Source organism: Stegostoma tigrinum, chromosome 2 (assembly GCF_030684315.1).
Source record: "Stegostoma tigrinum isolate sSteTig4 chromosome 2, sSteTig4.hap1, whole genome shotgun sequence".
Lineage (NCBI taxonomy): Eukaryota > Metazoa > Chordata > Chondrichthyes > Orectolobiformes > Stegostomatidae > Stegostoma > Stegostoma tigrinum.
This window is the reverse complement of record NC_081355.1, coordinates 52428826-52573004: the sequence shown is the minus strand read 5'-3', so window position 1 is coordinate 52573004 and position 144179 is coordinate 52428826. Positions and strand designations below refer to the sequence as shown.

The window sequence follows — 144179 nt, the reverse complement described above, 5'->3', positions numbered from 1 at the left end:
ATCAGTGGCAAGCATTTACAACCAACTCCTAATTTCCCATGAAGTGGCGGCAATTATACTTGTAAACTGTCCAATTGAACTATTGCAGTTCATCTGGTGTAGGTTCAATCACAATAGTACATTTGAGACATCTGCAAAGCATTCATTAACCTTCTGAATTCTTGGAAACACAACCCAAGTTTGTACAAGCTCTCCTCACAAGTTAACCTTGGTGTCCAGGTGTTGTTCACAGGATGACAGCGCCGAAAGAGGACATTCAGCCCATTAAGTCCACAATTACCGTCCGAAGGCCATCTCAGAAACTCCCCTGCACCCCACTCTACCCCACAACCCCACGCTTACCATGGTTAATCCAACTAGCCTATACATCTTTATACTGCCGGAGGAAACCAGAGCACTCAACAGAAACTCATGCAGACAAGGGGAGAACTCACAAACTCCACAAAGACAGTTACCCCAGGCTAGAAAACAACCAGGACTTGGAGCTGTGAGGCAGCAGTGTTAACCACTGAGCCATCATGCTGCTGCTTAGTTAGGGCAAATCCACATCACACTCCCTCCAAGGCCAAAACATCCTTCCATATGTGGGTGCCAGAGGCGTCCAAAATACTCATGGGTTTGTATAGCTGAGGCATGATTGCCACTCCCTTTTATTCTGCTTGTCTAAATATAAAGGTAGGCATTCTATTAGCCCATGTAATTATTTGCTGTAACTGTTTATGATTTTTTAATGATCTGCTAACTTGTATGCCAGATCTCTTCCAACTTTTATTGTTTCTATCCTTTTACCATTCAGAAAGAAAGTATAGCTGAAGATTCACACATCAGAAATGTTAGCTCTATTTCTCACACTGCAGATGTTGCTAGACTTGCTAAATTATTCCAATATTGTCTTTATTTATTATTGAAAAAACAAAGGATTGTTTCCGAGGAGATGTGAATGGCAGAATTACAACCACCTGCCATATGAAAATATGAAAAAGGAAAGAAACAAGATTGAAACTAAACTGGAAAAGGAAAGAATATAGGAAAGAGGTCAAAATTTACCATTGTTGAATTCAAGGTAACAAGGAGTAGAGCTGGATGAACACAGCAATCCAAGCAGCATCTTAGGAGCACAAAAGCTGAAGTTTTGGGCCTAGATACTTCATCAAAAATGGGGAAGGAGAAGAGGGTTCTGAAATAAATAGGGAGAGAGGGGGAGGCGGATTGAAAATGGATCGAAGAGAAGATAGGTGGGGAGGAGACAGACAAGTTAAAGAGGCGGGGATGGAGCCAGTAAAGGTGAGTGTAGGTGGGGAGGTAGGGAGGAGATAGGTCAGTCCAAGGAGGACGGACAGGTCAAGGGGGCGGGATGAGGTTAGTAGGTAGGAAATGGGGGTGCGACTTGAAGTGGGAGGAGGGGATAGGTGAGAAGAAGAGCGGGTTAGAGAGGCAGGGACGAGCTGGGCTGATTTTGGGATGTGGGAGGGGGAGGGGAGATTTTGAAGCATGTGAAATCCACATTGATACCATTGAGTTGCAGGGTTCCCAAGCGAAATATGAGGTGCTGTTCCTGCAACCTTCAGGTGGCATAGTTGTGGCACTGCAGGAGGCCCAGGATGGACATGTCATCTGAGGAATGGGAGGGGGAGTTGAAATGGTTCGCGACAGGGAGGTGCAGTTGTTTATTGCGAAGCGAGCGTAAGTGTTCTGCAAAGCGGTTCCCAAGTCTCTGCTTAGTTTCCCCGATGTAGAGGAGGCCACAATGGGTCCAGCGGATGCAGTGTTCCACATTAGTAGATGTGCAGGTGAACATCTGCTTGATGTGGAAGGTCTTCTTGGGGCCTGGGATGGGGGTGAGTGAGGTGGTGTGGGGGCAGGTGTAGCATTTCCTGTGGTTGCAGGGAAAAGTGCCAGGTATGGTGGGTCTGGAGGGGAGTGTGGAGCTCAGGATCATACCTGCACATTGATGATGTTCTGCAAAGTGGTCAACCAGTCTGTAGTTGGTTGCTTTACCGTAGGGCCAGCCGCATGTCAAGAAGCAAACAGGGTGGAATAACTTGAGCAGAGCATAATTAACTTGCTGTTTCATCTGGAAGGAGTGTTTTGACGTCTTGGCCTGTGAGAAGAGAGGAGATAAATGAGCAGTCATTGCATCTTCTGTGATAGGTTGGAAAGGTGCTTTGAGAAGGATAAACATTGTTGGGTGTGACTGAGGAATGAAGGGAATCTGCAGAGAGAATATCCTTTCAAAATTTTGAAAAGAAAGAAGAAGGTGCCATTGAGTTTATTTAAGACATAGATAGATACGTTCCTAATTAGTCAGGGGAACAAGGGTCATGGGGACCAGGTAGGAGAATGGGGTTGAGAAACATATTGGCCATGATCAAATGGCAGAGCAGGCATGATAGGCCAAATGGCCTAATTCTGCTCCTATATCTTATGGTGTTATGGTTTGTTTGATGGTGGCATTTTAAAGAGGCAGCAAAAATGATGGAGGCTACAAAGGTTGGCATAGTAGAAAGTGAGGACTATGGAATTCTATTAAGGTTCAGGCATTGAGGGGAATGAGTGAGATCAGAAGTGCAGGAAGTGGACTGGGTGCTTGGCTGCCAACAATGATGAGGGAGAAGTCTTGCATAAAGAAAAATAAATGCGTACCTGAAACATCAATATAGAAGTTTAGATTGTTTGGAACAGATGTGCCAGAGACCATGTAAGTGGGAGATTGGAATTAAATCCTTACAAAAAGCAAATGTAAGACATTTAGTTTGTGGTAGGTGTGGCTATGAGTGGTTTATTGTGAATATTGGTTGATGGCTTATACACAGAAATGGAAACAGAGAAATGAAATAGGTGAAGTTGGAGTCAAAGGTAGAATATCTCTAGGTCAGCGAAGGTTAGAAATTGGAAGCAAACACAAGAACATTTCCAGTTCTGGATTAGGAAATAAAACCAGTATAGTTGTCAATGTAATGGAAAAGGAGTGAGGAGGGGGCCTGTGTAGGACTAGTACAGAGGATCTACTTAACTTACATAAAGGATATTCAGGATCCAGATGGATAATACCATTTACTTTGGTGGTGTTGGGGAGAAGTTGTTCAGAATGAGAACAAGAATGAGAACAAGGTTGAAGACAGCATTGGGTAAAGACTGATTGTTCCTCCATCAAGAAAGAAGTGAGAAACTGCGAGTCTAACCTTGTAGGGGTTGGAGTTGGTGAGGGATTGGATATCCATGGTGAAGAGATGGCTAGGACCAGGTTATAGGGGAAGAAGTTGAATCAAGGTAGAAACGTAGATTTGTATTAGAAAGAAATCTGTTCAGTGGAGCAGGAACAGCCTGAACAGCCTGAAATGGGTAGTGCTGTTTATAGATCTTAGTAAGAAGATATATGCAGGTTGTTTTCATTTGGGAAACTATGAAGCTTGACATCCAGAAGGGAAGATCATTCTTTTTTTCCCCAATGTAATTACAAAAGTACTTTTGGGGTTGACTTTGATATCCCCTGCAAATTCCTTTTCAAATTCCCTTTTGCAATTTGAACAAATTAACTAAACATAATTTTCAGAACAGTTTTATTATGGCACATCTTTCATTGCCTGTCAGTAGTTTTTACTCTTTCTACTGTGAGTGGCATATCAACTTAGTGCTTGATTTAATTCATCTATTGCTCCCCATCGTCAACAAACTTTCTGAATTTGAAGAAGCAGAAAGAAAACAAGAAGTAGTCTTTTCCCTGTAGGTTAACCTGCCATCAAGGTGAGATAATGACTTTGTGGTGTCATCACTAGACTATTAATGCAGAGACCGAGGTAATGTTCTACAGAAATGGCTTCAAATCCTACACATGTAAGTGGTAGAATTTGAATTCAGTAAAAATCTGCGATTGAATTAAGAGTCTAGTGATGACCATGGAACCATTGTATTGCCCATCTGGTTCCCCAATATCCTTTAGTGGAGGAAACTGCTATCCTTACCTACATGCGATGTCAGTCCCACAGCACTGAGGTTGACTCTGAGTAATAAATGCTGGCCTCACCAGAGATGCCCATTTTGTGTCAGTTAATAAAAAGCAAAAAAAAAGCTCCGGATGGGAGGTGGTGGATGTAATGGGTAGATCGGATTAACAGCAGAGGAAAAGGAGTCAGATTCTGTTGAGTGGAGTTATGGGTGACGTGACTCCTCAATCCGTTTTAGAAAGGTGGGAGGCTTGGAGAACATTACCCTCATCTACAGAAACTGGAGGTATTCGCATGAATTAATCAGCTGGTTGCTGTACCCTGTCGAGTCAATTGAACTCAGCTAAAGCACCTTGATAAAAGGTTTTACAGTATGTTGTAGCTTCAGAAGACACCTGGACTGAGCGATCTCAGTGGAGAAAGCTATTTCTTTCAACATCAATAACCTTGGAGATAAATTGCCAACAACTGCCTTTCAAGGATTCCTTGATATGTTTGGTGTAATTAGACCTTATTTATTGCAGCCCAATTGCCATGTAAAAGCCAGTCCCCAGTACAAATGGCATGATAAAGAATGGATTTTCCATGCCCTCTCCTGCTCTTAATTAGATTCTAGAATATGTATCAGACATGAGGCAGTGCCAGAAAGTCCACTGAGTCACCTGCAGCAGGTTTGTTTAAAGACTGAGCTATAATTAAATGAGGGCCATTTCAATCCCAAAATGTGTTCTATTCTATTACCTTGATGTACTAATGTGAGGTATGATTTATCTGGTTAACACTCAAAATAATACTTTTCACTGTATCTTGGAACATGTAACAATAATAAATCAAATCAGATCAGATCAAATTAAATCTGAGGAGTCTCACCCGCACAAAGAGCAGCTAGCATCTCCTGCCTACCTACAAATGAATTAATATCATCACGGAGGAGCACTTATTTAGTGTTGACATCACTAACAGACACCTTTTGGAAATTGGTCTATTTAAACAATGGATTGTAAATTATGTGGAAGATAGCTTGATCCCAGAGGAGACACTTACATTCTTGCTCTCCTAAGTGAGAATTTATGTTTGCTTTTAGATGAAAGCACCATGGTAACTTCCGGAATAAGTTCTGTTATGTGGTACTACTGATCACAAAGAAACTGATCAGGATGAGATTTGAAAGATTTCATTTCTGCTGACATCAATAAAGGAGAATGATAATGGATGAACTTGTCAATGCAATATACATCTTGAAATGTGCAGAGTCCTGTAAAGTGCATTCTCCTGTCTTGCTGTGGCAGAGGGCTGCGATAAACTGACTTGCTGAAGCAAACAATACACCAAAGGCTTATACAGCTGTGCAAGGTTGGCCAGTGTGATTTATGGTCACCTGGAATGACTCTGTGGAATTATAGTTCAGTGTTTCTGACCTCGCTGACCAGCAGGTCAGGAGCTGAGCAGGTCTAGTGACAGCATGTCACAGGGATGATTAATGACACAGTCTTCAGTAATCCACTGTGAAAAGCATTCAATTCCTATTTTTAAAAGCACCTGCTGGATCATTAAAGTCAGCTCTGCATTTTCATCCAGGTACCTGATTTATGTGGCTGTCCTTTATCCAAAAACAAGGTGGCAATGTTAGCTAAAAGGAATAAGTGTCAATACATCACATAATTTGTTTTAAATTTATTTAAGTACATTTCAGCCAGCTACCTCTGACATCATTTGAAAGTGGCATAAAATACTCCATTTCTTATCTGCATTTGTGCAGGCATTATCCAAATTTGAGACAGGGAGAGAACTAAAATGTTAAAAATCTTACCTAACCATTGCAAACACTCTCCATCTCAGTTTGTGGTAACATTTTTTACATGTCCACACATTACAATGTTACAGGAGGACAAGAATTATTCCTCACTATATGTGTGCAGATAATGAGTGTATTACTGCAGATTTGCTCTGAATAACCTGAATAAGAATTCACAGAATGCTGGATGGATAAAGGGTCTGCTATGAAGTATTAGTAATCACCGTTTTATGCAACCTATTTGAATCCAACACAGTAATACAAAAAGAACCTGTAATGATGAAGCAGACTGGTAGCTTAACTAAACATAGTTAAATCAGTAATCTGATGGGCATAATCATTTCTCAGTTGGATTGCCGGGTCAAACAGCTTGAGGAGGTGGAGCCTCTGACCTCAGAGAGAAAGGAGCTCAGCCTGTTGGAAACTTACCTTCTGCCAGTTGTGTAAGGGACTGTACAGATATCAAGCCTGCTTCACAGGGAAGCATCTGTCCTGTCTGCTCATTTGTCTAGCTATGGGAACTTTTCACTTCCTTGGATATTGCTTGTATTATAGCATAACGAACCTGGTAAAATTACATTTCCACAATCTCAAATATTCAATACTGACAAAAGGATTACGAAAAGTCCTTTGAATTGATTTCCTTAAATTTTGCAAAAAAAAATTGAAACAAGGGGACTTTTGGTCCTTCAAGCAGAAAAGTAATTCCTCAGTACAAAACACACACAAGCATGCAGAGATACAAACACTTAATGTTCATAAATGAAGCAGCTAAACTGTCTTGTGAAAGATATTGATTCCAGCATATGTGCTGTGAACAGAAGCACTAGTGTTAAGAATATCACCTAAAGACCACACCACGCCTCTGCACCTTTAAATAGCCTTTGGTTCGCCAAAGAAAATAAAAATTTCACTTCTGTGTTCTTCCCAAATGTCAGGTGACTCATCAAGTTCACAGTGAAGCCCGAAAGTCAAATTGTTGCAAGTTGTGTAGGAATTTTCTGGCGTGGCTTGACCTCAAATATTTTTCTTCTCCGTGTTAGGAAGTACACAGCCTCTGCTCCTCCAGTCCCGCTCAGAAAATTATTGCTTGGAGAAATCACATGCACAGCCTCTTCTAGTTCTCACTCAGTTACACTGCAGCAAGTTCCTCACCAAATGGCATTCCATCCTGATTTGTAATTGTATCACTGCTCAAGGGATCAAAACCCTGGAACTCCCTTTCCAACAGCATGATGGGTCTCTCTACACTCCAAGGGATTCAAGAAGGCTGTTTATCACCATATTTTCTAGGGCAATTAGGGATGGGGGGATAAATGCTCACCTAACTAGTGATGCACTTGCCCCATGAACAAATAAAGAAGACCAATCCATTATATGCCACTTAGATCACAAAACATCTCACCACTCTGTCCTTTCTTTGAGCTGTGAGGCAATGGCAAGTGTCTTAATTTTACAATGTTAGTATACTGAGTGTATCGTCAATCTACAAATATTTGCAGTCAAAAATAATTTAAAAATCAAAGATAGGAAAGTGCCTGTGGTTTTGTGTGTATTGGATAGAACTGAACATTTTACATAAACTTAATCAATCTGTATGGATATGCTATGACTCACCTTTGGGACTTGAATCTAGGCCGGCTGCCTCAAAGGTAGGGACTCTACACTGCATCAAATTTGCGAAAAGTTTGTGATTGTTTTTCCACAATCTCAGTACTAAAGCTGTAAGGCTTTCTAACAACTTTTTTGTGATTGCGATCCGACTTTGAGCGTCAGTGCCTTGCAGTTACTTTTTAAAAAATGACCTAAAGTGGCTGCTTGAAAACAAGGGGAAAATATGTTACATATTTGAACACTAACTCCTCACACCAATTGAAAGTCGACATTGCATAAACACACAATCTTTGCATGTAATAAGGCAACAATCATGTTTTAAAATTGTGTCTGTAAACTGCAGCTTCTTCTTTGTCAATGCCCCTTCAAAAGTTCATCTGCACACATGAGCAAAGACATTATAACACACTTGTTTATGTTCTTACGCTCCTGAACACTAGCTGTGCCCCTCAAGTTGCGTTGGTGAGGAGCCCATGGCTCTTACCCACTCCCTTTCCATCTCCCAGGCCTGCAAGTCTGAGTTTCACAGCGAACTAGTCAATAGCCAAGGCCAGGCTGAACTGCTCGGCAGCTTACTTGCAATTCATAAAGAAGCTGCCAGCAAAAGATTCTTCTTCCCATCTCTTGGTTACATTTACTACTCCCTCCAGATGGGATGACCTGTCTAAGCAGCAGAGAATGTAAGATGATTTTTGATAAAATTAAATGCCAGAAAATATTATTCTTCAGAAGGAAACAAATATATAGAAATAAACAATTGCATATTTGAGCAGGAGCTGAGGAGTGAGATGTACACAATGTTAGCTCACAGCAGTTTCCATTGCAGCTGGTGAAGATCAAACATTTGTTTGAACTTGTTAAAAAAATCACTGCTGTAATATTTACAGGAAGATGTGGGAGGTTCTGCATTAGTCAGGTAGACATTGAGTTTTTATTTATCAAACAACTGCAATTTCATCACTGACAGTTGATAGCAAAGACTAAGAGAAGTATTAAGCATTGGGCTAATCCTAGAATTTTGCCTATTGACCCAATGATAGAAAATGATAAATTGTCCATTTTGACAGGAAGAATAAAAAAAAAATTAATTAGTGATTGACTGTTGAAAAGGTTGAGAGAGATTTAGGTGTTCTCGTGCATGAGTTCCAAAATATTAGTCTGCATACATTGCAAATAACCAAAAAACGTCATGAGGTGATATCATACAGCCATACAGCATGGAATGGATCCTTTCGTCCAACTTGTCTATGGTGACCAGGTTTCACGAACTAAACTATTCCCTTTTGCTTGAGATAGTAGGAACTGCTGATGCTGGAGTCTGAGATAACAAGGTATGAAGCTGGATGAACATAGCAGACCAGGCAACATCAGAGGAGCAGGATTTCTGAAGAAGGGTCCAGGCCCAAAACGTCAGCTTTCCTGCTCTTCTGATGCTGCCTGGCCTGCTGTGTTCATCCAGCTACACACCTTGTTATCCCTTTGAGCTTGGCCCATATCCCTCTAAACCTTTCCTATTCACACATTTGTCCAAAGTCTTTAAAATGTTGTAACTTACCTCCCTCTACTACTTCCTTTGACAGTTCATTCCATATATGCACCACCCTCTATTGGAAGAATTTGTCCCTCAGGTCCCTTTTAAATCTTTTCCCATTCACAATAAACCTATGCCCTCTAGTTTTGAACTCCCCTTGCCCAAGGAAAAAACCTTTGCTATTCACCTGATCTATGGCCCTCCTAATGTTATAAATCTCTGTAACATCAGCCCTCAACCTCCAAAGCTCCAGGGAAATGAAAAATCCCTGCTTATCCAACCTTTCCTTATAATTCAAACCCTCCATCCTGGTAGCACTCATAAATCTTTTCTGCATCCTTTCCAATTTAATAATATCCTTCTTATCGCAGGGTGATCCGAACTGCTTGCAGTTCTCAAAAAGTCATCTCACTAATGTCTTGCACAGCAACAGCATAAGGTTGCAACTGCTATGCTCGTATCCTTCATTATTAGAGGCATTGAACATAGAAGTAAGGATGTTGTGCTTCAGTTGTGCAGGGTATTGGTGAGATCACATCTCAAATATTGCGAGCAGTTTTGGTCTCCTTATTTAAGAAAGGATGTAAATACATTGATGATGGTTCAAAGAAGGTTTACTACATTCATATCTAGAATATATGGGTTGTCTTATGAGGAAAGATTGGACAGGCTGGTTTGTTTTCACTGGAGTTTATAAGAGCAAGGAGTAATTTGATTGAAGTTAACAAGGTCCTGAACGGGCTTTACAAGGCAGATGTGGGAGGGATATTTCCCCATGTGTGTGAAATCAGAACTAGGGCATATAATTTTAAAATTAGGGGTAACCTTTTTAGGATTGAGGGAACTTCTTTTTCTCTCAAAGGTTTTTCTGACTTTTGAACTCTGCTTCAGAAGGTAGTGCAGATGGATCAGTGAATGTTTTTAACATGGAGGTACATAGATTCTTGTTAGGCCGGAGAATCAAAGGCTTTTACGGTCGTAGGGAATATGGAACTCGAACACAAACAGATCGGCTGTGATATTATTGAATGATGGAGCAGGTTTGAAGGGTTGGATGACGTACTTCCACCTTTAATTTGTGTGTTCGTACATTCATGTGATTTGTGGTTCCATCCTGGTTTAGTTCTTACTATTTCAAACTGAGAAGAACTGTAATGTGAACTTTTAACTTATTCTTTATTTTTCTACTTTTTAACCTATGATTTTATATCTAGATACCTTGTACTTGAGATGGTGCTGTGCTGCTAATATTGTAAACTTTTTGCTGTACTCCTATATCGGTCTACTTGGTAACACGTGACAGTAAAACCTAATCCTCATTCTACATACAGACAGCTACTTGAAACATCGTTGGCATGGATGTGACAGGGAGTGCTGCTGCCCTTGTGTGCAAAGTGCTCCCTCTACAGTTGTGCTAGGGAAACTCAAAAATGTTGCTAGCCAGGCACATCTAAAGGGAAGGCCTGAAAAATGAGTCAGCATGCACTACTCCAAGACAGCTCCTTCTGACTGATTGCAGAGAGAATTCCTTTCAGTGCCCTGACTAGAAGACATTTTGATTATTCAGTGCAATGGTTTTTGCAATTGCTACCTTCTCTTTGTTAGCTGAACCCACAGAGTGGGCATTGGACAATGAAATAAGGCTTTCTGCCTAAATTTGAAAAAAGCATTGAGGAGGGACTTCATGTTGCAAATAGGTGTTCTAATTGAAGCTTGTGGCTTAAGCTTCTCAGATCAGTTAACTGGAGTGCTTTTTTTGATGGTTTAAAAAATATGTTGGAAAAATTTTTATTGGCAATTGTATTTGCAAATCTGCAAAAAAATTAGAATGTATGACTTGAGCAGTAAAAAGTATTATTATAAGTTAAAGTTAACTTATTATAAAGTTACATGTTTAAAATCTGAATAGGAAGATCAAATATTAAATGATTAAATATTCATAATTCAAATACTTTATCATCAGTCACCACAATACAGTTTGGATCAATGGGAACATAACTTTCTATCTCAAATGATCAAGATCCCAGATCCAGAAAGGAGTGTCATGCTGGAAGTTGTCATCCTTTCACTAGTGGATCACAGATCTCTACTCAAGGACTTCAGTGGTTAAAGCTCTTCGCCGAGCCATTTCAAACCCTCCTGTCTGCAGCATGTATCCATAAAACAGCCCCTATGCAAATGCTAGAGTGCCCTGCAGTGCATCAATGTATCCATGGAAACAAAGATACAGATACCAGAGTGAGATTTGATAAATGCGCAAAAGTTGTAGAGAGCACATCATGGTGCTGCTGCCAAACCACAATCAGACAACTGCATTGTTGCCTCTGTAGAGGCTTAAAATTAGGTTTGATGCCATTAATTTGTGTGTTATAGGGGCTGCTCTGCTTCTCACCGTTACAAGTATTTCTGGCTGTTCTTTTTTTGGGGGGCCTGAACACTTAAATTACAACAGCAATAAAATTCAATAAGAAAAAATGTTAGCAAAATTTGGAGGGCTTAAGTGCCACATGGGAACATTCTATATAGAAGATCATATCTGAGCTCACAGAAGAAAGGGGCAGCGTGGTGGCTCAGTGATCAGCATTGCAGCCTCACAGCACCAGGGACCTGGGTTCGATTCCAGTCTCAGGTAACTGTCTGTGTGGAGTTTGCACATTCTCCCCACGTCTGCATGGGATTCTTCCAGGTGCTCTGGTTTCCTCCCACAGTCAAGAGATGTGCAGGCTAGGTAGATCGGCCGTGCTAAATTGCGCGTAGTGTTCAGGGGTGCATGGGTTGTCGGGGGATAGGTCTGGTGGGATGCTCCAAGGGGCGGTGTGGACTTGTTGGGCCGAAGGGCCTGCTTCCACACTGAAGGGAATCCAATCAAGAATAGAAGAATAGAATCTCAAAAAGACATCCACAAAAATGCAGAGGGTTTTAATACAAGTAAGAGATGAAATTTCTTATGTGGGGAACTAAGTGGCATGTGAAGGGCAAAATAACAAAGCTGTTAGACGAGAAGGACCGGGAGAAGGCATGTGTAGAATATGAACCTTAACACAGAGATTTGACGAGGATTCTTTGCTCTGTTCTTGTAGACTCAATCCAATTTGATGTCTCAGTAAATGTAACCCTGTGAGTTTTTTATGTAAAGAATGAGAGATTGCAGAGGTCTGAGATGTAGAGGGATCTGGTGCATGAATCACAAAAGGCTAGGGTGCAGGTTCTACAGTTACTTTAAAAAGCTAATAAAATATAATTGTGTATTGTGAGGGAAATTGAATACAATAGCAAGCAGTTTATGGTTCAATTATAAAGGAAGTTGGTGAGACTACATCAAGAATCCTGTGTATAATGGTGGTCTCCTTAGTTAATGAAAGATGCAATTGAAATGGAGGAGTTCAGAGAAGGTTTACTAGACTAATACTAATGGTAGGTTATCTTAAGAGGAAAGGTTGGACAAGTTAGTTTTGTATCTGTTATTAAGTTAGAATTTAGAAGAGTAAGATGTGACTTGCTAGAAGCATATAAGATCCTGAGGTCTTGACAGGTTGGATGTAGAAAGGAGGCTTCTTCTGGAAGGAGAAACTAGAACTCAGGTCTTTCATTGCAGGGTTTTACATCTGCAACCATGAGTTTGGATTCAAGACAGACTTGGCGAAAAGGCAATGTCAAGAGCTATTTTCAGACTGAGGCTTCTTTTGAACTCTGCTTGTTGCATTTTTATACTAACAACTACTATACAAGGTGACTGGAGATATACCAGGCTATAATCTTACTACTGTATTATTGAAAGATGATTCACTGCATGTGCTTCTCTCTTCACTCCAACTTAACTCTGCATATGCTGTCCTATTTATGTCCAGTGGGGAGTGGCTCCATTATACCATCGCACCATCCCAGGACAATATTTCCTCTCAGCTGCAGAATTATTAGCCTCTGCATCTGGAAGCTGCTGCCATGCATGGACATCAGAGGTTCGCACTGCAAACAAAAACATTGATGGGAATATTGCCCCAGGGTCTAAAACCCTTCACTACAGAGGGTTTGCTATTTAAAAGTAAAAGCTCATTCTTTTAAGATAGAGACGAGGAGATTTTTTTTTTCTTACTGAGGGTTGAAAGTCTTCAGAATTCTCAAATTAAAAATCTGGCAGAAGCAATCTTTTAATATTTTCAAGGCAGATTCTTTGTTAACAATGGTTGCTGGAGGTCGGCAGAAATTTGGAGTGATCTGAAGAATCATAATGTTACTGAAATGGTGAAGCAGTTTCAAGTGGCCAAGTGGCCTATTCCTACTCCTACTTCTTATGTTCAGAGGTAAGACAGCCCAGCAATAAACCGGAAAATAACAGACCTTGGCTGCTGTTGGGCCATCGAAATCCCACTAAACACGTAACTGATCTGCAAAACCCAGCAATTGTGGGAAATCGCTTCCCATCATTTTGGAGTTCTCTTTAAACTGGGACACATGGGCAGAAGATCAATAACAAACTTTTCAGTTACATAATACACTTATGGTAAGTTTCAGTTGTATAATACACTTATTAGCAGCAAATTCACTGATACATTTTTAAAGTTACATATTGCAATGAAGAACACATTGTAAAGCAAAATCTAAAGAACTGCGAATGCTGTAAATCAGGAACAAAAACAGAAGTTGCTGGAAAAGCTCAATAGGTCAGGCAGCATCAGTGAAGAAAAAATCAGAGTTAATGTTCCGGGTCCAGTGACCATTCCTCACTGGACCCGAAACATTACCTGATTTTTTTTCTTCACAGTTGCTGCCTGACCTGCTGAGCTTTTTCAGCAACCCCTGTTTTTGTTCTGACATTGTGAACTCTGATAATCAAGCCTAGTCTACAATGTGTTGTCCCATTGGTCTATAGTTTCTACAAAAATTTCCCTTCCATGATGAGTTTTATCTTTACCTTAAATATCACAACAACTGTTTTTACCATCTAGAAAAAAAACTGATGGTAACTGAAAAACAAACATTATAGATAATGGACAAAAAATGTGTGATTGTGTGTAAGAATCCGATGCGATTGAAATTGACTTCATAACAAGAGGAATTGAGTATCGGAGCAAAGAGGTCCTTCTGCAGCTGTACAGGGCCCTGGTGAGAATGCGCCTAGAGTATTGTGTGCAGTTTTGGTCTCCAAATTTGAGGAAGGACATTCTGGTTATTGACGGAGTGCAGCATAGGTTCACGAGGTCAATTCCCGGAATGGTGGGACTATCATATGTTGAAAGATTGGAGCGACTGGACTTGTGTACACTTGAGTTTAGGAGGATGAGAGGGGATCTGATTGAGACATAAGATAATTAAAGAATTGGACACTCTGGAGGCAGTAAGCATGTTTCCGTTGATGGGGGAGTCCAGAACCAGAGGACACAGTTTAAAAATAAGGGGTAGGCTATTTAGAACAGAGTTGAGGAGAAACTTCTTCATCCAGAGCGTGGTGGATATATGGAATGCTCTGCCCCAGAAGGCAGTGAAGGCCAAGTCTCTGGATACTTTCAAGAAAGAGATAGATAGAGCTCTTAAAGAGAGTGGAATCAAGGGTTATGGGGATAAGGCAGGAACAGGATACTGATTGTGGATGATCAGCCATGATCATAACGAATGGTGGTGCTGGCTCGAAGGGCCAACTGGCCTACTCCAGCACCTATTGTCTATTGATATCTTTAAATACAGGTTAGTGTTTCATTAAAATTATAAAATAAATAAAAACTTTTAAAACTGCAGTTTTTAAAAAATTAAATAATTTTTAGGCATGTTATGACACACTTTTGAGATTAGTGGCTCTTGAACTCAGACCTTCTGATCTAGAAATAGGAACATTACCATTGTGCTATAAAACCTTACTTAGAGCACCCAACCTGAATCCAGGACCTTCGACCGCTTGGCCACTCTATTCAAGAAGAGTGGACAGCAAGAAGGACACCAGTTTCATCCCTATATCCGGATGCTCCAGATTAGTCCTTAAAGACATATCCCTTTTTGAATTAGATTAGATTCCCTACAGTGTGGAAACAGGCCCTTCGGCTCAACAAGTCCACACCACCCCTTGGGGCATCTGACCCAGACCCGTGCCCCCCAATAACCCACACACCCCTGTACACTACGGGCAATTTAGCATGGCCGATCCACCTAACCTGCACATCTTTGGACTGTGGGAGGAAACCGGAGCACCTGGAGGAAACCCATGCAGACACAGGGAGAATGTGCAAACTCCGCACAGACAGTTACACGAGGCTGGAATCGAAACCAGGTCCCTGGCGCTGTGGTTTCCCTTCAGCAATAGATTTTAATCTCTTTTCTTTTAAAACCAATTAGCAGGTCTTTTTTCTTTTGTAAGCAGATCAGTTAACCAAAATTCTTTCCAATGAAACCTACATTTTCTTTCTGCTCTTTAATACTAAATCACAATTTAAAATATATCTCAATTCACTTACAGAGACTTACTCTGTCGTCATCATTGTTCCAGCCGTTCACTTCCAATGATAGAACAGTCACATCTTCTATTGCATCACTTCAGCAGTTTTCTGGTCAAGGTCAGAATGTTCAACAATTTGTTTCAACAATACCCTCAGCTGACTTATCTAATTAAATGTGCACAAGACAACAAGTAATGTTCTTTTCACACAATCCACTGGGGACAGCCAAAATCCTCACCTGCTCCAAAAAGATCACCATCATCCCAGTATCTAAGAGATCGCATGCAATGTGCCTTAATGTCTATTGCCCAGTGGGTCTGACCTCCATAACCATGAAGTGCTTCAAGAGGCTGATCATGGTCCATACCGACTCTAGTCTCCCAGCCTGCCTCGATCCCGTGCTATTTGCCTACTGATGTAACAGGTCCACAAAGGATGCCATTTCCCTAATCCTGCACTCATTCCTGCAACATCTGGACAACAAGGACACCTACATCACCCTCCAGTTCAGCGACTACAGTCCTGGCTTCAACACAACCAAACATACCAGACTGATCTCGAAACTCTGAGACTTTGGTCTCGGCTCCACTCTCTGCAATTGGATCCTCAGCTTTCTGACCCACAGACTAACATCAGTGAAGGTAGACAACCCGACCTCCTCTGCGATAATCTTCAACAGTGGAAACCCCCAAAGATGCATCCTCAGCCCATCACTGTACTCCCTGTACACGCACGACTGTTGCAAAATTCTGAACAGATGTCATCTGCAAGTTTGCTGTGGTAGGATGGATATCTAACAATGATGAGTCAGAATACAAGAAGAAGATAGATGTCTTGGTGACACGGTGCAATGAGAACAACCTCTCTCTCGACTTCAACAAAACTAAAATAACTGATCTTTGGCTTGAGAAAGAAAGGAGAAAAATATGATCCCATCTACATCAATGGAGATGAGTTTAAGAGTTGTATAGTGTCAAGTTCATGAGAGTGACAATAACTGACAACATGTCCTGGACTTCCCATGTACATTCAATGGTCAAAAAGACACAACAACACCTCTTATTCCTCAGGTGGTTCAGGAAAGTTGGCATGTCCGTAAGGCCCCTCGCCAAATTCTACAGATCCACCATTGGAAGCAAACTGTCCAGGTGCATAATGGCCTGGAATGACAACTGCTTTCCCCAGGACTGTAAGAAACTGCAGAAGCTTGTATGCACAGCCCAGGCCATCACAGAAGCTAACCTTCCATTCATGGGCTGCATTTACATGGCTCGCTGCCATGAAAAGGTTGACAACATCATCAAAGACCCATTACACCCTGTAGTGCTCTCCTACACCCTCTTCAGTCAGGCAGAAGATACAGAAGCTTGAACACACACACACCAGCAGGTTCAGGGACCCCTTGTCCCCTGCCATTATTAGACTGATGAATTGGCGGACTAATTTTGAATAATGCTGTTTTTGCTAATGTTGATCTTGCCTAGTGCACGCCCTGTGTGATATAATCTGTACGCCTCTAAGTTTTTTTTCATCCTATGATATGTATGTCCTTGCTTTCTATGATCTGCTGGTGCTGCTCATAAACAAAGCTTTTCACTGTACTTAGGTACACGTGACAATAAATCAAATCAAATCACTGTACATTATTAGAAACAGACCTTAAAATCAGAATCCTGTAAAGTGATTTAAAAAATCCTCAAACACACTTTCTCATATCTGAACATGCAACCCTACATTTCTTTTCATAGGCAATCTATTTTAATTTGTCCTGTATTCCTGAAATTTATGCACTGCCTATGCCTCAAAAAGAAAAATGTTGAAATGAGAGGTCTACAACTAAAAGACAGTGATATATGTTTGGAGCTTAAAAGCCTGATTAGTTTATGCCTCAACTCTTGTTTCATTCACTGCATTGAAGTTCATATTGTGCAAAAGATTGTGTGCTCCATTTTCTTGTGAGATTTTCTTATTGCTTACTGATCTGTGAAGTGGCATCACTGAATGCAAGGTGCAAGATTTTTAAAATTACATTCCCAGTTGAGGTTGTTAATAGATAGCGTTTTTCTTTATCCCTCACCAAGGATGACGACTTATTCATCACGTTTTGGCAGCACTCAAAGCTCCTTTTCCTTGTTTGAGAGAATGTTTACCAGATTACATGACAGTAAATGCTAAGGAAATTGAAAATTACCTGATGATGGCACTCATTTCACATACTTCTCTGCAGTTTGAATGTTTTCTAAACATTAGAGATAAAATTTCTGGTTTGGGATCAAGACAGTGTTAATAAGTTCTATTTCTTAAAATTATTGCAAGTGATATTCATAATTTCTTATTTAATAAATGATCAAATAAAATGAGTTAAAGCCTCAGATAAAGTAGAAGACAAAGAAATGTGATGAAAGACTGATAGCAGGGAGAATGGTGTGCATTGAAAAATGTGATTTTGTTAATATTACTACTACTAATATTGCTATCAGATATTTATATCTTTTGGCACATGATTCTTGATACTTTTATTATTATGAGAATCCATTAACCAGAAAAAGAAAATTAACCTCAAATTTCAGGAAATAACTGAACAAGATTTCATCTTCTTATAACTTTACAAGTTTGATAATCAACGTAAACAGAAATTAACAGGTAAGTTGACAGCTGCTATGATGTATAAATTACACCTCCAAGAGAAATAAGAGATTTCAAAGGTATTCAGTGCACACCATTCTCCCTGCCATCAGTCTTAGCTCCACAGTTCTTATCAGTGTGGATATTCTTTGTGCAGAATCCCAGCTTCCTTCCTTCAAAGACTAGATAATTCTCCATGGGCAGCAATCTCTGTGCAAGCAGGGTTTTGTCTGTGCAGTTTTTCACATGGTAACTCTGCTCTCTGGAGGAGTCATATGTGGTATTGCAATTCACTAGAACTGTGTTTATTTTCTCATGAAACGACTGACTATGACCATTAATGATCGTTCTATGATCTGAAAAGGAATGAAACAGCAGCAGCAATTCTAGACATATTCCTCGGATGGCTCAGAAATCTAGTTCTTTGACTTAGCATCTTGACTGACTACTCTAATCCTAACATTTCCCTTTCTTCTTTCTCTCCCCATAAAGTGGCCCCCACATTTTAATATCCTTTCTGTTGATTCTGTTTCCAAGTCATGGGGGTTGCCCAGATTGTAAGTCAAATGAAGCAATATTTATCATCCAAAAATTGTAATTGATTCCCTTTACAAATGATAGAAATGCTTAAAAAGTCCTTCCCAATAATTTAAAAAAAAACAGAGTCCCCAAATGATTTAAATTAATTAAAATTCTCCCTTGTTGTTACTGCTTTTGAATTGTTGGCCATTATATTTTTCAATTGATGTATGCATTTTGAAACATTTTTAAGCGGATACAAAACGACACTTCTATATTCTCAACTAGTTAAATTTGACATGTAAACGCTTGAAATTACAATGGATTTTGGCATTTACTTCTAACGTAATATGTACATATACAACACAGTTCAGACCACCTTGCATTTCCATCTCTCTAATACGTGTTTACTCATTCATTCTATTAGGTGGCATAACGACAGTAAGCTACTGACAAGTAGGAATTCAGCTTTAGGACGGTTCTCTTAAAAATATTCTTCAGTTAAAAATGTCAGTTTTTTATGTGCATTAATTTTGTCATGATAAGCCCATTATAATTGATCACCAGATGCCTTGTGGCACATAAGAACTCACTAATTGGAAAAACTGTTGAGTTGAAATCATACTGTGCGACCTTAGCACAAAATGTCATTGTATTCCTATGAATCATTTAGTCCATTACAGTAACATTAGCATTAGTTCATTTATTTCAAATAATTAATTTCTTAAAATGGTGGACAAAGAAATACCATTCAGCAAAATATGCAAATACAAGCGGAAATAATCAAGCTGGGTTAATAGTGACCAGATTTGTTCATACCTTGTCAGAATGCATATTCCTGCTCAGTATCCAAATGTGGATGACCTTCAGTATACTTAATAATTGAACTAAGGCAGGACCTTTGAATAATTGCTTCCTACAAATGGAAGACTGTAATTTTTCTTTCAAATTTCTAAAAGATGTTCACTGTAACATCTATTGTGTTTAAATTTCTATTTCCTCTATTTTACATCAATCAACCAATTAGGGTTGCACAGGTTACATTCAATTAATTTTCTGTTTTTTAACATGGAACTTCCTAGAAAATTGATCCATTATAAAGAATCCTTCAGCTTGAGTGTAGTAGTTGTTCAAATAATATTAACACTGAAATTACACCACAATTGTAACTTCATTTTTTAGCTTTGGTTACAAAACCTGTTAGAAATGACATTCAATGTTTGGTTAACGTAAATGAACTAGACACATTATATGAAATTTACCAGGGCTCATTAGACAGCACCTTGCAAACCCCTGACCACTATCAGCTAGAAAGACAAGGGCAGCAGATAAATGAGGACACCACCACCCCTCAGAGTTACTCACTATCCTGATGTGCAAATGTACAACAATTCTTTCAATGCCTCTGGATCAAATGCTGGAACTCTAATGGTATTGTTGGTGTACCTACAGTAAGTGAACTTTAGCAATTCAAACAGATTGCTCCTCAACACCTTCAAGAGCAATTAGGTATGGGTAATAAATGCTGGCCAAGCCAGAGACACCCACTTCCCATGAATTGATGAAAGAAGACAATCCTTCCCAGAATTAATGAAGTCATTCAGCTTATAAGCAGCATAACCCAGGTAACGTAGAGACAAAACTATTCAGTTTATTATAATTTAATAGAAAACAGTGGTCGACTTCGGCAATTTACACTAATGTTTGTCATTTTTAAAAGAGCTGATTGAATAGTTTAACAAAAACCTAAATTCTTAAAAGGAATGAGGCAAAATAAATGACATGATGAACTGCATATACGATTGCTTATGGATAACTTGGTTGTAGATGGTACTAACTTCATTTCCCAGTCAATTAGAGGAATTCAGTATTAAAACTAGAATAATTAATTGTCAATATTTCATCTTTTAACCTTATTAACACAGTGAATTTAGATAGCAGCTGAAGCATAAATTTAGATGTAGTTTAGCATTAACCTTTGACAAGGTAATTTTCTTGGAGTTATTTAGAATGGAAACATAGTCCTTTTAAATTGGCAGTTGTGAGCCACTGTGTTTTTCGAAAACATATTTTATTAATCCTGTTTCAGTTTACATTTACTTCAAAGAAAATATCGTAGTGTGTAAAAGATATTTCCAACTCTTCAACTTCCCAAGCTCCCTATTTGATCATCACATTCACACTAAATATGAACTTGAATCCTTCTGTTGCTGAAAGAATTCAGATTAATGTATTAATGAAAGCTGCAGATGTTGCATGAGATGGGTCTAGTTACTGTAATTACATTTTAGTTGTATTAGTGCCCTTAAACCTCTCAACAACATGAATAAATGTGATTAGAGTTTAAGAATGAGCACTTAAAGTAATTTGAAATTTGGATCATCTAGTATCTACTGCTCAAAAAAAGATTATCCAAATCAGTAAGGTCTTCGAGATAGTGGGGGAAAAGTTGTTATGCAGTGATCTTAGGTATATGGTTTGTAGGGTGGAACCTGCTTATGCCAGTTCTGATGCAATAAGTGATACACAGTTTGAATCTCTTGTTTTCTTTATTCATTTATGGGATGAGGGCATTGCTGGCTAGGCAGCATTTATTGCCCATCCCCCCTAATTGCCCAGAGGGCAGTTTAGAATCAACCACATTGCTGTGGGTCTGGAGTCACATGTAGCCAGACCAGGTAAGGATGGCAGTTTCCTTCCCTAAAGGACATGAATGAACCAGATGGGTTTTTCCTGACAATGGGCAATGGATTTATGGTCATCATTAGACTCTTAATTCCAGATACTCATTAAATTCAAATTCTCCCATCTGCCATGGCAGGATTTGAACCTTGGTCGCCAAGACGTTATCCAGGTCTCTGGATTAACAGTCCAGTGATAATACCACTAGGCCATTGCCTCCTCATCATTATAGATTCTTTTTATTCATTCACACGATGTGGGCATCACTGGCTAGGCCGCATTTATTGCCCAACCCTAGTTACCCAAAGGGCGGTTAAGAGTCAACCATATTGCTGTGGGTCTGGAGTCACATATAGGTGAGAGCGGGTAAGGATGGAAGTTTCCTTCCCTAAAGGACATTAGTGAACCAGAATGGTATTTTCCTGACAATTGACAATGGATTCATGGTCATCATTAGACTCTCAATTCCAGATTTTTATTGAATTCAAGTTCCACCATCTGCTGTGGTGAGATTCAACCCTGGGTCCCTAGAACATTACCTGGATGTCTGGTTTAACAGTCCAGCGATAATGCCACTAGGCCATTGCCTCCTCTTTATAATCATATTTCTATGATTGTAATATAGGCCAAGCATGTGCCACACTGTTTGCTGCTTCTGTACTCAAAAGAGAGCAGAGCAATGTTTGTGTATCTTATGTTATACAGCCAACTTTCTGTTCTTAAAGGTAGCCTGTCCCTCTTAAAGGGAAAGCGTACTGAATTACAGAAATCTGTAGGTCTGAATGCTATTGTTGCAATTCTAATCAAGGAAAGATGAACATCAAGGCAGAAAAAAGACTCCAGGTTCACTGTAGAAGTATTGGAGGCCTTAGTGGTGGAAGTGGATGGGAGGAAGAACACAAGGATTCTACAGGAGGCTATCAGGCCTTCAAGGATAACCTTCCGAAAGGGTTGGGAACAAATTGCCAATGAAGTTATTTTTCAGCATGTGGAACCATGTACCAGGCAAGAATGCTTCCTAGAGGTATAGTTCTCCACCCATAATGCAATCAACAGACGTATAGAATTGGATCCCATATACAAACCCATACAGCTCAAAACCGGAAATGACACTACTCATCATAAAGAACCAGACAGTGTAAATTCCAAGCGGTTTAGAACAACATTGTTTCATCAGAGGCCTCACTGATGGTATCACCTAGTGTGGTGATGAAACATTTGAAAAAAAACAAGCCAGCTCAGCAAGCAAATCAACAACCTCACGTCATTTATTCCGTTTTGATAGACATATATTGCTATACAATAACTAACATCTGCATTCTCTTTCTCACACTATTGCAGAAAATTGATAACAATGTAGAAACAACCCAGAAGAAGAAAGTAATCCATATTTAAAGAGTCAGGTCATGAACATCTTGTAGAAAGTGTTTACAGGCAATTACGCTGCAGCATTCATTAGCGTTTTAAGGGGTAGCGTAAGTGTGGTGACCCTTTGGGAGATTTCTAAAGTTAATGCTTAATGCACCATCTTCCCTCCTGCTTTACTGGCAGCTCTGCTAACTCTTCACTGGCACTTTTACTCTCATCTGGGTTATTGTTCTACACATTGGAAACTCCTGTAGGGCAAAATTATAGTACAGTGGATGACAATTAAGAGTAGAAATCTGCAGTGAGATGAAAGGCTGCTTTGATCAGGGACTTGATGTGTTGCTTTAAGATTCAAAAAGTGTGCTTGATAATAGTTCAGAAAGTAAAGTATGCATGTTTGTCTTTGGACCCTCTCATTCCAACAATGTGTGAAGCATGAGTGGTCTGGGCCCTGAATGCCTATATTAACATTGACTTCCCTGAAAGACATCCTTCTGTTTTGCTCCTTTCACATAATAAGTGGTCCATTTCATTAATTAACATGAAGTGTGCTGAGTGCTTGAGAAAATTTACTTTGGTGGTTGGTGACGATATGTACACTGAATCCTTACAAAATCCTTATAAGTTTTATCAATCATTGAAATACCCTTGACCCACACAAAACTATTTACTTTATCTTCAGAATGTGTGCAACAGTAGAGACATGTCTGAAATGCATGCACTCAATCACAGAAGAATTGTTTCTTTAGCAACTTGTAATGTGATTCCTCCTGTTCTGTCATTCATCCTTGAATAAACTGAAGCCTCTGCTCTATCCCTGCAAAGTAGGATTGTCTGGTATTGTGAACCCACTATCTATCAGAACAAAAGGATTCAAAAGGGCTTGTCAGCTTACATAACTGGCAGCCTATCTCCATTCCCGCTTGTCATCCTCTGCCAAGTCCAGTGCTGTGAAGCACTGAGTGCAATTGTAGTTTGCAAAATAAGCTCACCTCAGAATAGAAGTTGCAATTTTCACAGCATATTCTCCAGTAATAGTAGGAACTGCAGATGCTGGAGAATGTGAGATAACACGGTGTGGAGCTGGATGAACACAGCAGGCCAAGCAGCATCAGAGGAGCAGGAAAGCTGATGTTTCCGGTCGAGACCCTTCTTCAGAAGGTGGAAAGGAAGGAGGTGAAGGTGACAGGAAGGTACTCTGTGAAGTGGAGTGGCAGCTGGGAATTTTGAGCAGCAGTCCCATCGGAATGCTAAATATGGCACAGAAAGATATGTTTGGTGGTGAGATCACTTTATAGGTAATGACTATGATAGAGGATGGTCTATTGTACGCAGAGCTTGGCAGATGGAAGGCAAGGTCAAGCAAAATGTAATCATGGTTCTGGGATGCAGGAGAAGGGGCGAGAGCAGAAGTGTGGGAAATGGCCGACACATGGTTAGGAACCTTGCCAATCACGGACCACAGGCTGTTTAATACATACTTAGAAAGTTTGAAGCCCATGACCAGCCTAATACCCATGCGTTCACACCACATCATGATCAAAGTTCAACAACGTATGCTAGGAGGCACATTTATTTACGAATTACTTGTGGTAATTAAAATAGCATAGCTAAAATGATTATGTATCAATTAATAGGTCATAACTGAATGAAATCAAAAATAAATTAATTTACCTGGTCACTTGTTTGCATTTGCAAAGTTCTGCTCCTTTATAATTTTGCCTTGCCTAAGCTCCCCAAATCCTTGAATTGCTTTCCTTATACCCTTCTGCCTCTCTACTATTGATTTCTCTCCATTCAACACGTCATTTCAATGAATGGCTTGGTTTCATAATGTTCCTGTAAAATGCCTTTTAATTTTTATTGTTAACGACACTATGTAAATACAAGCTGTTGTCGTTAACTTACAGGGAACTTAGTATCCATGAATTCTAATCACAGGCTTTGTGCAACAGTCAATAAACAACTTTTATACTGATTGGTTAAAGAAAGCCAGCCAAAGATTGTCCTATTAATTTTGAACTTCCCAGTTTAAATCGTAAAGCATATTGACCCAATTTTCTTGAAGTTGTATCGTGACACAGGAAACTTGCTAAATTTTTAATTTATTCGATTTACAATTGTGGCCCATCACTAACACTTCTGCAGAGGTAAAGACTGTGCAATTTGGTGTCAGTTGTTGCTCTATTCACTTAAGGTTAGCAAGGATTTACAATAAAGTGCTGAATGCTAGAAACTACCAAGGACAAGTGAATATCGAGTTTTGAGAAGATTTGTAGCTCAGGTTGAGTTTCTGGATGTGAGTTTGCTCGCTGAGCTGGAAGGTTAGTTTTCAGACATTTCGTCACTTTTTTTATTTGAAAAAAATACTTTATTCATAGAATGTACAAAAAATAAAACATTTATACACCTATCCAGACATGCAAGCCACTCCGGGTTACCCATGGGGTACGTACACCACCTAAAAGGAAAAAACAAAACAAAAGAAAAAAAAAAGCAAAGAAAATACCCCGGCAGTCGTCTCCCCGCACAGTCCCTGTTGGCCCCCTGACCAGTTGGGGAAGGCGCCAGCTGGGCTCAGTTACCAGATAGGGCCCTTGTTTCTATTCTTCACGAGGGGTTTCATATGGTGGTCTTTCCCCACCGTGCCTTAGCAGCGGCTGCCCCAAGCTTTAGCGCGTCCCTCAGCACATAGTCCTGGACCTTGGAGTGCGCCAGTCTGCAACATTCCTTCGGGGTCAGTTCTTTCAGCTGGCAGACCAGCAAGTTGCGGGCAGACCAAAGAGCATCTTTCACCGCATTGATGGTCCTCCAGGCGCAGTTGATGTTGGTCTCAGTGTGCGTGCCGGGAAACAGCCCATAGAGCACGGAGTCCCGTGTCACGGAGCTGCTTGGGACGAACCTTGACAAATACCACTGCATCCCCCTCCAGACCTCCTGCGCATTATCACCTCCTTCTGGAGTGTGCCTGACAGTCTCGTCCCCCCGGCAGCCGCCTCGAGGGCAGCATGCGGTGGCGCAGAGATTCTGGGCATGCATAAACGATCTCACTGGCAGAGCGCCTCTTACCGCCAGCCAACCAATGTCCTTGTGCTTGTTTGAAAGTTCTGGCAATGAAGCATTCTGCCAAACGACTTTGGCAGTCTGCGTGGGGAACCACACGACGGGATCCACCCTCTCCTTTTCCCGCAGGGTCTCGAGAATACTACGTGCTGACAACTGCCTGACAGCCTTGTGGTCAAAGGTGCTTGCTTTCAAAAATTTCTCCACGAAGGACAGGTGGTTCGGGATGGTCCAACTACTTGGAGCGTTCCGCGGCAACGAGGCCAGGCCCATCCTTTGCAACACTGGGGACAGGTAGAACCACAATAAGTAGTGACACTTGGTGTTTGCGTACTGAGGATCTAGGCACAGCTTGATGCAGCCACACAAAGGTAGCCATAAGGTTGAGGGTGGCGTTCGGTATGTCCTTTCCCCCATTTTCCAGGTCTTTGTACATGGTGACCCGGCGGACCGGGTCCATCCTCGACCCCCAAATGAAGTGGAAGATGGCCCGGGTGTGGTCCAGGGAATAGGCCAGGCCTGCGCCACATACAACAGTAGCGAAAGCCCCTTGCACCTGACAACCAGGTTCTTACCCACGATGGAGAGGGACCGGAGCGTCCACCTGCCCAGCTTCTGCTTCAATTTGGTGATACGCTCCTCCCAAGTCTTAGGGCAGGCCCCAGCTCCACCGAACCAAACACCCAGCACCTTCAGGCAGTCTGTCCTGACAGTGAAGGGGATGAAGGAGCGGTCGTCCCAGTTCCCGAAGAACATGGCCTCGCTCTTACCCCTATTGACTTTGGCACCCGAGGCCAGTTCAAACTGGCCGCAGATGTCCAACAGCCTACTCACCGACCAACCGACTGACGATCGGAGCAGAAGACGGTGACATTGTTCATGTACAGGGAGGCCTTGACCTGAAGGCCTCCGCTGCCTGGGATAGTCATGCCGTTCAGGCTCACGTCCTTCCTGATGGATGTGGCGAAGGGCTCCATACAGCACACGAACAAGGCAGGAGAGAGCGGGCAGCCCTGCCTGACTCCAGATCTGACAGGAAAACTGTCCGATTCCCACCTGTTGATCGAGACTGCACTAACGAAGTTGGTGTAGAGCAGCCGGATCCAATTGCGGATGCCCTCCCCGAACCCCAATTTGGAGAGGACGTCCCTCATGTAAGCATGAGAGACCCTGTCGAAGACCTTCTCCTGGTCCAGGCTGACGAGGCAGGTGTCCACCCTCCTGTCATGCACGTAGGCGATCGTATCCCTGATGAAGGTCAGGACATCAGCTGCTGGCACATGCAGGTTGTACATGTGTACAGTGGCCATTCAGCTCCTCTGCACCAGCATCACAAACAGCGGGACGGCGGTCAGTACAGAGAGGGGGCCCTCACTTCCTTTTTCCTTGAAAACCTCCAGGAAGCGCTTGCAAAGCTTGGCGCTCCTGAAGGTCACATCGTAGAAACCTCCTCCAGGGAACTCCTGCAGGCAGTAAATGTTCGCAGCAGCGAACCCACAACAGTCGAATAGGACCCTCTTCACAAAGAAGGTGCAGTCAACAGGTGCACCTTCATCCACCTTCTTCACGGAAATGCTGGTGTTCTGGACCCCCTGACCTGGTGCACGGGCACGAGCAGTCGCCACAGCCATCGTTGCAGGTTGGCTGCTCCCCTGAACCAGCGTTAGGCCAAAGCCAGCATTAAGATCCACTGGTTGCAAGGGTGCACAGCCTACCCGACGTCTTCCTTCCACCTCCAACACAGCACTCTCCTCCTCTCGGTCCACAAGAGAGTGAGTCTTTATTTTGCTCTGGATGTAAGCTGGTTCACTGAGCTGGAAAGTTCGTTCCCAGACAATCGGTCACCTTTTTTTTATTTGAAAAAATATACTTTATTCATAAGATGTACAAAAAATAAAACATTTATACACCTACCCAGTCATGCAAGCCGCTCCGGGTTACCCAGGGGTATGTACACCAACTAAAAGGAAAAAAAACAAACAAACAAGAAAAAAAAACAAAGCAAATAAAATACCCCGGCAGTCGTCACCACGCACACTCCCAGTTGGCCCCCTGACCAGTTGGGGAAGGCGCCAGCTGGGCCCAGGTACCAGATAGGGCCCTTTTTCCTATTCTGGACGAGGGGTTTCATACCGTGGTCCTTCCCCACCACGCCTTGGCGGCGGCTGCCCCAAGCTTTAGCATGTCCCTCAGCACATAGTCCTGGACCTTGGAGTGCGCCAGTCTGCAACATTCCTTCGGGGTCAGTTCTTTCAGCTGGCAGACCAGCAAGTTGCAGGCAGACCAAAGAGCATCTTTCACCGCATTGATGGTCCTCCAGGCGCAGTTGATGTTGGTCTCAGTGTGCGTGCCAGGAAACAGCCCGTAGAGCACGGAGTCCCGTGTCACGGAGCTGCTTGGGACGAACCTCGACAAATACCACTGCATCCTCCTCCAGACCTCCTGCGCATAGGCACACTCCAGAAGGAGGTGATCGACAGTCTCGTCCCCCCCGCAGCCACCTCGAGGGCAGCGTGCGGTGGCGCAGAGATTCCGGGCATGCATAAAGGATCTCACTGGCAAAGCCACTCTCACCGCCAGCCAAGCAATGTCCTTGTGCTTGTTTGAAAGTTCTGGCGATGAGGCATTCTGCCAATACTTTGGCAGACTGCGTGGGGAACCACACGACGGGATCCACCCTCTCCTTTTCCCGAAGGGTCTCGAGGATACTACGTGCTGACCACTGCCTGACGGCCTTGTGGTCAAAGGGGTTTCCTTTCAAAAATTTCTCCACGAAGGACAGGTGGTATGGAACGGTCCAACTACTCGGAGCATTCCGCGGCAACGAGGCCAGGCTCATCCTTTGCAACACCGGGGACAGGTAGAACCTCAGCAAGTAGTGACACTTGGTGTTTGCGTACTGAGGATCTACGCACAGCTTGATGCAGCCGTACACAAAGGTAGCCATCAGGGCGAGGGTGGCGTTCGGTACGCCCTTTCCCCCATTTTCCAGGTCTTTGTACATGGTGTCCCTGTGGACCCGGTCCATCCTCGACCCCTAAATGAAGTGGAAGATGGCCCGGGTGACTGCAGCGGTGCAGGTCCAGGGAATAGGCCAGGCCTGCGCCACATACAACAGTAGCGAAAGCCGATCGCCCCTGACAACCAGGTTCTTACCCGCGATGGAGAGGGACCGGAGCGTCCACCTGCCCAGCTTCTGCTTCAATTTGGTGATACGCTCCTCCCAAGTCTTAGTGCACGCCCCAGCTCCACCAAACCAAACACCCAGCACCTTCAGGTAGTCTGTCCTGACGATGAAGGGGATGAAGGAGCGGTCGTCCCAGTTCTCAAAGAACATGACCTCGCTCTTACCCCTATTGACTTTGGCACCCGAGGACAGTTCAAACTGGCCACAGATGTCCAATAGCCTACTCACTGACCGACGATCGGTGCAGAAGACATCGTCCATGTACAGGGAGGTCTTGACCTGAAGGCCTCCGCTGCCTGGGATAGTCACGCCCTTCAGGCTCGCGTCCTTCCTGATGGATGTGGCGAAGGGCTCCACACAGCACACGAACAAGGCAGGAGAGAGCGGGCAGCCCTGCCTGACTCCAGATCTAACAGGACAACTGTCCGATTCCCACCCGTTGATCGAGACCGCGCTAACGATGTTGGTGTAGAGCAGTCGGATCCAATTCTGGATGCCATCCCCGAACCCCAATTTGGAGAGGACGTCCCTCATGTAAGCATGACAGACCCTGTCGAAGGCCTTCTCCTGGTCCAGGCTGACGAGGCAGGTGTCCACCCGCCTGTCCTGTACGTAGGCGATCGTATCCCTGATGAGCGCGAGGCTCTCAGCGATCTTTCTGCCCGGCACAGCACAGGTTTGGTCAGGGTGAATCACTGACTCCAGGGCAGACCTGACCCGGTTGTCTATGACCTTGTCCAGGATTTTGTAGTCCACGTTCAATAGTGAAATGGGACTCCAATTCTTAATTTCTTCCCTCTCCCCCTTCCTCTTGTAAATGAGGGTGATGATGCCCTTCCTCATGGACTTGCACATTTCCCCTGCCCGAAGCGTACTATCGTACACCTCCAGCAGGTCCTGGCCGACCGGGTCCCACAGAGCGGAATACAGCTCGACCGGTAAGCCGTCGCTTCCGGGAGTCCTATTCCTCTCCAAGGACTTGAGGGCTCTGGTCAGCTCGTCCAGGGATATCGGCCGGTCCAGCCACTCCCTCGTGCCATCGTCTAAGACCTCCGTGATAGACGACAGGAATGACTTGGAGGCAGTGCTGTCCGTGGGCTTCGTGTCGTACAGTCTGGCATAGAAGGATCTGCTGATCCTCAAAATGTCGGGCCGAGACGACGTCACCGAGCTGTCGACCTCCTTCAGCCGGCTAAACACAGAGCTCTCTTTGTGCACCTTCTGAAAGAAGAAATGCGAGCACGTCTCGTCCTGCTCCACAGAGCGGACCCTGGACCGGAAGATTATCCTGGAGGCCTCCGCGGCGAAGAGAGAGGCTTGCTGTCCCCTCACCTTGCGGAGGTCCTCTGTGACATCGACCCCCATCAACTGCAGAAGGAGCAGGTTCTGCACCCTTTTCTGGAGTCGGAGGTCTCCCCGCCTCTCTCTCGCCTTCCGAACACGCTTGAGGACAAAGAACCTCTTGATGTTCTCCTTCACCGTCTCCCACCAGTCGCCCGGAGACTCAAAGAGGGGTTTCACGGTTCTCCAACTGGCGTACACCCTCTTAAGCTCCTCGACGTTCTCTGGGGTCAACAAAGTCGTGTTGAGCTTCCACGTCCCCATGCCGGCCGGCTGGTCATCCTGTAAGTGACAGTCGGCCAGTAGGAGGCAGTGGTCAGAGAAGAACACCGGCTCGACGCCAGTGGACCTGACCGAAAACGCTTGTGACACAAACAGGAAGTCTATCCTTGAGCGAATAGACCTGTCTGGCCGCGACCAGGTGTACCTCCGCTGCGCTCCGTCTGCAGGGGTGCTGAAGACGTCAAGCAGCTTGGCGCCCTCACCGTGCCCATCAGGAATCTGGACGTGACGTCCAGTTGATTCCCGCCACCCGCTGGATCTTCCATCTGCATCGATGATGCAGTTGAAGTCTCCGCCTAGGATGACCGGCCTGGACGTAGCCAGCAGGGGTGGAAGCTGCTGCAGGACGGCCAACTGCTCATTCCATACCGCTGGGGCGTACACGTTGATCAGCCTCAGGGGAGCGTTCCTGTAGGTGACGTCAGCCACTAGGAGGCGCCCCCCCCACCACCTCCTGAACTTGAGAGATGGTGAAGTTGCACCCCCGCAGCAGAATAGCCAGGCCCGAGGAGCGACAGTCGTTACCCCCCGACCGGATCGAAGGTCCACAGGTCCAGGTGCCGGACCATTTCCCGTACCTGCTGAGGTGCGGTATCGCGCACTCCTGCAGAAACAGGAGGTCCGCCTTGATGGTGGTCAGGTAGGCCAACGTGGATACACATCTTGCGGTGGACTTGACACTGCGCACATTAATGCTCGCAACCCGTACCCCGATTGTGGGCAGTGACCGCAGTACCCTCCCCGAGTCCAAGGTCCAGCCCCTCCATCTGTCCCTTCATGCCCATTGCCCGGGCTAACTGCTGGACGCTCTCCTGGCTCAGGAAACCGTCTGTGCTGCCTTCCGGGTGGCATCCCCCTGTCAGGGGTGCGGAGGCAGGAGAGTCCGGCTCTGGGTCAGGCTGGGGACGCGCTGTTTCCTCCTTCCCGCCTGGAAGTTCCGGGGGGCCCTCCAGTGCCCCAGCGGCACTTGACTGGGTGTCGGAGGGAGCCTCAGGACGCCTCCCGTGGCTTGGAAGCGGGGTGCTCCTTTCCTTCTCCCTCGAGATCTTTAACTTCTGCTTCGGGCGGGCCCTCTCCGAATCCCTCTCGACAGAGGAGCTCTTATAGCCCCTCTGTAGCTGCCTCTTCCTGCCTGATGGTTGCGGTTCCTGGGCCCGTCGACGCACCTTCCTCCTCGCTTTCCAGACCGTCGTCCACTCCCCTGGGTCGCCTGTCGCCGCCTCCATCGACTCCACGTTGTTGGGGGGGAGCGAAGCCTGCAGGGGTGCTTTGCTGGCCTCGGGCCCATCCTGCGGGGCTGGGCGCTCCTGCACGACCTGGCCCTCCTGCACATTAGGGGGATCCTTACAGGGCCCTGGTGCCTGCCTCTCCTCCGGGGGGAGCTGGTCCTGCATTGCCCCTGCCGGCGACCTGGGCGTAGGTGGTACCCCGCCGCGGGCATGCCCTATAGAGGTGGCCCGCTTCCCCGCAAAGGTTGCAGCTTTTCTCTTGTGGGCAATCCTTTGCAAGGTGTCCGTCCTCCCTGCAGTTCCTGCAGATGGTGGCTTTGCAGTCGGCCACCACGTGACCTGACCTACCACAGGCATGGCAGACTTTAGGTTGCCCTGCATAGGTCAGGTAGCCCTTGCTCCCGCCGATCGTGAAGCTGGACGGTGGGTGTACAATGTTCCCGTCTGCGCCCATCCTCAGCGTCACCTTGACCTGCCTCTTACTGGTCCAGATGCCAAAGGGGTCCATGATGTCAGTTAGATCCCCTTCCACCTTCACGTACCTTCCAAGGAAGGTCAGGGCATCAACTGCTGGCACATGCGGGTTGTGCATGTGTACAGTCACCATACGGCTCCTCTGCACTGGCATCACAAACAGTGGGACAGCGGTCAATACAGAGAGGGGGCCCTCACCTCCTTTCTCCTTGAAAACCTCCAGGAAGCGCTTGCAAAGCTTGGCACTCCTGAAGGTCACATCGTAAAAACCTCCTCCAGGGAAAACCTGCAGGCAGTAAATGTCCGCAGCAGCGAACCCGCAACAGCCCAACAGGACCCTCTTCACGAAGAAGGTGCGGTCCACAGGTGCACCTTCATCCACCTTCTTCACGGAAACACGGATGGTGTTCCGGACCCCCTGACCTGGGGCACGAGCACTTGCCGCAGCCATCGTTGCAGGTTGGCTGCTCCCCTGAACCAGTGTTAGGCCGAAGCCAGCATTAAGATCCACTGGTTGCAAGGGTGCACAGCCAACTCGACATCTTCCTTTCACCTCCAACACAGCACTCTCCTCCTCGCGGTCCACAAGAGAGTGGGTCTTTATTTTGTTCCAGATGTAAGCTGGTTCACTGAGCTTAAAGGTTTGTTCCCAGATGTTTTGTCACCATTCTAGGTAACATCAACAGTGAGCCTCCGATGAAGCACTGGGGTTATGTCCCGCCTTTCTATTTATCTGTTTAGGTTTCCTTGGGTTGGTGATGTCATTTCCTGCATTGGTGATGTCATTTCCTGTTCTTTTGTGACATCACCAACACAGGCAATGACATCACCAACCCAAGGAAACCTAAACAGATAAATAGAAAGTGGGACATAACACCAGCGCTTTGCCGGAGGCTCACTGTTGATGTTACCTAGAATGGTGATGAAACATCGGGGAACAAACCTTCAAGCCCAGTGAACCAGCTTACATCTGGAACAAAATAAAGACCCACTCTCTTGTGGACCGACAGGAGGAGAGCGCTGTGTTGGAGGTGAAAGGAAGACGTCGGGTTGGCTGTGCACCCTCGCAACCAATGGATTTTAATGCTGCCTTCGGCCTAACGCTGGTTCAGGGGAGCAGCCAACCTGCAGCGAGTGCTTGTGCCCTGGGTCAGGGGGTCCGGAACACCATCCGTGCTTCCGTGAACAAGGTGGATGAAGGTGCATCTGTGGACTGCACCCTCTTCATGAAGAGGGTCCTGTTGGACTGCTGTGGGTTCGCTGCTGCGGACATTTACTGCCTGCAGGATTTCCCCGGAGGAGGTTTTTACGATGTAACCTTCAGGAGTGCCAAGCTTTGCAAGCGCTTCCTGGAGGTTTTCAAGGAGAAAGGAGGTGAGGGCCCCCTCTCTGTACTGACCGCTGTCCTGCTGTTCGTGATGCCAGCGCAGAGGAGCTGTATGGTGACTGCACATACGTACAACCAGCATGTGCCAGCAGCTGATGTCCTGACCTTCCTCGGAAGGTACGTGAAGGTGGAAGGGGACCTAACTGACATCATGGACCCCTTTGGCATCTGGACCAGTAAGAGGCAGGTCAGAGTGATGCTGAGGACAGGAACATCATACACCCACCGTCCAGCTTCGCGATCTGCGGGAGCAAGGGCTACATGACCTACGCAGGGCAACCCAAAGTCTGCCATGCCTGTGGTAGGTCAGGTCATGAGGCGGGCCAACTGCAAAGTCACCATCTGCAGGAAGGACGGACACCTTGCAAAGGATTGCCCAAAAGAAAATAGCTGCAACCTTTGCGGGGAAGCGGGCCACCTCTACAGGGCATGCCCGCGGCGGGGGACCACCTACACCCAGGTCGTCAGCAGGGGCAATGCGGGGCCAGCCCCCCCGGAGAAGAGGAAGGCACCAGGGCCCTGCAAGGACCCCCCCCTAATGTGCAGGAGGGCCAGATCGTGCAGGAGGGCCCAGCCCCGCAGGACGGACACGAGGCCAGCAAAGCGTCCCTGCAGGCTCCGCTCCCCCTCGGACAACCTTGAGTCGTTGGAGGAGGTGACAGGTGACCCAGGGGAGTGGACGATGGTCTGGAAGGTGAGGAGGAATGCGCGCCGGCGGGCCCCAGCACCGCAACCATCGGGCGGGAAGAGGCAGCTACAGGAGGGCTATAAGAGCTCTTCTGACGAGGGGGATTCGGAGGAGGCCCGCCCAAAGCAGAAGTTAAAGATCTCAAGGGAGAAGGAAAGCAGCACCCCGCTTCCAGGTGATGGGAGGCATCCTGAGGTTCCCTCCGACACCCAGCCATGTGCCACTGGGGCAATGGAGGACCCCCCAGATCCTTCCTGCAGGAAGCAGGAAACGGCGCGTCCCCAGCCTGGCCCAGAGCCAGACTCTCCTGCCTCCGTACCCCAAATGGGGGGATGCCACCCGGAAGGCAGCACGGACGGTTTCCTGAGCCCGGAGAGCGTCCAGCAGTTAGCCCGAGCAATGGGCATGAAGGGACAGATGGAGGGGCTGGCCCTTGGACTTGGGGAGGGTACTGCGGTCACTGCCCACAATGGGGGTGCAAGTTGCGAGCGTTAATGTGCACAGCGTCAAGTCCACCGCAAGATGTGTGTCTATGTTGGCCTACCTGACCACCGTCAAGGCAGACCTCCTGTTTCTGCAGGAGTGTGGGATACCGCACCTCAGCGGGTACAGGAAATGATCGGGCGCCTGGACCTGTGGGCCTTCGATCTGGTTGGGGGGTAATGACTGTCGCTCCTCGGGCCTGGCTATTCTGCTGCGGGGGCGCAACTTCACCATCTCTCAAGTTCAGGAGGTGGTGGGGAGGCGCCTCCTAGTGGCTGACGTCACCTACAGGAACGCTCCCCTGAGGCTGATCAACGTGTACGCCCCAGCGGTACAAAGTGAGCAGTTGGCCATCCTGCAGCGGCTTCCACCCCTGCTGGCTACGTCCAGGCCGGTCATCCTAGGCGGAAACTTCAACTGCGTCATTGATGCAGATGGAAGATCTGGCGTGGGGACAGTGAGTGGGGGGAGTCAACTCGACGTCACGTCCAGATTCCTGATGGGCACGGTGAAGGATGCCAAGCTGCTCAACGCCTTCAGCACCCCTGCAGACGGAGCGCAGCGGAGATACACCTGGTCGTGGCCAGGCGGGTCTATCCGCTCAAGGATAGACTTCCTGTTTGTGTCACGGGCATTCTCGGTCAGGTCCGCCGGCGTCGAGCCGGTGTTCTTCTCTGACCACTGCCTCCTGCAGGCTGACTGACACTTACAGGATGACCAACAGGCCGGCAAGGGGACGTGGAAGCTCAACACAACTCTGTTGACCCCAGAGAACGTCAAGGAGCTTAAGAGCAAATACGCCGGTTGGAGAACCGTGAAACCCCTCTTTGAGTCTCTGGGTGACTGGTGGGAGACGGTGAAGGAGAACATCAAGAGGTTCTTTGTCCTCAAGGGTGTCCGGAAGGCGAGAGAGAAGCGGGGAAAGCTGTCCGACTCCAGAAAAGGATGCAGAACCTGCTCCATCTGCAGTCAATGGGGATCGATGTCACGGAGGACCTCCGCGAGGTGAGGGGACAGCAAGTCTCGCTCTTCGCCGCGGAGGCCTCCAGGATAATCTTCCGGTCCAGGGTCCGCTCCATGGAGCAGGACGAGACGTGCTCGTGTTTCTTCTTTCAGAAGGTGCACAAAGAGAGCTCTGTGCTTAGCCGGCTGAAGGAGGACAACGGCTCGGTGACGTCATCTCGGTCCGACATTTTGAGAATCAGCAGATCCTTCTATGCTGGACTGTACGACGCGAAGCCCACGGACAGCACGGCCTCCAAGTCATTCCTGTCGTCTATCATGGAGGTCTTAGACGACGGCACGAGGGAGTTGCTGGACCGGCCGATATCCCTGAATGAGCTGACTAGACCCCTCAAGTCCTTGGAGAGGAATAGGACTCCCGGGAGCGACGGCTTACCGGTCGAGCTGTATTCCGCTCTGTGGAACCTGGTCGGCCAGGACCTGCTGGAGGTGTATGATAGTGCGCTTCAGGCAGTTAAATTGTGCAAGTCCATGAGGAAGGGCATCATCACCCTCATTTACAAGAGGAAGGGGGAGAGGGAAGAAATTAATAGTTGGTGTCCCAGTTCACTATTGAACGTGGACTACAAAATCCTGGCCAAGGCCATAGACAACCGGGTCAGGTCTGTCCTGGAGTCGGTGATTCACCCTGACCAAACCTGTGCTGTGCCGGGCAGGAAGATCGCTGAGAGCCTCATGCTCATCAGGGATATGATCGCCTCCGTGCACGACAGGAGGCTGGACACCTGCCTCGTCCACCTGGACCAGGAGAAGGCCTTCGACAGGGTCACTCATGCTTACATGAGGGACGTCCTCTCCAAATTGGGGTTCAAGGAGGGCATCTGCAATTGGATCCGGCTGCTCTACACCAACATCGTTAGCGCAGTCTCGATCAACGGGTGGGAATCGGATAGTTTTCCCGTCAGATCTGGAGTCAGGCAGGGCTGCCCACTCTCTCTCCTGCCTTGCTTGTGTGCTCTATGGATCCCTTCACCGCATCCATCAGGAAGGACGTGGGCCTGAAGGGCGTGACTATCCCAGGCAGCGGAGGCCTTCAGGTCAAGACCTCCCTGTACATGGACGACGACGCCGTCTTCTGCACCAATCGTCGGTCGGTGAGTAGGCTGTTGGACATCTGCGGTCAGTTTGAACTGGCCTCGGGTGCCAAAGTTAATAGGGGTTAGAGCAAGGCCATGTTATTTGGGAACTGGGACGACCGCTCCTTCATCCCCTTCATCGTCAGGACAGACTACCTGAAGGTGCTGGGTGTTTGGTTCGGTGGAGCTGGGGCATGCACGAAGACTTTGGAGGAGCGTATCACCAAACTGAAGCAGAAGCTGGGCAGGTGGATGCTCCGGTCCCCCTCCATTGTGGGTAAGAACCTGGTTGTCAGGTGCGAGTGGCTTTCGGTACTGTTGTATGTAGCGCAGGCCTGGTCTATTCCCTGGACCTGTGCCGCTGCGGTCACCCGGGCCATCTTCCACTTCATTTAGGGGTCAAGGATGGACCGGGTCCACAGGGACACCATGTACAAAGACTTGGAAAATGGGGGAAAGGACGTACCGAACGCCACCCTCGTCCTGATGGCTACCTTTGTGTGCGGCTGCATCAAGCTGTGCGTAGATCCTCAGTATGCAAACACCAAGTGTCACTACTTACTGACTTTCTAACTGACCCGGTGTTGCAAAGGATGGGCCTGGCCTCGTTGCCACGGAATGCTCCACGTAGTTGGACCGTCCCGTACCACCTGTCCTTTCGTGGATTTTTGAAAGGAAACACTTTTGACCACAAGGCCGTCAGGCAGTGGACAGCACGTAGTATCCTTGAGACCCTTCGGGAAAAGGAGATGGTGGATCCCGTCGTGTGGTTCCCCATGCAGACTGCCAAAGTCGTTTGGCAGAATGCCTCATCGCCAGAACTTTCAAACAAGCACAAGGACATTGCTTGGCTGGCGGTGAGAGGGGATCTGCCAGTGAGATCTTTTATGCATGCCCAGAATCTCTGCGCCACCGCACGCTGCCCTCGAGGCGGCTGCTGGGGAGACGAGACTGTCGATCACCTCCTTCTGGAGTGTGCCTATGCGCAGGAGGTCTGGAGGGGGATGCAGTGGTATTTGTCAAGGTTCGTCCCGAGCATCTCCGTGACACGGGACTCCGTGCTCTACGGGCTGTTTCCCGGGATGCACACTGAGACCAACATCAACTGCACCTGGAGGACCATCAATGCGGTGAAAGACACTCTTTGGTCTGCCCGCAACTTGCTGGTCTGCCAGCTGAAAGAACTGAACCGACCGAGTGTTGCAAACTGGCGCACTCCAAGGTCCAGGACTACGTGCTGAAGGACACGCTAAATCTTGGGGCAGCTGCTGCCAAGGTGCGGTGAGGAAATACCACCATATGAAACCCCTCATCCAGAATAGTAAAACAGGCCCTATCTGGTAACTGGGCCCAGCTGTCGCCTTCCCCAACTGGTCAGGGGGCCAACGGGGACTGTGTGGGGAGACGACTGCCGGGGTATTTTCTTTGCTTCGTTTTTTTCCTTTTAGTTGGTGTACGTACCGCCGGGTAACCCGGAGCGGCTTGCATGACTGGGTAGGTGTATAAATGTTTTATTTTTTGTACATTCTATGAGTAAAGTATATTTTTTCAAATAAAAAGGTGATGAAACGTCTAAAAACTAATCTTCCAGCTCAGCGAGCAAACTTACATCCACAAGTGAATATGCAGGAAGATAATGGAATATAATTGATTTCAATACAACAAGCTTTAATTCATGCTGAGAGTCCATGGTTCAGATTAAATAGTTCTTGCTGATATATTGCTTGGACATGGGAAATTTAATGATTCACTCTGTGATACATAAAACAGATAAGTAAGTAATTACATACTTCCAATCTTGTATAAATGTGAAAGGTACATGAGTTAGATTCGAGTAATTTAAGTACTTATTTATTACTAACAGAATGCTGTCACAAAGCATGAAGTTGGAATTTAAAATCACTTAGGTGCACCTGTACCAGTATGCTACTCCCATGAAATCATATGAAAGTAGTTTCATCAAACTAAAGCAGTTTAAGTAATTAAAAATGATTAAATCCAAATGAAATCAGGAAATTAGACAACAGAAGTTGGCCAGGAAAAGTCCTAAAGGCAAAGAGAGAATATAGAGGTAGCAGCTCAGAGGATGACTTTGATTTCAGTTAAGAATTTGAGTTAATTAAAAATCTACGCTTAATGCCTAAATTTATTGAGGGTGTAGTCAAAAATTATTTCTCCTGATTTGAAAAACTAGCTGGGCAAAGTGGTAAAAGACATTTAGACCTTTATGCTATAAAGTTTTGACTAGTACCGTTATGACTGTGTATGCAAGTTTGTCAGAACAAACTGTAGATTATGAAACTGTTTAAAATTAGTTCAATTCTCATGAGCTCGTCCCTGAAGCTGATTGTCATTCTAATTTTTAAACAATGAGTCTACTTAAACAGACATTTGTAGAATCAGCAAGAGGAAAAGAAATGCTGTGAGATCAGTTATTTTGATCACTGAAGTTAGAGAAAACTTTTAAAAACATTGGGGAAATTATGATTTTGTAAGAATTCAGAAATAGCATTCCTGCAAACCTAAAATTTGTTTAGATGAACAAGAAATTTCAAAGATTCAAGAAGCAGCGGTTCAGTCAGATACCTATGATACACAGACATAGGGACATAGGAATTGGAGTTGGCCATTCAGCTTATCGAGCCTGCTCTGCCATTCGATATGATAACGATGACAGAACAGTTCATTTCCAGTAACCTTCATTACCCCATAACTGTGTATGTCACCTGTAATCAGAAATCTGTTGATCTTTACCTTAAATGTCATAAAAGACTGAGCTTCCAAGTCCTCTCAGGTAGAAATTTCCAAAGGTTCATAACCCTTTGAATAAAAAGTCTTCTAGTCTTGACTGAAGTGTTGTTGCAGATTGTTGTTGTTGCTATATAGTTGTGCCCCTGCTTCCAGACTCCCTGTCCAGGGGAAATATCTTACCTGCATCTACCCTGTTGATACCTTTAAATATTTTAAAAGTTTCAATGAGATCAACTCTCATTCTTCAAAACTCCACAGAACACAAGCCCAGTTTGTCCAATCTCTCTCCAGAGGTCAATCTTGCCATGTACATATTAGTCAATTAAAATCTTCTAACTGATTAAAGATGTAACAGCATCTTAGGTTTGTTTTATACATCCTCATCAATGGTGTGACCCTTTGATAGTTTGCTTATAAATTCTGTGTCTGATACCACCTCTCTCACTAATACCTGAGGAAGGAGCAAGGCTATGAAAGCTTGTGTTTTAAAATAAACCTGTTGGATTATTACCTGGTGTCATGTGATTTTTAACTTGTCAACATCTAGGTTCCTTTGTACACCTCCACTTTCCTACCTCTTATTATTTAAGAAATATGCTGCACACCTGTTTTCCTAACAACATGGATAACTTCACATTTTTCCACATTATACTCCATCTTCAATATCCTTGTTCATTCATTCAGCCTGTCCAAATCTTCCAAAGTTGCTTTATATTTTTCTCACAAAACCCATTCCCACTGAGCTTTGTATCACCTATAAATTTGGAAGTATTACATTTGGTCCCTAACTTCAAATCATTGATATCTTTGTCAACAGCTAGGACCTCAAATACTAAACCATGCAATAATCCACTAGTCACAGGCTACTAATGTGAGAATGGCTCATTTAGTTCTGCTCTCTATTTTCTGTCTGTCAGCCAAATATTAATTTATGTCAGTATGTTACCATCTACTCCATGCACTTTAATTTTCCTATCCAACCTCCTGTGGGGGACTTCAAGTTGGGAGGAGAAGGATTTAAAAGGGACAACTTTTTTGAGGGGCAACTTTTTCCACACAGTGGTTGATTCGTACACGGAATGAACTAGCTGATGAAGTCACAGAGCCGGGTACAATTACAACATTTAAAAGACATTTGGGCAGGTTCATGAAAAAGAAATGTTGAGAGGGTTATAGGCTAAACACAGGCACGTGGGACCAGTTTAGTTTGGGAAAATTGATTGGCATGGACAAGTTGGACTGAAGGGTTTGTTACCATACTGTATGATTCTGTGACTCAATTTCCAATTCACAAATTCATGCTCAATATGTTTAGACAAATCATTATCAATCAGATGTCTATTTATCCCATCCTTTGTCTGAGATTCTATCATTCGCCCTATCACAATGTAAGGTTCGCAGGTCTGTGTTTCCTTCTTTTCTATTTCACTCCCTTCTTAAATAGTGGGATGACATTTGCTACTTTCAACGTGCAGGAACCATTTCAGAATCTATAGAGATTTTGAAGATAATCACCAATACATCAGTTATCTCTGTAGCCACCTCCTTCAACACTGTGGGAGGTAAATCGTTAGGTGCTGGGAATTTATCAATTTTCAGCCACATTAATTTCTCTAGTACAAACATGTTACTGATACTAATTTCTTTCAACTCCTCAATCTTTCTTGTCACTTGGATCTCTAGTTTTGGGAGATTTCTTGTATTATCCTCAGTGTAAACAGACATAAATAAATCATTTATCTTTTCTGCCACTTTTCAATTGCTCACTGTAAACATGTCCTAACTATGTTTGTAATGAACCCACATTCGTTTTGATCACAAGCTCCCTTTTTAGGAATGTATTGAAGTTTTTACAGTCAATTTCCATATTTTCTTGCAAGATTGTATTCATATTCAATTTTCATTTTCCATATCAATTCTCAGTCTGCCTTTGTTGCATTCTGTAAACCTCCTGAGCCACAGGATTACTGCTATTTCTGATACTTTGTAGGCCTTTTCTTTTAATCTTACAGGATTTAAAAAATATATTTTAAAAATAGACAGGCAGAAGGCATGAAGATACCAACCAATACGTTTGGTGAGAGTAATTCATGGAACAAAAATAACAGAGACAGCATGGATAGAAAGTTGGTTGAGTGAAAGCGTTTTGTCAAACATTTATAGTTCAGATTGAAAGAAGTAATACAGAGTAATTGAAAGAAGAAATACATAGTGGTATTTCCCAAGGGCTATTGTTTCTCTTAATATTAATACACATTTATTAGAGATGCAAACTTGTGTGTACAAAATACTATTTTAAAATTCCAGATGATACTGAGCTTGAAAGTACTGTAAATTATGAGGAACATAGTGATAGTGACTGTCGATAAGCTGATTGAATGGGTCATGTGAAGCAGATGAACTTTAGTGCAGAAACATGTGAAGTGATACAGTTTGACAAGTAGATTGAGGAGGTACAAAACAAAATAGTACAATTCTGAAGGGAGTGCAGGAACAGAGACATCTAGGGATACAAATGCTAATCATCGAAGGTGGCAGAATAAGTTGGCAACGCAGTCAAAAATGCATATGATCCCCGGATTTATAAACACAGGCAGAGAACAAAAGTGCAAGGAAATAATGAGTTATATCTGGGCAGAGCAGAAATAGAGAAAGACACTTGGCAGAAGGGTTGAGAACCAGAGGGCACAGATATAAGATAATTGATAAAAGAACCAAAGGTGAAATCTGTTTTTTTTTAACAAGAGTGGGTGTTTTGATCTGGAATACACTCTCTGAAAGGATTGTGAATGCAAACTAAATTATGGCTTTCAAAACATAATTAGACCAGCACCTTAAGAAATAAAATCTGCAACTTATGGGCATAGGGAGAGAAGTAAGGCTAGCTGAATTATTCTTACAGGGAATTGTAGTCTGGACAGGCTCATTGATCTTCTGTGTGGCAATCATGACACAAGCCATCATTTTGAAATAAAATGGCATAATTTCCAACATATGATCATAAACTGTCATAAGCAACACATTTAGAGAGTCAAGACTGATGTTTATTTATATTTCCCACAAAACTAAACTCAAGTACTTTTATTCAGTTGTTGGGTGTTGCTGGCTGGGTCAGCATTTATCGTCTGAGAGGGTGGTGAGCTGCTTTCTTGAACTACTGCAATCCATCTGCTGTAAGGAATCCACAATGCTTCTAGGGTGTGAATTCCAGGATTTTGACTCAGCAACACTGAGGGAATGGTGATTTTTTTCCAAGTTAGATGGTGGGTGACTTGGAGGGGAATTTGCAGGTAGTGCTGTTGCCTCACATCTGCTGCCCTTGTCCTTCCAGATGGAAGTGGCCATGGGTTTGAAAAGTGCTATCTGCAGTGCATCTTGTACATGGTACACACCACTACTACCAAATGTTGATGGTGGAGGGAGTGGATGTTGCTCCAAACAATTGGGCTGCTTTGTCCTGGGTGGTGTAAAGCTTCTTGAATGTTGTTGGAACTGCACTCATCCAGGCTTTCTTGGCTTGTGGCTAATACGCGATGGTCTAACTTTCAGGAGTCAGGAGGTCAGCTACTCACCACAGTATTCCTAGCCTCTGACCTGCTCTTGTAGCCACTGTATTTATACTACAAATCCAGTTGAGTTTCTGCTCAATGGTAATCTCCAGAATTTTGACAGTTGGGAATTTAGTGATGGTAATGCCATTTAATGTCAAGGGGAGGTGGTTGTCTTGACTCTAAATGGAGATGGCCTGGCATTTGTTTGGCACAAATGTTACTTGCCACTTTTCTACCCAAACCTGAAAACTATCCAGGGTCTTGTTTATCTTCAACATGGATTGCTTCAGTATTTGAGGAGTCGTGATTAGTGCTGAACATTGTGCAATCATTGGCAAAATCCTCATTTCTGACCTTATGATAGCAGGCATGTCATTGATGAAGCAGCTGAAGATGTTTGGGCCTGGGACACTACCCTGAGGAACTCCTACAAAGATGTCCTGGAGCTGAGATGACTGATCTCCAACAACCACAACCATCTTTCTTTGTGCCAGATTTGAATCCCAGCAGTGGAGAGATTTTTCCCTGATAGCCATTGACTCCAGTTTTGCTAGGGCTCCTTGAATCCACATATGGTGGCTTCAAGGGCCTGTTCTGCGCTGTATTGTTCTATGTTCTATGGGGGATGGGCTTAGATTAGTTCACAAGTTGGCACACCATCGAGGGCCGAAGGCCCTGTTCTGCGCTGTTCTATGTTCTTTGGTCAAATATGGCCTTGATATCAAGGTCACACTCGCTTCACCTCTGGTTTTTCTGTGAAAGGACGTACGCTAACAAATTTCCACATTGTCAGGTAGATGCCAGTGTTGTAGCTGCACGAGAACAGCTTGGCTAGGAGTGCAAAAGGTTTTGCAGCACAAGTGTTCAGTAGTATTATCAGAATGTCAGGACCCATAGCCTTTGCAGTATCCAGTGCCTCCAGCCATTTATTGATAATACATGGGTGAATTAAATTGGCTGAATACTGGTGTCATCCTCTGGAGGAAGCCGAAATGGATCATCCACTTGATATTTTTGGCTGAAGGTTGTTGCAATTGCTTCCTCCTTACCTTTTGCATTAATGTGCTGGGGTCCCCTATAATTGAGGATAGGACATCTGTGAAGTCTCCTGTTCTGGTGAGTTGTTTAATTGTCCACCAGTATTCTCGACTTGATGAGGCACTTAGAGCTGATCCATTAGCTGTGGGATTGCTTAGCTGCATCTATCGCTTGCTGCTTATGTGGTTTGATACTCAAATAGTCCTGTTTGGTAGCTTCATCAGGTTGGCACCACATTTATAGTTATGCATTATACTGTTCCTGGCAATGCCCTCCTGCACTCTTCATTGAACCGGGGTGATGGTAAAGTTAGAGTGGGGTATATACCAGGCCATGAGTTTACAAATTGCTTTGGACTATGATTTAGCTGCTGTTGATAGCCCAGAGCATCTCATGGATGCCCAGTCTTGAGTATTCAGTTTGCCCCATTTAGCACAATGACAGTGCTAAACAACATGAAGTAAGGTACTCTCATGTCAAGGCAGAACTTCTGTTTCTACAAGACTGTGCAGTGGTCACTCTTGCTGATGCTGTTATGGACATTCTTTCTGTTATACCTATTTCTAAGACGTACCAATCAAGACTAAGCTTACACATTTAGTTGTATCTTCCAAGCTTGATCTCCAGGATCAGTATCTGTTGCTTCTGAACCAATTTCTCAGGTGTTCACCAAGATAAATGGCTGGTTTTTATATTTGGGCGCAATAAAAAAAAATCATTATTTTACCGATGGGGTTCATTACTATAACTAACTGTTCCTGCAAAGGTGGAAATGAATAATGTTTTCTCAACTGATTGTCTTCTGGGCCATTACAGAGAGTGTTTAAATAAATAAAAGCAAATACATTGCTGTAGGTTGAGATCAGTAAGCTTCATGTATGTGCACTTGGGAGAAATCACATCCCATGAGTGATACACCACCAGAATGAATTTGTATATCTGGGAATTTGGAGCACAGTGGGAATTCAGTGCAGAGGGGTAGAGGTGCTTTTTGCTTGTTCCCATTTTGGTTTGTAGTTTGGAAGGACTATATACATTATATACCATAGTCACGGGGACCAGGGACCAAGCCCTAGAGTAATTGAAGTCATTTTACATTAAAGATCTTCCAAAAGGTTTAATTTGCAGCAGTCAGTCATAGCAGGAGACTTTGAAACTCTGTTGTGATCTTTCTGCTCTATTTGAGAAGACAGACAGAAATACAGGGCCAGCATATGTATAGGTGCAGCTCCTGGAAGCCCCAGGTTTTGGACATTGTGGAGCACCATCAAGATAGACAGTAGCATGGGCAGCACATAGAGGGTAGTCACAGGCAAGAAGGGAATAGGTGACCAGTCAGTCAGAGCAAGGGATGCAGATTACTTGATTGGCTATTGCCCTGTAAAATAGATATGCTACTTTGAATACTGACAGGGAAATAGCCCAAATATCTCAGAGGAAAGAGACAACAGCCAAATTCATTGCACCGCGGTGGTCTCTGCTTCACAAAGGAGAAAGAAACAAGTTGGGAATGCAAGAATTTTAGAGAATTCAACTGTAAGGGGAATGGATAGGCTTTTCTGTGGCTGCAAATGAGATTCTTGGATGCTGGTGCTAGGGTCGAGATTGAGTAGACAAAGGACACTCCAGATGGAGAGACGGTGAATAGCCAGTCATTGTGGTAAAAACTGGTACCAACATAGAATTTTTTAAAAAAAGTTCATGTCCTAACAGCACATTGCAAGGACTGACAAAATAAATTAAAAAGTAGGACTTCAAATGTGGTAATTTTAAGATTACTACCATTCCACGTACTAGTCAGATTTGACTGGGCAGCATAGTGGCAATGTGGTTAGCACTGCTGCTTCGCAGTGCCAGGGATCCAGCTCAGATTCCAGTCTTGGGCGACTGTGTGCAGTTTGCAAATTCTCTCCATGTTTGTTTGGGTTTCTGCTACGTGCTCTAGTTTCTTCCCACAGTCTAAAGATAATATGGAAGTGCCAGTGTTGGTTGGGCAAGGTCAGATGTCACTTGACACCAAGGTGTAGTCCAACACATTTATTTGAAATCACAAGTCTTTGGAGCGCTGCTCCTTCATCACTTCACCTGACGAAGGGGTTATGTGAGTCCAAAAATGCGCAGGGTAGGTGAATTATCCATGGTAAATACAGGGTTATGGGTAAAGGGTGGGATGCACTGTGGAGGGTCAGTGCAGATTCAATGGATGCACTGAATGGCCTCTTTCCACATTGCAAGATTTTATGATTCCATAAAATAGCAGGATATATTAGATGAATACATAGCTGAAGAGACAGTGCTAGGGGTGGGATTTCAGAACTCTGGGTTATAGGGACCAATGAAAACTGAATAGGTTACACTTAGGGAGGACTGAAACTGATGCCCTAGTGGCAGTATTTGCTAGAGTGGCTGGGGAAGCTTTAAACTGAAATGGTAAGCAGGGGAATGGGAACCTTTGCAAGGAGTCAGGGGAAAAGGGAATAAAGGACAAGAACAAATGACAGATAGGAGAATGTGATAGGCAGAGAAATCAATTTGGCTGAACAGCTTAGCAAGGAAAACTAAATGTTAGGGAGTGGAACCCATTAATTTGTATTATTTTACATCGACATTCGACTCTCATCATATAAGTGCTGATATGAAGGTGGCCAACCAGCTGTGAAGTGTCTTTATATAGCACAGAAAATAAAAAAAATGTATTTGCCACTGACATCTTCGTCAATTTTTACTTCCCAATTTTGCTTCTGACCAATTTAATAGAATATCAATGACAAAAATGCAAATATGATTCAATGTTTTACTTTAATATAAAATGTGTTGCACAGGAAAATTCCAGAAGCATTTGTATAAAAAGTTATTTAAAAAACCTCAACAGAAGTGTTATACATATTTACCTAGTAATCTTTTTACATAACCCAAAACCTAAATTGCACCTGGTGACTTTATACATAATAAACATTCCCAAATGGAACAAAATATCAGAAACAAAGTTTCATCTAATTACAAGCATTCACAGAAAAAAAAAACACATTTTTCACTATGAATAATCATATGTACATAGCTATAAGCAGGTCTCATTTTAAGCTAACCTCTGCCAATCCAGGGACCTGAGAGACTTAACACAATATCTACACTTATTTCCTGTATATGTTTGAACTTGCTTATCCATCAACTTAAAAACAAATATAGCTGAATCATCAGGGTACATAAGCACAAGCATTCAGCATTAAACAATTACGCGAAATGGGGTCATTTTCATTCAGAATCTGTGGTCAGCAAATAATTTTAAACATTCTAAGTTCTAGGTTTTGTTTTGTGATTACTGCACCTTTCACGTGTAAGTGTAACATAATCAGAAATATCACTTAGAATAGTGGCATACTGGAAAATAACTTAAACACAGGAAGAACATAGCCCACTCTGTCCTATTGGGTCTGCTCAAAATATCTTTTCTAAAATGTCACTCAGTGGACCAGAATGCATATCTGACAATCTGCACTTGGCACACCGCACATCAGAGAACTTGATTAATTCACAAGGCTGACATTAAAGATGGAATAACATTTTCATAATTGACCAGGCAGTTCGGTAGCAGTAAAGAGACACAGACAGGTAGCGGTAAAGAATTATGCTAAGAAACAAAAATGTGAAAGCTCACAAGAGTGAATTTAAAAAAAAATTGGTTTTGTACTGGCACCACACACTCCCAAACCTTTTTTCCCCCTCAGCTGATATATTTTCTTTTTTCAAAACAGCAGTTATTAGAGATAATATTCCGTTATATCTTGCAAGTGCTGTTCTTATGAGTCCAGACACTAGAATTGGCAATGAACAAAAATATTTTTAACTAGATTCACTGAACATTAACCAGCAATGGGTGAAGGATATAGAAACTAACAGATTTTTCATTTGAAGAGCAATGAAACTTGGAACTGTCTTAGACTGTAAGAGCTCATACTGAACAAAGCAACACATTTTCCCACTGACAAGTACGTACATTAGGAAGCCATGATGTGGAGATGCCAGCGTTAGACTGGGGTGGACAAAGTCAGAAGTCACATGACACCAGGTTATAGTCCAACAGGTTTAGTTGAAATGACAAGCTTTCAGTGCGCTGCTCATTCATTAGGTCCTGATGAAGTAGCCATGCTCCATAATTTTGTGATTTCAAATAAACCTGTTGGACTATAACCTGATGTTGGGTGACTTTTACATCAGGGAGGAGTGTGGGTGAAAGCTCTTTATCATCAATTTGATCTAGCTTGGATTGGTTGTGAAAAGTGTTAAGGCCAAAATTTAAAAAAAAACTGAATTTACTGCTGCATGCTGCCCAAGATCATTCTCAGGAAATTCATGGCAATAAAAATCTTCTTTTAATGAATGAAAAAGCAAATAACAAAGCAAATAACACTATACATTAATGTGGCGAACAAACAGTAAGACAAACTGCATACGAAATGGTCAATTATTTTAGGAGCATATGACTAAGGCAAAAAATTAGGAAAGAAAATACTGTCAGAATGGTAACCAAAGTTTGAAACTATTTCCCAGTATGAAGGCAAGCATCTCAACTGTCTATTACTTAATGACTAATTTTGTTCTGTTAGACTACCTAAATTATTTTAGTATTATAGTTATAGTGAAGGCAAAGGGAAGTGGGACACATTGGACAACTTTATTTAAAGAATCATCATACAGGCAATGGGCTGAATGATTTCCTGTGTTGTAATTCCATGGATGATTTAGATCCTAATGGAGATAGATATGATTTACAGTCACCCCAAAATAGGGGATTAGTGAAACTGAAAAATGTGGATAGTGTTTAGCTTCAGCACACTAGATCCTGCTATACAACTGTTCTTTTTCAAAGATGGAAATTGAACAATGCAATTTGCTATAGTACTGCCCTGCCCTATTCTGGCTAAGAATGACCTGTTATAATAATGTGTATTATTGTCATACTCAGCATTGTTTATGCTGCAAAATAAAACATTTGAGGAATAGTTAAGATTTAAAAGACTGCAAATACTGGCTAAACAAAATAAAAACAGGAAGTGGCAGAATTATACTGCAGGTCTTCAGCATCTGAAAAACTTTTCTTCTGACGTATAAGCATTTGCAGTTTTTATTTCAGGAGTGTGATTCAATTAAGGTCTACTTTGAGATTCAGGCTTTCAGTTTTTCCTACTGGAGTTAAGAAGCATTTGACTTTCAACATTTAGCTATTTTAAAACACAATGTGCCTGTGCACATCAGTCAAAGCAAGCTTTGAATTTCCTACAATTTAAAAGTTTATTGCAACAAATTGAAAATTTCATAGAAATAAAAATGTTTAATTATAATTTGCGGTCAGACCTTTTCAATTTTAGGCACAAATTCAAAGGCAAATCTAAGAAAAAGTGGGATATAGAAAATTTAAAACAAAAGAAGTCTGTCCTGGAGATACATGACACATTATACTGTAAATGTATCTTTATACACAGGTAAACGACAGCATCATAACTCCAGGATGCATCAAAACTTGCTTCCCATCTCTCTAATAAGGTACCCTTTTGGTGGAAGGAAAGGGGCTAGATTTTAATATTAATGTCATATTCAGAACTGTTATTACAGATGTTGGTTTAATTATCAAATATTGTATGGTGTAACAGTTTATTACTTCCAAGTAAAAACTCAATTTTGGAACATTTGTTTCCCCAATAGAGATTGCTTCTGGTTGACAACTGCTTTCATTTCACAAACTTACTAGATACAACTATTATGGATTCTTCATTTCAGAATTTAATCTTTCACAAAAAGTCTCAAGGTCCTTTATGCAGTTGCTTGCCTCAGGAGGGATTGGTTCAGTTACTGATGTCTTCCATGTATGTAGGGCCTCCAGGGCTCCTTTAGGATTACTAGGAGCAAGGTCACAAACTGCATAAACTGCTGATAACTGCACAGGCCATGGAACACCTGAAAATATAGTAATCAGAAACCATGACCACAAACTGCTCAATACAAAACATAGAAAACATATTGTCTGTTCAAAACATCAGAGACAGAACATATTTTCTTCTTTCCAGAAAGAAAGAAAGAACAGTGACTTTGAACAAGATCATTGTCCTGCATATCATGCTACGAAATCAAGTATTGTTAAATATTCATTAGATACAGGCACAGGATGTCCAGATACTCCATCAGCTCTACCAAAAGTTGGTTTCAGCAATGCTCAGTCCCACATTCTTTATTAAGTCAAATTTACATTCTAGGTGGTGAAAAGATCTTCCTTAAATCATACAGTTTTCTACTAACTAGGTTTAATAGTTTATGAATAAGAAAGGAAATTCAGCATCAGAAACAAGAACAGGAGCAAGCTATCTTACTCTGTGGGCATGCTTTGCAATTCAAAACTGATCATGGCTTATCTGATTGTGGCCTTGAACTTGCCTTGCCCCATAACTGTCAATTCCCTTGAAGATCAAAAGTCTAAGCAACAAAGCCTTGAATGTATGATCTGGCCTTGGTTGCTCTCTGGAGTACAGAATTCCAGACTAATCGTCCTGTGAGGAAATAAGTTTTTCCACATCATCTTAAAAATGGAGATCCCTTATTTTGAAATAATGCTGTATGGTTCTAGGTTCCCCCAAAGAAGAAAGTAAACTTTCAGCATCTATCCGATTGAACCTTCTTACAATATTATGCTCTTCAATAAGATCTCCTCAATATTTCCAATCAACATGACAAACCTTCCCTCAAAACAAACTCTTTATCTCAGGAATAAACCTAGTGATCCTGCTCTGAAATCTTTCCAATCGAAATATTTCTCTACTTAAATAATACACTCCTGTGGATCATACCTTGAATAGATGCAGCAGCAAGAAAACAGCCCATGGAAAAGAGTGAGCAGTGAGGCCCCCGGTCCAGTGAGTCAAAGGTGGAAACAATCCTCGAACTTACCTTAGAGCAGCTGCATGCTGGTATGGAGTGGACTGGGACTTGGAGTGGAGCAGGGATGGCTGTTGGACTTGGGTCTAGCGCAGGCAGTCTCACTGCATGCGGCCGCCCTAAGCTGAGCTGCTACAATAAAATGTCGATTTGAAATTTCCTACCTTACTTTAATGTCAACCCTTTAATGACAACCTATTTTTAAAACTTATTTTTCAACTCTGTAAAGTAATGTACCTACTTTTATTATTCTGCTGAATCCAAGAACCAGGTACTTGTAAATAAGATTTAGACAAAAGACAATAGACAATAGGTGCAGGAGTAGGCCATTCGGCCCTTCGAGCCAGCACCACCATTCATTATGATCACGGCTGATCATCCACAATCAGTATCTTGTTCCTGCCTTATCCCCATAACCCTTGGTTCCACTATCTTTAAGAGCTCTATCTATCTCTTTCTTGAAACTATCCAGAGACTTGGCCTCCACTGCCTTCTGGGGCTGAGCATTCCATATATCCACCACTCTCTGGGTGAAGAGGTTTCTCCCTAACTCTGCTCTAAATGGTCGACCGCTTATTTTTAAACTGTGTCCTCTGGTTCTGGACTCCCCCATCAACGGAAACATACTTCCTGCCTCCAGATTGTCCAATCCCTTAATAATCCCTTAATTTCACCACAAGGAGGTAGACATTGTAAAAACTTTTCACTGTACTCCTGCATTGGAGTACATGTGACAATAAAAGGATATTCTATATTCTAAACCTGCCCACTTTTATACCTCAGTTCTCTTGCAATAAAGGCTAACATTCCATTTGCTTTCCCAATTACTTGCTTTATCTACATGGTATCTTTTGATTCATGTGTGAGGGCACACAAATCTTTCTCTCCATTTAAATAATATTCTGTTTGACTAATCTTTCCATCAAATGGGGCAAACACTAATTTTACTACATTTTATTACACCTGCCAATTCTACTGTCCAACTTTGTTAACCAACCTTTTTCCCTTTGCTGACAGTACATCCTTTAGGCTTCTTGACTTACTTATATTTGTATCATCAGCAAATTTGGCTAGATTGGTAAAAACAAAGTTGCAGGAAAACCTCAGCAGGTCTGGCCGGCATCTGTGAAGGAGAAAACAGAGTTAACGTTTCGGGTCCGGTGACCCTTCCTCAGAGCTCTTATTGCTGAAAAAACCGATGTCAATTCTCATTGTCTAAATTAGTGAAACTAACTTATGAACTGAACTACTATTTCAACAGGTACCATTGAGAGATTAAATCCATACCCCCAGAGAATTAGATTGGGCTTCCGGATTACTACTTAGTGACATTACTATGACTACAACATTCCTGTACACAAACTTAACCTGTTTATATGAAACCGGTTCAGTCCATCATCATCTCTCTTTACCCAACCTTGCCTTTTATTCCATTATGTGAAAGTTAATTCATCTGTCTGTTTCTATTACTGATCAATGGTCAAATCCAAGATTTTAACTTCACTTTACTGACAGTTCAGGCCGACTAAGCTTCCCAGAATGTTCTGTTGTTAATTCAAATTGCTATCAGACTGAATGCTTTTCACTAGAAAGAAGAAAAATCTAGTTTAATCTGGAGTTTATGATGAATGCATACTTTCAAAGATATTCTCACAGCCTAAATTGATAATTAGAAGACTGAAATTCAACTCACTGCCTTCTGACAAGGCAGAATGAAAAAATAACCCTTTAGAACGGACACGGGGAGGAACTTTTTCAGCCAGAGGATGTTAATCTGTGGGATCCACTGCCAGAGGGTTGTGGAAGCCAAAGTCATTGGGTGTATTTACGAGAGATAGATAGGCTCTTGATTGATAAAGGGATTGAAGGCTATGGTTAGAAGGCAGGAGAACAGGATTAAGAAACATATCAGTAATGGCACAGCAGACTTGATAGGCCGAACAGGCTAATTCTGGTAGACAGCTTATGGCATTATGGACAGTTTCAATTCCAGAAAATACTGATTTCTTGGAGGAAATCTTCATTGAAGATGCTAATCTTAGGCAAACTGCATGGTATTTTGGATCCATAGCTCAAAGTACAGAATCCAATGGGCCTCCAGCTGTAGGATTTTCAGGACAGTGGGCTTGTACAGGTGCCCAGATGATGCTTCTATCAAATTTACACCCACTTCTGACTTGCTCACTATTTTACAAAGTGTGGGCAAGTACATACAAAAAATTAGGAGCACAAGTACCCCAATGAAAACATGGCTGATTAGGTTCCTCCGCAGTCCTGCACCTCCCTCACCTCTGACTCCACCCACTACCAACCCCAATAGCATTCAACCTCATCTTGTAAAGAATCTATGAACATCTTAAAAATATTCAAAGACTCTGCTTCAATGCCTTTTAACAAATAGTGCTTAAAAACCCAGGTCTTTCTGGGGCAGAAAAGATTTCTCAAGACTCTCTTCAAATCCCCAATTTTGAAACAATGATCACTAATTCTAGATTCTCCCACAACATGAAGCATCCTTTCTACATCCACATTGTCAACACCCAAAGATCTTATATGTTTCAATCAAGTCACCTCTTACTCTTGTAATCTCTTGTAGATACAAGCTCAGTATGTCCAATGTTTCCTCACAAGACAACTCGCCCATACCAGGTTCAGCAGACCTTCTCTGAACTGCTTCCAATGCATTCTTCCTTTAATAAAGGTGACCAATATTGCACGTATTCTGCTTGTACTCAATTTCCATAATAAACTGGTGGACACCCAACATTTGTGTAGGGGGAAACGGAATTAACATTGAATCCAAATGACTCTTCTTCAGAACCTAGTGCCAAAAACGTCATACTGCAAAAAAAGTTTCCAGCGTGAGAAGGAAGCTGGAGAAGAATTAAGGCATGAATTGAGAGGTCAACACAACTAAAGAAGGTGTGACACCACAATTGTAGGGAAAGCAGCTGATGACAAGAATGTTTGGTCACTATTTCTAATCTTCAAATATTGGGAATTTAGTTTGTGTTTAAATTTATAGATAGTTTTCACTCTACTTGTTTGAGAAATAGTTCATTAAGTTTCATAGCAAGTTGATACAGAGTCTAAAGGGTAACAAACAGTTTTTAAAATTCAGGACAGTTGATCAGAAAGGTCAAGTGGTGTGCGTGAAGTCATGGACATACCATGTGTCCCAGACCAAACATCTGCAGAAAGTGTCACTGTTGCATTACTTCAGCTCTAGCTTTTTGAATTTGAATAGCGGATAAAGTCACTGTTGTGGATCTGTGAGGCAGAGGACTACATGGATAGAACATATAAAGAGGTGGTTACACTGTAGATTAGAAGCATACTAGTTGCGAGGGAATGGATAACTACGATGCAATTTAAGAAAACTAGTTAGGTAGTGAAGGAGTTCCTGAGTCTATCTTGCTTGCTGGTTGTTATTCTACTTTGAAAATGGTTTAGACCACAGTTTCTCAAAGCAGCGCAAACAAAGCCAAGCCGATGACATGATGTGAGAGTCAGCAGTAAAGGAGAGGAAGAAGGAAAATGGAAGAACATTGGTTATACAAGACTCCATAGTCAAGAATCAAGCAGGCATTTCTACGGTACAAAATGCGATTCCAAGACGGTGCACTGTCGCCAGGATCAAGGATATTCTTCTGGGGGCTTTGAAGAATGACATTAGCTGCACGATCTCATCCACATTGGTGCAAACATGGTAGGAAGAGGAATGAGGTCCTGAAATCGCATCTCAGGATGTTAGAAGGAAATTTAAAACAGTACCTTAAGTATCCCAGGAATACACCCAGTGCTGACTGTCAGGAGTGAAAAATAATACTCTGCAGCTCGAACAATGCTTAGGAAGCTTGACACAAGCCAGGACAAAGCAGCCCACTTGGTTGGCAACGCATCCACGAATATTCACTCTACCATGACATTCAGAAGCATTAGTGTGTACTATCTTCAATGTGCACTGCAGAGATTCACCAAATGTCCTGACATAGCAACTTCCACTATGACCAGAGATACAAAGTGTAGAGCTGGATGAACACAGCAGGCCAAGCAGCAGCTTAGGAGCACAAAAGCTGATGTTTCGGGCCTAGACCCTTCATCTGAAGAAGGGTCTAGCCCAAAACATCAGCTTTTGTGCTCCTAAGATGCTGCTTCGCCTGCTGTGTTCATCCAGCTCTACACTTTGTTATCTCGGATACTCCAGCATCAGTAGTTCCCAATATTTCTCTCCACTATGACTAGTACCATTTAGAAGAAATAGGGCATCAGATACATAGCAACATCACTTGCAAAGTTCCTGCCATGCCATTCACCGTCCTGAGCTGGAAACATAATCACTGTTCTTTCATTGTTGCTCATTAAAAATCCTTCACTTCCTTTCCTGATGGAGTTATGGTTTATGCAGTGGCTCAAGAAGGCAGCCCATCACACCGTCTCAAAGGTAACGAGCAGCAGGCAACATATGCTGATCTAGCCAGTGACACACATGTCCCACATGGGAAGTAATATGCTTGCCCCCTTTGATGAATCTAGAAACAGTGGAAAAAACCTAAAAATGAAGGTGATGGCACTTTGATCCAACATAAGGAAGAAGTATTTTAGCAAATCTTCAAAATGCTCTACAACAGAGGGCTGTGGAAGCTCAATCTTTGAGTATGTTTAAGGTAAAGAGTGATAGATTTCTGATTAACTGGAGCACATGGAGTTATGGGGATGGGCTGTATAAAAGACACTTAAGTGTTAGATTGGCCATGATTGTAATGAATTGTGGGGCTAAATGGCTCAGTCCTGTTCTCATGTTTTCCTTTCATCAAGCCATATTAATTTGTCTTGGTTACCTTGAAAATTTTTAAGTACCCAGATAAACATCTTTAGTAACAGTTTATAATGTCATAGGTAAGGCAATAGAATCTAACTGGCCTGTTATTTTCTGCTCTCTGTCACCCTCCATTTTATGAGCAGTTGTCTCGGACAGGCCTCCCACCAAGCCCCAACTGAAGTTCTCATGTATCCAAACAGAGTAGCCGACTCTGAAGTTACTAATGAACATGATTGGCTGGCAGCTTCAGTGATGGTACCCCTACTCATGCGAATGGTGAAAACCTCACTTCCAACCAGTGAACATTATTACATAGGTGATAAGTACTGAGGGATAGTCCTGATCAGCGACAATTTCTGTCAGCTCAACTTTTCCAGTGGTGGGCTAGAAAATATTCTGTCCTAAATTCTTTTTTGATAAACAAAATGTGAAATTTTGTCGGCTTTTGTCATCAACCCAGAAAGAATACTGCGCAACAATTCAGCAAACAAGGTCAAATGATTAAAGTGAATTTAAATCTATGACTGATCGTACTGATCACATTGAAAGCTTCACTTTTAAAAGCAAGTTTGTCTATTAACAATTTAGTAAACAGATCTTTGCACTAAATATAAAATGTGGTAGAACAGTGATAGCAATCCAGAACCCAAGGCTATTATTCTGGGGCATGGATTTGAAGCCAAACCACGGCAGCTGGTAGAATTTGAATTATATAAAATCTGGAAATATACAAAACTAGTCCACTGGTGACCATGGAACCTTTGTTAATTATCATTAGTACCTAATCTTGTTCACTAATATTCTTCAGGGAAATAAATCTGTCATCTTTACACAGTCTGACCTGCAGCAACGTGGCTAACACTTCACTGCTCGCTGGCCAATTAAGGATGGGCAATAAATGCTGGCCTAGCCAGACACGTGACAGAAGAAAGAAAAGAAAAGGCTCAAAGTCACATGAGTTAAGAGTTTTTTAGAATTCATAATTTAAGCAAAATATTCCTTGGACTGAAATATTTATGTACACTTACCTTCTTGAAAAGCCTGATGGAGAAACTGGTTCATCACTGCAGCCATGTTTCTCACAGCAACTAAAGATTCTTTCTTCAGTCCTTGCTGTCCCAGGTATCCTTATAATTAAATAAAACCCAGTTAAACATAAATATTTGCGAGCACAATTCTGTACCATCTTAGAGAATGCTTACAACATTAAAAAATTCAATGTTCAAAACTGAAACAGAATAACTGCTTATTTCAACCCTGTTCCCCTGCCAAGAATCTCTTGAAAACACGGGTCCTATTTCTGACTTACAGAATGTCAACATTGCAACTCCCCCTCAGCAAAGAAGATGTGTATCAGTTTGCACGCAGAGCCAGCAGACACACAGTAATGGCTGGTCCACACCAATAGTGACGAAGTGAATGAAAGAGTGCAAAGCTTCAACACAGGGCCATCATTCACAATAACAACCTACCAGTGGCACTGAATTGCCAGCTCTAAATATACACTACGTACTTTGCCGTATTGCTGCAAGAACACGATAACAGAAGAACAATATAAAAGTACCAAAATAAAACAAAATCGTCTACTCTTAGTTATTCATACTGAAATGTTCAGAAATAAATGTCAACAATGACAGTTAACACTTTTTCTTTACTCACCGGAACCTTATGCAATAACCCATGAGGGGATTTTTTTGTTATCTAAAACATTCTTTAAATGGACCACAAATGTAGTTCCACAGCAATAAAGTAGATATAAATGTTCGTTGCTATAAAGTGCAAGAAAATACTAAGAATGCTGGAAATGTGGACAGAAATGTGAATGCTGCAAGTACTCAGAACAGGCAGCATCCTTGGAGAAGGAGTGTAAATTTCAGGTTATGATCTTTATCAGTAAAGAGCAATACAGTTCATCAGCAAAAAGTTAGAGATTTAGCAGTTTCCATTATGCAAATGGAAAAACATGGGAAGAAAAGAAAGAGTGACAGGAGGAAGTAACCTAAGGGGAGGCCGTTGAAATCAGGACAGGGTAACTTACAAGAAAGGTTGTAGTGCAAGGAAAAAGGGGTCATAATGGAAAATAAACAAAAAGGTAGGTCTGGAAGAAATTGTGAAGGCAATACCAGATTAATTGCCAACACCTGCTTGACACAGCAATAATGATGCTAAACTCAATGCTGAGGTCTGAAGGTTATGACTTTACAATCACTTTTGTCCCACATCCCATTACACAGGCGTTGCTTTTGTTCCTTCCTTTCTCGACATCTCCCATACTTCAACTGCCTCTAATCTGTTATACCACTAAGTTCATCCAGTTTCAATAAAATGTCATCTCCCTCAACATCTGTAACCTGATGCGTTTAGACTTTCCAGTATTTCCACTGTTGCTTTAAGAGCAGCAGAACACAGCTGCTAATTGCAGTCTTGTTAGGATATCCCAAAAAAAACATCCACAAGTATATTCCAGATTGTGTTAAAGAAAATGGAAACTTTAGGTTTAATAAAAATGATGAAAGTTCAAGTGCTCTTTTTACAGAAATAAATATTCAAAGCTCCTTGTTTATTATTCTCAATAGTGGAAGTCGTCAATGGAAAGTATATAAGACTATAGACATTGGAGCAAAATTAGGCCATCTGGCCCATTGAGTCTGCTCCTCCATTCAACCACAGATGATATTCCCATTCTCCTGCCTTCTTCCTATAACCCTTGAATCCCTTACCAATCAAGAGCCTCTATAAAAACACAAACCAGCAAGAGCTGCAGATGCTGTAAATCAGAAACAAAAATGGAAATTGCTGGAAAAGCTCGGGAGGTCTGGCAGTTTACAAGTTAACGTTTTGGGTCGAGTGACCCCTCCAAGTACATTGCCCCCAAACCACAAGGCTCGTCTCTTAAATAAGAGCCTCCTACGAGGCACCTTGCCAAACGGCAATTGAAAATCCAAACAGATCATGTCCACGGCATGTCCTTTGTCTAACTCGCTTGTTACTTCCTCAAAGAATTCTAACAGATGTCAGGCTCCCCATGACAAGTTGTGCTGACTCAGTCCTATTTTACCATGTACTTTCAAGTAGTCTGCAATCGCACCCTTAATAATGGACTCTGAAATCTTAATCAAGGTTAGGCTGACTGGCCTATAGTTTCCAGTCTTCTGACTCTCTTCCTTCTTAAACAGGGGTGTTACATTAGTCATTTTCCAATTCTCTGGAATTCTCCTGGACTCCAGTGATTTCTAAAAAATCTTCACCTCGACAGTCTCCTCAGCTATTTCCTTCAGAACTCTGGGATGTAGTCCATCTGGTCCAGATTATTTATCCACCTTCAGAACTCTCAGCTTCCCACACCTTCTCCTTAATGATGGACACCATGCTTACTCTCTTCCCCTGACTGTCCTTAAGTTCTGATATGCTGCTGGTGTCTATCATGAAAACTGATGCAAAGTATCTCTTTCATTTCTTCTGCCACTTCTTGGTTCCCCATCCACACTTTCCAGTGGTCCAACCTGCCTCTCTGTTACATTTTAGACACCGAGAAAAACTCTTGCAACGTTCTTGTGTATTACTAGCTAGCGTATTTCATCTTGTCCCCTTCCGCTCTCCCATTGAACTTTTAATTATCTTCTGCTGGTTTTTAAAGGCTTCCCAATCCCTTGACTATCCACTAATCCTCACTATATTGTATGCTTTTTCTCTTGCTTTTTTGCCATCCCTGACTTCGCTTGTCAGCCATGGTTACCTCATCCTTCCCTTAGAATCTTCTTCCTTTGGTTGGATTTCTACTGGGCCTCCCGAATCACACTCGGAAACTTCTGCCATTGCCGCTCTACCATCTATCTTGCTGGGCTTCCCTTCAAATCAACTCTGGTTAGCTCCTCCCTCATGTCTTTGTAGTTAACTTTAATCAATTGTAATACTGTCACAACTGATTGCAGCTTCTTCCTCTCAAACTTCAGGGTGAATTCTATCATATTATGATCACTGCCCCTAGGGGCTCCTTTATCTTCAGGCCCCTAATCAAGACTGCCTCAGTACACATCACGAAATACAGAACTGTTTATTCCCTAGAGTGGTCTACAACAAGCTGCTCCAAAGTACCATCTCATGAACAGTCAACAGATTATTTTTCTTGGGTTCTGCTACCAACCTGGTTTTGCCAGTTTACCTGCATGCTGAAATGCCCCACGATTATTGAAACAGTGCCTTTCTTATACAGCTTTTCCATGTCTTGATTTATTTTCTTCTCCACGTCCTGACTAATGTTGGGAGGCCTGTACACAATTCCTGTCAGCGTCTTTTCTCCTTTACGGTTCCTCAACTCTACCCACACAGATTATATACTTTCTAATTCTATATCACTTCTCGTCATTGATTAAATTTTATTTCTTACTAACAAGGCAACATCGTCCCATTTGTCCTTAGATTGTGCTGAACAACAGACTCTGGAGTGCAGGTTCATAGCTCCTTGAAAATGGAGTCACAGGTAGATAGGACACTGAAGGCGGCATTTGGTATGCTTGTCATTATTGGTCAGTGCATTAAGTATAGGAGTTGGGAGGTCATGTTACAGCTGTTCAGAACATTGCTTAGGCCACTACTGGAAAACTGTGTGTCATTCTGGTCTCCCTGCTATAGGATGGATGTTGTGAAACTTGAAAGGGTTTAGAAAAGATTTACAAAGATGTTGCAGGGTTGGAGGGTTTGAGCTTTAGGGAGGCGCTGAATAGACTGGGGCTATTTTCCCTAGAGTGTCAGAGGCAGAGGGATGACCTTATAGAGGTTTATAAAATTATGAGGGGAATGGATAGGGTAAATACACAAGGTCTTTTCTCTGATTTGGGGGTGCGGGGAGTCCAAAAGTACAGGGCATAGGTTTAAGGTGAGAAAGGAAAGATTTAAAAGGGATCTAAGGGGCAATGTTTTTATGCAGAGGGTGGTTACTGTATGGAATGCTGGAAGCTCGTAGAATTACAACATTTAAAAGGTATCTGGATGGGTAAACAAATAGGAAGGGTTTAGAGGAATATGAGCTAAATGCTGGCAAATGGGACCAGATTTATTTAGGATATCTAGTCGGCACAGACAAGTTGGACCAAAGGGCCTGTTTCTGTGCTATATATCTTTATGACTCTATGCCTGTTCTTGTTGAGTGGAACTAAATATCCAAAGATCCTTGGATATTTAGTTCCCAGCCCTGATCCCCTTGCAGCCACATCTGAGTGATCCCCATACATGGCACCTGCCACCTTGAATCTGCACTACAACCCCATTTACCATGTTTCATTTACTCTGTGTGTTAAGGTACAATACCCTCAGCTCTGCGTTGACTGTCCCCCTGCTTATAATTGTCCCCTTACCTGCTGTGAAATTGCCTGAAATTAGATTTCTGAACCCTTCCATCTTCTCTGTCCTATTACTTGTTCTGGAAACTGTAATAACCTCTGCTAAGCCCTTTCCCCCTTTAACTATTTCCATAATTTTGTATGCAACTGACTCTTTAATCTTGTTGACCTATGCCAATTTGCTCTTGGCTCATTTGGTACTCCAGAGGTTACCATCTTTTTAGTTCTGCTTTCTAATTTAGCCCCCAACTGCTCATATGCCCTCAGCAGAACCCCTTTCCACTTTCTACTTTTATCATTGATACCTACATGGACCAAGCCTACTGTGTCTTCCCCCAACCATTCGAAAGTTCCTCTGCAGCCCAGACGAGACTTCCTGAACCCAGGCAAGCAACACAGCCTTCGGCCGATCGATTCTGGCCACAGAGAACAGTGTCTATTCCCCTGAGTATACTATCCTTGAATACATTTACATTTCTCTTTTCTCTCTCCTCTTGAACAGCTCCCTGTACCATAGTGTTATGATCAATTTGTTCCTACGGCCCCATTCCCAATCACATAGGGAGCAATAATCTCAAATCTTTTGGGCAAGCTCCGAGGCTGAAGCTCTTTCAGCACTATCTCCTGGACTCCTCCACCTGCCTCACACACAGTCACACCCTCTTGTCCCTGACCGAATTACACAGCGCCCAGGTAACTCTCCCACTCCCTGACATGTTACGGTGTTGGAAGCTCAGACTCCAGCTCACCATGTCTGAGCCAGAGTTCCTCAATGAAGTAACACTTGCAACCAATATGGTCAGTCGGAACCACAATGGGCCCACCAGGTTCCACAGTGTGCAGGTAGAACAGATTGCCCGACGTGGCTCTCTATTGTATCATTCTTAAGTTGATTTTTAAACATTTTTTAATGGCTTCTTAGTTTGCAGCTTGTAATTATTTTCCCAATTTACCTTCAACTAAAGAAACCTGTCATAGACAGTCAAATTTGTAGCTGTTGCCAATAATGAACTTACAGTTTACCTGTGATGTTATTCTTTTGTGCTGGGCCCCTAATCCTGGCCTTTAACTAATCGTGTTAAAAAATGCTTAAAAACTACGAGCTAAAAATGCAAGCAAAAGCACCCCTTGCCCTCTGCACCAACTTCTCATGCTGCATGTGATTTTTCTTCATGATCGTGTGACACTTACAGCACAACACTGATAGACATTTTTTGTTGTATTACTCAAATGATTTTCTTTTCTTTACATTTGAGAAAAAAAGTTCCTTTGCATGTAATAACATCTTTTGAAAATTGGTTCGGATGTTATTTTTTGTTGAAAAAGCTACCCAACGAATTTTCTAAAAGATTAAACACACTTCCATAACCTACCGTCCCACAAAATAGAGTTAATGTGCAAACAAGATATATGTTGCAAAACAAAACAGGGGTGAAGGGTTGCTTTCAATTTAACACAATGTTTTCCTTACAAAATCAGAGGTTTAAAAAGTAAATGCTACATGTGGTATTATCTGTACTTCATACTTCACCGGATCTTCAGCCAAGTATAGTTTGCTATAATCAAGTTAATTACCAATAAGTCTCATGACGCCTGCAACCGTGGCATCTGGAATATTTGGAATATTTGCCTGGCCTCTTCTGCGCTTCATCCATTTATCCATTACAGGCCATACCTCTGTCCTAAAACAAAACAAAAAGCAGAAAAGTCAACAAAAATCAAAGGAGAGAGAGAGACAATGGGAACTGCAGATGCTGGAGAATTCCAAGACAACAAAATGTGAGGCTGGATGAACACAGCAGGCCAAGCAGTATCCCAGGAGCACAAAAGCTGACGTTTCGGGCCTAGACCCTTCATCAGAGAGGGGGATGGGGGGAGGGAACTGGAATAAATAGGGAGAGAGGGGGAGGCGGACCGAAGATGGAGAGTAAAGAAGATAGGTAGAGAGAGTATAGGTGGGGAGGTAGGGAGGGGATAGGTCAGTCCAGGGAAGACGGACAGGTCAAGGAGGTGGGATGACGTTAGTAGGTAGGTGGGGGTGCGGCTTGGGGTGGGAGGAAGGGATGGGTGAGAGGAAGAACCGGTTAGGGAGGCAGAGACAGGTTGGACTGGTTTTGGGATGCAGTGGGTGGGGGGGGAAGAGCTGGGCTGGTTGTGTGGTGCGGTGGGGGGAGGGGACGAACTGGGCTGGTTTAGGGATGCAGTAGGGGAAGGGGAGATTTTGAAACTGGTGAAGTCCACATTGATACCATTAGGCTGCAGGGTTCCCAGGCGGAATATGAGTTGCTGTTCCTGCAACCTTCGGGTGGCATCATTGTGGCAGTGCAGGAGGCCCATGATGGACACGTCATCTAGAGAATGGCAGGGGCAGTGGAAATGGTTTGCGACTGGGAGGTGCAGTTGTTTGTTGTGAACTGAGCGGAGGTGTTCTGCAAAGCGGTCTCCAAGCTTCCGCTTGGTTTCCCCAATGTAGAGGAAGCCACACTGGGTACAGTGGATGCAGTATACCACATTGGCAGATGTGCAGGTGAACCTCTGCTTAATGAGGAATGTCGTCTTGGGGCCTGGGATAGGGGTGAGGGAGGAGGTGTGGGGGCAAGTGTAGCATTTCCTGCAGTTGCAGGGGAAGGTGCCGGGTGTGGTGGGGTTGGAGGGCAGTGTGGAGCGAACAAGGGAGTCACGGAGAGAGTGGTCTCTCCGGAAAGCAGACAGGGGTGGGGATGGAAAAATGTCTTGGGTGGTGGGGTCGGATTGTAAATGGCGGAAGTGTCGGAGGATGATGCGTTGTATCAGGAGGTTGGTAGGGTGGTGTGTGAGAACGAGGGGGATCCTCTTAGGGCGGTTGTGGCGGGGGCAGGGTGTGAGGGATGTGTTGCGGAAAATACGGGAGACGCGGTCAAGGGCGTTCTCGATCACTGTGGGGGGAAAGTTGCGGTCCTTCAAAGAACTTGGGCATCTGGGATGTGCAGGAGTGGAATGTCTTATCGTGGGAGCAGATGCGGCGGAGGCGGAGGAATTGGGAATAGGGGATGGAATTTTTGCAGGAGGGTGGGTGGGAGGAGGTGTATTCTAGGTAGCGGTGGAGGAGGTGTATTCTAGGTAGCTGTGGGAGTCGGTGGGCTTGAAACGGACATCAGTTACAAGCTGGTTGCCTGAGATGGAGACTGAGAGGTCCAGGAAGGTGAGGGATGTGCTGGAGATGGCCCAGGTGAACTGAAGGTTGGGGTGGAAGGTGTTGGTGAAGTGGATGAACTGTTCGAGCTCCTCTGGGGAGCAAGAGGCGGCGCCGATACAGTCATCAATGTACCGGCGGAAGAGGTGGGGTTTGGGGCCTGTGTAGGTGCGGAAGAGGGACTGTTCCACGTAACCTACAAAGAGGCAGGCATAGCTGGGGCCCATGCGGGTGCCCATGGCCACCCCCATAGTCTGTAGGAAGTGGGAGGAGTCAAAAGAGAAGTTGTTGAGGGTGAGGACGAGTTCAGCTAGGCGGATGAGAGTGTCGGTGGAGGGGGACTGGTCGGGCCTGCGGGACAGGAAGAAGTGGAGGGCCTTGAGGCCATCTGCATGCGGAATGCAGGTGTATAGGGACTGGACGTCCATGGTGAATGTGAAGTATTGGGGGCCAGGGAATTGGAAGTCCTGGAGGAGGTGGAGGGCGTGGGTGGTGTCACGGACGTAGGTGGGGAGTTCCTGGACCAAAGGGGAGAAAATGGAGTCCAGATAGGTGGAGATGAGTTCGGTGAGGCAGGAGCAGGCTGAGACGATGGGTCGACCGGGGCAGGCAGGTTTGTGGATTTTGGGAAGGAGATAGAAACGGGCCGTGCGGGGTTGGGGAACAGTGAGGTTGGAGGCTGTGGATGGGAGGTCCCCTGAGATGATGAGGTCGTGAATGGTGTTGGAGATGATGGTTTGGTGCTCGGGTGTGGGGTCATGATCAAGGGGGCGGTAGGAGGTGGTGTCGGAGAGTTGGAGCCTGGCCTCGGCGATGTAGAGGTCAGTGTGCCATACTACCACTGCGCCACCCTTGTCTGCGGGTTTGATGGTGAGGTTGGGGTTGGAGCGAAGGGAGCGGAGGGCTGCCCGTTCTGTGGGGGAGAGGTTGGAGTGAGTGAGAGGGGTGGAGAGGTTGAGGCGGTTAATAGACTCCACTGATGTCCATTTCAAGCCCACCGACTCCCACAGCTACCTAGAATACACCTCCTCCCACCCACCCTCCTGCAAAAATTCCATCGCCTATTCCCAATTCCTCCGCCTCCGCCGCATCTGCTCCCACGATAAGACATTCCACTCCCGCACATCCCAGATGTCCAAGTTCTTTAAGGACCGCAACTTTCCCCCCACAGTGATCGAGAACGCCCTTGACCGCGTCTCCCGTATTTCCTGCAACACATCCCTTACACCCTGCCCCCGCCACAACCGCCCTAAGAGGATCCCCCTCGTTCTCACACACCACCCTACCAACCTCCTGATACAACGCATCATCCTCCGACACTTCCGCCATTTACAATCCGACCCCACCACCCAAGACATTTTTCCATCCCCACCCCTGTCTGCTTTCCGGAGAGACCACTCTCTCCGTGACTCCCTTGTTCGCTCCACACTGCCCTCCAACCCCACCACACCCGGCACCTTCCCCTGCAACTGCAGGAAATGCTACACTTGCCCCCACACCTCCTCCCTCACCCCTATCCCAGGCCCCAAGACGACATTCCTCATTAAGCAGAGGTTCACCTGCACATCTGCCAATGTGGTATACTGCATCCACTGTACCCAGTGTGGCTTCCTCTACATTGGGGAAACCAAGCGGAGCCTTGGAGACCGCTTTGCAGAACACCTCCGCTCAGTTCGCAACAAACAACTGCACCTCCCAGTCGCAAACCATTTCCACTGCCCCTGCCATTCTCTAGATGACGTGTCCATCATGGGCCTCCTGCACTGCCACAATGATGCCACCCGAAGGTTGCAGGAACAGCAACTCATATTCCGCCTGGGAACCCTGCAGCCTAATGGTATCAATGTGGACTTCACCAGTTTCAAAATCTCCCCTTCCCCTACTGCATCCCTAAACCAGCCCAGTTCGTCCCCTCCCCCCACCGCACCACACAACCAGCCCAGCTCTTCCCCCCCCACCCACCCACCCACCCACCCACTGCATCCCAAAACCAGTCCAACCTGTCTCTGCCTCCCTAACCGGTTCTTCCTCTCACCCATCCCTTCCTCCCACCCCAAGCCGCACCCCCATCTATCTACTAACGTCATCCCACCTCCTTGACCTGTCCGTCTTCCCTGGACTGACCTATCCCCTCCCTACCTCCCCACCTATACTCTCTCCACCTATCTTCTTCACTCTCCATCTTCGATCCGCCTCCCCCTCTCTCCCTATTTATTCCAGTTCCCTCTCCCCAACCCCCTCTCTGATGAAGGGTCTAGGCCCGAAACGTCAGCTTTTGTGCTCCTGGGATGCTGCTTGGCCTGCTGTGTTCATCCAGCCTCACATTTTGTTGTCTTGGAATAATCAAAGGAGAATATACCAGGTTGCAGGCTTGCTCGCTGAGCCGGTGTGTTTGATTGCAAATGTTTTGTTACCCTGCTAGGTAACATCATCAGTGGACCTACTGTGAAGCATTGGTGTTCTGTCCCACTTGCTGTTTATGCACCTTGGTTTGCTGGTGTGGTTGGCATCAATTCTGGTTCTGTTTTTCAGTAGCTTATATATCAGGTCCAGTTCAATGTGTTTGTTGGAGTGCCGTTGGAATGCCAGGCCTCCAGGAATTTGCTGACATGTCTCTGTTTGGCTTGCGCTATTATGGATGTGTTGTCCCAATTTGTGTCCTTCTTTGTCTGTGTGTTGAGACTAGTGAGAATTGGTCGTGTCTGTTGGTGGCTACTTGATGTTTGTGTATCCCAATTGTCAGTTTTCTTCCAGTTTGGCCTATGTAACGTTTCTCTCAGTCTTTGTATGGTATTTTGTATATATGAGAAACATTACATATTTGAATCATTTAAATAGACACATGGTAATTTTAGAATGAACAGATTAGTCCAAACGTATCTCTGAATTACCTTATGAAGGAGTTGTGCGTCCATGACCATGGTTGTTGAGAACACAGCAAATCTATGGCATAAATCAGTTCCCACATATCACCATTAAAATCCATTCCATATTCATTACTTTTTCGGAATCCCACTTTAGGACTCTGCTGCATGGCAATAAGGAAACTTGAAACCAAAGAACTAATGTCTAGAGGTGGATTCTGAAAATCAAATAATTACACATGAAAAATGAATATCTCCTTATGTAGAAGCTATAACTTCATCGACGATCTCTACAAAAAAAAATAAGCAAGCAGTGAACAAATCATTATGACTTCAGCTCTCAACTGAATTCTAACAAACAAATTAGGTAAAATTTTCATTTTCTGTTATGAGAACATTTAAAGATCATTTGTGGATTCCCTCTGTTTTAATTATAAAAATGACATTGTAACCTGGTGAAGGAAAAAGAGGAGGAGCTCATATAGTATGTACTAGGAACTTTCTTTACCAAACCATTTCCACCTCAGCAAGCAAGGAAGAAATGCTGGTTATAATTTTGGGGAAAGAGTAATTGATATCTGCACTCACTAGACAAGACTGTTGCCAATGTGGGAATAAAGGAGGTGGCAACGGTGATATTGGATAGGATAAAAATAAGGCACTTAAAAGATTGGTCACCTTCAAAAGGGAAAAGTCATCTGCACCAGATGGGATGCATCCAATTTGTGGAGGTCTAATCAAAATCTCTTTAGATCTAGGACTGGTACTAAAGAACTAGTGGATTCCAAATGTTACATCCCTCTTCAAAAATAGGAGGCATGTATACCTATCAACAATGAACCAATTAGCTTAACATCAACGGGGAAGAAATTTTGGGAGGCAATAATTGGCAACATAGCAAACAGTCATTTAGAAAAGTAGGATCACAGCTCTTTTTGATATAATGAGCTACACTTGGATATACATAGCATATTTTTCAATGTTTACAGATGACATGAAGTTCAGTAATACAGTAAAGATGCAGTAACTAGTCTTCAGAAGGACACAGACTAACTGGAGAAATGGGAAAGAAAGGGAGATGAGATGTGCCTCGATTTCTTACAGCAGCTAATTTTTTTTTGTAATGTGTAAGGGAAAACAGCAAGTATCATATGATGGAATCTTCTCATCAAACCCTGAAATTTAAAAACAGTTACAGTCTGACTGATCTCAACACATGACAAAAATGTTTGTCTTCAAAACAAGCCACCCTTACACCACCCCCTCCCCCAACTCCATTCAGACTGTGACTGCTACAAAATATGATAAAGTAACTGTACCTTTTCCCAATTGAGGTATGCACTCAAACAAGTGAGAACATCTCCTTTGGCACGTTGCTTGGCAACAGCTTGCATAGCTTTATTGACTGGTCCTTGTGTAGAAAATATGTTCTGCCAAACACTCAAAATGAGCAGCAACAATTTGCTTGAATCTGGGAAATCTGAAAAAAAGTACCTTTATCAAATAGAAAGACTAGAATATGCTACAATATAAATCTGTGACCTAACCACACATGAAATGCAGAGTTGCAATGAAGAGGAATACTTTCAGATGGGAAGAAACCAAACAAAATTGCATACTGCAAAATTCAGTGCAATGAGGCATTTGAAGATGCATAATTTTCAACACTAGTTTCATACTTTATAAAATTGAATAATTCCAGTTGTTTTAAAAAATGAATGCTTCTTCGTGAAATTATTTTTGATACCGTTTGAAATGTACTGTCGTGTCAATATATGAAAGACTGAGGTGCCTGGTTAAAATAAACTTCAAAATTTCTGTCTTTGAGCGTGCAAAGAATTCTGCTTCTGGTTCAGTTACTCACTTGCATGTGAAGGTTGCTTGTGTTTGCTACAAGGAAAGCAAGTTAGCATTCATAAATTTCAACCAACATCAATGTTGTTGCAATGTTGTCTTTTGACTTCGATGCTGGTCGGCTCATGCTCGCCAAAATTTGGTGACATATCAGCACACAATGTAGCATGTTCTTGTCGGATGTCATGACCATGAGTCAGAACCCCAAGTACCAAGGGAACTTTTCATCTGTACTTCCAAAATGTATTTTTTCTAAGAAGGGGGCTGAAATCAGCCAAAAATGGCATATATAAATTCAACGGCTATTTAGATAGGGATCCATGGAATTTCAGACCTACAGATTCAAAGAGGACTTCAAAGCCCTTCTCAACTGCAAGCAACCCCCTGCAGATTTTGTTCCAACCTGCAGGCACATTTTGCATTTTGAATTTTGAAGAATACACAAAGTCAGGCGTTAAAAAGTCAGTTTCAACTTTACTGGGGCGATGCTAGTGGGACTGAACATTCACATGCGGACCAGCCTGCGTTTGAGAGTTAGTGTGCTGTGAAGGTCACAGTTGAAGAACTTAGTCACCCAATAAGATCCTTTCTTGCTCAATGATATAAGTCAGCCAGCCAGTTACCAGACAAGAGGAAAACCTTCTCTAACTCATAGTGATACAAGCCAGTTTAAAAAAAAAACTACTTGGGACAAGAGAACGTCAATCAGACCACAAAACTATGAACTGTGAAAGCAACTGGTTGGTTACCAACATCAGTGTGACCTGCAGGACTTGCAACATTTACTGCCTCAAACAGCAAAGTGCTTGGAAACAGTAGCACCAGACACCCCCTCCAATTCACTCAGCAAAATGACATGGAACTATATTGCCATTCCCTACACAGTTGTTTGGGTAAAATCTTTGAATAGGCAATAAATGCAAGCCTTGTCAGCAGAGTCTGCATCTCAAGGAGGAAATAAAAATGCATTTAATAAGTTAAAATTTTATTTAGTGAATGCTATCTGATAAATATCATGAACTACGATTTCACTACGGGATCCATGACAACATGTTCCATTGGTTTATTTTGTATCAATATCATTATGCAATTTAGGCTCAAACTTACCTTCCTTTAAGATATTATAGGAGAGGAGACGAGCTCTTTCAAGATCTCCTTGCTGTCGGCAGATTGCAACGTAAACTCGAGAAAGTGCCTGAAGACAGTTATTATCAAGTGTCATTTGCTCAACCTTTAGCTTCTTGAGGATAGCCATCATTAAAGCTTCTGTTAAATCCTATCGTCAACAACACAAGGGAAGAGATTACTGCATCAATAACCACCAATAAACTACATTTCAGAGATCCTGCAACAGTCATTTGTCCTAATTGGTAAATGGCATTATACATACTCTACAAAAGCCCTCTTTTATTTGGACTACCTCTGAGTTAACATAGCCTTTTGTTTCCATTGGCATGCACAGGCAGATTACATGCATTAAACGGTTTTATGCAGCCACTATGTTCATAAACTTAGGGGTTGCTGCACAGCCTAGTAGCTAAGAGGTAACATCATTCTTGATCAGAATCAAAATCATGCAATCTGGTCCAACAATAGAAGAATATGCAGGTATGACCCTATCACAGTATCTTGACAGCCTAAAGTGAACACCTAGCCTCAGTTATCCCCAAACAGGACAATTGGATTCCCTACCACTACTAAAGAATAAATCTCAAACTGCCTCTTTGCAGACTACAAATACTTGCACCAACTGCTAACGTCCCACAATATGCAAGAAAATGTTTATATAATCATTAGAAAACATCCCTTTTGAGTATATCTGTCAACCTTGTGCATATATAAAAAATCTTCAGGCTTGGTAGCAGCTCTGGCACCTAAAAAAAATTGGGATAAAAAACTCTTCAACAAAAACAAAATTGGACTTGAACTTTTTTTGTCCCCCCACTCTCACAATTGGAAATGTTTTCACTTCCCAATTGAAAAATTGAAAAATCAGCCTTTTGCTCTGGAAGGTGAACACCCCCTAACCTTTTGTCTACCCTCCATATTTCCTTTCCTTGCCTCCTACTCTTCTTAGCTCAGCTCATTCTGCTCGCCCACCCAATTATCACTTCTTCCACGATCCTCTCCCTGGTCACCTTCCACACCCCTCCTCTTGTCCAGTGTTGTTGTTCTCCCATATGCATTGCCATCTACCTACCTTCCTGTCTACTTACTCGGCCATCCTGAAAAGGTACTCTTCTCCAATAATGCATTTGGTTTTGGCCTCTGTGTGCAATATCACAGGAGTTCTAACAGTGGCTCAATAACTTCCATCATTGAAATAAGGAATGACTGAACTATGTTTGCTGAATAATTATGCTAACCAGACAACACCATTTTAATCTATATTAAAGTCACCCAGTATCTTCCTCTATGAGGCTCAAGATTCAGCAGAATGTTGGAAAGGTGTTGCCTTTGGTACCTCTCCCAAGGAGAACATACTCATTTTATGAAGAGTTCTCAACTACAACATAGGATCCATACAGATTTAGAACAGGTATTGCTGGGAAGCAAACAGGATTGCAAATTTAGAGCACTGAGGGTATCTGCAGGATCTCTGTCACCCAGCCCAACAGAGGTCAACTGCTCTCAGTACAGATTATGGACTAAACATTAACTGTTTTTCCTGATAGTTTAGATATAGTCTTTGTTCACAATTTTTTTTGGTAGAAATATATTTACAGGGGTCATCCTTAAAGATTATGAACATTTCCTTGAAAGAAAACTACAGTCGCAAAATAATCAACTTTTTTTCCCCGCTACACACCTTAATCGATGTGATTGATTCTCTATTTTCTCACAGTAGAGCAGGTAAAATTGAGGAGGAATAATTCATTGTGAGATTACAACTCTGTCTGGCTCTTTGGAAATCCAAACAGGCACATACACGGAGCTAAAAGGTGTATTTAGCAATCATTAAAACTGCAAGTCATACATTTTAAACATGCAAGCTGTTTGTTTCCTTAAATTCAGATTCTGACATAAATTGATTTATCTCCTTCCATATAACTGGTTGCTTCTCTGTACTATTGCTGAGTTGCTGGATAATTACAATGGTAGCTGGAGTCCCACTTCTAAGGCATTAGCTTGCCTCCACCGAAGGTAGAGGAAATTTGAGCCTCACATTGGAGTTAAAATATTAGTATTTAAAACTGTAATGATTGAAAGCTTTTTCTAAAATTGATAGTCAAATTAACAACATCTCAGCAAAAAAAAACCATATGATGCAATATGATAATCGAGTACTGGGAGCAGCAGTGTTGATTTCAACGGAATGAACTGAATACCTGGGTTGTGAAATTTGTAAAGAAAGGATTGTACTTGCTGCCTTCATATACATTTCACTTCAAATGCTCTTTTACTGACATAGTTGATTTTTATGGAAGTTAGCAAGAACAAAAAGATGCCATTCTTACCAGCCCTCAGAATTCCAATTTTCAAGCCATTACTAGTGAACAAACCCCAATACTCCATGCTCTTCCAAATCACGTAGACACTCCTGGAGGTGAAGAGGGCACTGACAGCTTCCAATGGGATAGTCCGAAACACGTTCTTTTTACTAGTCTATTTTCAAACCTTTGAATCATATACATGTGTTGTAGCCTGCCCCCATGCCATTCAGATATTGCTAGAAGACTCACCTCAGCAGCAATGTAGCTAACCTTCTGTAAGTATACACTCCCTTCCTTCACAATATCATGTTTCGTGTTTACCATTATAATAAGGTTCCATGGCGTCCATTTTATTGACTTCAGTGACGAGCTAGTTTTAGCAGCATGAGCTTGGAGATTATGAGCTGGAGGCTGAACTACAGACACTGATGCCTAAGGGAGGGTGAAGGTTACCTGGATTCTTTGTAGCAGTCACACCTCACAGCACGCTGTGGCCTTTTACGGTCAGTGGTTAGGGACAGGAAGCTATAACTGCAGGTGAAACAGGCAACAGGGAGCCTGAGGGCAGAAATACTGCAGCTTAGAGAGAGGAACATGTGGCTGAAACACTGCTGTATGGCCATAAGGTATAGGAGCAGAAATTAGGCCATTCGGCTCATTGAGAGAAGCGAGTTCTTGTTCCTGGCACTAATACTGGGTAAAGTGGGATCTGTACCTGTGGGCAGTCCACACCTGAACAGTAACAGGTCTGGCATTCTTGTGAACCATGTAACTAGGGATTAGGGAGGGCTTTAAACTAAATAATGGGGTTAAAGGGCCAAATTGAAGAATGGGAAAATGCAACAGAGGAAGGAATTAATGTGGGAAGTGAACAACAGACAATGACAGGAAGATACCAAGAATGCTGTTCTAACAGCTAATCGACATATATGACTAGTGATTACAAAAATACACAAGAAGAAAGCTTAAGGCATTATATTTGAGTTTATTCAGCATCTGAAACAAAACAGATGAACTAACAGTAAGAAATTGAGATCACGAAGTTTGATCAAGTGGCCGTAAATAAACCTAGATTGAGGCCTGAATATAGAATGGTGTGGGACATTTAGGAATGGATGGAGGAGTAACTCTGTACATTAAAGATCATATTAATACATAGAAATAGAAAGGAATGAACGTAATTCAGGAAACCAGGACACAGAAGCAGTCTAGCTAGAAATGAGGAATGATAAAAGCAAGTAGATAGTTGTGGGAATTGTGTCTAGGCTTTTTAACGGTAACCATGTGGTAGGTTTTCAAGCGAAATCATGGCAACTTGTCAAAAGTTTACAGCAAATATCTATTTTGAATTTAAATAAGGGCAATTATGAGGGCATGAAAGCAGACCTAACAAAAGTAATTGGGAATTGTGACTGAGGGATAAATCAGTTGAGATAAAATAGGAAACTTTCAAACGGATATTTCAGAGTGCAGAACAAATTCATTCTAACAAACAGTGAAAATTCTAAGGGACAGGCACACCATCCGTGGTTAACTAAGAGAGGTTAATTCACCTTCAAAGAAAAGACAATAATTATGCAAAAATATGTAGAAGATCAATAACCTGGGCAGAATAAAGGAAGGAATTGGTAAAAGATTAATGAGGGAAAAAAATCTAGAGTTTGAAAGTTAGGCAAAAAAAAATTTCTTCACATACATAAAATAACAAACATAGTTGTTGAAGTATTCGTCCGCTAGAGTGTGAGAATTAGTAACAGAAGATAAAGAGATGGTAGGCAAACCAAATAAGATATTTTTGAGACAGTAGGAACTGCAGATGCTGAGAATCTGAGTAACAAAGCCTAGAGCTGGATGAACACAGCAGACCAAGCAGCATCAGAGGAGCAGGAAAGCTGATGTTTCGGGCCTAGATGTCAGCTTTCCTGCTCCTCTGATGCTGCTTGGCCTGCTGTGTTCATCCAGCTCTAGACCTTGTAGGCTAGTGAAACCATTAGCTTTAATTTTCGAATACTCAGTAAATTCAGGGGAGGTCCTTTTGGATATAATTAATATTAACTCCTTTACTCAAAAACAGAAGGAGGCAGAAAACAGGAAATTACAGGCCAGTTAGCTTAACATCAGTCATAATGAAAATGTTAGAAGCTATTACTAAAGATGTTATAACAGGGCATTTTGTTAAGTTTGAGGTAATCAGGCAGAGCGAAGATGGCTTTTTCAGAGAAATCATGTTTAACTAATTTACTGGGGTTCTTTGAAGAAGTAACTTGTGCTGTCGATAAAGGTGAACCAGTGGATGTACTGTATTTAGAGTTCCAGAAGGCATTTGACAAGGTGTACATTTAAGATTATTGTAGAAAATAAAACTCAATGTAGAGGGTAATATATTGGCGAAGGGGAGAAGGCTGGCTTGCTTGCTAACAAAGCAGAACATAGGAATAGAGACAAAAGGAAACTGCAGATGCTGGAATCCAAGGTAGACAAACTGAAGGCTGGAAGAACACAGCAAACCAGGCAGCATCTGAAGGAAAGGAAGTCAACATTTCAGGTATTATACTTCTTCAGGAATGAATGGGTTATTTTCAGGCTATTAGGATGTTAAGTGATGCGCGATACAGGTTGGTGCACAGGCCCCAGCTCTTTACAAATCAGATAAATGATTGAGATGAAGGGATTTGAAGGCATAATGGTTAAATTTGCACTTGATACAAAATCCAATACAAATGGATACAAAAGTCAGCTAGTAAGAGGATATAAGAAGCCTACAAAAGGGTATTAGATAGGTTAAGTGAGTGGGCAAAGAACTGGCAAATAGAATATAATGTGGCAAAGTGTGAATATGTCCATTTTAGCAGAAGGAATAAAGAAGTCGCTTTAAATGGTGATAAGTTGCAGCGTTCTGAGATACAGAGAGATCTGAGTGTCCCAGTGCATGAATCACAGGAGGTTAGCATGCAGGTAACCAGGAAAGCTAATAAAATGTTATGCTTTATTATGAGGGAACCTAAAGTCAAGACTAGGGATATTGTGCTGCTGTTATACAGGGCATTAGTTAGACTGTGTCTGGAGTACTGTATACAGTATTGGTCAGTGTAGTTAGGGAAGGAAGTTAATGCATTGGAAACAGATCAACGAAGGTTTACTTGACTAACATGTGGAATCAATGGACTGTCTTATAAGGAGAGGGTAGACAGGCTAGGCCTGTATCCTCAGGAGTTTAGATGAGTCTTTAAAGTGAAACATAAGATCCTGAGGGGATTCGACTAGGTGGATGTTAAAATTGCACTTTCTCTCATGGAAGAATCTACAACTAGGGATCATACTCTAAATAATAAGGGGATGCCCATTTAAAAAAAAAAGGGCTGAGGTAACACTGTTTCTCTCAGAAGGCTGACAGTCTTTGGAATTCTGTTCCTCAAAACTCAATGGATTCAGAATCGTTACATATTTTTAAGGGAGGGGTAGAGATATTCTTTATTACAAAGGGGATGAAAGATTATTGGTATACACAGGAACATGGAGTTGAGGTTAAAATCAGATCAATTGCGATCTTATTGAATGGTAGACAGGCTTGAAGCAGGCTTGAAGTAATAGATGGTCTAGGCTCATTCCTTATTTGTACATTATCAATCTTACTGCTTTTCTTTAACATTCTAAATTGCCACTTTGTTCAATTCTTTGAAGGAGCTTGCCTCTGTTTTTAGTTTTAATCATAGGTATTCAGCTAAGATGCTAACCTGCTTTTTCATTTTAAAGATGCTAGCAGACCTACTTTTTGCTCCACTTACAAACTCTTAGTTTTCATCCTGATTCCACCATCTAAAAGTATTAACTTGGGCAGACTTCCAGCAATTGAAAATATCTAAGTTTCAGAATTTTTGACTTACCAGTGGCACCCTAAATTTATTACCACAGATAAATTTCCTTAAAACTGGTAAAAGCCTAGTTTTATTGACCAGAAAGAAACAGGAGCTTTATAGGGTTAGATGTTAACTAAACAAGTTTTATGGGAAAGCAAATGCAATCAGGTTAAACCTATATAAAAGATATTAGATTGTGATCTCACTGAATGAGCTTATGATACAGTTAAGTTTAGCGAGTTTAAGTTTTATAAACATCCCATGCTACTGGTGAAATCTAGATCATCAAATGAAATGTTAACTGTCAATACGTTCGGTATTTGTTTCTGAATTCTAGCATTTGCAGTTTTTTCTATTGGAAAATTATGCCCATTTGGTAAGCTTCAATCTCTTTAGGCCAGCTGCCATCTGCTGGAACAGTTATGACTTAGATATGGAGTTATCTCTGTTGTAGTTTTATTTATTAGCAGTTTATGCGAGAGAAATATAATCCTTCAATTGAAAGCTATTAATGATTTTATTTTGTGCTTTGGTTTATTTTCACATTTTTTCACCTAATCCTTCTGTTATTAAGAAGTCGCTTCTCCCTGAAGTTTGATCATTTATCTTTCGATATCTTTCCAGGCAGTCATAATTCAACTTTGAGTCTTGATATGCCATCAGCAGAATCATCTGCTTTGTATAGTTCAAGGACTCACTAGATTAAGCAAACAAGTCTGTTCACTGAAGTCAATTAGCCTGTTTGGCTCAATTTTCCACAGAAATCCCATCAATAAATCTAACTTGCTCTGAATTAAATATTTTAAAAACTTTGCTGAAGTGTCGAAGTTGCTGAAATTTTCTAATAATTTCCTCCTGATCCTCGCAATATTGGCACTTGAGATCAGCTGTATTGCATTGTGCTCAGAGTTTCCTGTGTGCTTTTCTGACCAGAAGACTATGTGGTGCACAAAGTGCCATTTGATCTGGGCTAGCTGAAACTTCAGCATGATAGTCTTAGAACTGTACTCTACTGATTTGACAATAATATTACTCTTGGTCATTTCAATGATCCATACTCCTACAATGGTTGGTTCAGCCTGCGATCACTCCCATAGTCAGCATCTCCTCAAACAAATTCAATAGCAATCTCTCCTACTGTGATCATTAAACATGTGAATTGCTATTTAGTAACTGAAAATTTAAGAAACATTTATAGATGATTGATTAGCTAGTTTGTCTGTTTCAAAATGTTTCCTGCTTGCTTCTAGGATTTGATTTTTTGAAATAAAATATTCCTTTTTTAGTTAAAGTGCAAGCTTTATTTTCTGTGCATTTGAACAAGCTAAAAGTAAAATTTTAAATTTGGGAATGGCTGAGAATTTGAGATACACCTGTATTACTACTTATCGAAGGAAGAAAATACATGAAAATGTGTTAGGCACATGTCAGGAGTTAATTATTCAGCCTTGCAACAGAATCATTGATGTATTTTGAGATAAAACCATAATAAATAAAAACATGCTATTTTAGTTGGCATGGATTGATCTAGATGGCACCTTAAAGCATTTCCAGGGAGGATTTTAATTTTAGAAAGACAGAGAATGAGTCAAAGAAAAATAAATTGTATGAAAGTAAAGAGAGCTTTTATAGCACAATCACATCCTCAGAATATGATGAAGCATTTCAAACAACAAACTATGTTTGAAATGTAGGTGCTGTGATACAAACAAAAATAATAGTCAATTTATGTACAAGATTCCACAAACAGCAAGTGAAATAAATTACCAGCCGATTGCTTTTAGCAATAATATAGTGAATTATTTGCGATGTAGGTAGTTACTACTTCTCAGTACATTAAATTTACACTTCAGTGGTACTTTTCTATATCCTTCCCTTTCTGCATAATTGATAGTCATTCAGGTATGTTTAAATATTTACCAAATATTAAATGACTACCAAAGAAACAGAGTCCTACAGCACCAAAAGAGAATTAAATAGACACGCTTACCTTATTGCCACTCAATTCACAAATCACCTCTTTTTCTTCATCACGCAATACCGGAATATGAGGAATATTCCCAACAAATACATGACTGCGAATAACAGGCAGTAGGTCAAAGCTGGACTTGGTAATTTTCATTAAGGCACTAGCTAAAGCCTGTTCACTTGAATGAAGAGATTCAAGAGGCTGCGAGAAATGTTGAGCTTTATATCCAGCTTCCTGTTCTATTAGCCCATTGCAAAGTGGTTCAGTGGTGTCAATAATGTTTACATTTGAAGACTCTTGTGGTGAGATTAAATCAGTAGTATTATCTCCATTTTGACATCTGTTTTCTACTTTCATCCTTTTAGCATTTCCTGCTCCATCATCATCTGCAATTCTTTTGGCACCCTTTTGATCTTTTTTAGATCTATTCACAGTACTTAACGTGCTAGCAATAGCTGTCTGTTGTTGCTCTAAATCTTTTTCATACCCATCAGTTTTTGAGCCTTCTGATCTGGAATTGCTTCCTGCTTTAACAAATGCAGTTGCAGCAGAATTGATTGCTTTGAACCCCATGATTTGATTCACTGATCCAGATTGGTTCTCATTGTCTGTGGGGCCACGAATACTGAGTTGAACGTTTCCACGGAGGATGTTTAAAGTTCTTGCACGGGCAGAGAGGTTAGGATACATAGCATCCAATATTTTTACAGAGTTTTCTTGAGGTAAAGCTGAACCCCCGGATGTCGATGCAGATTGAGGTAGTCTCCCAGGTACAGGAACGGCATGTTTTGGGGTTGCAGTGCAAAACTGTAATGGGGAAGACTGGATTCGTTCATTTCTTGCAAATTCTAATGGGGATGGTGACTGCATCGAAGGAGACTTTTGTTGAGTATAATCCAAAGGAGGAGAAACCGAAGCAGCCATTGTGGTGTCCTTAGAAGGTGAAGCCAAATCATCCACAGGAGAACATATCAAGACTGTATTAGATGTTGTAATAACAGGGGATATTGGTTTTGTACCTCTTACAGCTCTTGGTGGTGTAGCTACGAGTGGCGGCAGTAGTGGTGGTAAAGGTTGTCCCATTTCTAACATTACTTGATGAATTTCTTGTGTACACAATGCTGGAGTGGGAGTGTCAGCATTGGCTTGTACAGGTGGATTGTTCAAATTTGAATTTCTTCTGTTTCTTCTTAAAACAGCACGACTTTTGCAGGTGGACTGTAAATTAGACTTTTGTAAAGTGCCTTCTGGTTGCAGATCTCCATCACCTTCAGCCAAACTGCATGGTAATCTGCTACATAATTGTACTTTTTTGGTTTTTGTAGTCTTTTTGGAGGTATGCTCACATTCTGAAGTTCCAAATGATTCCACAGCCACTGAATTGTCAACTGTACTTTCAAATAATGCTTCATTATCATGTAAAGCTACTGAGTAAATGGGTCTTCGATGATCTGAAGGAACATCTGGAAGTGATGGATTCCACAAATCACAATAACCAGAATGTTGTTTTGCATTTGGTGTTCCTAATTTACATTTTTCAACAATATCTATCTGAGAAACAGCCTTAAGATCACTGCCAGTGTAAAGCACAGTTTCTGGACCAACACACATTATTTCAGTTTGTGTTGAATTGTCCACTGTTTGTACAAAACGTATATGACTGGAAATGCCCTCTATTGGTGTATTTGTAGAATTATTCACTTTTTTTACACTTGAGATGCAACTGGACATTTCCTGTACAACTCCAATGGTACTCTTTCTAGTTTGCACGCCATCTTTCTCTTTTATGTTGCTGTCTTGGTTGAAACAAATGTCAGAAGAGTTTTGCAATTTCACCACATTATCTAGTTCATTTTGCAGATAATTGTTTTCCAAACATTTATTTTCTATATGTGCACATCCTAACATCGTGTCAGTGTTAGTGCTCGATTCTGAAAGAGGCTCATTGTCACAAATTTTTAAAGCAGGGATATCTAAATCTAGAGTTGAAACTCCATATTTTCTTGACATAGCGTTGTCCCCATGTTTGGCATCTTCAGAATTCATATCAGTTGCTTTGAATGCTGGAGTACGACAGATGTCTTGTGAAAATTCATTATCCAAAGTTACTGGCTCAATTTTATTCTCAATAGAGTCAGGATGAACAGCCACTTGATCTTCCTTAACATTTATCATGTTTGCAATTTTACAAACAGTTTCGTTAGCTTCTGGTACACAGTTAGAAGCAAAAGGCACTTTGTCAAATTGTACTGTAACATGGCCATTAACAGAAAAGGTGTGCTGTTCAGCTTCAAGCTTCTGATCCCCAGTCTGAGCTTTGACCTCTTGAGACGAGCTTTCAGGCATGTAAACATCAGCTGTGGTGGCTACTTCAACTCCATTTTGATTAGTGGTATCCTGCATTTCTTCCTCAGGAGTTAGAATCTTTGCGTGCCATTGCTTTCTTTTGATTTTTCTAACCAACATGGAGACTTCTACTTCAGAGTTCTGTGGATTCATCTCGCAAATTTGAGTTGAGTCTGTGGCAGATTCTTGATTGCTTATCTCTCCTATATGACATTCTTCTTCTTCATTGTCCACAACTTTATCTTTTTCTTCATTCCACTGGTCAAATGGGCTTTCACAAACCAGGTCTTTTACTTTTTCAGTATCTTCAGTTGGTTCCGATTCTGTGGAAAGGAAACTCACACGTTCAGATTTGCTAGAGATTCCCATAACAGAAATACAATCTGAGGATTTGTCCTGAGCAAGATCGGTTATGGCAAAAGAACAATCTGACTCAAGAAATGAAGGCGGTTCATTTGTTTTGGTAATCATGTTGTCTTCCTCTATTGTGGATTTGGTTTCGGATTCCTCAATGGAAGACTGCACTGAAATCAATGTGCATTCAATAAATGCAGATCCATTGGAACTACCTTCGTCCATATCCACAATGTGTGTTGAAACATAGTCTTTGTGTTGATTCTGTATAGCACCAGATATCTCAGAACTGTCAAAATCAAAAAATGGCGAAGGCAGCTCTCTCTTGTTAAGATTATCTTGACCTTTTGCTGTGGATTCCACTTCAGTCATCTCAGTAGTGAATGGTATCAGGGTTGATATACATGCATTGTTTGCTGCATCAGATGTAGAACTATTCAATTCTACTTCCTCCATCTCCATATCTGTACTGCAAATGGAACTGTCCTGAACGACATCAGAACAGTCAGACTCACGTGAAGACACCTCACTGAGTTTGTTGAAACCATCTTTGTCCTTTATTATAAAGGCTGATTCAGCCTGTTGAATAAATTCAGATTCTGAAGGTACCACATGTTCATCGTTGGGGCTGTCAAAAGTAGGACTTTTGGAATCTAAGCCTTTTACCACCACATTTTCAGTACCGACATGGTTCTCGGACCTGTCCCGAGCTATGACAGAATTGTCAATCTTGCCAAGTACAGCTGTCTCCTGTTTTCTGTCAATCCCACTACGTTCCTTTGCATCAAACTCTTCAGTGTCACCGGACGCAGAAATCGGATTGCCTTTATCTTTTTGATCATCTGATGTTAGGCCAACAGAACAGATGTTCATTTCTGTATCCTCAGTAGAAAAAAGGTTGTTTGCCTTATCCTGGGATATACTGGTTTCCATGGAACACTCAAAATCTGCTATCGATGACATGGCCTGCACTTTGACATGTTCTCTTTGATTTTCTGCTGCAAGTTCATTGTGCGTTTGATCAGAATCAGTGGCTGGCACTGAAGTCAGTATAGATTTATCTTCTTGATTTTCAGATACTGAGGTATCAGAAATAACTTCTTCCCCCTCTGCACACCCTGTAGTTTTGCAGTTCTTGGACTTGTGCTGAGAAACATCAGTTTCTACAGAACAATAAATCTCAGCTGATGGGATTTTCTCCTCCCTTTCGTTAAGATTTTGTTCTGTTGTCAGTGAGTTTGTGTGAGGTAGGTCCACATCAGTTGCTTGCAACAAAACCTGTGAACATTCATTCTTTTGCCTGTCAGGTGTAAAACTATTGCAATTTCTTTCCTCCACCTCCATGTCCTCTGTAGGAATACATTCATCTGAGTTAGTATGAGCAACACCATCAACTTCTACATTGTTCAGCTCTGAAAATGATATTTCTTCTTCCACTGTGCTAACACCAATTTGCTTCTTTGCCGTGCGTTCTGATATGGCATGCTCCCTATCAGGGATCAGCACTGAAGTTACCATGCATTCACCTCTTTGATTGTCACATGTAAGACTACTACACTTAATTTCTGGCTTCTCCATTGCTTCAAAAGTTGATCCTAACTGTCCACCAGCACTGACTTCGTTTGACACAACCTCCTCCCTGTCCACCTCTTTAACACAAGTTTCTACACCATATTCTTCTTTACTGCAGGGTTGAGACTTTTCAAGTTCTGGTTCCACTGTTTGAAGATTACACTCTACTGAAACCACAATGCTTTTTGAACTTTCTGTAATATTATTTCTCTTCATATCATCATTGCAATTGTATTGCAGAGATGTCGGGTCAGTTTTATCATTGTTCTTGCACCCAGGACCAGAATCAACATCACAGTCCTTCGTAGTTTCTTCACATATGGACTGAATTTCAGTGCTGTTTTCATTTCTACACTGAGCAGCTTTGACAATCAAAGAACAATCTGAAAGTTCAGCCTCGACTTCAGTTTTTACTGAATACTGTTCATTCAGATCTTCATTCTCTGCCTCAGAACAATCCATTTTCTCGGCAGATAACTCTTCACACATACTTTCAGAAACACCTGCCTCCATCATGGTTGACTGATTAGTTGTCAGCACCTCGATGCATCTAGAATTATCCACTTGATCAGGCTCTGCTACACTTTCACTACGGTTCCTTCCAGGAAGATTACAATCTTCGTCATCACTTGAATCTGTAATATCGCCAAACAGGATTTGCTGCATAAGAGAAAGAATATTTTATTTACATTATTTGACATTTCAGCTGTCTGAACAAAAAATAACAAAGCATGACATGACTTTTACAGTGCTTTTAATAATGTCAAATAAATCAAGCTCTCTTGATATCTTAATTAGTAATTGAGTTAGAGACAAGGAAGACCCCAAGATCAATGCAGAGCTTCAAATTTCAATTGGGACATTAGTTGGGATGCTACACATCACTAATGTCCCAAAGTTGTGAAAAATAAAAGACTTCCATGTTGTCATGTATTACAGTTGTTGAGAGTTGTAGAAATGTGGCCATAGGTGGAAACAGAGCCAGCCATGTCCTTAGCATAAAGACAAAAAATAGTTATTTGGGCTACGACTTGGAGGATGCTCACTGGACCGAGTTAACTCTTAACTATTTCAGGCAAGTATATGCCCCAGGTGAAATTTCTTTGCGTCACTGGCACTTTCAAGATTTTAAATCACAACTAGCACTCATAAGAACATAGCTAGTAATAGGAGAGGCAATTCAGCAATTCTGCCCCTTGACTTGCTCTGCCATTTAATAATGATCATGGTTGATCTCATCTTGGCTTCAACTCCACTTTGCTGTCCGCTCCCCATGACCCTACAACACAGTATTAATTAAAAATCTATCTCCTCCTCACATATAAACGGTCTCCCAGCATTCATTTTCCATTTTTGACTCATTTAGGCATATCTTGACCCTTTAACCACTTCCAATGTTTTACTCAGAATCTCAGATACTATTTGAGCCATTCTTTGACAAAAGCTGTCTACATTCCAATAGACTTTTATGCCCTCAATGCAGCAACCAGTGTGACATGTCACTTTTCTGTTTCAGTTGTGCTAACTACTGGTTCTCTGCATTCATGTGAAACATGGAGCATGCAATGACATACAAGTACCATGCCTTCTAATAAGATTTGTGGGCGGCATGGTGGCACAGTTGTTAGCACTGCTGCCTCACAGCACCAGGGACCTGGGTTCGATTCTAGCCTTGGGCGACTGTCTGTGTGGAGTTTGTACATTCTGCCCGTGTCTGCGTGGGTTTCCTTTGGGTGCTCCAGTTTCCTCCCACAGTCCAAAGATGTGCAGGTTAGGTGGATTGGCCATGCTAAATTGCCTGTACTGTTCAGGGATGTGTAGATTAGGTGGGTGAAAAGGGGATGGGTCTGGGTGGGATGCATTGAGGCTTGGTGTGGACTTGTCGGGACAAAGGGCCTGTTTCCACACTGTAGGGAATCGATGAAGATTACAGTAAACATAAATATTGGTTGTCAAAATACTATGAAGTTATATAATAAAACTGATGAGTAATCGATTTCTCCTAACAGTAATGCCAACATGGATAAGGAGGCATTCCACTTATTTAATGCAAAGCACAAAAGGACTGGTACTTGGTTAGGAAAACAAATCAAATGTATGTATTTCCTCTTTTAAAACATGTTGGATGAAAGACACAATTAGAACAGGATTCAGTTCCTGTATGGCCACAAATATTTTCTTGCATAATATCAGATCTAAAGATAATCTAAAATCAAGGGAACATTATATTTCAGAGGTATTGCTTGTGAGTGTCTAGAGAACAGCTGCAATGTTTTAGATGCTAAACTAATCTGCCAGTCTAACTACTTCTTATAGACAAATGGCATAAATAAATAGATGAGGAATAAGGGTTGATGGTTACACACTGTAGAAGTAAAATGAAAATGGCTTGTGCATTTTTGCTGTAGGTCAGCGCTAGCTTTTTTCTCTTTGGGAGGGGTTTGTGGGGTGGTACATCTGATTTTACACAAAGAATCCTGAGTTTTCGGTAGTACATCTATTGGCAGCTTCTTAACCTAGCTGAATTCCCAAATTAGTGTTATTACTTTTGGCATGTGATTACTCCATCTGAACTATTTAGACCATTTGCTTATGAACCTGAGTGGGCAAAGGGGTGAACTGTTGTTATGTAGTCCCAATGCTTCACTTTTGGTCTGCCGGAAAACAGACTTCCTTCATGATGGGAGGGGACTGCTATGGAGAAGATAGCATGGGTGGAAACTGCCGAGGTAACCCGCAGAAGTGTTGCATTGGCTAACTGATACAATGGCAGAAGCAGTTCAACAACTAAGGATAGGAAAGATGCACAGCATGACATATCATACCAAACTCTTCCTTCTAGCTCACTTACCCACGAGTTCTAGAAATCTATGCTCCCACACTTAAAAGTTGGAAAGCCCTCTTTCAAAAGCTCTTAACACTCTCAGCCCTCTCTGCTCTAAAGAGGACAAACCAGCCTCTCTTCATAGGGAAAGTGCATCATCCAAGCCAACATCTTGATGAATCTCTCATGTCCTCCTTTGCTCTTTTCAATATTGCAAGTGTCTATTCCATATTCTCCACAGCTTTAACCTTTCAATACTGGCTGCACTGTTTTAAGATTCGACACCACTGAAACAAATGTTGTTTGATTTTTCTGTAACATTATTAGAATACCTTTACTGTAATTCAGCTGTAGTGTTGGTAGATTATTTTCATGGATACAACTGGGTGCAAGTGAACCAAAACTCTATGTTCTCGAATATATGTACAATAATGATAATGAAAGGTTATGAAAATCTCAAAGCTTTTCCCCCAAATGCTGAGGGTACTTTGTTAAATAAAATCTCAGAGATTAGATGAGTTGTTAGGTAAGAGTAAGGAGATATTGTAGAGATAAAGAGGGAAAATGAAGTTGAGACAAAGAATAACCGTGATATAAAGTAACAGTCAAATAAGCTAGAGAGTTTGAATGCCTTTTCTACATGGGAAGGATGTTATTCTCATGGCTTTGTGAAAATTAACATTATATCTTTGCACATATTGCATTCTCAACATAGAAAACAATACTAGCATTTGACCAATTATTCAGTGAAGCTCCTTACATAGCAATTCCAGCATAAACTTGGCCTTAAAAGGAACACTTCACTCTCTCCTGGATTATTATTCATTCCCATTCAACTACCTTTCTGGATTCTACGTTTGCAATTATTAATTCCCATGAATGCAGAGTTTGGAAGTCATCTTGTTCTCTGGTTTGCTTCTCTCCAAAAACCGGTCAGAGAAAGAAAAATTTAATCCCTTCCATCTGGGCTGGATTTAAGCTAATATATCAAAATAGAAGGACAGCATGCAAATGTACACATAATCACTCATTATCTCAACAGCTTTCACGTTTTATCCAGACTGTGACAGAGAACAAACTGAGTGGTTATTCTCTGTCGTAACTCAGGAGTCCTGCCCAATTAACCTTACTGTTAATTGTGATAACTATAATGAAATACTTATTGTTGTTCTGTAATGTTCTGAAAGCTGATAGCACAATGACCCAAGAGTACAGGTGCAAAACCAATGGAATACTAATAAAATATCTGACAAAATAACAAGGTTTAGTTGTTCTATGACAACTAACATTTTGTTTAGACCTGCCTTTTTAGATGAAGGAGAACATGGCAATGGAGACAGTTGCGGAGGAAGAGGTTCAGTCCAATCAAGTATTTCTTGTAGTTGTTGGCTTAAAGTATCTTGCTCATCATCATCGTCATCGCTATCAATATCACTGCTTGAAGTATTTGTACTGTCATCCGGATCTTTATGTTGAGTTAGTTCTATTGTTTTGTCATCGTAGAAGGCACTGTCACCATTGCTCTTCAGTCCTTCATCAGCCAGACTCTCATCCATCTTTAAGCAATTGTTTTCTTGGTTGCACTCCAGTTGACATGGGAGTGAAGATGTTGGCAGCTCTGAAGTTTCCAATGGACTGCTGTGACTTGGATTACTTAAGGAACTTCTAAGCATCTTGGTTTTCTTCTGTGAAGGTCCTCTCTTGCCTACGCCAGGTTAGATTGGAGAAAAAGTTAAACATACTTTTAAAAATCTACTGCCTTAAGAATTTGGAGCCGGATTGCTACTTAACCTTTCTACTTTACAGTAATGACATAACTGAATGCACCTATGAAACAGCAAACAAATGGGAAAAGAAAATATGATGGAATACATTTGCAGGTAAATTATAGAAAGGAGAGAAAGAATTCTAACTACTGATATGGCAAAATGTTCAATCTATTTATGGGATGTGGACGTCACTGGTTGGGCCAGCATTTACTGCCCATTCCAGCAGCCCTTGAGAAGGCAATCTTGAATCACTGCAGTTCATGTGCTTTGTGTACACTCACAAAAACCATGAGAGGGGGAGTTCCAGGATTTTGATCAAGTGACACTGAAGACAGCAATACATTTCCAAGTCAGGGTGGGGCATAGCTTATAAGGGAACCTGCAAGTGAAGATATTCCCATGCATCAGCTGCCCTTGTCCTTTGAGATGACAGTGGGCTTGGAACTTGCTGTCTAAGGAGCCTTTGTACTGCAGAACTTCACATCTTGTAAATGGTACATGGGGCTTCTGCGACTGAACATCAGTGCTGGAAGAAATGAATGCTTTGCATATTGTGCCAATCAAGTAGATTGTTTTGTCCTGGATAGTGTCAAGCTTTGAGTGTTGTTAAAGCTGCACTCACCCAGGCCAGTGAGGAGTATTCCATCACACTCCTGATTTATACCTTGTGGATGGTGGACTAGCTTCTGACCTGCTCTGTAGCCACTGTATTTAAATGGCTAGTTCAATTCAGTTTCTGGTCAATGTTAATTCAAATGATGGTGATGCCATTTAGTGCGAAGGGATGCTGGTTACACTCTAGTTAGAAATGGTAATTGTTTGGCACTTGTCTGGTATGGATGCTACTTTCCACTTGTCAGCCTGAACCTGGATATAGCTGAACATTGCGCAATCATAGCGAATGAAGCATTTGGAGATGGTTGTGTGGATTGAAAGCAATACTGTACAGAAGGGGAAAGAGTTTTCTTGTGTGCTTAGGAGACTTTTCTTGATCACTGCATTTCACACCCAATGAGGATGAATGGACTGCTGAATTTGCATGGTACTGGCTTGGAAAAGTCAGAATTAAAAGAACAGACAAAACTGCATTAGAACATTCTGCTGTTATTAAAGATGGTTTGGATACAGCCCAGGTACATTCTCCTCACAAGGGATAAGTTAGGGCAATAAAAATCAGAATTTCATGGATGATTACAGAGGGGAAAAGAAAAGATTTATATGGATATTTCAGGGATGAAGGTCATCAATTGATGAGATTGATGATATTCCTCTTAAAGAGAAGTGTAGTTTGATAGCTGCAAATATTCAAAATTATGAGGGGTGTTGACAGAGCTGAGAGTAAAAACTGCTCTCTTGGATGGACATATTAAGAATTAAAAAAACACAGATTAAAGACAAAAGACAAAAAGAAAACAATTTTAATGTTGAATGTGTTTTGGACTTGCAATGCACTGACAGGGTGGTGGAGGCAGATTCAACTGTGGTTTCAAAAGGGAATTGGATAAGCATCAATAGCAGGCAGGGTTACAGAGACTGAGTGAGGGAGTGGGACTTACTGGATTGCTCTTTCAGACAATTAATGTTGGTTTGTGGGTCTGAACGGTCTATTTCTGTGTTGTTACTATTCTTTAAAGGTTCATACTATTCCTTTCACATTAGATGGCAGAGCCAAACAATCCAAATTAGATGCAGCATACCTGGACTCTTGTTTGTCTTCTCTTGTACATTGGGTTTTTCAATACACATCCATATTTCTTCGAGTAACACTTTTACTTTATCTGTGGATATAACCAACAGTAAACACATTCACCAAGTAGCATTTATAAAACGGTAAAGATGAACTCAAGCATTCATTTATAAATGTTTGGTGTAATTTTTCCAATGTTTGCTCCCTGTAGGGGTCTTTCCTGCCGATAGTACATGGTGAATACTTAGACAAGTAGACGCTTTGTTTCACTATTAGAATAGGACAATTAACAAAAAATTCTGACAGTGGACAGATTTTCAACGTATGTATTTTTTTTACCCCAAGGGATGTAGGTAACACTGGCCAGGACAGCAATAGTTGTCTATCCTCAACAGTCCTGAAGGTAATGATGATGAACTTCCTAACTCAACCACTACAGTCCATGTAGTATGACTTTTGTGAAGCAGTTTGTTACAACCGAGTGGTTTGCCAGGCCATATTAAAGAGCACCTAACTGTCAACCACTTTGCTGTGGTGTGGAGTCACATATAGACCACAAAAAGAAAGAATGACAAGTTTCCTTCCCAGAAGAACTTCAGCTGAGCAAATAGCACTTAATAAAATGTTCATTACTGATTGCCTTCATTCAATTCTAGATTTTGTTATTACATCTATTAATCTAACTTTATATTTCATCTGCTGATAGGGATCCGAACCTGTGCTTCCAGAGGGGGCAATTATTGCATTTTGGGGAAAAAAACAGTAAAGAAATTCACTTCAATAACTTTTTAAAAAAAATACTCATTTGTAGGATGAGGGCCTCACTGGCTCAGTCAGTATTTATTGCCTAGAGGGCAGATCTGGAATCACACATAGGCCAGACTAGGTAAGATGTCCTTCTCCAAAAGACATTAGTGAACCAAATGTTTCAATCATTTTTTTGACATATAAAGAGAACAGCCAAAACAACACCCCAATTCAATTCCTTTATTTTTATACAGCATCCATTTAAATACACATCCTTGTCACTTCCCAAATATCATCTGATGCATCAAAATATCCCAAACATTTCCCAAATGTCCAGTTAAAACATGGCATATTCAACAACATATAACTAAATATAATAAATAAACTCTATCTCCCTTAAAAAAGGGGGGACGGGCAGGCCTCTTGTGTCTCAGTAGTAGTGTCCTTAACCCTGGACCAGGAAGCATGGGTTCAAGTCCCACTTGCTCCGGGGCATGTAATAACATCTCTGAACAGATTGATTAGAAAATCAGAAAATTAAAAGTGCACAACGTTTATAGAGTGTTAGAATGCTGACTAGCTTACTTGTGTCAATTCGTGTTGCAACATCCTGCAGGGCATTCTGTGTCTGAGCATCTTTTAGAACTAGAAGACATCATATTGCACAAATTGTAAAAACATGCACTTGTGCACAATTAGCAAAAAAAGTCATCACAATAAAAAAAAGTGGAATTTACCTTTTACACCATTCTTCTGCTGAAGTATCAACTTTTCCTGTTGATTTGAAACAAAAATTACCAACCTCAAAAATAACAAAGTACCAATGCTTTATACACAAAGAAGCTGCCCTGTAACTTATAGTTAGAAATGCAATCAACTTGGCATAATGACGTGGCATCCCATTATTCCCTGTCCTCCTGCATATAGCTGCCTGCAGAAAATAGACAAATTTAACTGTATTTATCATATTACCATCTGTTGATATTACATTTACTGTACTACAAACAATAATGATAATAGTCACTTGGTATTAAAGAACTTGAGAATTGCTGTAAAGGGTCAGATTTTGTCAAAGTTTTTCGATTTATTGTCATCAGGACAATTCCCAAGAAATACCGACATAAGGGAAAACCAACAGTTTTTATACCGTATGAGAACAGAGTGCTGTTTGGTTGGGAAGTGGGCTCTGGCTGGTAGAGGTACTTCCATAATGACAATCCACAGCTAGAAAACAATGTTTATGGTTCACGCATGCTTGTCCTAATTTTTGTTTCTCCACTCTCAAACCCCAAACACTGACCTTCAATTGAGTTAAACAGCCATCTGATTTGAAGTATACTTGATATAATTTGAAACTCATGTTTAAAAGAAGCTAGTAAGAATGCAAAAAGACCAAATATCATGTGAAGACACCAAGAACAGAAAATGCTGGAATCAGAAGTGAACACAGTATGGAGCTTGAGGGACACAGCAGATCAGGCAGCATCAGAGAGTAGGAAAATTGACGTTTTGGGTCAGGACCCTTCATCAGAACTGGGAAGGTGGAACAGAGCCGGGAAATACACAGAAGAACGAGGTGGGACTGGGGGTGGGATGGTAATAGGTGGATGCAGGTGGGGATTGAACAGTGAGAAGGATGGGGCAGATAGGTAGGAGAGAAGATGGACAGGCTGTGTCAGGTCAAGGAGTTGACAGGGACGAGGGATGGGGCTGGGGGAAGAAGATGGACAGTTACATCAGGTCAAGGAGGCGGGGACGAGAGGGAGGGCTGTTTCCAAGGAGGCGGGGACGAGAGGGAGGGCTGTTTCCAAGGAGGCCAACTCCACCCCTTTCACTCACTTCAACCTCCCCCCTTGGAATGCACAATCCTCCGCTCCAACCCCAATCTCACCATCAAACCCATGGACAAAAGGGGTACTGGCATGGGACACTGGCCTCTACATCACGGAGGTCAGGCAGTAACTCTCTGACACCTTCTGCAACCAGTGCCTCAATCAGACCCCACTTCTGATCACCGAACCATCATCTCTCAAATCATCCATGACCTTATCACCTCAGGAAAATTCCCACCTCATCGTTTCCTAAACCTGCATCGCCTGTTTCTATCTCCTCCCCAAAATCCAAAAACCTGACTGTCCCAGCCAATCCACTGTCTCTGCTTGCTCCTGCCCCACTGAACTCATCTCCCTGTACCTTGACTCTGTCTTTTCCACCAGTTCAGGAACTCCCCACCTATGTTCAGAACACCACCCATGCTCTCTACCTCTTACAAGACTTCCAATTCCCTGGCCCCCAAAACCTCATCTTCACCAAGGGCATCCAATCCCTGTACACTTGTATCCTGCAAATAGATGGTCTCAAAACCCTCCGCTTCTTCCTCTCCCACATGTCCAACCAGTCCCCTCTGCCGACACCCTTATCTGTCTAATGGAACTTGTCCTACTCTGAACAACTTCTCCTTTAACTCCTCCCATTTCCTATTAACTGAGCCCATTAGCTATGGGCACCTGTATGGGTCCGAGCTATGCCTGCCTCTTCGTAGCCTTTTCTGCTGTTGCACCGGCACCATCCCTCACCTCTTCCTTCGTTACATTGATGAATGTCTCGTCTGCCTCGTGCTCCCAAATGGAGTTTGAACAGTTCATCAACTTTACTAAGATGTTTCAGACCAACCTCAAATTCACCTGGACCATCTCCAATACCTCCCTCCTCTTTCTGGACTTCTCAGTCTCAGTGTCTTGTAACTGCCTCAACACTGACATCTATTTCAAACTCACCAACTGCCATAGCTACCTGGACTACAACTTCTCTCACCCGTCATTCTGCAAAAAAGTGATTCGTCACTCCCAATTCCTCCACCTTCGCTGCACCTACTCCGAAGATGGAGTGTGCCACTCTGGGGCATCCCAGATGTCCTCCTATTTCAAGGATCACAACTCACCCCTCTCTGATGATCAAAAATGCCCTCAACCACTTTTCTTGCATTTTCCACATTTCTGCCCTCAAAGCTCCTCTCCTCAAAAATAGAGAGAATCGCCCGGTCCTCACATACCACCCCACCAACCTCCGCTTCCAGCATATCATTCTCAGCCACTTCCTCCACCTACAATCCAACTCCACAACCAAGAGCTATTTCACTCCCCACCCTTATCTGCCTTTCGTAAGGAACACTCACTCCATGACTCCTTCATCCACTCCACACTCCCTGCTAACACCACCACACCCAGCACCTTTCCCAATAACCGCAGGAAGTTCTACATCTGCCCCTGCACCTCCCCCCTCATCTCCATCCAAGGCCCAAAACAAACATTCCATATCTAACAGGGGTTCACCTGTACATCCTCCAACCTGGTCTACTGTATCCGTTGCTCCCAATGTGGTCTCCTCTACATTGGTGAGACCAAGCGCAGGCTTGGCGACTGTTTCGTGGAACATCTGTGCTCTGTTCATAATAAACTGACAACACCTCTCGGTCACCAACCATTTGAACCCCACCCCCTTATGACACATCGAGCCTGGGCCTCCACCAGTGCCACAATGACACCACAAGCAAACTGGAGGAGCAACATCTCACATTCTGCCTTGGGAGCTACAGTCTGAAGGCCTGAACATAGAATTCACCAGTTTTAAAATCTCCCCACCCCTGGCCTCATCCCACATCCAAGCCCCCTTCTCAACCCCACCTCCTTGACCTGACACAACCTGTCCATCTTCTTCCCACCTATCTGCCGCACCCATCCCACTGACAAATCCCCAACTCTTGTTACCTGCATTCACCTATCACCATCCCACTTCTCCTCCCACTATTTCCTAGCTCCCTTCTGCCTTCCCCATTTCTGAAGACCTGAAACGTCAACTTTCCTACTCCTGATGCCACCTGACCTGGTGTGTTTCTCCAGCTCCACACTGTTGACAAATATATGTCCAGGTTTTTTTAAAATCTAGGTTCTTGTTCTAGTTTATTTTCTGCTTTAGTCATTACAGTTCACTAGGTCACAGATTAACAATGGTGTGATTTAGCAATGCACTGTTGCCGTTTATTCAGTTGAAAACAGCGTGCAATGAAGACTGCAACTTAGGAACAAAAAAAAACAAGTGGGGGGGACAAGTATGAGGAATTTAGCATTATTCTCCATTTTAAGAGGGAAAAACCATACCAAATAAAAAATTTACATTCATATGGTGCCTTTTGTGACGTTAAGCTGTTACAATGTGCTTCACAGCCAATGAATTGGTTTTCAAATCATTCAGTTTCAGTAGTTTATGGCACGGGGGAAGCTATTTGTCCTATCAAGTCAGTTCTCCATGAAACAATCCAGTCAGTCTCAGGCCACCACAATACCCCAGACTCTTGCTGGTTTGTTGTCTTCAAGGAGCACCCACCATCCTTTTGAGATCATTGATCTGCTTCCATCACCCTCATTGGAAGCAGGTTTCAGGCCATTACCACTTCCTGCATAAAAATGCTCTCTGTATGTTTCTCCTGTAGTTCTTGCCGAAATCTCAAATCAGTGTTCCCCATTCCTGTACATAAACTTCTGAGAACAGTTTTTCCTTGTCTACTTTATCCAAATCTGTCATAAATCTGTGTATAGGCAATCAATCAAATCTCACTTCAATGCCTTTTTCTCTATGGAGAATAATCCTAGCTTCGCTAATCTACTCTTCTGGTTAAAAATCCCCTTCCTGAAAAGATTCTGGAGATGGCAAGACTGGATGCAATACTCTCGGTATAGTCTGCCTAAGCAGAGCTTCAAAGGTTCAGGATAATTTCCCAGTATTTGAAATCAATGTATCTATTTTTGAATTCTTTAAACCCATATACTTTAATAACCATATGCCAGATACATCCTGCTACCTTCAAAGTTCTAGTTACATGCATACCTACTGCATCTCCCTGCCATTCCTGTTATTGTCTCTCCTTCCTTTCTGTCAGAAAGCAAACCTCACAGTCTCTGTATTAAATTCTATGTGCCACTAGTTTGTCCATTCTACTAATCTATGTCCTAATGCATTTGATAAGTATTTTTCCAACTGCTAGCCACTCTTCCAAGTTTGGTATTCACTGGCAAGACTTGATATTTCAATATTTCACTCCCTAAGTCATTTGTGTATCAAAAATAGCAGCGCTCCTAGCACTGACCCTTAGAGAACATTACTCTCTAAAGTCACCCATTTAACATGGCTTACCGTTTTCTGCCCTTAAGCCAGTATTTTTTAAAATCTAAACTGACACTGAACTTCTCTTCCATGAGCTACAATTTTGATAATCAACTATTTACACTGTATTTTGTTAAATGCTTTCTTATAATGCACATGGACAACATCCATTGCATTCCATTCATCAATTTGTGTTACTCCTTTAAAAATTTCAGTCAGACAGACATAATTTGCCCTTTTAAATCCAAGATGGCACTCCTTAGTTAACTAAACCTCCCCAAGCATGTGTTAACTTTCTCTGATTGTTTCTAAACCCTTACTCTCACTATGTCAAACTAATTAGTATGTTGTTGCTAGAGGGTCAAGAGTCTTTGCAACTGTTTTCCTCAAAAGGCAGTAGGAACAGTCTTTAAATATTTTTAAGGCAGAGGTAGATTCATGATAATCAAGGGGTTAAAAGTTTTATTGGGTTTAGACAGAAACATGGAGTAATTAAACCAGCCATGATTTTATTGAATAGTGGATTGGGTGGGCTACTTCCGCTCTAAGCTTATACATGCTCTTGAGATTTTGCACTTTTTTTCACATCACCTACAAGTTTTGAAACCAAAATCCACGTCATTAATACATATCAGGAAAAGCAAAGTCCTAAAATTGAATCCTGTGGAACTTTACTGCAAAGCTTTAGCTCACAAGTCTGTTGATCCCTCTACTTTTGTCACAGCTATCATTATTTGTCAGATTCCATCTTCTGAGAAAACACCGATATAAAGTACTCAATAAGTATTCAAGCTTGCCGGTATGCTTTTTGCCTTTCAAAACACCAACTTCTGTCACTTGTTATTTACGAGCCAGTAGATGATTTTTGGGTTCACTTTGATGTTGACTGTCATCCTGTTCTCATATTTTATTTTTGCCAGTATTATTTTTCTCTTCAATTCCTTTCATCATGTTCTCTTTACTTCCTTTCCACTATATTCGATGAAATTCTCACTTGAAGTATTTACATCATGCATCCTCTTCTTGATTCATCATATCATTTCTCTCTCATCGAAGAAGTCTAGTTTTGGTTCCATTATCTTTGGTTAGGAACTTCCTCATTCCATTGAAATTCTCCCTCTCCTAACTTAGCCACTTCACTTTAGATTACTATGCATTCTTCTGCCTTACTACTGAAACCTTATGAGTAAGAAGGATTATTGTATCATGTTCTCCAGACACTTGTCCACTTTATTCAACTAGAAAAAAAGCATTGCTGTATCTACTGCTGCAGCTTGAGGTGGGTTAAGAACAAACTTTAATCAATGAAGTCTTCTGTATTCACAGTTGTGATATAGACAAGTTATGAAAACAATTTCTGCACTGGAAGGACTCAGAGACAGTAACAAGATAAATTAGTTGGTACTTGAGGGTGATTGCTGAGATCTAAATAAACAGGACCAAAGTAACAGGAGAACTTCCTTACCGTGCTGGTTTTTTTTTTAAAAAGGTTGTACCATGGATTTTTTAAAAAATCACATCTGAACAAGCAGGCGAGACCTAGGTGTAATGCATCATCCAAATGTGGACTGCACAAACTAGCTATGCAAACATTTCAGGATTTGATTTCAGATTTGCTCCAGAAAGAATCTCTAGGTCACTATCCAGAGAGCAGGGAAAGCAAGTACTTTGTTGTGGCTTCAGTGAGCAGCGTAATAAAACATAAGGGGGTGACTGAGCTTTCCATGATCATAACTTTAGAAATCAAAGAACATTTTGTTGAGATTATAAAGTGGAGGAGTTTTTTGCTTTAATTATTGCCATTTCAATACATTACTTTCATTCCCAAAATATATTTTATGCCCATTTATTATTCCAAAAAAATGGAAAATTGAGGCTAATAGTTTGTCATTAATTAGATGATTAACTTAATTTAATCTCAATAACTATTTTCTGTAAGTCTCCTTGTGGATTCTACACGCAAGGACCTTTATCTTAAAAAAAAGAGCTCCTTTCAAGGACTCCCAGTTACTGCAGCACCCACCACACGGTCAGCTCTCCCGATTATTTTGTCTCTTAAAGCAATGAGTAACACTCTCCAAAGGCAGTGCAATTTCTTAAAGCAAGATATATTTTTCTGAAGCCTAAAAATATTTGAATTATACCTGAGTTTTCTTTAGATTTCTTTCCAATGTCGTCTTCTCTCTTTTCAACTGCTTTATTTCTGCATTTTGTTTTGCTGTCGTTTCTTGATTAGAAAGAAAAGCACATATTTTATATTCAGACTAGGGAACAGTAAAATGAGAAATTCCAAACAGTACTCATACTTGCACCAAGTCAGAAGAATGTTTTTGGTGATGTATTATTCTACTTAATAAAAAAAGCAATATTCACTTGAAATATTTTACAGTTGTAAAACCCCAGCAGCTCAAGTAGAAATAAATGTCTTCTGCTTTGAGCATCTACACTTCAACAAACAACAACTGTCTCTGGCAAATGGTATCTGGCAAAGGGGGAGGGTGCCAGGAGTTTTTTTTTAAATTGCATCTGCAAATAAAGGTAATCATTACTATTAAAAAAACTACAGACCAATATTTCCTTGGCTTTGTTTATTTGAGGGCTGGTTCGGGATTTGTAATCTGCCTACATTGGTTCCAGTTAAAGGGGGAACAGTGGGCAAATCTGGTACTTTAGCACAACTGCATTGTGCAACTAAGTGCTACAGAATATGATGCCATGCAATAGAATGAAGCAGAGCAAAGTACTGGTTGCAAAAACACGAACAAAAACGAAGTTGCTGGAAAAGCTCAGCCGGTCTGGCAGCATCTGTGAAGAAAAATAGCAGAGTTAATGTTTCAGGCCCAGTACCCTTCCTCAGAGTACTGGCCGCCCTGCCAGATAACCTCTTCTCATGTCAAGGAGCTGCAGGAATCCAGCTCCAAGTTTGCAGCTTCTGTTCTGTTTCCTTTGTCATGCTGCAGATCCACAGGCACTGCCAGGTACGTCCTGTGTGGACAGGTCATAAAGTAACATTTTCTGGACATTCATGAATTCACATAACATTGCCCAAAATAATCCACAAGACTTCCAGATGCTTTGCAACAGCATAAATTCTTAAAAATAACTAAGTGTAATTTGGGTATCTGGCCTTTTAAGGAACATTAGTGAAGGGCCAATCTTCCATTTTTGTGCCTGACATATGTACGACAATGGAAGAATATAATGTCTGGACCTGGGTGGTTTAAATTGGTTTGGCTAAGTGACATCAGGGTAGAGTCAATTGACAGGCGGCTGGCACATTGAAGAGGATCCTTTCTCTAAGGGAACACTGCACTGCCACAAAGGAAGCAGTTGATGTGTATCACACCTTAGCAGAGCAGCATTTGGCCTCATAGCTAGGATACATTTTCATCCAGGATATATTTTCGAAAGACGTTTGCAGAGAGCAATTACCAACATAATGGAGCGTTATATTGCAAAATACACAGTTAATAATAACTATGTTTTAAGGTTTAAAATGTTGCATCTCCCTACAATTTTTGCAACTTGAGCTATTAGATTATTATAGTTTGGCTCCTGAATGCAAATCAGGGACCTGTTCAGGTGCACCGTACAACTATGTGGGAAGCTAGGGAAGTGACTGCTGTGCTCCTATCCGAGATATCTGTATTTTTGATAGCTGCAACTAAGGTTGTAGAAGACTGGAAGTTGGCTAATGTGGTGCCACTACTTAAGAAAGGTGGTAAGGAAAAGCCAGGGAAGAATAGACCAGTGAGCCCGACATTAGTGGTGGGCAAGTTGTTGGAGGGAATCCCGAGATACAGGATTTACATGAATTTGGAAAAGCAAGGACTGATTAGAGATAGTCAACATGGCTTCACGTGTGTGACTTGTCTCACTAACCTGATTGGGTTTAATGAGGAAGTAACAACAACGAGGGCAAGGTGGTGGACGTCATCTATATGGACTTCAGTAAGGCATTCAACAAAGTTCCTCATGATACAGTGGTTAGCAACATTAGATCATTTGGAATAAAGGGAGAACTAGCTATGTGGATACTGAACTGGCTCGAAGGTAGAAGACAGAGGCTGGTGGTGGAGAGTTGCTTTTCAGACTGGAGGCCTATGATCCGTCGATTGCCAGAAGTATTGATGCTGGGTCCACTGCTTTTCATCATTTGCATAAATGATTTGGATGTGAACATAGGAGGTTTGATTCGTAAATTTGCAGATTACACCAAAATTGGAGGTGTAGTGAACAGCGAAGGTGGTTACCTCAGAGTACAACGGGATCTTGATCAGACGGGCCAACAGGCCAGGGGTGGCAGACGAAATTGAATTTAGATAAATGCGAGGTGCTACATTTTGGAAAGACAAATCAGGGTAGAACTTATACGCTTAATGTTAAGGTCCATGGGAGTGTTGATGAACAAAGAGACAGTGTTGGAGTGCAGGTTCATAGCCCCTTGAAAGTGGAGTCAAGTAAACAGGTTAGTGAAGAGGGCATTTGCTATGCTCTCCTTTGTTGGTCAGTGAATTGAGTATAGGAGTTGAGATGTCATATTGGGGCTGTACAGGACATTGGTTGGGCTGCTATTAGAAAACTGTGTGCAGTTCTGGTCTCCCAGATGTAGGGAAGATGTTGTGAAACTTGATGGGGTTCAGAAAAGATTTACTTGAATGTTGCCAGGGTTGGAGGGTTTGAGTTGTAGGGAGAGGGTGAATAAGCTAGGACTATTTTCCCTAGAGCTTTGGAAGCTGAGTGGGGTGACCTTATTACATGAATAGGGTAAACAGACAATGTCTTCTCCCCGAAGTGGGGAGAAGAGGGTAAACCAGAGGGCATAGATTTAAGGGGAGAGGGGATAGATTTCAAAGAGATCCAACAGGCAACTTTTTCATGCAGAGGGTGATAGGTGTATGGAATGAGCTGACTGAGGAAGTGGTGGGGGTGGGGGGGGGGGGGGGGGGGGGGGAGAGCTGATTCAATTACAACATTTAAAAAGGCACCTGGTTGGGTATATGAATATGGAGGGTTTCGAGCGATATGGACCAAATGCTGGCAAATGGGATTAGCCTTACTGAGGCTATCTGGTTGGCATGGATGAGTTGAAGGGAAGGGTCTGTTTCCATGTTGTATATCTCTATGACTCTGTATTCCATTTTCAAGTTTATTTAGTCACAGATAGTGCATTTTATGGTTAGTTACCTTCCAGTCTTTTTACCCGACTTTCTAATTTCTTCTTCCTAAAATACAAGGTTAAGAAAAAATATCAAATATAAAATATCATGCAAGGCCAAAACCACATTAAAAGATGTAAAAGTCTGACTTACGCAGCATCATTTCTTGCCTGTTCTTGCTGTAATTCATTGAACTCTAAATGGGTCTGTTGGTACATCTTGATGGAACTCTACCAAGAAAACCAACAGTGACAGAAGTGCATTAGATATCTCAATATGTTTTGCTTCTTAAAATGGGGGAAAGTGGAAGAGTCTCTGATGATAAAGAGATATCAATTTCATGTTTTATAAACAAGATTTGCTTTTACTTTCATAGACAGGTTAACTGCATTAAAATAAGGGTAAACACAATCTCTCAAACATCTTATACATATAAAACCAATGAGGTTGAGTCATTTGCATGTGGTTGAGAAAAAATAAAATGCCATTGGCCATTTCTAAGTTATTGTCAAAAGGCAGTTTCATCAAAGAGCATATTACCCTCTTTTCTTCCAGTTCCACTCTCATGGCATCCATTTCTTCCTTGCATTTTTCCAGCGGTGCAAATTTCTGCAACAACTCATCCAGTTGATCTCGAAGTGTTTTACAATCCCTGCAGTCAAGTAACATTTTTAAAAAAACCATTTAGATGCAAGTTATTGAGAATGGAATGAAACCAGACTGTGAAACAAAAACCAGAAACAAAACCAGGGCTGTGATTTAACTGCAGTCACCTGTAATACTCCAATTTGGATGCATGATTATGTTGAATGGAGCAATACTAAGGCTTCTTTTGAAAAGCAGAATATTGCAGATGCTGGACATCTGAAATTTTTTAAAAAAGCTGGAAAATGCAACCAATAGAAGCATCCGTGCAGAGAAAGAAACAGAGTTAATGTTCTTAATGAAAAGGGTGTAGACCTGAAACGTGAACTCTGCTTCTCTCTCGACACGAATGCTGGCCAACTGGATTTTCTTTAAGCATCTTCTGTTCCTATTTTCAAGTTCATTTTTTATTCTGAGTTAGCTGAACTGACTTAGGAAGAGTACAACTGAGCATTACGTGGGGATGTGCAGATGAAACAAGTTCTCACTCCTTGCATGTTCAGTAATATTCACTGGAACATATGAGTAAATTACCTTGGACAGAGGAGTGATAAATTAGATTCAGTGATTAAGTTGCTCACTGTCAAAGAGTCTGCCAATACATTCTGTATGGATTCATTCAATTATAACCGCTTATGTTAGACACTGAAGTGCACCGATGAACAGAGAATTACCAAGAACAGTCAACATCTGCGTAAGCGTAAGAAGGTCATAAAATCTGGCCTTTAACTAAATCTCTTTTAACTAATATATTTTTATATATTAGTATATTTTTATAACATGTTTTCCAATCCTCAGGTCAGAAGATTATTTGCATGATCACATTTCATGAAATTAAAACAATGAAATTAAAACAGTCAAATAATAACTCAATGCGATTCCATTTCCTTTCAGAACTGAAATGAAGAAATGGTTGCACTAATGATAAGGTGTTCAGTCTGTTGATTTAGACTAAATTTTTGGGAGGTTAAAAACGTTTCATTCGTCTCTGAACTGCAGTGGATGAACGAACAGAAATGCTTAAAAATTATTCATAATTAAATCATGCAGAAAATAAAACTGCAAATCAATCCCTCCTAACTCTGAAACATCACATTAAATAAGAACAGAGAGATAAAATGTTGTCTCACCTTTCGGTTTTTTGAAGTTGTAATAATTTGTTAAGGAAAACAAGGGCAAATCTTTTAAATACACTAAGTTGGTTGGAAAAAAAATGGTGAGTGCTAAAATCAGTGAACATTGATGTTATACAGCATTTTTATTAGAAACTGATCTCCTTCTCATGAATTATTTGACATATCACAATGATTGACATGCTGGATTTATTTTGTACCTTATTTCACATCATTTTCAACAATATGTGAATATTGTGCTGGTAATGTACTTCAAAGTGAAACGAAAGGTTAAAGTTTCTGCTTTGTGTGCATATTGCATCCAAACTTTAAGCCATTTTGAAGACAGGCTTTTTACCATCACCTCCCAGTGTTTTCATGCAAACTTATTTACATATTGGTAGATTTTGTGTTTGCCATGAATTATTGTAACTGGACAGTATTTTATACTTTTCATAATTTGCTTTAAAAGGTTTTCTTCAAACAGTTAAATGTGACAACTTGGTTGAATTTGATTATGAAAATAGATTCAAGGCAAAAAAATTGATCATAGTGCGAATCCACCAATTTTGAATAACCCAATACTAAATTCTTAAATTCAATTCAGTGGTGACTAATACACCTGGGGAATGACCAATATAGTGGGCTGGCTGCCTTCCAGCACAAATCTTTAAACCAGCACAAAGAGGCCAGAACGACACTGAATGAAAATTACACGTGAAGTTTGCCAGTCTTTTGTGTCAGTTGCAACAAATTTCATCAAAACAAGGGTAGCTTTTAATTGGAAACTCCAGTTTCTATTTTTCCAAAAAGTGTCCTCAATTTTTCAGAAGTTATTTTTATTTGATATACTACCATAGCAAATGAGAATGCTACACTAAAAGAACACACTGTTGAATCAGAATTTGAAAAGTTCAAAAGCACAAATATTGGTAGTGAAAAATGACTGATAATTAGATAGTTCTAATGAGCAAAAATACAAAATGGGGTTCTAGCCTGTTATTGCTTATACAAATAATAATGAAATTCAACCAAATTAAGGGGAAGAAAAAGAGTCACTCTCAGACTTCCATTGCATAGGAAACTACCATTTCACTTTTGGCACCAGCAGTGGAAGGTATTCACTTACTTCCATCTGCCCTTGTCTAAATTACATATTTCCTTTTGAGAACCTATCCTGAATCTCAATTTCTGTCAAGGCTCCCAACGTCCCCAATGTCTCTCTGTAAAAAAAAATCTAGTTTGCCATTTTGAAGATGATCTTAAAAGCTGTCAATTCTATTAATGTAACCAGAAACACATTAAGAGAAGCTTTAGAAGCAAGTTATGCCAAGTGAAGCTAAACAGTAGTCTCATAGATAAACCGCAGAACATGTTCTCAGTTACGTTTACTGTGGTGCTTCTGTAATTGGAAGAAGACAGCAGATCATCACCCGCTACAACACATGTTTATCGAAGTGATATATCACAACCGACAATTGATATTTTGAATTGTTTATCTCCATTCCAAATCCTAAGAGGTGAGAAATTGCATCATTCCATTTCCAAATCTCCAAATTTCAGTTCTCTACACAATAACCTATTTTTGCTCAACCTCCCACAGTTGAATTTCAGCATTTAAAGGTTCAAATATGACATTGTTTATTCTTCACTGCTCAAAACCTAATAGAAGCTTCTTTACTCAGATGAGACAGGGACATTCACAAGTTGAGGCGATTGCAAAGATTAAGGGAAGGCATTTAAGGGAAACTAGATAAATAAATAAAAGATTAAAAAGCCCAGAAGATTAAACAGAACAGAAGGAAGCTCAATTGGTGTTTGCCTTTCACTCTCAATTCAACCTGATATTCCTCTCTGCTTTGCCCTTGTCATAACATCCAGAAGTAAACAATAAATCTTATCAAGAGTCAAGTTTTCTAAGAAAGAGGCAACAGAAAAATTTAAATTTCTGTAGTAATTTTATAAATCAAACAGCACCACTGGGTCTAGTCTGCTTTATCGTGTATTAATAAAGGATATCATCACATTTTTTCTGGTATTCTGTCAGAACGTGGCTGGAAAGAGAAAAGCAACATCGTAATGTTATAAAAATGTTTTGACTAGACGTCCAACAAGATCAATATTTGCATTTATATGGTGCATTTAATGTAGTAAAATATATGGGGTTGCTTCAGAGAAATGTTAACATTAAAATTTGACAATCACAAAGAGATACTGGGCCAAATGGCTAAAAGCCTGGATAAAATATTTTAGAACTTAAGGATCTGACAGTTAAAACCATATGGGCACGCGCAATGGACTAAATAAAATCAGAAAAGCAACAAAGACAAAAAAACCTCAAGGATCAGAATTTTTAAATTGAGTCACTGCAGGATTAGAAGTAAATGTCGGTTGGTGAGTTTAGGGTTGAGGGGTTAACATAACTGACACTGAATGAAGATGTGGTAAAGATACTAGCAGATGAGTCAAAGATAGTCATATGCCACTAAGAGGTGAAAGTAGGAGCTCTTGATGCTTCATTGCATATGATCTGGTGCTCATCTCTGTGTCAAATGTATCAAATTATACTGCACCATTTCTGCCCTAGACTGTTGCCAAGGACTGAGATGAGTTGGCGACTAAGGAAACAAATTTGTGGTGAGAACCAAGGACAATGGTTTCAGTTTTTAGGAGGAAATTTAGCAGCATTTTTAGGAGGAAATCTCTGCTCATCTAGTAATTGGATACCGGACGAGCAGTGTGACAATTCAAAAAAGAGTGAAGGGATCAAGAGAAATGGTGGCAATTTAGAGTTGGATGTCATCAACATAGACATAAAACCTGATCTTTTCGTATTGAGATCAGTGAGGCAGCGTTTAGATAACAAATGGGAGGGGCAATAAGGATATGTCCTTAGGATTCTGGATATGCAACAGTGTGGAGCTAGAAGAGAAGCTGCAGAACAATTTTCTGGTTATAAATGGATTGATAAAAGTGGAACCAAAAAGATGGGCAACAAATGAGAGGCATTCGAAGAGGATAGGGTAGTCAACCCTGTCAAAGGCAACAGACATGTTAATCAGGATGTATGATAGTTTATTATGATTGCAGCCATGTTTGGTCAGGGCTAATAGCTGCCTGACATGTGGTGTTGGTCACAGATTTGTCAACGTGGAAACATATGTTTGAAATTTGGCAGGATTTTACAGAACTGATAAGATTTCCTGAGAACAAAGTCATAGCAAAACACAGTGATTAATAACAACTCAGGCTCAAAATACTTACTCTGTGTCAATGATTTTTTGTTTCAGTGCTATTAATGCAGTTACATATTCATTTAAATTCTGAAAGGATAAACAGAAGTTAAGATGAAATTGTAGAAAATATAGAATGGCATTTTAACTCTATAAACTATCTTTTGGCATATAAATGCAATCAATTTCAGTGTTATCTTAGTCTAATTTACTTAATTATGTTCTTTTTCCAGCAATAAACCTGTATTTCACCATTTGTAATCTGTTTACAGACTCAAGCATAACTTTTCAGGGTTAAACAATGTATCTACCACTGATATTTGTGCAAAAATATCAAAATTTGTAAACCAGGCTGCATTTACAGTTCATTACTGTGTGCAGAATTTTAAAATGATACTGAGCACTAAGTTCAACACCAATTTTCAGTTTGCCCTCGCTGAAAACATGGTCGGGATTGCAACTCCATTGCTGCTGTCTGGTGAGATCCATTGGAAAAATGTTCATCTGTAAACACCAGGTAAAGGGGAATCCACTGTGTTTCACTTCTATACATAGTTACCCCAACTACAGGCACTCAGTCTGGGACCAGGCATGAAAAATGGCCACTTTAAGAGTGTTCAGCCATTGTAGAACTGCAAAAGGTGAGAGTAGAGTAACCACAGTCCTAGTGGATCAGAGAGAGACGACTGGTGGTGGTTTAAGAGCTTGAGAAGGAGAGTCCTTCATGGTAAGCTCAATCATTGTGGGAATCGAACCACACTGTTGGCATTGCTCTGCACCACAAACAGGCGGTCCAGTCAACTGAACTAACTGATCCCCTGTAAAAACTGGAAATACTTAGCAGATTTGATAACATAATAGTGACAGAGCACAGTCATGTCAATTTATACCTCCATGGATGCTATGTGATCAGCTGAGTTTTTCCAGTTTTTCCCTAAAGTAAAATGCTAGACAGTCCCAAAAGTACTTTTGTATTAAAATTACAGTAGTAAAATGACCTGATATCAGTGCAGGATGCCTACAGCACTATAATGCTGTGCATAAGCTAACAACTAGAGAACGTTCCTGGGGCTTTTTGTACTTTAGGGTAAATTAATTTCAGACATTGTCATTCCTTGAGGGCTCACGTTCGCATTACTTATACTAAAATTAAAGTACTGTAAGTAGTAAATATTGAATAAAGCTTCTTCTGGCTCAGCAGAAATACAAGATGGAAGACTAAAGTGAATAAACAGCTCAGGCTGCAATTATAGTATGTGAACACATTCAAAGCTAATTGTTCATAATAAAGTAACACATCCTATTGTTAATAGGAAGTTAATTGCTATTGGTCAAAAGAAGTGGTTCTATGAAAAACTGTATAGCATAAGTTGTACCTTCCCTCCCATCATAGATGCTTTTGATATTTCTCAATGTTAATCACCAGCACTTCACCTTGGTGCTAACTATTTAAGCCGGATCCCTCAAGTGATAAATGGAAATATTTAGGTACTTATTGTTGACAATGCAATTGCACTGAGATCTCACACTCACATTTTGTGAAATGTTGCTACTTAAGTTATACAAGAATCTTTAGCAAGCACATGAATTCTAGACATGTCAGCAACATTGAATCGAAGACCCGAGTAAAATTATCATTAGTGCAGAACTTTCTGGAATCCAATGATACCAAACTGCAAGTGTACAGTATAGTAACCACTGATACGCTGGACAACAATGTGGGCCTTCTACCGATCAGGAAAGCAATTGCCTTAGCATCGATAAATTTTAGGGCAGCCAAAGGCTAATGAAAGAAACCACAGCAGGATGTCTGAATATATGCTGAACTCAAAACACAGAGTTACTTATGCGCATAGTGTAATGTCTAGATTCAAGTCAAAAGGAAAACATTTATATGAGCAGCAATAAAATATACATTAAGGGAGGAGGGCAACATCAGAAAAACTGGGCACAAATTTAACAGGCACTTCAGTACTGAGAAAATGCTGAACAGACAGAGTTATTGTGATTTGAGAAATATATTAAGCTAGAGCTGTCAATCTTTCAAGTAGACTAGAGTAACTTATATACATATCCATCAGAGTCCAGCTTACTTTATCCTTCCTGATACTACAAATCCGTGAATTTACTCTTGATTATTTTTTCACTTCTCATTTGTTTTTAAGCTTCAGTTATTATGACTAAACTCAATACAGGTGCTATAACTAAAAGAGCACCTGTGCAAACAAACCTGAATAATTTTTGTAATTAACTTATAAAGCAATGCTTAAATTTAGTACGAAGGCTATACAAAACTGCACCAGTTTAAAGCCTCTCCAAGTCAGCCAGTCCACCATTACAAGTAACTAACCCAATGCAACAATCCATAACATTATAAAATACAGGGAAAGTACAGGTGTGTCAAGGGCGTGCTTGCTAAAATTATATGATTCAATGAAACTCCTTTAAGCGTGACATTTCTAAAGTAGTTGCTGTTGTACTGGCAGCAAACTCATGTACAGCAAGGTTCCACGGAGATGAAAGACATGACCAGATTATCTGTGTTCTCACTGGCGACATCAGTTTACGGACAACATCAGTTAGGAAACTTGGAAGAATTCTCTGGCTATTTGTCGAAATTGTGCCAAATGATTTTTCATGTCCACCCAAGACAACAAGTGGGGACTTGGTTTAACACTACACCTTCAACAGTACAGTGATCCCTCAGCACTAGAGTGGAATGTACATGCTGATAAAGGTGGGAAAGAGACATGAGAGTTGTACAGCACAGAAATAGACCCTTTGATCCAACTTGTCTGTGCCACCCAGACATTCCAATTCTGATCTAGTCCCATTTGCCAGCATTCGGTCCATATCCCTCTAATCCTTCCTGTTTATTGGCCCATCTGGATGCCTTTTAAATGTTGCAACTGTACCTGTCTCCACCACTTCCCCTGGCAGTTGTTCCATACACACACCAGCCTTTGGATTAAAAAGTTGCCCCTTAGGTCCTTTTTAAATCTTTCCCCTCTCACTTTAATCCATGCCCACTGGTTTTGGACACTGCCACCCTAGGAAAAGACCTTGGCTATTCACCTTATCCACTCCCCTCATGATTTTATAAACTTCTATGAGGTGAACCCTCAGCCTCGGATGCTCCAGGAAAAATGCCCCATCTTATTCAGCATCTCCTACTAAATCTTTTCTGCGCTCTTTCAAGTTTAACAGCATCCTTCCTATAGAAGGGTGATCAGGATTGTAAGCAACATTCTAAAAGTGGCCCCACAAATGTTCTGTACAGCCACAAAATGGCATGCCAACTCCTACACTCAATGTTCTGACTAATGAAGGCAAGTGTGCCAAACGCCCTCTTCACTATCCTGTCTACCTGCAACTCTACTTTCAAGAAACTATGAATCTGCTCCCTGAGGTCTCTTTGCTCGGCAACCCTTGCCAGGGCCCCTATTAACTGTTTGAGACCCGGCCTGATTCGCCTTACCAAAATGCAAATCTCACATTTATCCAAAACTTCATCTGCCATTCCTCAGTCCATTGGCCCATCTGATCAAGGTCCCAAAATACTCTGAGATAATCCTCTTCTCTGCCCATTACACCATTAACATTAGTGTCATCTGCAAACTTACTAAACATACCTCCCAAGTTCACATCCAAATCATTTATATAAATGACAAAAAGCTGTGGACCCAGCACTGATCCTTGTGGCACAGCACTGGTCACAGGCCTCCAGTCCAAAAGCAACCCTCCACCACCACCCTGTCTTCTACTTCAAGCCAATTTTGTATTCAATGGCTAGCTCCCCCTGGATCCCATGTGCTCTGATCACAGGAACCACAAACCCCTGACTCAGGTAAGTTACATCGCAATGCACATTGGTTGTTCTTGACTGGGGATGGCTGAGCATTAAAATGCTGATATTTCCAAGATTTACTTGCATGAAAACTTTGCATTTCAATAATTTGCAAGAAACAACATAAATTAAAACTTTCACCAACAGGCAGTGTAACAACTAGAATGAACCACAAAACAGAATCTTCAATCTCCCTTTGAGAAAACCAATGAATACAGTAATTCTAAGTACTTTATGCAAATTATTTCTCCTTGAATACTATATAAATCCAATGGAATAAATGATTTCCTGTCCCACGCTTAACTGAGAAAATATTGTTTGAAACAGAAATGTTGAAAACCCAACACCAACCAGGGAGATGTGTAGTCGTTGTTATGGTTCAATGACACTGCAGTCAGATTACCTCCTGGCTACTAAAACTACCTACTGTGAATTATGTTTAAAAGTTGTACATCCAACTATTTTGTCTCTTACTTTTTTCTATCATCTTTGAACGTTTTTGTTAACCTTCCCAAGGCTGGTTCACCATCACTACTCTTACTCTTGCCCTCACCTGTTCTTTATATTTTCTAATCAAGCTGCTCAGAGTTATTAGATGTCACAGCAAGTGAGACATGAACCCAGATCTCCTGGTCTGGAGGTAGGGATACTAGCAGTGCACCCTCTGATCTTACCTTAGCCTTGTGTTGGTTCTTCAACTAATCTGCTCCTGGCTGCTGTTGCTGCACTTGAGTCCAGTGCTCTATCTTGTGGCAGAGATTGGTTGGTGCACATAATTCTGGCGAGCTGATATCTGCTCTGATCAAAGTTTGCCACTAGATGGAGCTTGGTCAATCTAAAAGTACAGTGCTGTAGACAAATTAACACAGTGTGGATCTGGAGGAACACAGCAAATCAGGCAGCATCAGAGGTGCAGGAAAGCTGACGTTTCGGGTCGGGATCAGAGATAATGGGAACTGCAGATGCCGGTGAATCCAAGATAACAAAGTGTGGGGCTGGATGAACACAGCAGGCCAAGCTGCATCTTAGGAGCACAAAAGCTGACATTTTGGGTCGGGACCCTTCTTCAGAAATGGGGGAGTGGGAAGGGAGCTCTTAAATAAAGACAGAGAGGATGGGTGGGGTTGGGGAAGGTAGATGGGATGGTGGTAGGTGAGTGCAGGTCGGCAGTGGTGGGGATTGGTCAGTGAGGTGGGAGAGAAGACAAACGTATTGTGTCCTACAGTGTCACAATGACGCCACCCAGAAACTGGAGGCGCAGCACCTCATGTTCCGCCTTGGCAGCCGATAACCCAGTGGTTTCAATGTGGACTTTACCAGTTTCAAAATCTCCCCACCCCATGACCAACCCGCCCTCTTATCCCCACCTCCTTGACATGTCCGTCTTCTCCCTGACCTATCCGCCCTTCCCACCTCACTGACCAATCCCCCCCACTGCCCACCTACACTCACCTATCACCATCCCATCTACCTTCTCCAGCCCCACCCATCCTCTCTCTACTTATTTCAGAGCTCCCTTCCCTCTCTCCCTATTCTGAAGAAGGGTCCTAAACCAAAACATCAGCTTTCCTGCTCCTCTGATGCTGCCTGAATTGCTGTTTTTCTCCAGCTCCACACTGTGTTATTTCTGACTGCAGCATTGGTAGTTCTTACTATCTGAGTGCTGTAGATGAGTAATTCTTTTGAACTATGACAACTTACTGCACTGTATAGATAAATGTATTTAATTTTGCACAATTCAATACTTCAGCTAGGATTGTACAATACTACACATTTTTGGCACAGCACTTCAAAGTCATTGACCAGGCAAGAAAGATCTAAAGTAACCTAACCGGACGTTAATACAGGTTCCTGTGGGAACCTATGATTCACAAAGTTGAGATTTTCACAAACACAATCACAACTTTAACTGAAGGTGTGCTATACTACCCGAGATCAGATGCTCATTAGAAAGCAGACTGTGACTAATCAAGATGTTGCTATACAGAATGCACTGGAAAGTTATCACAAACTTTGTGTTTAAATTTTTAAAAAAGGTAACTTTCGTTTTGACAATACCATGGAGAACTCACCAACAAACAGGTTACCAATTAAAACTGAAAATGTACTATGTCTGGACAAGTTCCTTTTGCTTGCAGAGTTCCAAGAACTGGAATGAATACATTAAGTTTCTAATAAATATCAATAAGCAATTGCAAGCTTGACTGATCATCCTAAATTGGTTATTAGCCTGGTTCTTGGCACATGCAGGATTGTTCATTTCATGCTGTACAATCACAGAATCAAATTTAATGGGTGGACACTATGTTCTGAAGTTTGCAAACACAGGCTGATTGCGTCTGATCAGAACTTTACCAACTATGAACAACTGAAGGGATAAGCTATTCAATATGATTCACCAGTCATTGGGATGTATTTTATTTATCTGGAATCACACTGGTGCTGAAATTCATGTACCATATTACTAAGTTGTGTGGTGGTTAAAAGAAAAGTGCTAAGTTTACTTCAAGTTACCATAACAGAATAAGGTGTCCCATAAATTTCAGCAATTGGTGAAGCTAGCCAATAAAGGTATTTTCCAAACAACCTGTTCAAAGAGGTTATTACACGCCTCTGGAACTAGTGGGGAAGCTAGCCTTTATACACTGCTACTATGCAGTAATAACAAAATGCCTTTATCAATCCAAAAAGATATTTCAGCTAGCAAATTAATCATGCAGTATATAAATTTCGGTGGCAGTACAATATCAAGCATGTAAGTCATACATCCCAATGACTGGTTGGTCACATCAAACAGCATCTCTCTTTGGGATTCTCTGCATGGCACAAGATGTTAACAGCATCGCAAAACATTCAAGGGGCCCACGCCAGGAGAAAAAAACAAACATAATAACGTTCGTCACAGAAAAATACTAGGAAATCTAACAGGGCCCTGATGGGTTACACATTAGAATATTAAAGGGAGCAGCGACAAAGATAGTGGATAAAATGGCAGTAATCTTCCAAGAATTCTTAGATTCAGGGAAAGTCCCAAAGGATTGGAAAGCTGCCAATACAACACCTCTATTCAATAAAGGAAAGACAAAAATATCAAACAACAATAGGCCAGTGAACTTAATATGCCGTTGGGAAAATGTTACAGTCTATTATAAAGAAAGTAATAGCAGAGCATTTAAAAATACGTCATAAAATCAAGGAAAGACAAACAAGTACTATTTTAGCATGGATAGAGGATTGGCTAATTAATAAATGCCAGTTACCTGGGATAAAGAGAGCGTTTTCAGAATGGCAACCTGAAACTAGTAGAGTACCACAGGGATTGGAGTTAGGATGTAATTATTTACAACATATATTAATGACTTAGTTGAAGGAAGTGAATGCACTGTTGCCAAGTTTGCGGATGACTCAAAATATGTGCAACGTCCAGAAGTGAGGATAACACAGACTGCAGAGGGATTATGGACAGATGAAGAGAATTGTCAAAAACGTGGTAGATGTAACATTAGATGGGAAAATGGAGGTTATGCAAGTTGCCGAGAAGAATAGAACAGCTAAACAGTTTTAAAACGGGGAAAGCAGCAGAAAATTGCAGCACAGACAAATCTGGGGCCCCATGCATAAATCACAAAAACCTCGCAGCGAAGTTCATTCAATAAGGGAAGACAAATGGACCTTTTGCCTTCTTTTCGAAGGGAATGGGGGTAAAAATAGGAAGTCTTGTTACAACCATAAGGAATAGGTCAGGCCACACCAGGAATACAGTGAATAGTTTGGTTCCCTATCTAGGCAAAACTACACTGGCATTGATGGTGATTTAGACATGGTTTACTAGCTAGATCCTGTGTTTGAAGGGACCTTCCTACCAGGAACAGTGGAGTAGGTTGGGCTTGTACTCATTTAAGTTTAGAGCAATGACAGGAGCCTTCATTGAAACATGTAGAGGTTCTTAGGGGACTTGTTAGGCAGATGTGGAGGGGTTGTTTCACTTTGTGGGAAAGTCTGTGACCAGAAAGCATAACCTCAGAGCAAGTGGTCACTCTTTTAAGACAGAGGGGAGAATGATTTGTTTCTCCCAGACAGCAGTCAACCTACACAATTCTTTACTGCAGAAAGCTGTAGGGGCTGGGTAGTTACGCATACTCAAGAATGAGACAGACATTTTAAATCAGCAAGGGACTCAAGGGTTTCAGTGATCAAGCGGGAAAGTGAATTTGTGGATTATCAGATCAGCCATGATCTTAGAGAATGGCAGAGCAGACCTAACATGCTGAATGGACTATTTCTGCTCCTACAACTCACTATCTTAAGACAGTTCCAGTCTTTTATCATTCTCATTGTCACTGAGTAAAAACCTGGAACTCCAATCTTCAAAACACTGTTGGTATACCTCTGCCGTGAGGAATGCAGTGATTCAAGGAAGCAGCCAATACTACCTTTAAAAAAACAGGGAACGTTTATAAATTTATATATGGGTGTGATCTATTCTAGTAATGATCACACCCATATATAAATTTATAAACAAACTCTGGTGCAAATATGATGCACTCCTTCCAAAATCTTCCTTAAAACATCTTTAAAATGTTCTCCTTAAGGCGTGGTAACCAGAACTGCTCACAATGCCACGGGTCTGGTTTATCAGGGCTTTGTAGGGCTGAAGTATGACTTCTGTCCCTTTTCCTATGAGATATAATGATCACTGTTTTCAATTTAAGATAAATTTTATTTGTTTTAGTTTTGCACTAATCAACGCAATGTTAACTTCCCTAAAAAGCAAAGCACATAGAATTTCAGGCATAAATTATTCAGGGATTCCAGTTATTTCTAACATGAGACACAATCTAAAAAAATTTCATAGAAGTTGAATTTTAAGTTAAACATGATCAATACTTTTCAAAGATAAACAGTCACAAGAGGATATTAAGATACAGCTCTAGAAGCTAATAATTAGTTTCACATACTTCCTTGTTTTTAAGAGAGTCAAGTTAAACACTTTACCCTTGGGTACATTGACTACCAGGAAATACACACAATAATATAAATGCCATATTTTGAATTATATGGCTTGTAGATCTAAAAACATGGAATATAAAAATGACAATTTTTTTAAAAAAAATCCAGTGCAAAGGATGCACAAAGTATAGAAACCAAAACAATGCAGCATACAGAAAAATGTAATTGTCTGTACTATTATCTTCTTCCCTTTGAATCATAATTTTATACAGTAAATTAATCAGTATACTGTAAAGCTCTATGACAATGCAATACCATTTAATGTTAAATTGTTCTTTATTGCGATCTATATTTTATCATTGCGTCAGAATCTAAAACTCAACTCCGACACTAGGAACCCGAACACAAAGAAAGATAACACTTCCATGCTTCACTTTTGAATGAGATGGTTAAACTGAACTTCAGTGCCTCTCTGAGGTGATTATGGAAGATCATACAACATAATTCAAAACCAAGCACTATGTGCTCTCAGGTGCCTGGGTCAACACTTTATGGTTCAATGGTCATCACAAAAATTGATGATCTGGCCATGACTATATTTCTTTTTATGACCTCGCAGTGCACTAATTGCATATCACTTTCCCTTCATGACTGCACTGCAATGGCTTCAATGATGGTAAAGCATTTCGAGACATCAAGAAAAAGAACACAGACATCCAAATCTTGATACACCACACAATATCACCTGCACTTGTCTTCTGAATTTCACAGCTCAAGTTTACACAAAAATGCAGTCTTCTTGTTTATAATCCAATGGTTGCAATTACAAGCCACCATTCTACTGTATTGCAAGTCTCGCTGAGAATGTCACTCCCTATCTGCATTATAATCCAATGCTTTATGATAATCTATTTCCTCAAATTCTGATCAAATAACATATTAATCGACAACAGCATTGCAATGAGTTATCATTATAATATGTGCTCTTCCTATTTCATCCCTTTGTTCTCCATGTTATAATTCGCTGCTCTATTGTAATTTGGCGGTCTATATATCACATTACTCCTATTTCAATCAACTGGTCCACTTTTAATCTAATAAACTTTATTTTCCCCAGCATCATAATCGAGTCATCTCAATAAGCATTGCTTTATTTCAATGCATCAATCCCGACGCCGATACACCGCCCTCTTGCTCGCTATTATTTGTTGTTCTCTGGTTCCATCCATTGCTCCAATGTTATCGATTCGGTATCACGTACATTGCCCGCATGTTTACCTGCTGCAAGGTGTCACAGTTCACACAGGAAGCTGAGCCCGCGGTCACAGCATCGGCCGCCACCTCAGCCGCCTGTGAACGGGACTCTCCGGGCATCATGTTCCCAGGGAGCGGCTACACTCGGCGCTGAGTCTCACTCCCCACTCGGGCCCCACAACGACGCCATACCCGAGTCGCACAACCGATGACGCGAGGCTACGCGACACGGCCAGGCCGGCCCCAGGGCAGGAGGCCGCCGAAATTACAAGCGACTTTCAACAATCACACAACCGGATAGTATCCAGCCACCCCATACCGTCAGAGAAGGCAGGACAGTTCACCCACCTGGCCGTCATTCAGATAGAAAACAAAGGCGGGAATAAGGGTATATCAAATATGGCAGCTGCTTAGACAGCTTCAAGCATTTGGTCAGGACCCCATTCCTGAATATGAGTTTAATTTCTCCAAATCCGAGTTACTCCAGTTTCAGGATAAGAATTACTCCAGATCAGAGTTGCTTCAAATCAGACTTATGCTAGTTTCAGGATCAGAGTTATTCCAAATCAGAGTTACTCCAGTTTCAGGATCAGAATTACTCCAGATCAGAGTTACTACAGTTTCAGAATTACTGCAATTTCAGGATCAGAATTACTCCAGTTCTGAATTACTCCAAATCAGAGTTACTCCCGTTTTAGGAACAGGATTACTCCAGTTTCAGGATCAGAATTACGCCAGATCAGAATTACTCCAGATCAGAGTTACTTCAATTTCACGATCAGAATTACTCCAGATCAGAGGTACTCGAGTTTCAGGATCTGAATTACTCCTGTTCTGAATTACTCCAAATCAGAGTTATTCCAGTTTCAGGATGAGAATTTCTCCAAATCAGAGTTACTCCAGTTTCAGGATAGGAATTTCTCCAGATCAAAATTACCCCAAAATCAGCATTATTTCAGAATCAGTCAAGATCTGAATTACTCCAGTGTTAGAATTTCTCCAGGATCAGAATTCAATTAATCTATTCAGAATTACTCCAAGATCAAAATACTCCAACCACAATCAAAATTTCTCCAGGGCCAAAATCAAAATTAAGTCACTCCAGATCAGAAACACTTAAGGATCCAAGTTACATCAGACCAGAATCACTTGAGGATCATGTTTGCTGCAGGATCATAATCATTTCTAGATCAGAATTAGTGAACCAGATGGGTTTTCATGGTGGTCAAAAGTTTACTCATTCCCAATACTGATCCTTGATTTTCATTTTGGATATACTCAATTAACTAATTTAAATTGCCGCGGCAATTTGTAATTTGAACTTGCCTGCAGAACATTGGGGTTGACTTGATGTCACTGCTGCCCCACAGTGCCAGGGACCTAGGTTCACATCCAGCTTTAGGTGACTCCCTGAGCAGAATTTGCATATTCTTCTGTGTCTGCATGGGGTTCAGCCCAATGCTGTGGTTTCCTCCCTCTGTCCAAAAGTCTGCAGGTTTGTGGATTGGTCATTGCTAAATTACCCTGTAGCTACACTGGATTAGCCATGGTAAATACAGGGTTATGGGGAAGGGGTGGGTTTGTGTGGGATGCTGTTCAGAGGGTCAGTGCAGACTTGAAGGGCTGATTGGCCTCTATCTGCGCTGTAAAGATTCTCAGCTTCTGGCTTACTAGTCCAGCAATATTATTCCTATGGGTGGAATCCTGTGTTTGAGATTGAATGTATGGGCAGGCCGGAAAGTGGGAAATATTTCTGCACAGGGATGGATTTGGTTTGCATGTCAATTACACTCTTCTAAGCTCACTGCATGCACTGCATGTATCTACCATGTTAACTTTAGTGTTTATTTAGCCATGCCTATGTCTCTTAATGCTTCTGCAGGAGAACAACATGCATAATAAAAGAACTTGCGCCGACCTGGGTGTGGGGACAGGAGTGACACCTGAAATTTTAACCCTCTTGGAAGATAAGGCTGCTGAGTTGTCAGGAGAGGAAGGAAATGCACATTTGCTGAATTGGAGATTGGATATCTGGAGTTATCTGATAAAAGTCCCAATCTGCTTCTCCCAACTGCACATTTTTATTAACTCATTCACAGAGTGTGGCGTCACTGGCTGGGCCAGCATTTATTTCCCATCTTGAATTGTCCAGAGGGCAGTTAAGAATCAATCACTTTAAGACCATAAGACCATAAGACATAGGAGTGGAAGTAAGGCCATTTGGCCGATCAAGTCCACTCCGCCATTTAGATCATGGCTGGTGGGCATTTCAACACCACTTCCCTGCACTCTACCCGTAGCCCTTGATTCCTTCTGAGATCAAGAATTTGTCGATCTCTGCCTTGAAGGCATCCAACGTGCCGGCCTCCACTGCACTCTGCGGCAATGAATTCCACAAGCCCACCATTCTCTGGCTGAAGAAATGTCGTCTCACTTCAGCTTTAAATCTACCCTCTCTAATTTTAAGGCTGTGCCCGCGGGTCCTAGTCTCCCCGCCTAGTGGAAACAACTTCCTAGCGTCCACCCCTTCTAAATCATACATTATCTTGTAAGGTAAGGTTTAAAGGGATATGGGCCAAATGTAGACAAATGGGACAAGTTCAGTTTGGGAAATGTGTTCATCTTAGATCAGGTGGACTGAAGTGTCTGTTTCTGTGCCATATGACTTTGACACCACCCCAGAGCTCTGAAGGAAATAGTGGAGTATTGGTAGTGATCTTTCAGGAATCACTGGAGTCGGAAGCTGGTGTGTGGGAGTGTGGGTGTGCATCCAGAAGACTGGAAAATGGCTAATGTAACACCCCTGTTTAAAAAGGGAGAGAGGCAAAGACAGGAAACTGCAAACTGGTTAGCCTGAACTTCGTTGTTAATTAGATATGAGAGTCCATTATTAAGGACGAAATTGCGGAGAATCAGGCTGAGTCAGCATGGCTTTGTCAAGTGGAGGACATGCCTGACAAATCTGTTCGAATTCTTTGAGGAGGTACTGAGCAAGTTAGACAAAAGAGAGCCAAAGGATACGGTCTGTTTGGATTTCCAAAGAACTTTTGATGAGGCTCCACATTGGAGGCTGTAAATATGAGTCCATAGTGTTAGTTGCAAGGTATTGGCGTAGATAGAAGATTGGCTGACCAGCTGAAGGTAGAGAATGGGGATAAAGGATCTTTTTCAGGATGGCAGCCGGTGATTGGTAGAGTTCTGCAGGGATCAATGTTGGGACCATAACGTTATATATTAACGATCTGGATGAAGAAACTGAGGATATTGTTGCTAAGTTTGCTGATGACACAAAGAAGGACAGGTTCTTTTGAGGAAGTGGGGAAGGTGCTGATGGACTTAGATAGATTAAAAGAATGGATAAAGAAGTAACAGATGGAATACAATGTGGAACGTGTGAGGTTATGCACTTTGGTAGGAAAAATGGAAGTGTAGATTATTTTCTAAATGGGGATAAAGCTTCAGAAATCTGAAGCACAAAGGGACTTAGGAGTCCTGGTTCAGGATTCTCTGAAGGTTAATATGCAGGCTCAGTTGTCAGGTGAGAAGGCAAATAATTTTAAGAGGACTACAAAACATCAGTAGATATACTGCTGAGGCTGTATAAGGCTCTGACCAGACAGTATTGGGAATACTTTTTTTCAGTTTTGGGCCCTGTACCTAAGAAAGGGTGTGCTGGCATTGGTAGGGGTCCAGAAGAGTTTTCCATGAATGATCCCTGTTGAAGGACTTGACATATGGGGAACAGTTAAGAACTCTGAGTCTGTCTTTGATGGAGTTTAGAAGGATGGTGTGGTGTGGGTGGGAGCATTGGGGCAGAGTGGGGTGGATAGGAAGTGGGGTGTTTGGGATTTCATTGAAACTGATCAAATACGGAGAGGCCTTGATAGAGTGGATGTGGATAAGATGTTTCCACTACTTGGAGAGAATTGGACCTGAGGACGTAGCCTCAGAGTTATGGGATGACCCTTTAGAACTGAGATGAGGAGAAATCTCTTCAGCCAGATGGTTGGTAACCTATAGAACTCATTGCAACAGAAGGTTGTGGAGGCCAAGTAATTGCGTGCAGTTATGACAGAGATAGGTAGGCCCTTGAATGGTAAGGGGATCACAGATTATGGGGAGAAGGCAGGAGAATGGATTTGAGAAACATATCAGCCATGTTCCAAAGGTGGAGCAGACTTGATGGGCTGAATGGCCTAATTTTGCTTCTATATCATGCCTTTATAGTCTAAGCACAGGAGCACATTGCTGTGTTGGATGCGAGATTGATCGGACAAAGTGCAGGTTTCTCTATCCGTTAATAAAGTAGTACTATGAGTGTTTAGGCCATTGGGGAGTTCCAGTTTGCCCCCAATAATTCGATGAATGTAAATATCAGCGCAAGGAAGCCTGGGTGATCATGACATACTTCATACAGACTCCACCATCTTTGTCCAGTCAGCTACACTACACGGGAAAGGCTGAGAGAAGCTGACACATTTTCTGATGCGCTAGAGACCATTGATAGACTGGAGAAAATGATTGAGGAGTCTGTCCATTGTCTCACTAATATAATTATTCTGGCATATGAACATATTAGCGTCACCATGGAAAGGATGATGGTTGCCCTGGAGACCCAGTTCCTGTAGCTATTGGACTCTGATCTGCATTCCATCACCTTAGCTATGAATGCTTAAAATCCAAGAAAAGGTGCTGGGGGGTTGTGGGGGGGTTGTGTGGGTGGAGTGCGGGGGGTAAAGGTACTTGACTTCACACAAAGTGCCCATTCCATTGCAGGATGGTGCCAGTAGACACACACATGGAAGAGGACAGAATGTCATGAAGACAGATCAGAACCCCATGTTACTTACAAATTGATCTTTAAAGTACAACATGTTTTTAATAAAAGAGAACCTACAGCCAAAAATTGACTATAAATTCTCAGGCTGTTTGGAAAAGTCCCGTGTGAATCTATGGAATATTACACCTTTGGAGTGTTATGAAAACTTCAAACAGATATTTAAAAATAAGAAATAATGAAGCACTGGCTATCTCCCTGAGCAGAAAGTTTATTTGTGGATTATGTCCCAAATTGTAGACACATTTTGTGATTGATTCTTGCAGGATTATGCCAAAAAAATTGGCTAAACATCAACTGCAACCCCTGGTCTGTGTGTGTTAGTAGGCAATGTGCTTTTGTGCTTTGAAGGTCATGGTTTACAGCAGCCATTTTACAGCTGTCTGCTGCAAATAAAAGGAATACCCTTTCTTTGCCTGATTGCTGGAAGCTAGGTAAGCCAGTGAGATCAGCATCGAGAAAAAAAGTGCCTATCAGCAAACTGTGGAGTGAAGAATTAGGAAACCAGTGCTTCACTACCAATATCAGCATAACCAATGTCATCCAACTTAATAGCTGCAACGATTCACTATCCACTTTTTGTGCAAAACAGTGACTGATTCACAGATTTTTTCACCTGCTACCCTTTTACTCAAATTCACATTTCTAATCTGTTATGTGTGTGTCCTTTTTGTTATCTTTTGGCATGTTCAGTTGAGAATAAACTCACCCCTTTGTTAAGTCAAGGAAGCCTGGTTAATGTGGTTCTCTTTAGAACAGAAGTATATTTTGATTTGGAAAAGGTATTGATAAAATACCTTTTCTCAATAGGGACCCTTTATAATTTAGCTTTGTGTCCAAGCAAATTCAATTGAATTATGAAGAAGAGACAGTTCATTTCTCTTCACTCGGGACCATAACCATTTTTGATAGCCTACTCAGAATTGTAAAGAGTTAGGGGACCACAAGTAAAAACAGAAATTGCTGGAGAAACTTAACAGGCCTGGCAGCATCTTTGGAGAGAAAGCAGAGTCAACATTTCAGGTTCAGTGTTTAGTCTGCTTTCTCTCCAGAGATGCTCCAACTGCTGTTGAATTTCACAGCAATTTCTGTTTTAGTTTCAGATTTTTGACTCCCTCAATTCTTTGTTTTTTGATCAGGGAAGCCATGTCTGAGGACCAACAAGATGGAACAAGGTGGAAAAATAACTCAACAGTTTCTTCCCAGGACACTCCAGAGGTGTCCAAACTCTCTATCTATCTTTGACCCCAATGACTGCTGTTGTTCAAGTCGCAGAGGGTGAGTCTGCATCTAGACAGGACAGTATCAATAGGCCGAGGTCCTCTGGGCCAAAAGGCACCAAGCAATGACTGCGCAAGTCTTCAAAGTCAGCAGGGTATGTACAGCAGGCTCTCTGCACTCCGGCTGCAGATGTCAGACCTGCACCAGGATATTGTTGGAGGAAGAGGAAGGAGAAATCACACAGAAGACACATCAGTACGTTGGATATTCAATCAAACAGTAGATAGACAACTTCTATCAATATATAGTCATTGTTACAGTGTCTGCTGCAGTAACTGTGGAACCCAGTTAAGTTCCAGCATTAGAAAGATGTGAAGCAGGCCTAGCATTAGAACCTCACCTTCAGGAGACATGTAGTCTGTTTTGCTGTGTCCCTTGTTGAAAAGCGACAGCATTGCTGTGCTGCAATTTTATTGTTAAGGGAGTGGAATAAACTTTCCTGAACATTGTTGGTTGGTGATAGGACACTCTAAAATCCATGTGGATACAGTGTATCAACCTGGACCTGTAGGGAGTCAGCAATGGCTATGAAACCTGATGCCCTAGCTGTTTGACTGGCTACATCAAAGGGTTACCAGATGAAGAAGGGGCTTTATTAGAACATTACATCAGTGTTTAGTAGTTTGTGAGACATAGAGTTTCTCATTGTTCAATCAGATAAGCTATAGATAAATTAATGAAGGAAAACAGTAATCTTGGATGGAATTGGTATTCAGGCCTTGTGAACTCAAATCCTTGTCCATCAGCTGGCATCAATATGAAACAATGGCATGAGAAATCCTTAATTTCTTTTGTCATTGTGTCATTCTTTTTAGATAGTTCTGTTGAGGTCTACCAATGCGATTTATTGCCAGAATTCAACTTGGTGGATGATGCCCTACTCCTTCTCTAGCTGTAGGCTGTGCCAACCACTAGCCACTGCTGTTGTTCTGGCACATCTTCTTCCATTTGGTTTCTTCAGTGCATTGCCAATCTCCGAGAAAGCACCGCCAGCAAAACACTCACATTAGCCTCAGCATGCCATGTCAGGTACATGTGGATCTGTGATAAAAAGCAGATAGAACATAGACTGCTAGCCACACCATCATTTAAATTTCATGCCCTCACAGAGGACAGCATTCTGCCAGTGCTACAAAACCAGTGCACTGTGTGGATAATTAATTTTGAATGCTGTAACATTTACATGTGTAAAGTTCGTCATCAAGTTTTTGAACCTTCCTTCGTCATGATATAGCTGCCAGGAGGACCCCCTGCAAATAACCCCACCTCCCCCCAGTTCCACCTGACTGCTTCTTTTCAGTTGAGGTGGCTGCAAGAGGACACCTTGCATCATTAGAAATGTATGCTTTGGCCATTTGAGAGGATGAGGCTGTGATACCCCATACTCTGTTACGTTGAGTATTGTTGAGCTAATAATTCACAGGTGGGAACCAATGGGAACAATGGTAATGTGCCTTCATGTGTGCATGTCTGAATTGAATTACTTGAACAATATTGATTTCCAGAATAACTGAATTGAAAGCAGATGGTTAGCATTGTTTCATCATATGATAATTATTAGCACAATGGCCCGTTATGAAAGCTCACATATCAGTGCTTCACTCTGCCCCTTTTGAAAATCTTTGCAAGTGGTTGGTTACAATTTCAGACCTTACTGTGTTCAGTTGGCTTTTGGATCAATATGGTGAGTTTTCAGCTTTAGGGCCTGAGTGAGCGACTTGTAAGCTCTGCCTGTGACCCATGATTTATCGCTATTCCTCATGTTCCCTGTTCCAATGACCTTGCAACCTCCCCACCCCATTTTTGTTCAGCCTCTTATGTTATTGCTAATGTAAATCCTTTATTCCCACAAAACTCATTAGGTGCCAATGTTCTTACTGATTCTGCACCCTTCCCATATTGAGGCAGGATTAATCACCAGGAATAATCACGTAGTATCCACTAATCACTACCAGCACTCGTATCTCAATCTCCAATATCTCAGTTGCCCCTGTCTCAGCAACCCATTACAATGAGGCTAATCCTTAAATTTGAGTTGCTCATGGCATTGATGGCCCCATGACTGACCCCTTAAAAATCCTAAGTTTATGGGCAACTCACTTCTATGACTGATTTTTTAGATTCCCTACAGTGTGGAAACAGGCCCTTCAGCCCAACAAGTCCACACTGCCCCTTGAAACATCCCACTCAGACCCTGACCCATCCCCCTATAACCCACACACCCCAGAACACTACAGGCAATTTAGTATGGCCAATCCACCTAGCCTGCACATCTTTGGACTGTGGGAGGAAACCGGAGTACCCGGAGGAAACCTACGCAGACACGGGGAGAATGTGCAAACTCCATACAGACAGTTGCCCGAGGCTGGAATTAAATCTAGGTCCCTGGTGCTGTGAGGCTGCAGAGCTAACCACTGAGTCATCGTGCCACCCCTGATAACTGATAGCTATTGACTCATCTCATGATTGTGGCTAGGAATTCCAGGTCTGGCCATGGCCTAATCTCCAGACTGCATACTATAGATTCCTGGACTTGAGTTGTATTCACTGCCTGACTGACAGTGATCTTCCAGACTGCAAATTGTCTAACTGAGACAGTGCCCTTGACTCTCTGGAGTCCACTATTTTCCCCACCAAACAGTCCTTCTTTTGACTTTCACATATTACCCTTCACTTCAAGCACATGCAGTAAACGTCAGCTTTTGTGCTCCTGAGATGCTGCTTGGCCTGCTGTGTTCATCCAGCCTCACATTTTATTAACCAAGTAAGCCATTGGCATTTGCAAAACCTTTGATGTAGGTACAGCCCCATGCCATACAGCAGCATATCTCCTCCTTTTGGGACATTTACTTTTCATTGTTTCCAGCATCACAAGCTCCTTACCCTTCTTCTGCACTGAACATTTACAGGCCAGAAGATGCCTGGCTGTCCATCTGTGTTAGAATGACATGTGCCCATGTCCACTGAAGCTACCTGTAAGCAAATAAAAGCTGTCTGCCAATGTCCACTCCTGCTTTGTCTAGGACAAGAAATGATGCCTAAACCAGGCCAATGTCAAGAAACCACATGGTCTAAGGCTGATGGGTTGCTATTGTCTACTTGTGTGAATTGAAAGTCCGGGGAGACTATTTTCAGTGACGATGGAGGCAACTGCTGCAGAGGGCTGCAGATGGGTTAAGCAAGGAGCAGTATAGTGGCTCAGTGATTAACACTGCTGCCTCACAGTGCCAGGGACTCAGGTTCGATTCTAGCCTAAGGTGACTGTCTATGTGGAGTTTGCACATTCCCCTCTTGTCTGCATGGGGTTCATCTATGTGCTCCAGCTTCCTCCCACCATCCAAAAATGTGCAGGCTAGGTGAATTGGCCATTCTGAATTGGCCAAAGTGTCCAGGGATGTGCAGGCTAGGTGGATTAGCCATGGAAAATGTAGGGTTACGGGGGTAGGGTTGGGAGGTGGGTCTGCATGGGATGGTCTTTGGAGGGTCAGTGGGGACTCATTGGACCGAGTGGCCTGTTTTCTGTATCCTGTAGGGATTCTATAATTCTAAATGGGTGAAAACTTGGCAAATGGAATATAACCTGGCAATATATGAGGTTGTGCACATTGTCCACAAGAATAGAAGAGCTGAATATTATTTAAATGGAGTAAGATTGCAGAAAACTCCAGGACAGAAGGACTAGGGAGTCATTGTCCATGAATCATAAAAAACTAGCATCCATGTACAATGGGTAATAGGGAAGGCAAGTGGAATATTGAGCTTTATTTCAAAGGGAATGGTGACTGGTGTAAGACTATACAAAGCAACCAGGAAGTGGAGTTGAAATGCCCATCAGCCATGATTAAATGGTGGAGTGGGCTCGATGGGCCAAATGGCCTTACTTCCACTCCTATGTCTTATGGTCTTATAGTCACATTATTGCTGAAATACTGTGAATAGTTCTGGGCTCCCAAAGAAAGGTATCCTGACATTGGAGGTAGACCAGAGAAGGTTCACAAGGTTAATACCAGGTTTGGAGAGCCTGCCTTATGAGGAAAGGTTGAGCAGATTAGTCTTATATGCTTTGGAATGTAGAGGAATGAGGGGTGGCCTTATTAAAAAACATATAAGATTCTTATCGGACTCGACAGGGTAGATGTGGAAATATTGTTTCCCCTTGTGGGAGAGTATAGGACCAGAGGCCTTAATCTCACAGCAAAGGGGCACACGTTTGAGACAGAGACAAGGAGCAATTTCTTCTCTCAGCAGCTTTTCTCTGGAATTCTTTACCAAAGACGGCTACAGAGACTGAGCCATTATGTATTTTGGAGGCTGAGCTAGGCAGACAACGATTCAGTAATGGAATCAATAGTTATGGAGAAAAGAGGGGAAAGTGGAGTTTAGGATTGTCACATCAGGTATGATCTCTTTTAATGGTGGAGCAGAGTCAATGGGATGAATAGCCTACTTCAACTCCTATGTCTTATGAAGCAGTATCCAGAAAAACGAAGGTGGCCCGCGCAGCGATGAATGTGATTGGACTCAACTCTGAGGATGATCTCAACAGGTACCCACTCAGGTTTTATTGATGAAATTTTGAACAATTGAAGTTCTCAGCTGGAGAGGATTTAATTAGGAAGCGGATGATAAGGAGATGCAAACACCTGCTAAAATGCTTCTTCCCATCTAATAGCGAGAATTTGATCTCATCCATGATTTTGGGCTCTTGAACAATTAAATGCTTACCATTTTTCATGCCACCCCAGTAGAAGAAAATTGTATTCCTGTAATGTTGAGATATGGCAATATATTATTTTTTATTAGAGCTACTCCAGGAACTTTCAATAGCAAAATTACTTCAGATTCATATTTACTCAGCTTTGGATGTACTAAAAGTTTCAAATTGATAGCATGCAGGTCATTTGACTTTTACAGATTTTTTTAGACCTTTTACTTTAATTCTGAGTTTCTGTCCTCAGACATTATAGACACTTTCATATTCATAATTAACAAGATATGAAAAGTCCAAACTCTGTCCACCACAAAAATTGCAAATGCTTCTTTCCAGTAAGATGGTGTGCTTCTTCATGATTTTGACTGATGGAGCCACGCTATTGGATGATGCAGGACTTATGTTCCTGTCTGTGGTTCACATGTGCAAAATTCCCCAAAGTCAGGCAGATGAACACAGTGAAGAAACTGATATGTCTAATAGGAATGTGCTACCCAAGTTATTCAGCTATTATGAGGCAGAACAATTCACAGGAGAGAAAGAAACAATGAAAAAATGTTACTTTACTAGTTCTCATTTGAGAGGCAAGGCTATCATATTTTATTATTTATTAAGAATAATGTTTGTTTTAGTTGTGAACTACAACACCATCACATAAAAGCTAAAGATTAAAGGAACAGAGAGATAAATGGGTCACAGGGTCAGGATTTCATTAAATTTTCAAGGAAGAATCAACAAAAGTAACCATGGAAACAGCATAAAGAAAGGCTTAAGTGCAGTTTTCTAAGAGTTGGAGTAAACATTTAATGAAATTGATAACTGAATGCTTTTAAGTTTGGTAAGAGTGAACTGCAAAGTTTTGATGATGGGTTTCGACTTAAACCCCTGATAATATATAAAATGTATCAGGCTCTACGTGACTGCCATATTACCCAGGTTCTTGATAGCATTGCTGCATACATAGAATTTTCATAGATGTTTATGGCACAGAGGATCATTTGGCCAATTGTGCCTGTATCTTATTCTTATCCATCGTTCTCTGTGCTCCAGTAATTAAACTATAGGAGAGTATTTAGAATAAATGAGACAACTCATCTGTGAAAACATTGAGGAAAGGATTGAAATGGTTGTTCACAATTTAGTATCAACAATGTAATGTCAAGGTTTGTGTGCTTTTTATTTTGTTTGAAGTTTGCTAATGTTAATCTGAATACAGTCCTATGCATTTGGTGAACTAATATGCTTGATAACCCAGGAAAGTTCTGAAGTATCTATCTTTTTGATTGCAAAATGTGTTTTTGTTTTAACAATGCTTCAGTCATTTTTTGAAGGGGTGGGAAGTGTTGTAATTTCAGAAAATGTGTATTCAACATCTGAATGTTGGTCCTTACCACTTATATAATGAAAGATAAATTATCGTTTAGTGAAATTGGATAATGAAGCATAATCTGTGATGACATTAGACAGCACTGTTTCAAATTCATAGATCTGTAATAAACTTAATAACTATTCAATAGTGTGGACAAAAACACTTTCTCAGCTAGTCACTAAGAGGCACTGTCCGTTCATTATATGCTGCTTGGAATTTGAATTTTGAAACTGAGTTAAATAATAATCATTTATATGGATTACATAATAATTATAATACCAATTTTAGCATGGAGACAAAGCAGAACATTTGACAGTTTGATCCTGTTTCAAATAAACAAGGTTTTACTTTACCTCATGCTGATCAAATGTAATGCAACTTAACAGTAATATCTATTATAGCTGGCATTTATGTTGGATTTGGAAACCTTTTTTTTTCTTTTTTTAGGTGAGGCAATGCATGCAAGCTAACATAGTTTTGGTGGGAATCGGTGATAATTTGTTTGAAAGTACACAATTACACACCCTGCTCAATACTTTCAGAATGCCCAAGGCAATGGCAAACAGTGCAGCAAATTATTCAATAGCCGCAGCACAGAGCTGGGTAATGTAGGCAACTCAATCACCAGACTGAAAACTACTGTACCATTCAAACTAAACTTAACCAATTTTAATTGTTGGAGTTCATATTTTCCTGGATGTAGCCATACACTTGTGGGCCAGGCTCACATTATCCTGTAGCTCAACATTTTGATTCTGTGGGCTCAGCAAATGTATAAAGTTAGGACGAGAGGCAGAATCTTGTTGTATTTAATTAAACAAATGGATTTCAACTCAGGGTATTGATTGTGTTTTTGTATAGGCATCAACTATTGCAAAAACAATGACAAAACACTTGCACAATAATCCTTAATTTAGTTGATCCTGATCGCACAAAAGTTCATTGTATCAACATGATATTTAAATTTCACACGTTCTTGATACATTGACAATTGTGTTTAGGTATGACACAGTTCTGGGTCAAGTTTCATTTGTTCCTTATCTGAGACAGGGATTGTCTGGGGATGGCAAATACAGGGAAATGAAGAATGCATACTTGCCTGATTTAAATTAACAGACAGAGAATGTAAGTTTCTAAGGAATGATCCAATATGTTGTATGCTGGTAAGAGATATAAAACAGGAAGCTGGAGTTTGTAGTGATTTATTTTGCCTTAGGCATCATATTACAGTGTAGGATTGAGTGGATCATTCAACAAAGCCATTAATGCACAGCCAACATAAGGCATTTTCATGCTTTTTCAGCTAACATTTTGGTTTTGTGCTTGATCTGTCGATTAAGAAAAATGTATTTCTCTTCGAAATCTTACTTTAAAAATTTTATTAGTTATTTGGAATGTGGAGTATTCCTTTGAATTTTTTTTCTTTCTCTGGTTCTTCTCTTTGATGTCTGTATTTTAATAATTATAGCTCAGCTGCTTTCACCTTCCCTCTTCTATGGCTTCATAGCTAAATCCACCATCCACTGTGAGACAGAGCCACTTTAAGTGGCTAGGCACCAGCTTCAATCATCCATTTGCTCTGAAGACAGCAAGAAATGGCTTAGAATATTACCAGTAATATTTTTAGTGATGCAAAATGCACAACATAATCAACATTTAAAACAAAAGCCAGTACACCACAGATTCTATGTAGTGCTGCTCCTGCATGAATACATGATGGATGTTCAATTGTTTAGCCCCAAAAATTGATGTAGGAGTGGCAATGTAATTTAATATAATGCATGCAGCATGCCAACTTAGTGATGCCAGCTCACTATAACCATCTTGTATGCTGTTAGTGTCATCCGAACTGTTCACTTGTTCCACTCAATAGCAGGGCACTCGATATCATTAATAACTTGCATGATTTAAGTCAACCTTGCACTAAAAGCTAACTGATATCTCTTATAGAGAAGGTGAATTGTGACGGTTGCAGCTGTTGAACCTGAGCGGAGAATGAGTGAAGAATAGCTAGTCATTAAGGAGAATGACACCAAGGTTTCTTCTAATTTATTTGGAGTATGCAGCAATTTGTTTAAGAGGATGGTCCCTCTAAATAAATTTTGCACAGCCTAGTCACTTACCAATATGAACACGTTAACATTTTCTTATTATTATACTCCACCTAACAATGTTTTCCCATTTCCTTAGCCCCCTCTTCACAACTTAGTTTGCTACCTATCTTTATATCATCAGCAATATTAGCAACCTTATGCTGAGTTTCTTCATCCAAGTTTTTAGTATAAATTTTAAGTAATTGATACACCACCACTGTTGCAGTCCACTAGTTCGAGCTTGCCACCATGTCACCCTATGACAGATGTTAATCTAACTGGCCTGCATTTTTCTGCTTTCTATCTCTTCTTTTCTTTGATTGATGAGTTGCCTTCGCTATTTTCCAATCTGAAGGGACTCTCAAGAATTTTGGAAAATTAATAGCAATGCTCATCCTATTTCTTTAAGGCCCAAGGAAGAAGATCATGAGGACCTTAGACTTGTTAGTTTTTAATTCTTGTAATCTTCTCAATACCTTTTGCTTGGTGAATGTAATTGTTTTAAGTTCCTCCATTTTGCCTCCCGATTCTCAATTAGTTCTAAGATGTTATTTGTATCCTCTCAGTGAAAGTAGATACAAAATATCTGTACAAATTGTAGAGTTGAGTTCTCTAACAGGTTGTCCTTGGAGTCACATTCATTTTATTGTTTCCTTGTTAAATGCATGTAGACGTGCATACTATCTGTCGTTGTATTTCAGCAAGCTTTCTCATGTACTCTAATTTCTCCATTCTTCTCAATCCTTTAGCCATTCTTTATCATTCTCTGTCCAGACATTGACATCTTTGTTGAATTAAATGCTGTTTTGTTTAATCTGATTCAATTTTGTTACTCATTTATGTCTCCATTTCTAACACCTCACTGTAAGTTTGTATTTTTGAGTGTACATAGAAACAACATCTCTATATTTATATCAACTTTAATGGATTAAAATATTTACAGTTTAAAGGACGTAGAGGTGACACAGTTAGCACTGCTGCTTCACATCACCAGGGTCCCAGGTTCGACTCCATCCTTGGGCGATTTCTCTTTGGAGTTTGCACATCCTTCCCGTGTCTGTGTGGGTTTCCTCCAGGCGTTCCGGTTTCCTCTTAATGACCAGAGCTGTGCAGGTTAGGTGGATTAACCTTGCCAAATTGCCTGTAGTGTCCAGGGATGTGCAGGCTTGGTCATGGGAAATGCAAGGCTACAGGGATGGGCTTAGGTGGGATGTTCTTCAGAAGGTCGGTGTGGACTTGATGGGCTGAATCACTGCCTTCTGCGGCAGAGCATTCCATATATCCACCACTCTCTGGGTGAAGACGTTTTTCCTCAACTCTGTTCTAAATGGCCTATCCCTTATTTTTAAACCATGTCCTCTGGTCCTGGACTCACCCATCAGCGGAAACATGCTTCCTGCCTCCAGAGTGTCCAATTCCTTAATAATCTTATACGTTTCAATCAGATCCCCTCTCATCCTTCTAAACTCAAGTGTATACAAGCCCAGTCGCTCCATTCTTTCAACATATGATAGTCCCGCCATTCCGGGAATTGACCTCGTGAACCTACGCTGCACTCCCTCAATAGCAAGAATGTCCTTCCTCAAATTTGGAGACCAAAACTGCGCACAATACTCCAGGTGCGGTCTCACCAGGGCCCTGTTCAGCTGCAGAAGAACCTCTTTGCTCCTATAGTCAATTCCTCTTGTTATGAAGGCCAGCTTGCTATTAGATTTCTTCACTGCCTGCTGTACCTATGGCTCCAGCTCGGACCTGGTGGTTACAGGAATGTCAACCACAGCGGAGGTGAGCCCATAACTGAGAACCTGGCAGATGTCAAGCAGCGAATGGAGGAGTTAATGGAGTTTAACAAGAAGAAGAGGGAAAGATGAATTCTGTTGTCGTAAATTCTTGCATTCTATTCAGTGTTTCAAGATGGCGCCAGAGCGTCGTGACATAATTGTGCTCTTTGATTTAAAAAAACACTTTTCACTACTTTTATATACACGACAATAAATCTCATTCGAATTCCTCCTACAGCTCATTCTCAGCAGTTCACTGCAGTATTGGTTATGTTGACAAAGTTGTGCACTGTGCAACAGACCAACACAAATCTTTTTTCCTGCTCTGCCAAGCTCCTTCAGGGCCCAACTGGCCTGCGCAGGAACCATGAAGTCAATAAAAGGTGCATCGGCACCTGCTGAGTTGAAAGAGATACAGATCGAAACAGCAGCATCCAGCAGGCAATCCTTCCTGCTACTTAACCTTGCATCACTGAATACAAGTCTGGTGGGGGTTTGGTGGAGGGGCACCGTTAGGAGTAACTGTGAACTTCAAAATTGCACTGCTTATGTCAGATCAGCACTGCAGTCCAGTTGATATCCTGAGTTGAATGAAAACTGAAAGAACTGTGGATGCTGTGAAAAAGAAACAAAAACAGAGATTGCTGGAAAAGCTCAGTAGGTCTGGCAGCAACTGTGAAGGAAAGATCAGAGTTAATGTTTTGGGTTCTGGGGAAGGGTCACCGGACCCAAAACGTTAACTCTGGTTTTTTCTTCATAGATGCTGTCAGAGCTGCTGGGCTTTTCCAGCTACCTCTGTTTTTGTTCCTGATATCCTGACCTGCCTACTTTGCATTCATCTGGGGGCATTAGTTGCATACATGCTATTGCTATTCCTGATAAAGCATGGCAGAAGAGTGCACATTTATTGTGGACATCATTTTTGTTCCTGAATAACATCAAAAAGTGTCCAAACAATAGACTCTACTTAGCCTAATTTTGGCTCAACGGACACAAATGTACCCACTTAAAGCTTCCTCATTTCACTGAAGTCAGCTGTCTTCCGATTGTGTTATTCTTAACAACTCCATGTGCCTCTTCTCAGAGAAATGAACTGATGACTAAAAGGTACTGTTCTCAAGATGCTCCCCTTTCTATGACATTTTCCACTAGACCTCAATTTTCCAGGACTAAATGCAGAGAAAGATGATAAGAAGGTATCCTGAACATGCTTCAGAAATTCCTCTCTTTCTGTATTTTTAGCACATTAACTGCTTCATTCAATATGTAGTAGTTAATGAGTCCTATTATAACCAGACTACAGTTCTAATGCCACTTACTGACATTCCTACAAATCAATTGCTCTCTTTCCTTCTCACGCTTTGAGGGCCTACAAAATGTATCAAATAGCAGAGTAGCCCCTAAATTGTTCCTTAACTCCAACAAATATATTTTGCCTTTTATTTCACCAAGGACATACCCTCTTGCACTCTTATAATGTCCTTAAACTAAACTGCGACCTTTTGCTACCTTTCCTGAAGACCCTGTTTTGAAGAATATCAGACATGCAGTCCTCTTTTTTGTTGACTCAAGTCAGCGAGATCAAGTAATAATCTAAGGAGTAGGAGCACAAGGAAGAGAAGAAGTAGAAGATGATGATGGATAAACTGCAACTACAGTTGATGAGCAGGAAATAGAGAAAGTATAATGTGCACAATCCATTTCTACTGTGGTATTATGTAAACTTTTCCATAAGTGATAGCAGTAATCTCAGCCACCACTTTCTGTTCACCAGCAGTCCACTCTCCTCCCTATTCCTCGATCTCTGACTTTGTCCCTCATCCAACATAAAACTAAAACCACTGGAAATGTACATTCCAATTAACTTATGTAAATTAATTCATGAAACAGTTCACATAAAATTTCCAGTAGTTTCCTCTTCTGCCTCACAGCATCAGGGACCCGGATTCGATACCACCCTCGGGCGACTGTCTGTGTGGAGTTTACACATTCTCCCCGTGTCTGCGTGGGTTTCCTCCCACAGTCCAATGATGTGCAGGTTAGGTGGATTGGCCATGCTAAATTGCCCATATTTTTCAGGCATGTGTAGCTTAGATGGGTGAAGGGAATGGATCTGGATGGGATGCTCCAAGGGCTGTTGTGGACTTGTTGGGTCAAAGGGCCTATTTCCACACTGTAGGGATTCTATGATTCTATAATTGCGTACTCTCTCAGTGGCCATCTAGTGTGCCATTGTCTGTCTTGGCGCTCCAAAAAGGTGTTTTCCATATTTGTACCATAGCTGTTGGAAAGCTGCTAACTTACTGTGTACAGTTCTGGTCACCACATTACCAAAAGGATGTGGATGCTTTGGAGAGGGTGCAGAGGAGGTTCACCAGGATGTTGCCTGGTATGGAGGGTGTTAGCTATGAAGAGAGGTTGAATAGATTAGGATTATTTTCATTGGAAAGACGGAGATTGAGGGGGGACCTGATTGAGATCTACAAAATCATGAGGGGTATAGACAGGGTGGATAGCAAAAAGCTTTTTCCCAGAGTGGGGGACTCAATTACTAGGGGTCATGAGTTCAAAGTGAGAGGAGGCAAGTTTATGGGAGATATGCGTGGAAAGTTCTTTACGCAGAGGGTAGTGGGTGCCTGGAACGCGTTGCCAGCAGAGGTGGTAGATGCAGACACGTTAGTGTCTTTTAAGATATATTTGGACAGGTACATCGATGGGCAGGGAGCAAATGGACACAAACCGTTAGAAAATAGATGACAGGTTAGACAGAGGATCTTGATCGGCACAGGCTTGGAGGGCCGAAGGGCCTGTTACTGTGCTGTAGGTTTCTTTGTTTCTTTGTTTCCAGTTGAGAAGAATGTAGGTGGTCTTAACAGGAGATCTTGAATACGTCTGGACTGGAACCCCTGGCTTCTAACTTGAAAATCTCATTATTAGTAATGTATTTGTCTGAGAGGCAGCAATAAGGAGAGAGGCAGCATGGGAGGAGGAATGTTGTCTACTTATAGAAGAGACAACAGGTTTATGTCTCCTGAAGCCGTTACCACTCTCCCAGTGTTGCTCCTCAGCAAACCTACTGATCTGTTGGAAAACTGTTCAGTAGACTGCCTTCATACTTTGGAAGTCCCTTTGAACAGTGGCAATTGGACCTTGGAGCAGTGAGATCGTTGGTGAAGGTTGTTTGTGCTGCAATGAAATTGTGATTTTGACAATGCCATTAGACTTTAATGGTGCTGAGTTTCATGTCGGTGTTGATAGAGATGATTGTATATTCCTGGCTAGAAATAATAGAGTCCAAGCACTATGAAAAACCTTGTGCTGAATTGCTAATGGATTTCTCTATGATCTTTGACATAACTTTCCACCAAGCTTGCAAATGTCAGAATGTTTAGTTTTCCCACCTTCTAGCCTTCTTCTGAAGTCTGGCTCATCTCAGTTTAGCACAACTCATGAGCAACCTCTTCCTCTAGCAAGCTGGCATGTATGTTGTCTCTTTACTCCTGATTATGCTCAATATCTTACCACTATAGTGCTATTTCTAAGCTAGTACTGGTGTTTTCTTCATCATAAATGACTCTTTCATTTTCCTCCATTGATTGGGAAGCTTTTAGTTCTTACTATTTAAAGTTTAGAAAGGGATGAAAGATTAGGTGGTCATGAGAGAGTAAGCATGTAAGGATGTTGCTGGGTATTGGAGGGCTTGATTTATGAGGAGAGGCTGGATAGGCTGGGACTTTTTTTTAGCTAGAATGTAGGAGGTTGAGGTGTGATCATATACAGTTTTATAAAATCATGACAGGTATGGATAAGGTGAATGGCAGTTGGGGAATTTCAAGATGAAGGGTTATAATTCTAAGGTGAGAAGAGAAAGATTTTAAAAAGACATACAGGCAATTTTATTATACAAAGAGTGGCTCCTGTGTGGAATGAACATCCAGAGGAAGTACTGGATGTGGGTACAGTTACAACATTTAAAAAACTTTTACATAAGTACATGAATTAGAAGGGTTTGGAGGGTTATGGGCCAAGCAGAGGCAGGTAGGTTGAGTTCAGTTTGGGATTCTGGTCACCATGAACTGGTTAGACCGAAGGGTCTGTTTCCATGCTATATGATTAGGACTCTCTGACTCTAAGAAATTCTTTACCTCATCTTTAGTTTGTGAATCAGAAGGCAAGTGTGATATGAGAGATAGGGCAATGAGACAAAGACGATTAAGTATGAACACACCCCCTCATCGAGAATCCCTCCAGTCTCAGTGGTGCCCCTTGTCCTCAAAGTAAACTCAGGGATCTGACTCAAGTATTTGAATATGAATTTGGCTCCATTTCTATCTCATGCCCTTCAAGCTCAGCTCCCACCTGGTAAGCTAAGTGAATTTACCAGAATGTTTTATGTACTGTTGTGTTCTCTGTAGAGAATATTAATGTTTCATATTCTGTCATGGTCCCTGTAGAGAATATTAATGTTCTTTTTAAATGATCAAAATCTCTGTGATTTACTGAAAGAATGAAGTCACAATATCCTATCATTAAGACAAATGAATTCTACCATACTTTTGGGAATGCTTATTTTTGGATCAAGTGAAAAATGGAAAGATATTGAATGCTTGGATACTTTCTGGAATAAAGATTTTATTTTCAAAACAAAAACTGCAGTCAACAATTTAAGGTGGGTTCTGACGCGCTTGCTAATTGCAGAAAGTCAACTGACTTTGGAAAAACAGCTAAGTAAAACTTTTAAGGAAATAAGAGGTGGGTCTATTATCTTTAATTTCTGGAAAAGCCCATCTTGGAAGAGACTGTGGTGTCATGTGGGGTTACTTAGCAACCGTTTGTAATCTTGGTTTTGTTTCAAAGTCTGTGAATTCAGAAGAAAGAAAATCTCCAAAGCTTGCAGAATAGCTGCAAGTCTTTCTATTTCTCACTTATTGGAAGTATTTGGGAACCTGATAAAGATGTAATGTCTCAGTATTCTGACTCCCTTGTAATACCCTAAGATGTAGAAGCTGGAATAGGCCACTCAGCCCATCATATATGCTCAGCTGTTCAATGAGATCCTGGCTGATCTGATAAACCTCAACTCCACTTTCCTTCTGTGATCCCTTCTGCGATATCTTCTATAATCCCTTTTGTGGCAGATTTTTTCTAGCACTCATCAGAAAAAATCTCAAGAAAAATCTATGTAAGGGGAAAACAACATTAAGTTTTAATTGTTTACCTTCTGGTATTATTTCTATATCTAAAATATCTCAAGGAATGCTGAAAATCATCATCTAAGACAGAATATAAGGTATCATTAACTGTATGGATGATATTTTAATCCATCACTCAATTGAAACTGAACACAACAGAAGACAATTCTGAAAGCTTTGCAGGATGAAAAGTGTGTTTTCATAACTTAATGTCAAATCTCTGAATCGTATTCCTCATGTAATAGGTGTTATGGCAGATCCATGGAAGACAAGAGCTATCTAAATGTTCCCATCACCTAGAAAAATTACACGTGTGCAGTGGCTCATGAGAATGGTCAACTAAGTGGGTAGATTTTTACCATATCTCCCACAAATAAATGAACCATTGCAACTACATCTTAGAAAGGCTCAAGCAAGATCCTGGAATGAAAATCAGTCTGTCGAGAAAGTAATGGATACCCTTATGTCATCAAAAATTCTGTAAGTTCTTTACAAATGATATCTTAACTTAATTGACACCAAATTTTATTTCAACTATTTGATAAATATGCCGGTCAGTCACTGAATTTATCGCAAGAGCTGGCTACACACTTTTAGTGCAGAAAACTAAAAGTAAATTACACACAAAAATATTAGCTAAATTACACTATACATGAATTTGTTTAAACATTCTAATTAAAAATACCAGAAATAAATATTTGCTCCTTTAATTCACAACAACAAGCTGTAGATACTCAAACCTTAATAAACAGTCATCAGTCTCTGCTATGAAGTTCCCTGTTTAGTTGATGAAGCTGTAATTGGTTTCTTTTTAGAGAATTTCCGCATTTGCTCAATGCTGTTTCTTTAGTTACGATCGCTCCCTGAGACCCTTAATCAAAATGTGAATGCAGCTCCCTTAGTTCTTCTGATTAAGATGAATGTGATACAATGCCATTATGGAATATATTTAGGGAAAATATCAAAACACAACAGAGCCATTGAAAAGAATACCAACTGATCAATGACAGTAATAAGACAAGACATTTATTGAACAGTTTGAAGTCTTTGCATCCTTGGCTATCAGATATTTACTTGCAATTGCAAGAAACCTACAAGCAAATAAATAATCATGGATTCCCTAAACTCTACTTCCACAGCCTTCTGTTTCTGGAGATTTTCTCTTACAGACATTAAACAATTCAGAGCCTCCTTTATTTTCTCCTGGATTGTTTTAGACACTGCTAAACTCTGCTGTATCTTTTACAGTCCCTTTGTCTCTGAAAGACCCGCTTCTCTTTAAATTAAACCTGTGCAGTTTCTAAACGAGTTCAGAGATAGTAGGAACTGCAGATGCTGGAGAATCTGAGATTACAATATGTAGAGTTGGATGAACACAGCAGACCAAGCAGCATCAGAGGAGCAGGAAGGCTGATGTTTCGGCCCTACACCCTTCTTCAGAAATGGGGGAGGACAATGGGTTCTGAAATAAATAGGGAGAGAGGGGGAGGTGGATAGAAGATGGATAGTGGAGAAGCTAGGTCAAAGAGGCAGGGATGGAGCCAGTAAAGGTGAGTGTAGGTGGGGAGTTAGGGTGGGCTAATCAAATTGACCTGCGAAGGAGAGGCTCAAAGACTAACAAATGTTAGGGTTTTTAAAGGGAAAGAATATTGCGCACAGACAAATGCATTGTACACGGTACAGATTACGGGATCCCTAATCCCTGGAAATAGTAATGCATTGACTCATCACCCCTGTTTTGTATTTTACCTCTCTGCCTAAGACATCGCTGAACAACAGATTCATGGCAATGCTTTTGGACTAGATACCGTGCTGACCACAAGCCTTTATAAACATTAATGGAACAGCTTAACACAGAACAAACCTTTTACAATGGACATTAATAGCCAACACTCCAGATGCATTTGGAAATTGAGAGTTTAGTTTATTGACAGCTGAGGGCTTGAAGTCATCAAAAGTTAGAAATTGCAATATGGAGGCCCAATTAAAACAAAATGGTTGAGACATGTTTGCTTTCACTCAGAAAGTTTTGCATTTTTGGAACTCTTTTTCTGAAAAGGTGGAGGGGGCACAGTCTTTGAACTATTATGACAGAGGTAGATAGATTCTTGTCAAGCAACTGGATGTAATGTTATTAGACGTCAGCTGGAATTCAGGTTTGAGGTTACAATTCAATCAGCCATGATCTTATTAAAAGGCAGAACAGGCGTAAGGGGCTGGGAGGCCAACTCCAGTTCCTCATTCGTATTTTTTTAAAGAGTCTAGGGTAAATTGGCGAAAAAGTGAGAGGAGGAATGTGTTGTGACAGATCAGTTGGATTGAATGGCCTGTTGCTATGGGTAAACCTAAAGAACTCCAGACAGCAGCTATTTAAAAACAAAGTATTCCAGACAACAGATACTTAACAATGGAGGAAGTTTATTGTATGTGGTGTATATTCACCCAGCCTGATGGTTAGCGACTCCTTTGTCTGTCCACATGTCTTTCTCTCTCTTTGGGCTCTATCCTATCATTTATTCCCTACCCCACCCACTTCCCTATTTTCTGCGTGTAAACTGATGTTTTCCCAGTCACCATCAATTCTGAGGAAGGGTCACTGGACCTGAAGCGTTAACTCTGTTTTCTCCTCCACAGGTGCTGCCAGACCTACTAAGCTTTTCCAGCAACTTTGTTTTTGTTCCTGATTTACAGCATCCACAGTTCTTTTGGTTTTTTGTGATCTATGTGCTGTTGAATGTATTTTAAGTGCTGTGCATTTGGGAGAACTCTAGTCACTGCATACGAGAGTTGTGGGTTTAATTCCTGCTCCAGAGGTTTGAATACAAATATCTAGGCTGATGCTCCAGTGCAATTGTGTGTTGTTTCTGTCTTACTATCCTTTAGGTGAGGCATTAAAGTAAGGTCCCATCTACTCTCTTAAATAGATCTAAATTATCCAAGGTCTTAATTTGAAGAGCAAGTGAGTTATTTCCAGTGGTCTGATAAATATTTGTCCCATAATAAGCATCTCAAAAATATCACTGGAGTTTAGAAGGATGTTGGGGGGAATCTCATTGAAACTTATAGCATACTGAAAGGTCTGCATAGAGTGGACATGGAAGTGTTTTCACTGGTAGGCGAGAGTAGGATCCAAGGTCACAGCCTCAGAGTGAATGGCGACCCTTCAGAACTGAGATGAGAAAGAATTTATTCAGCCAGACAGTAGTGACTCTGCGGAATTCATTACCGCAAAAGGCTGTGAAGGTCAAGCCACTGAACGTGTATAATACAGAGATGGATAGGTTCTCGATGAGGAAGGAGACCGAGGGTTATTTAGGAGAGAAGGCAGGAGAATGAGGTTGAGAAACATAGCAGCTATGATTAAAGGTAGAGCAGAATCGAAGGGACAAATGGTCTATTTCTGCTCTAATATCTTATGATCTTATGCCTATTCTGATTGGGAAGGTAAAACAGAAGCATTGGGATCCTTTACTCTCTTAATGAGGTGGCAAAGGGCAAAATGACAAGACAAGGTAGGTCTATGAGCATCCAAGTAGATGCACTGTGAGTCCATGCTAAGACAGCAAGTGAAGAGTTCTGAAGTACACTCTGCTCCACTGCTTGATATGGGTACCTGGCCCTACATGCAAATTGGCCTGGCTGCAGTATACAATAAAAGTGCAGCAGTGAAGTGGTGAAATGTTACTCTATGTGGGTCAGAGTTTTGCTACGATAATATGATGAGGCTGGTGTTTGTCTGATGCTAATCTCTGTTGTAGGCTTGCAGACTGTCACTGCTAATAGAGCATTCTTGAGATGTGAGAACCTGCTAATCAATATGGCTGCCTGGAGGAACAGAGTACTGGAAAATCTTGGTATCCATTCTGAATTTTAAGTCTGAATATTCTCCACCTGGTTTCATTTTGCCAAGTGGAGAATACAAAATTGCCCATAAATTAGGTGAGATTAGGTATTAATGAAGTGTTAATGCCAATCAGCCTCTTGCCACTCACGAACTCTCACTGTTCAAAGCTGGTTTGGAAAATCACTTTCCTCGAGGTGTTGAGAATACTGATGTGTTGTTGAGGGACTGGGAAAATGCAGTGAGGCATTTCTGCTGAAGTATCATTAACTCAGAATACCTTTCATATTTGTATCATGAAGCGGTTTGTGTGACATTCAACATTAGCATTAAAATTGCTAAAGAATTACCTCGGGTTAACCTGCTAACCATATCGGTTTCATTTTGTCAATATTGTGCTGTTGTGCTTGTGACTTCATTTGGCTGTGTCTCCTATCCAGACGACTGACTCTCAGCCTGTGCTGTTCTTCTTCCCCTCCCAGTATTTTGTAGAGCATGAGTATGTCTTTTGAGATCATTCCAACTGCTTAATTATTCTGAATACCTAATACTGTGTGTGATCAGCAAGGTCAAAAATCCCCCATGACTGACAATATTTGGAACAGCAGAGCGTAGATGGAAGATAGAAGAAAAAGAGACAAGCAATTTGCTGTGTCATTCACAAATCATATTTATGGTAGTATCATTAATCAGGGCTTTGTTAATCCTGGACTTTGGAGCATGAACTTACATGGAGTCATATAACATGGAAACAGACCCTTTGGTGCAACTCATCCATGTTGACCAGACTTCCTAAACTGAACTAGTCCCATTTTCTTGAATTTGGCTTATATTCATTTGTACCTTTCCTATTCATGTACCTGTCCAAATGTCTTTTCAATGTTGTAATTAGACTCGTCTCTACAACTTCTTCTGGCAGTTCGTTCCATATATGCACCACCCTCTGTTACCCTGGGGAAAAGTCCTTGGCTATTCACCTTATCTATGCCTCTCATGATTTTATAAACCTCTATAAGGTCACCTCTCAACCTTTTATGTTCTATGGGAGAGAAAAGTCCAGCCTATCCGGTCTCTCCTTATCAAACCTAACATTCTTTGTAATATTCTTGTAAATCTTTTCCAAACCCTTTCTAGATCACAGTTTAATACCATTCCTCCTATAGCAGGGTGACCAGAATTGTACACAGTACTCCAAAGGTAGCCTCACCAATGTCTTGTACAACTGCAACATGATATCCCAATTCCCATACTTAATGCTGTGACAAATGAAGACCAGTGTTCCTTGCAGCAAACTACTGGTCACAGGCCTCTAGTCTGAACAGCAACCCTCTACTACCATCCTATGTCTCCTAACTTTAAGTCAATTTTGTATCCAATTTGCTAGCTCTCCCTGGATCCCGTATGCTTACTAAACCCTTACTAAACAGCCTAATATAACGGAACCTTATTGAAAGCTATGCTGAAGTCCATGTAGGTAATGTCTACCACTCTGTCCTCATTTATCTTCTTGGTCACCTCTTCAAAAAAATTCAGTCAAGTTCATGCTGACTATCCCTAATCAGTCCTTGTCTTTCCAAATGCACGTAACTTCTGTTCCTCAGAATCCCCTTCAACAGCCGCTAATGTCAGGCTCACTGGTCTGTAGTTCCCTGGCTTTTCTTTCCCATCTTTCTTAAATAATGGCACAACATTAGCCACTCTCCAGTCTTCTGGCACCTCACCTGTGGCTGTCATCATACAAATATCTGTGATAGGGACACCCACAATTTCTTCTCTAGCTACCCACAATGTCCTGGGATACACCTGATCCCCGAGATTTATCTACCATTATGCATTTTAAGACCCCAGCACTTCCTGTTTTGTAATGTGGAATCTTTCCAGACATCACTATTTATTTTCCCAAGCTCCCTACCTTCTATGACTGTCTCCATGGTAAATACCAATGTAAAATATTTATTAAGTACCTCAGCCATATCCTTTGGTTCCACACATGGATGGCCTCATTGATTTTAAGGGGCCTATTCTTTCTTGAGTTACTCTTTTGCCTTTAATGTACTTGTAGAATCTCTTTGGTTTCTCCTTAAACTTATCTGCTAAAGCTATCTCATGTTCCCTTTCTGCTGCTCTGATTTCCCTCTTAAGAGTATTTCTACTCCCCCTACATTCCTCAAGGGATTCACTTGATTTCAGCTATTGACACCTGATACATACCTCCTTTTTATTGACTAGAGCCTCAATATCAATGCACCAACATCACAAATCCAGGAACTCTGCATAACTGGTCTTTTAAATGTCATTGGGGCTTTGTAAATAAGCAGCAGAGATTTTCGGCAGCTGTATTGATTAAGCAGATGTAGAAGTGGTTTAGTACCAAATTAGCAAATGAAGACAGATACACACAATTTTTTTTGTTCGGAACAATGCCACCTTAAAACCATATCAAACATGTCCCTTTGATTGTATACAGAAAGCAGCTGGTGATAATGCTCCATCAACCCCGCAGAAACCAGAATGTAATGAGCACCACTAGATTTGACTCTATTATTGGAGACAATTACTTAATAATACAGACTCTGCTCCAACTTACTCCTGAAACCATTCTAAGATTATCAACCAGTTTCATTGAGCAAAAACAAAGTTGCTGGAAAAGCTCAGCAGGTCTGGCAGCATCTGTGGAGGAGAAAACAGAGTTAACATTTCAGGTCTGGTGACCCTTCCTCAGAACTTCCTCAGAAGGTTCACTGAGCATTCACTAATGTGTACTAGGAGCTAAACATACTAATATAGAAGATCCTGTTCTGTGCAGGCAAAAGGCAGTTGTATATGCATTGCATTTTTTTCACTGAGAAAGGCTATAGAGACGACTAATCTCTCCTGCAATACTCACAACAATGCCCTAACTAATCAGTGTCTAAATGCCTGGTCTGCAGTTAATCTTCAAACTAAAATTGACATTTAACAGATTCTGCTGCACCTTTATGTGAATCATGATCAAACCAATCAAAAGCCCCTTCGTTTGCTGTATAAATTGGCCTTCCCTCTCAAAGTTTGGTTTCTCGCGTTCCAGTCCTGATATGCAGAAGAAAGAAAGCTTTACCTGTGTTTCGCATTTGAGCAATCCTTTTATATTGGAAATTCAGGAAATTTCAGTCTATTATTAATCACCTGTAATGTAGTCTTAGATAAGCCATGAGTATAGTGAACATCTTGGCCTGAAGGGCCTCTTTCCATGATTTAAAACCTGATGACTCTATGAAATGTTGAGATGATTGGTTCTGAAGTGATCAGCTAGCAAATATATTTACTTATTGGACTTTTCACATTCTGTTTACTGCATTGTTGTTAGGAGCTCTTTTCTTTTGAAGTGACAGGAAGATGAGTTAGATACATGGTAATTGCTGATATACATTGCAATTCTGCAAACAATCTTTGTGATTGTGATAGAAGGGCTCAATGATTCAAAGTAATCCAACTAGGGAGACATAGTATTAGGTACCTTTGAGAAACTAAAGACTTTAGAAGTGAGGTATATAAAGTGAAATAAAAACCAAAAAAACCAAAAGGATGCTGTAAATCAGGAACAAGAACGAAGTTGCTGGAAAAGCTCAGCAGGTCTGGCAACATCTGTGAAGGAAAAAACAGAGTTAACGTTTCAAGTCTGGTGACCCTTCCTCAGGACTGCATTGTAATTATTGTTGTATCTGAAGCAAAACTCTGTTTTGTGCAGAAGAAACTGCTCTGATTAATATTACATACTCTTTATCTTTTGCTAATGCTGTGTTTTTTTTTCTCATGTATTTTTCAGTAGTCACCACATGTCTGATCTTCACAAGACAGTGGTGCTGATGTCACTGCCTGACAATGCCATGCTGATATTTTAGCACCGTGCTACATCTTGAATGATATATTGCTATAATATTTTAGCAGCATGATACTCATCAAATGATATATTGGTGTAGTGAATAAAGTGTATTGACAATCATATATATCACAATCAGGCCACAAGATAACACAGAAAAATGTCAGACACCTTGAAAACATAGAAATATAAATATTAAAAAAGCGCTTAAAATTAAACAATAATCATTGAGCATGACAACAACT

At 41.6% G+C, this 144179-nt stretch overlaps 1 protein-coding gene across 1 annotated transcript; it reads right to left on the bottom strand.

The window, feature by feature from the left end:
* Positions 1-46856: 46856 nt before the first annotated feature.
* Positions 46857-115161, bottom strand: ice1 (KIAA0947-like (H. sapiens)). The gene is made up of 19 exons (XM_048552023.2): positions 114995-115161; positions 104951-105009; positions 103706-103740; positions 101705-101723; positions 100470-100581; positions 100083-100159; positions 99958-99995; positions 96915-96997; positions 90348-90384; positions 90196-90255; positions 88874-88954; positions 86712-87112; positions 78333-83243; positions 70159-70327; positions 68517-68677; positions 67225-67415; positions 62737-62843; positions 56851-56949; positions 46857-50028 (listed from the first exon to the last, which is right to left on the bottom strand). The coding sequence occupies exons 1-19, from the start codon at positions 115091-115093 to the stop codon at positions 49832-49834; spliced, it is 6936 nt and encodes a 2311-aa protein (XP_048407980.1). The 5' UTR covers positions 115094-115161; the 3' UTR covers positions 46857-49831.
* Positions 115162-144179: the final 29018 nt, after the last annotated feature.

Bases quoted from the DNA above. Each gene is read 5' to 3' on its own strand.
- ice1 (XM_048552023.2), bottom strand. From the start codon at position 115,093: ATGATGCCCGGAGAGTCCCGTTCACAGGCGGCTGAGGTGGCGGCCGAT. The intron at 90,256-90,347 runs GTAAATTCCACT...GATGTCTTCTAG, and splicing joins GCAGAAGAATGGTGTAAAAG to TTCTAAAAGATGCTCAGACA. The intron at 67,416-68,516 runs GTACAGTTACTT...TTTGATTTTCAG, and splicing joins CATACCTCAATTGGGAAAAG to AATCCACCTCTAGACATTAG.